The sequence below is a fragment of the Hemicordylus capensis genome, chromosome 3 (assembly GCF_027244095.1).
Source record: "Hemicordylus capensis ecotype Gifberg chromosome 3, rHemCap1.1.pri, whole genome shotgun sequence".
NCBI lineage: Eukaryota > Metazoa > Chordata > Lepidosauria > Squamata > Cordylidae > Hemicordylus > Hemicordylus capensis.
Window position 1 is genome coordinate 160,022,453 of NC_069659.1, and position 144,179 is coordinate 160,166,631.

A 144,179-nucleotide genomic window follows, 5' to 3' on the forward strand; every position below is an offset into this window, starting at 1 on the left:
GCCAAAAAGGAACAGAACAGAAGCACTATAGTGATTGGGCAGTGGGGATTCCATATGCAGGTAGGGAAGATGAGCAGGTAGGGGGCGAGTAAGTGAGGGGGCGAGCGAGTAAGCAAGCATAGCGGAGGGGATGAACGAGTGAGCAAGCATTAGGGAGGGCGAATGAGCAAGCGAGTGGCGGGGAGTGGGCAAGCGAGTGGTAGAGAGGGGGTGAGTGAGCAAGCGAGTGGTGTGGATGGGTGAGTGAGAAAACAAGCATGGAGTGAGAGAGTTAGCGGAGGGGAGGGTGTGAGTGAGCAGGGAGTGAGCAAGTGAGCAGCAGGCAGGGGGCGAGTGAGCGAGCGAGCAGGAGGGGCGGTTGAAAGTGAGTGGCTGACACTGAGCAATAAAGCAGGGGCTGTGGTGGTGAGGGGGGGCAACGAAGTCCTAGAGCATGGATGCTCTTTGCGGGTTCAGCTAGTATGATTTAATTCATACTCTCCCATTGAAACTGGCAAACATATCATCTGAGCCAGTGTAGAGATGTTGGAGAGTCTGAACACACTACGTTGAAGTAAAAGTGAAATTAACTTTTATTTATTTCATCCCTGCAACCTGTGCCACTTGGCAGACCACTGCTACATTTGAACCACACCATTGTTCAATGGCATCACACAGGATGGATCCCAAGACAGTCACTCCACCGCTGCCATGCAAATGCGATGGGCACAGAGATGATCTTAGGGCCTTTAGCCCTTGGCTGCTGCTGACCCTTGAGACCAGCCAAGGTGTCATCAGTGCAAGCCAAAGCATATGGATCCTGAAAAGAGAATGCAGCCTGTACAACAGGGATGAGAGCCCACCCCCTGCCTCTTACCCCACCACAATGATGCAAGGGCAGTGGGAAGATCCTGATAATTATCCACAATGCCTAGTGGCTCAAAATGCACATGCACTTCTTGCCAGAAAATGAAGCAATTTTAATACTGATTGTTTCTATATCTCTGAAAGGCAGAAAAAAAACACCATTGAATTACTCTGAATTCTCTCAGATTAGTAATAGCTGAATGGCAATGTAATATTTTATTCAGCCATCAGTACATATGGCCATTAAGCTAGCCTCCTCCGACAAAGCAATCCCGCACTGTTTAGAAGGCTGTGCATTATGAGGCACAATGAAATTAAATTATCCCTTGGATAAGACAAATTATGAAACTGTGTGAATTCCTAGAAGGCATCTTTTAGCACTGATGCAAAAAAATGCTGTGCGAATCAGCCTGCCACATCTCTCTCTTTTTCATTTCCTTTCATATAAGGAAGGGCCAACCAGTGGATTAGGGGCCCACATTCCCCACAGCATTTTGCATCCCAAATAACCAGTTTTTATGGGGGGATGAGGTAGGATGAGATTCACTTCTCTCTCTCTCTCTCTCTCTCTCTCTCTCTCTCTCTCTCTCTCTCTCTCTCTCTCTCTCTCTATATATATATATATATCTAGAGAGAGAGAGAGAGAGACCCCTAATTGTTTTCACCAGCACCTTCTGCAGCTAACACATCTAAGCCCTTTCTTACAAGCCAAAATCAGGCAAACTGCAAATGCCACATACTGGAGTATTCCAATGCCTTGCAACTGGCTCTCCTGGGCTCTTTCCAGATTGTACGCTATCACAGTGTCGCAGTGGGTCCTTTAAGTGTGCTTCCATATTGTCTGTGTTATGACATCGCAATCCCTGCGTTGTAAGGAAGGTGCCGTTCATATTTCCAATGCCTTCTTTCAGATTTTATTGCTTCGTCACGGCCCTATAAAGTCTCATCTGCATTGCAAAAGGGAAAAAAAGCTGTATTTGCCCATTGTAGGAGGCTTGCCCCCTTACAACAGATCTCTAATGCAGTTTGATTTTGGTGCCACAAAAGGTTGTCGTTTACACCAGGGGCGTAGCTAGGGGAGAGGGGGCCCATGTACATCCCTCTCCCTGGTGTCCCCCCTCCAAGTGAGGGAGACAATGAAGAAAATAGGGAGGGGTGGAGCTGGAGGGCCCTCAGAAGCTGGGGGCCAGTGTTCTTTGAACCCTTTTGCTCAATTATAGCTACGCCCCTGGTTTACACTGCTTTTTTACGGTGTAAGGCTCGCAATCTGGCAATTGCCCTGTGTTACAGTATTGTAATAGTTCAATCCCCTCATTTCACACGGCTTAAAACTCTTTCTGGCTGGCAGTACCCATGTTTGTCATAGAGTCCCGCAACTAGAGGGGCCAGTCAGAGGAGAAATGTTGCTGTATGGAGGGCTGATGTTGGGGTTTGTGATTATTTAGAAAAGCACCAAGGAAGCTACCACTCCAGTTACAGAGTGCAGAGTTTAGTTGTTGCAGCTATTTAAGTAACACACATGGAGATCACTGTGCAGTCTAAACTAAAGTGATTTATTGTAGGGATGTGCAGACCAGTCCAGAGGTTTGGGGGTTCAGTTCAGAGGTTCTGGACCCACCCAGGTCCATCCGGACCAGAACTGAACCTCCGGACAAGTCCGTGATTTAAAAAATAATAATTGAAAAAAATTAAAATACCTCTAGCCCCTTTGGAGGGCTCACTTTAGACATTGGGGGGGGGGAGTTTGTCTGTGAACATTCCCCCTCGCCCACTGACCTTTTAAATTACTGCCATGGCTTGGGAAAATGCTTGATTTTGGCCCATTTGGGCCTCTGTAAATGCACATGGCAGCCATTTTGGCCACCACCACACATGCGTAAATGGCCTCTGTAAGGCCTGGCATGGGCCAGGGCCTCATAGAGGTCATTTGCGCATGCACGGCAGCCATTTCTCCCCTGCAATTTTTTTTTGAAAGAAATGGCTGCCGCACATGTGCAAATGACCTCTGAGAGGCCCTGGGCCATGCCAGGCCTCACAGCGGCCATTTATGCATGTGCGGCAGCGGCCAAAATGGCCACCGCACGCACTTACAGAGGCCTGAACAGGCCCAAACCAAGCATGTTCCTGGTGGTGAACATGGTGATTTAAACATGGTGAACGTGGTGATTTAAGAGGCCGGCAGAGGGAGGGAGAATCTTTGCAGCACACTCACACCTGTGGTATACAGGAAGCCCCCGAAGGGGCTAGAAGTATTTTAAATTTATTTTAATATTTTTTTTAAAAAAAAAATCATGAACCTCCCCCTGGACTGGACGGGGGGAGGGAAGTTGATGGGGTCCAGATCGAACTTGGCCTGTCAGGTTTGAGTCTGGTCAGGACGTGAACCAAACCGGGCCAGCCGGTTCCATGCACAACCCTAATTTATTGGTGAAGTAAATTTGAGATAGGAAAGACCCATTCTATCAGCTATATAATGAATAGGGAGAGAGATAGAGAGAGATATGTTTCCATCTTCTCTCTAGGAGGAAAGGAAGAGGGCTGACTCACTACAGAAAGTACTCAAGGAGTCAAGGCAGGGGTCATAGAGTAGAGGCAAGCAGGGACAGGTAAGGAGACCCACCCTAACTACCTCTACTCCCAATGCCCCTAGTGGTCATCAGGATTGTTGGTGCAAAAGGTTGATGCACTGGAACTCCATCTCCAACAGCTGCCTCTCTGCTGTGATCACAATGCATGCTGAGATACTTGGAGGACCAGCTCTGTATTGTGTGTGGTTTTTTTTTAAAGAATGGATCCTGAGGCTCCACAGAATGTCTGGGTGCTTTGTTCACTGAGCCAAATGGAGGCTCTGATTGTCTGTGCAATATAGGATAGGGGTCTTTCCTTCCCACAAACCACCCCCAGATGATCATGTGTATGACCTTAAGGTGTCCCAAATAAATCATTATGCAAACTGCAGCAGCTTACAAATACTCAAAAGTAGTAGTAGTAGCAGTAATACATTTATTACTGATGTACATGGTATTGTATACAGTGGTGGCTGATAGGTAAGGGCAGGAGGGACAGGTGCCCCCCCCCCCCAACAAAAACATACAAGCTAATAAAGGATCAGACTTACCAGAAGCCAGGGAAACCCTCAGAGCAGGGAGCATCTTCCAGCCCCTCCTCCCTGGCTGTAACTTCTTGTTTTGGTCTTATTGGCTGGAACAGCTGCTACTCAAGCTGCTCCAGCCAATCTGATTCCTAATGGGCTCCTCCTGGCACTGCCCCTAGGAAGAACTGAAATGATGAGTTAAAATGAACTTCCTGGTTGCTTCAGGGAATATATTTTAAATACATTTAAAAGCCTGCTGGCAGGCTTGGGTAAATACCCAAGCCCACTGGTGTGGAGGAAAGGGGGAAGTAGGCTTCTGCCTCAGTGGCCAGGTTCTCCCCTTCCCCTCTTGCTCCAATGCCCACCAGCTGCTACTGACTGTGTAGTGTAATATGCAGGGCTGTCCTTAGGGCATGGCAAGGAGGGCGATGGTCTTGGACCCCGCTCTTTTAACCCCCATTAGAATTAACTGGAAGGGGGCCCTGCACTGGCTGATTTGCCCCAGGCCCCACACCGTGCCAGGGGTCTCTAAGGACAGCCCAGGTAATATATATAAGCAAAAAACAGAAGCCTGCCTCCAACCTCACTAGGAGATCATTCAAACAATGAAAAACTGTGTCCCAAAATGTGGGAGCTGTGTGTACTCCCAATTTTTGATTGTGCAGAAGCAAGGTAAGAGGAAAACCTGGGTAGAAGTGATTGTTTGGAAGCAAGGTAGGAGGAAAAGCTACCCAGGTTTACCTCCTACCTTGGTTCTACACAATCACTTCTACCCAGGTTTTCCTCCTACCTTGCTGCCACAGAACCAAAAATTGGGAGTGCACACATAGCTTTCCAGTCCCAGGTAGAACACAGTTTTTGATTGTGTGAATGACCTCAATCTGTAGTTAAACAGAAGAGAAAATAAGAAAGGTAGGGGGCAAGGCCAGGAGAGGAAGATGGAGCTCAAATCCTCCTCTGTAGGATGTCCTAACCCTCAGGACAACATGTGAGCAGTAGCACGCTGAACTCTGTTTTCCTTGCTTGGTTCCTTTTGGGTTAGAAGACTAGCATATATTAATTGTTATGGTCTGTATGTGTCAAAACAAGGTTGATAGAACTGCTTCATTGTGAGGCAACACTCAAATCAGAAAGAGAAAGGAAAAGGGGAGTCCTGCAGGTGGGACTAAGAGTGAATTGAATTGACCTTTTCAAATGTTTGAAATGTTTCCATTTTGAACAAATTAGGTCTTTTTGAAATGAATGAATTAAATTTTGAGAGTGTACATGCTGAGCAGTTCTGCAAGTTGGATGTTCTGATAAGCTTGAATACTTACTTTGCTAATTTTGCTTTCAGTTCTACATGCACAAGATAGTGTTGTACTGCTTAAGATAAGCTATGCAAAAGGTTGGTTGTCAGAATTAAGAGCTTAGAATTTAAACACATATATCTTATTAGAAGTCTGACATACCACTGAATCCAGCTTCAGTGTTACAGCTCCCAGTTGGCAGAAGTAGCAGATTGAGTCTGACAGGAATGTGGGTGCATGGAGGTGAAATTGTAAGCAAACACAATCTTTGTGAGACAGTAGAATGTGTTGATCTTAAGTGGCACAGCAGGGAAATGTTTGACTAACAAGCAGAAGGTTGCCGGTTAGAATCCCCGCTGGTATGTTTCCTATATCGGCGGGGCGTAGCAAGGTTGGAGTGGGCCCAGAGAGAAGATTTTAAAATGGGGCCCCCCTCACACACACACATCCTATGTGCCACAATAGAACATCATACTAAATTATTTTAAAAGGTTTTGTAAATTGTGGATGAGGCAAGTCATTTAATGGTACTAGAGAAAGACATGCTGTTCTGGTAGCTCCAGGTCTTAACACCCACATCAATTTTGGAGGATGAATACAACTGAAAGAAGCCAAAGCCCAGCTGGGTGTGCGGCTGGGGGAGTCAGTCATGTGACTTGCCTCTGGGGGCCCCCCAAGGCAGTGGGCCCCCAGACAACTGTCTCCCCTTGCCCTATTTTAGTTACGCCCCTGTTTATCGGGCAGCAGCAATATAGGAAGATGCTGAAAGGCATAATCTCATACTGCAGGGGAGGAGGCAATGGTAACCCCCTCCTGTATTCTACCAAAGAAAACCACAGGGCTCTGTGGGCTCTGGGAGTCGAAATTGACTTGACGGCACACTTTACCTTTACTTTATATGGTGTCAACGTGGCAGCAGGAGCAGGCACTTACAATTTCCATGCTTTACATGAGATAATTAATAAGCATCTTCTCTTCTCTTAGACCAATGGGTTTAAGCAAAAACCCTAGAATACTATGGATATTTAACTGAAATAAGTATGAAATACCTGAAGGAAGAGAGTAAAGCTGGAACACTACACATTCTGGTTGGTGCAATCAGCAGCCTTTCATTACTTACTTACTTTTTCAGTAATTACCTGATGGAATTACTTAATTCCATCCTCATCCCAACATTACCCATGTTTAGTAAGGCAAAATGTGATCTAACATCAGGCAAATTTCCCAAGTGCAGTAAGCAACAGCCAACAAAGGAAATCAGGGCAGAAAAACACACAACTTGGTGTTATTAAGGAGGCAACTGGCCAAAGACACACCTTTCAAAATTGTGAGTATCATATTTAGAGCAGGGAAGCAATACTTTCTATTCAGCTCAGGACAAGATCCCCCCAGTCGCTGATGCTCGTGTCTCCCTTGTGTTTCTTTTTCTTGGGAATTCTCTCTGGTAAGAGAAAACCTTTTTCATTATAGCAGAGTGCACAGAGGCACAACACAGCGGAATTTGGTTAGGCATGCGTGTATGCTGAGAGTAAAGTAACTTGGAGCCAGTTCATAGTTTCAATCAATATATGGAGTATTTATTAGAGAACTCCATTCTAGATAGGAAAGTGAGGAGATAGGATCTCTAATCTATCTATCTAGCTGGATGCAGATGGATTCTGCATCTCTGCACACATGGTGCAGGGAGAGAGAAGCTTGCATGTTGCAAGGGAGGAGGAAGGGAAGGGAAGGAAAGAAGAAGGGAGAGGAAGTGGCAAGGCAGAAAGGAAGGAAGTGTCCTTGAGAGTAGCAATCTACATTCCAAAGAGATAGTGTCAGAGCAGTAGAGAAGGGATGACCAATGTCTTGACCTCTCTAGCCCTCTGAATCACTAGTCTGTCCCCCTCTGTCATTGAGACATGAGACAGCGCAAAGTCCTTCACTTCCAACACTTTTTAGATTGTAACTTTATTGGTGAAAAGCAATAGAAGCAAAGAACTTTATTGGTGATAAGCAGTGTATCATCATCTCGTCATGCCTTTTGCCTTATAGAAGAAAGGACAAGAGGAAAGGGAAAGAAGAATTGATCCTTTCAGCAGTGAACATATACACTGGTAATAGTGCATGATTCTAGCCTAACAATCTGAGCTGAGTGCTTCATTTTTCACCTACTGAGAAAGGAAAAGAAGTATGAATTCATATATTCCCCAGACAGGCAGATTGATCACAGAGCCTTATGAGAGCCTGTTAACTGGGCAAAGAGGCACTTTTTAAAAGTGGTGATTATCTTTATTTAGCAGAGGGAGAGCAACTGTCCATATCCACCCCCAGCACAGCATCTCTGCTGTCTATCTTATGTTTCTTTTTAGATGGTGAGCCCTTTGGGGACAGGGATATCTATCTATCTATCTATCTATCTATCTATCTATCTATCTATCTATCTATCTATCATTTATTTATTACTCTATGTAAACTGCTTTGGAAATGTTTGTTGAAAAGCAGTATATAAATATTTGTAGTAGTCATAGTCATAGTCACAGTCATAGTAGTAGATAAAGAGCCACTGAGAAGTATTCACTGAGAAAGATTCATGAGAAGGATTTGGTGGCTGGATTCACACATACAAATACACTGTAGTTAGAACTAAATAAAATGTAGTTAGCTCTAACAGGAGTTACAATTCTAAACTCCAATTCACACTGCTGACATACAACTAACTGCAGTCAGCCCTCAGATTAGGGATGAGTTTGCCTTCGGGCATAACACTTTGGTGGCAAAACTGCAGTTATCGGCAGTGAACCTTAGAGAAAACCTCAGGTACCAATTGGAGTTTGTTGCGGCAAACTGGGCATTTTCCAGATTAGACCCGGCAACAGGGTCACATCTTATCTCTGAAGTATGCTTCCACACTTCCTGTGTTGTGACACCGCAGACCCTACATGGACAGCAGGGTGCCATTCATATTTCCAATGCCTTGTTTCGAATTTAATCAGTGCGATATAGAGCTAGGACACCGTATATCTGGTGTAAGAAAGTTGCTGTTTTTTCAAGTTAGTTTCCGCGAGACTGCTCCCCCTGCTATTTACATTTTGAATGTGAATTGCCTGAACAGAGGCATTTTGCTGCTGTTGAGCAGCTAGTCTGGAAAGCACCTTAGAGTTAACCTTTGAGGCTTAACAGGGGTTTTACGCTTTCAAGTGTACTACAGATACAACCTCTGTTAGCTTTAACTGCAGTTAAACTGTACGTGTGAACCGGGCCATTGTATAATGATATGTTTTTACACTAATGTATAACTTGTGAAATGGAGCTGAGGTGGCTGTGAACTAAAATTCACAGCATTGTTTGCTTTGGTGGTTGCTGGCTGGCTTATCTTCTTATTTCGATGAAGGAGAAGAGAGTATGCTCAATAGCTGTTCAGTACAGACTGTCTCTTTCTGATGACAACTCACTAAAGCCACCCAATACAATCCCCATGGAAAGGTTAACCTGTCTGATCAGACTAGCAACGTCTCTCACCACTTCTCCAGCAAATAATTCCATTTGATGAAGAAAGCCATGACTCAGTCTTAATCGTCTGTTTGTATGTGTAGCTTTTGGATCAGTGCATTGCCTTCTCTTGAATCTCTCACGCCTTACCGATTTACTGATTTCTCCTTTGTTGAAAATCCAGTCTTCACTTTCCTGACAACTTTTGCATGTTAAAACTTTGGAGGAGGAGGAGGAGGAGCAGAAGCAACAGCAGCAAACACTGAACCATTGTGATTCTATTCCCTAATTCTAGGAGCTTTGAAGAGATTAGAACATGATTTCACTAGTTTAACGCACTTAACTTTGAGCTGAAAAATAACTATTTGCAGTCATGTTTTATCTGATGTTGGATTTGCACAGTGTGAGTTTCAGTACCTGCCAAGGGAAATAAAGACAGAACTGTTTCATGTTTCTAAATGGTCTGATGTGTGATCAGACTTTGGATAAATGAATGCACACAAGACTCCTAGGCACGCAGCTACACTGAACCACACCTCTGGCACTAGGAAATGAGGCAGCCCTATTGTTGCACTCCAGCATTCATCCATCAAGATGTGACTGGATACTTGATTCTTCTGCTCCTTGCTGAGTGTGAGTGAGAAAGAGTGCTCTGAGCTCATCATCACATCCAAAAAAGAGTGTTAATAAATAGCAGCAGGCTCAGGGGAAGAGAAAACAAAACTCTTCTCACACGAAGCCTACTCAGTCTGAAAACAGAAAGTTGTCCTCCGGAATATCCCTGGTTCAAGCCTTACCTCAGAAACAATATGTGATGGGACCTCAAACCAGGGCTAACATCATATCTGAGGGGGTCCTTGGCAAAGTGCTCTTCAGTGGACCCCCTCCTTCGAGGGTGCCTCCGCCTTAGATCAAGGAGGCTTACCTTGTCAAAGTGGCAATGGTAGCAGAGCTCTTGGCATCTGTGCTGGTGACCCTCTCATCCTTTTTTATCTCAAATAATTCCAATGAAGCCTACCAATCCCAAATATTGTGAACAATAACAACAACAAAAAGATGGCAGCCACCGGGAACAAATCCACTACCACTGCCAGCCTATTGCTCCACTGCCAAGGTAAGCCTCCCTGAATCTTAGCAGATTCTTACTTGGTGGAAGATCAGTGGTGTCAATAGCACAAGAAGTAGCTCTGTGGATGTCACCATCTTTTGTTATCCACAATCCCCAACATAGCCTATCAGTCATGCAGCATTAAGACATTGTAGGTAAACAAGTATGGAATCTTAAGTACCGCCTACTTCTATTCCTGCCTATTTGTGCCCACCCATTAGGATCTGTAGAGGAGAGCTGGTCTTGTGGTAGCAAGCAGGACTTGTCCCCTTAGCTAAGCAGGGTCTGCCCTGGATGCATATGAAAGGGAGACTTGATGTATGAGCACTGTGAGATATTCCCCTTAAGGGATGGGGCCAATCTGGGAAGAGCAGAAGGTTCCACATTCCCTCCCTGGCTTCTCCAAGATAGGGCTGAGAGAGATTCCTGCCTGCAACCTTGGAGAAGCTGCTGCCAGTCTGTTCTGACAATACTGAGCTAGATAGACCAATGGTCTGACTCAGTATATGGCAGCTTCCTATGTTCCTATCTCCTCATGAGGCTCTGCTCTGTATGCCATCACCTGCGAAAGCTTGTTTAATATGCTTGTGCAACAGCAGTTTTTTCTGAGGTATGAATTCTCATTCTATCATAGCAAATGAGATTTTTTTCAATTAGACAACTCTCATGACCCCACTTTCACTTTTTCACACTCTCAATTACTATGAATATGAGGAAGTAATCAATTTAGCACACTTCACCTTATGAAGACAAACCTCAGAATTCACCAAAATTCACCCCTCTGCCCAATCACTCTGAAATTGGGGACGGGTGGTAGCCTCCACCCATTAGGCACTATCTACCAGCCCACCCCACTCCTTGGGGCAGATCCACTTTCTGCCCCCAATCTGCCCCAAAGACACCAAAACTTCAAATATTCCCAAAAAATCAGGCCTCTGCCCAATCCCCCTGAAATTGGGGTGGTAGCCTCCACCCATTAGGCACTACCACCCCACCCCACTCTTTTTGCCCAGATCCCATGCTACGCCCCCGAACTGCCCCAAAGTCACTAAAACTTCAAAAAATCCCCCCAAATCAACCATGAACTGAATCACCCAAATTTTTCGTGCCCAAAATTCGGGTGATTCGGCTCGGGCCCAAAAAATATCGGGGGACATCGGGGGTGATTCATTTCAGCCCTGAATCACCCGAAATTGCTCGTTTTGGGCACAGATCGTTCTGTGCCCGAAATTTTTTGCACATCCCTAGCATGTGACCAGCTATGTGCATTGATCTCGAGACCACTTGGGATAGGCCTATAGTCATAATGGCCACTATGAATTCCTGAGCCGTCCTGGACAAATTGGTCCCAAAGTGAACATTGAAGTCCCCCCGCCCCACCACCACAAGCCTGGGAAACCAACACTAAGCCTGAGGCCAAGTCCGTCAGCTCAATTAGGGACTTCATTGGGCAGCTGGGTGATTGGTACACCAACAGAAATCTCAGTCTATTCCTGATCCTCAAGCTTAAGTACACCCATTCAATATGGTTAGAAACTTTGACAAGGATCCTGGTAAGGGAGATATTGATGTTGTACTTATAGACCACAGCCACTCTGCCTCCCCTCCCATGTCCCCTCACCTGCTTCTCAACAGAGTACCCTGAAGCTGGGACCATACTGGACCACCAGCCTCCCACAAACAAGTCTCTGTTATACATACCAGGTTGGCTCTTTCATCTATAATCAGATCATGGATGATTTCTTATTTATTATTGACCAACGTGGCATTACAAAAGAGCAAGTTAAGGCTCTGTGTGTGGCTGGTTCTGCTTTTATTGTATGATATATATTTGTAATATACATTATACTTTTAAATGTTTATCTATATTAGGATCATTGTGGTACATTTTATAAATGTATAAATGCATTCATAAAATGAAATAAATATGTGTGTCTAGCATTGTAGGCTCAGTCCAGGAATCTGTATGCAATTTCCCACTCCTTGGCTTTTACTGAAGCCAAAATGATGTTTATTTATTTATTTTATTTATTTTATTTGATTTCTATACTGCCCTTCCAAAAATGGCTCAGGTTTGTTAAAAGGATGAAAGCGATAACCTCCCATGTTGCAGGTTTGTTAAAAGGATGAAAGTGATAACCTCCCATTTAAGCTACCATGGGTTTTTCAAAAGAAGACTGAGATATAAGTGTAAGAAAAATAATAATAAATATACTTTCTCCAAATAATGGTTTCTCTCTCTGGTTTCCTTAATATTTATTTGCACACATTTTCATTCTGAATTTGTGAGAAGCTGGAATAGGCATCTGGCGTTTCATACAGCTTCTGTCACCATATAAATATCTATCTTCCATTATATTTTCCTTATAATCAGGTGCATCCATATCTTTTCACTTCATGAACTAAATCTTCTTGATAACAAGTATAATATGTCTTGCCTTCCCTTCCAATTACCTCAGCAAAAGTCAACTCAAAGGAGTAAGAAATTCTAGACAATACTTACAGTTTTATCTGCTCCTTTTACTGTTAAAAATAAAAATGAGTGTCAAGTTTTTACGTTAAAATGTGCAAGATGAAACAGAATACAGTACTACTTGTTAAAAGGGAAGGGGGGAACATGGAAACAAGACAAAATGAAAATAATGAAATTGAAATAATTGGCAGGGTGGTATTATAAAATCATGAAGCAGTAAAACAAAACAAAACAAAACTTTATGGAAGCTTCTTAGGAACCTAATTATTACTGCCTTGACTTTAGGACTAAGAAAAATAGTAGCCAGGTGATTAATTGAGATTTATGTGTTTTATTTACAGAAGTTATAGCAACATTCCTTGTTCAGCTTAAAACTCTGTGGTGGTATTCCCTGTAACAGGGATTTCAAGATGTTGTTGACTACAACTCCCTTATACAAAACTATGGTGTGGCTACACCTGGAGTACTGTGTACAATTCTGGTCACCACATCTAAAAAAAGACATTGTAGAACTGGAAAAAGTGCAAAGAAGGCAATCAAGATGATCAGGGGCCTAGAGCACCTTTCTTATGAGGCAAGGCTGCAACACATGGGGCTATTTAGTTTAGAAAAAAGACAACTGCAGGAAGACATGATAGAGGTCTATAAAATCATGCATGGCGTGCAGAAAGTGGATAGAGAGAAATTCTTCTCCCTCTCACATAACACTAGAACCAGGGGTCATCCCATGAAATTGATAGCCGGGAAATTTAGGACCAGAAAACGGAAGTACTTTTTCACATAATGCATAATCAACTTGTGGAATTCTCTGCCACAAGATGTGGTGAGAGCCAACAACCTGGATGGCTTTAAGAGGGGTTTGGATAACTTCATGGAGGAGAGGTCTATCAACGGCTACTAGTCAGAGGGCTATAGGCCACCTCCAGCCTCCAAGGCAAGATGCCTCTGAGTACCAGCTGCAGGGGAGTAACAACAGGAGAGAGGGCATGCCCTCAACTCCTGCTGTAGGCTTCCAGTGGCATCTGGTAGGCACCTGTGTGAAGCAGGATGCTGGTCTAGATGGGCCTTGGGCCTGATCCAGCAAGGCTGTTCTTATGTTCTTAATCCCTAGCCAAAGGCCATTGCAGCTAGGGAATATGGGAGTTGTAGTCAACATCTGGGAATCGCTGTTACAGGGAACACTGACCAGAGTAAAATAGAGAAAGGTAGCCACAGTCTAATGTCCAGCTGTCCTGCTTTCTGTGGGAACTAAATGCTGCAAATTACACTACATTTATCTCTTGCCTTCCTATTTACCATGGACTTAGTACTACCTTGACGTCAGTTGCCCTGTGACTGCACTGGGATGTAGGGAAATCACTGGATAAAACTCTCAAAAAATTCTCCTTGGGAGAACCCTGAAAATCAGAGAGAATTTAGACTTTGGAAAGGTTTCTCTACATCTCCAGTGGTGGCAAAGGGAGAGACAGTCTAATCCCAGGCACATAGAGAGAAAACCAAAACTCCCTTCAGACAAGAACACCAGCAAGGAAAGATCCACATGACCCATTGTGGCATTTATGATCACAGCCATCCCAGACCCTGTGCCCTCACCCCTCCCTAAAACATTATGTGAGAGAAAGCTCGGCATCTGGCAAGCTGGGCCAGGAGGGACTGATGAAGGGTTGCACGAAGGATAGCACTGGCATCGGGGAAGGGGCCAACCCACCTCCTTCTCCCTGATGCCAGTGCTCTCCTTTGTCTGCACTTTTTGCCAGACTCTCCCAGCTTGCTGCCAATTCACTAGATGGAGGATTTGCTTTTCTCATGGACGCTTTCCTGATTACCCGCTGTTCAGCGGTAGTTTACTTCAGCTTGGCAGGATCATCTTGAAACCATAAATAAAGGTTGTTGTGCAAAGGGACCAACAGGGGAAGCAGTCTTTTCTAGCTTGAGTGAATCATCGTACAATGGAAAATACAGCTTTAAAAAATGTTTTAGTACTGTAACGCAAAGATAAAACCCAAAAGAAGGCACCGGAAATGTGAACGGCACCTTGCTGACAGCGCAGGGACAGCAATGTCAAAACATAGGCAGTACGGAAGCACACTTAATGGACACATAATGTTGTAGGGTGTAATCTGGAAAGCGCCATGTGCAAAGTTCAGAGAAGGGGTGATGGCATGGGGCAGGCCTGCCTGAATGTCTAGGCAATGCAGAGATAACTCTTCCTCTCTCTTTTGGACTGTTTGAGTCTTTGCAGTGCTGGAGCACAGTGCAGAAAGAGAGGGAATATCACCTGGTTGCCTAGAGAATTAGCAACCTCTTCTTCTTCCAGTGCTGAGTTGCAAATCACTTCTGTGGCTGTAAAGTTGGTGACCGGTCACAGCAAATGAAGATCAAAGATAACTGTTTTATACCTGCTTCCCTCATACACACAATTAAATCTTAAGTAGATTTCACTAAAAGTGTATTCAGCAACAACTCCATTTTCTCCTTCTCCTTTCACTCCCTTTTATTCTTCACTCCACCACCACACTCTGTCTACAAGCAGGGGCGTAACCAGGGAGAGGCAGGCAGGGCACGTGCCCTGGGTGCCACTCGAGGGGGGAACAAAATGCCACTGACCACCTCCCTTCCTGGCGCTGGCCACCACCACCCCCCACTGCAAAATTTTAGCTTGCCTGAGTGGCCTCTTGATGCTGCTTGGCCTTGGTGTGGTGCCGAGCCCACGCATCACTCTGGGTCAGGCACCATGCTGCCTGCCTCTCAGCCAGCCTGTGTGCTCCTCATTGGCCCGCCAACCTGTTCCTCCTCCTGGCTGGTTCTGCCCCATACCTCCCCCTTGCGCTGGCAGCAGCAGACAACGAGATTGATCTCTCACTCACACGTGTTCTGCTTCTGCTCCTGCCTGCATGCTAGCCTCTGCTGGGTGCTCGCCAACCGGCTCTCTTCTTCAGTTGGGGCAGTTCGAGCAGCCAGGTCGGAGGAATCATATCATCATCACATCACTCCACACACACACACACACCAACAACAACAAGAAAGTGTGCATGTAGCATCATCCAGGTGTGAATTATTATTATTTCTTGTTTACATAGTCAGACAGGTGTTATTGACTGGTTTGTTTTATCCAGACATTGAGTCCTTCCCAAGGACCTGGGATGCCAGAATTTTATTGTCAATGTTGTTGCTGTTATAGATATTGTCGCAGAATATAGGCTGTTCCCAGTAAAGCAGCTTTTTGTAATTGGCTGACGGTGATTTCTGTGGCCCCTATGGTGCTGAGGTGCTCTTCAAGGTCTTTTGGAACTGCACCCAGGGCGCCAATTACCACTGGGATTATTTGGCCAGTGGTAAATAATCCCAGCAACAGCCACAGCCTTTCAACTTCAATTTGTAGATCTTTGTATTTTGTGATTTTTTCTATTTCTTTTTCTTCTATTCTGCTATCCCCTGGCATTGCTATGTCGATTATTTTGACTTGTTTTTCTTTCTTCTCGACTACAGTTATATCTGGTGTATCATGTGGCAGATGTTTGTCTGTTTGTAGTCGGAAGTCCCATAATATTTTTATATCTTCATTTTCTTCAACTTTTTCAATTTTATAGTCCCACCAATTTTTGGCTACAGATAGCTTGTATTTTTTGCAGATGTTCCAGTGTATCATCCCTGCTACCTTGTCATGCCTTTGTTTGTAGTCAGTCTGTGTGATCTTTTTACAACAGCTGATTAGGTGGTCCACTGTTTCATCTGCTTCTTTACAAAGGCGGCACTTGCTGTTTGTTGTTGATTTTTCAACTTTTGCTCTCATTGCATTTGTTCTTAGTGCCTGTTCTTAGTGCCTGTTCTCATTAAACCCTCTGTTTCTTTCTTCAGGTTGCCATTCCTAAGCCATTGCCAGGTCTTGGTGATGTCTGATTTTCCACTTATATTGTGCAAATATTGACCATTGCAGTGGCTTCTTTTTCCATTTTTCTGCTTGGTTCTTGACGTGTTCGTTCTTGTAAGCCTGCTTTGTTTCATTGGTGTTGAATAGTTTCTCGTTATTGACCATTTGAAGTGCATCATCATCATCATCATCATCATGTTCCGGGGTGGGGGAGGGGTGGTGCGGGGGGAGGGGGCTGACATCCCTCCCTCCCTCCCATGAGTTGAGACGGCGCTGCTTGGGGTAACATACCCACCCCAACAGTACTGGTGGGACGGGACTGGAAGTATGAGTTTAGGCGGCAGCGGGCGGGTGGCAGAGAGAGCGAGCCCTTAATTACTTTTTCCCCTCCCTCCTCAAGAAGAAGAAGAGCAACCGTGGAGGGAGACCGGCAGATTCCAGGTGGTGCGGTGGGCTGGGTGGTGCAGGCAGGCAGCAGTGCCGAGGCGGCGAGAAGCTCTCGGAGCTCCCCTCGAGTCTGCCCTCCCCACACTGACTGCTGCACTCAGCACTGCCTGCACGAGAGTGCCGCACCCGCTCTGGCTTGCCGGTGTAGCTTTCGCCCCGACTCCGTCCTCACATGTGTCCTGGCTCATCTCCTCCCCAATATGGCTGTGGCCAGCCAGGGCCTGCTGTGCTGCTCGAGGGGGTGGTGGCACGGCACGCAAATGCTTGCCTGCCTGCTGCTGCTGGGCAGGCTGGGAAGGGAGGGAGCTTCTCCACCCCACCCCACGACCCACCATCAAGGCTCCTGACCCGGGTCCCGCCGCAGCTGACTCTGTCCCTCCCTCGCTTGGGCACAGGAACTAGATTCTCGCTGCTGCCTGCCCGGCCCGCCGCCTGGTCTGCCCTCAGAGGTCCCGCACGTCCCCAGCCAGACCGCAGCCTTAGCCGGGCTTTTTGGAAACACTGGGTGGGCTCTTTCCCCTCAGCATGGAGGGGGTGGGGGACTGGTTGCGGTCACCATAGAAACTGTGCACATGGGTAGAGGAAAAGTGAAGGGTAAGCTCCTGTCCTGCTCACCTTTATCAATGGATTTTATTGTGCATGTAGCTTGCCCGTCCCAGTCCCTCTTCTTCCTCCCCCATGTTTGTGTCCTCTCTGTAGGAAAGCTTGCAGCCTGAGAAAGAAAGTCCAGGGGCTCCTGCACAAGCTTAGGGAGGGAGGGGGAGGAGGAAGCATTCGTGCTTTTATTTTTTAATCTACTCGTCCCTGTGGAGGAGGGAAACCTCTCACCTCCTTCCCTTTGATCACCCCTGAGGGCTCCTCCTGCCTTTTGTAAATTGTGGACGATGCAAGTCATTTAATGGTACTAGAGAAAGACATGCTGTTCTGAGGATCAATTTCAATTTCATCAGTTTCAGAGGATGAATACAACTGAAGGAAGCCTGGGTAGGTGCATGGCTGGGGGAGTCAGTCATGTGACTTGCCTCTGGGGGGGGGGGCCAAGGCACTGGGCCCCCAGACAACTGTCTCCCCTTGCCCTATTATAGTCACGCCCCTGGCCTCTTCACTCCTGCTGCTGCTTTCCTAGCTCTCTCTCTCTGTCAGTCCCTGAGGCAGACACGAGTATGGCTGCAAGAAAATGAAGAGCAACTAGCTTCTCCATTCCCTGTGCAGCCCGATCGAGCACATCTACTCAAAAGCAAACCCCATTGAGCCCCGCGAGTTGCTCCTAGAAAATTTGTACAGGGTTGCAACTGTGCAGCCCCTGCCAGAGCTTGTTTACTCTGAAGAAAAAAATATCTCTGGATTGAGTGCTTGCTCCCGAGTAAGTGTGTTCAGGCTTTCAGCATGAGACACCTCAAAGTTTTACTGCTACCTTCCAAAAGTGTCCCTCTTCCGACTGAGCCAGGGAGACAAGCACATTTCAGATTTTAGCCCGTTCCCTGGGGAGCTTTTACATTCCAAAACCTGTGGGTGCGGATGCAGAGAGATAATTTTCTTTTTCCTTTTGCTAACTGACTTCAACTAACAGCGTCTGGCTGCTCTCAAACTGGAGACTTGCCGTTTCCAGAGAAGCCTGACAGGCTTTCCCGTTTTTAAATGTTTTTCTTAAAAATAAAAAAGAAATCATTCAACATGTGAATCCGCAGTGACTCCGCTTGGCGGGCTGCTTTGGTGAATGAAAAGTGGAATGTTTTTTGTTAACTAATGAACAAGTTAGACATTGCTAGACTTGCTTCTTTGCTTGAGGTGGGCTGGGCAGATATGCAAATCTGTTTATGCAGATTCTGCAGGTAGAGTCTGAAAGGGCTTAGAGTGGGAAGAGTATCAAAACAAAAGAGTGGCTTTTAAATATATACCCAGCCCCCCCACCCCGCCATCTCTGTGAGTACCCGAATGACTAAACTTGCACTGAAGTCTTTGCTCTCCCCTTAGGTATGTTTGTCAGCCACAAGTGAGGAGCGTATTTCTAGATAACTCTGCAATTTTGTTTGTGGAAGGTTTCATTTGTCAAGTGAGCAATACACCCCAGTTCTAGGCTGTGCTTACCGCACATATGTATAGCTATAAACTATATACAGAAATTGACTTTTATTAGAGAATGTCTAACATATGGTTTACAAAAGCAACAGTGAATAGAATTTCCCGATAAAACACTGCCGCATACTAAAAAATGTGTGGTTGCAGTGGTAGAGAGAATATAGCACTGTAGGCAAGTTCCTACGGGTTTGGGTAGAGTCCGGTTAAAAGAGTTCAGTGAGAGAAATGTCCAAGAGAGGGACAGATCCCAGCCTCACCTTGCGTGTGGTCGGCAGGTCCGTGCCAGTCTTCTTCTGCCAATTGCAGCCTCTGGGCGTGGGTCCTTGACGGCACAGGGTCTTCTCCAGGTCCAAGGGGTCCTCCAGGGGTGTTGTCAGCAGGAGTTCCTGGCGTGGTCAGCCGCTGTGCTGGCATGGTTCGATTAGCATGCAGATATATTATAGATCACGTTCCCGAGGTGGGAGGTTACATACTTACATACATACATACATACATACATACATACATACATACATGCAGGTCAAGACAGCCAAAAGAAAATAAGTGTCCATCTGAGTTAGTCGCAAGCTGCAAGGCATCGCCAACGTATGTAAGTCATCCTTCGGTTCCACGTGTATGTGAATCTGGACAGAGTCCAGGGTAGAGTCAAACAACAAAAATTCCAAGGTCTTATTTTCTGCTAATGTATGTTTGCATGAATATACTTGTTTTATATTATTACATTCAATGCTGGTGGTAATGTTGCCCGGTCTGCCAAATGATTGCTTTCCTTCTTCAAATATTCACCAGAATATTGGTGTGTGAACAGCCACACTGTAGCATCTCCCACACCATTGCTGATTATGTGTGGTCATAGGAACATAGGAAGCTGCTTTAGACCATTGGTCTGTCTAGCTCAGTATTGTCTACACTGACTGGCTGCAGCTTTTCCAAGGTTTCAAGCAGGATTCTTTTCCACTCCTACCTGGAGATGCCAGGGACTGAACCTGGGACATTCTCCATGCAAAACAGATGCTCTTCCCAGAGTGGTCCCATCCCTTAAGGAAATATCTTACTGTACTCTGTATGTATGTATGTATGTATGTATGTATGTATGTATGTATTTGATTTCTATACCGCCCTTCCAAAAATGGCTCAGGGCAGTTTACATTAGAGAGAGGGGCAACATTACATGTAGTCTAAATGCAAACCAGGGTGGACCCTGCTTAGCAAAGGGAACCATTCATGCTGGCTACCACAAGACCAGCTTTCCTCCTCCTTGAAAAGGGGTTTGGACAAGGTCGGCGGCTGACCTTAGGTGTATCAAAGGTTACAATTGGAGTTTGGTGAGGCAAACCAGAGGTAGCTTTTTACACTTAACTGCACTTTCATGTGTTCATGTGTAATGGAGTTCCAACCTCTGCCCCAATTAACTGCAATTATCCTTTATGTGTGAACCAGCTCAGTATTGAAATTTGCAATACCTCTGCTTGGCCCAGCTTAAAAAGAAAGGAAAGATCCTTGCTCTATGAAGACAGTTTAGGAGCAATTTTGGAATTTGAGATGAAACAAAAATGAAGGAGCTGTCAGCACAGGAAATGCTAGATCAAAGGCAGAATGAGTGCCAGTCTCAGAGGTCCACAAGCTCAGATCCTCAGGGTAGCAATGATAGACTTTTGTAAGGAATTACTGGCAAGGTAAAGTGACAACCAATTCAGTCACCTCCCAGTCAATCAATAGACTTCCCCTTTTCCATCAGTGCATACTTTTCTACTATTCAGTAAAGAGGTACAGTATCAAAATAGATCTTATAATGATATCATTAGTCTGCTCAGTTTCTTATTTCAGTGAATTAGATTCAGCACAACCTGTGACTCACCAAGCCAGCCACAACTCACAAATCTCATATTATGCTTGTGGATATTTTACAAGCCCTGTTTACTCCAGGCCCAGGAAGACTCCTGGTGTGATAGAATTCTAGGTTGTGGCCCCTTCTAGGTTGCACGGCCCCTTCAGGAGCTACTTAGGCTGGTGCTGCATTCTCAGCGCACAACCAGGAGCAGCTCTTCCCTGCCTTTGCAGGGAAGAGCCGCTCCTGGCTGGTGCTGTGAATGCAGCGCCAGCCTTTATTTAGCTCCCGAAGGGGCCGTGCGGCCCCTGCTTGGGAGTTAAACTAGCCTCCCCGCATCTGACGTCAGATGCGGGGGCGTGTTGGGGCTGCTCTCACGGCCCCTGATTGGTTGGCAGGCCCGTTGGCCCAATGGTGGCTCCGCCCCTGCGTTAGAGTTACAGCTTTTTACCATGTAGCACGTATGTCATAAAGAGGTACATTTTTGTTTCATCTCAAATATGTCATATTATCGATGTTTCTGCCTACTTTGGCAGACAAATGAGCTGCTGTAGAGATGTGTATGGAACACTTTTGGCATTACATTCTGATGTGGAATGGAATGCCAAATGGCCAGAATGTTCCAGCTGAAACACCGGGGCGGCCCCAGTATTTTGCTGGAACAGAACTGTTCCACTCGGAATGTTCCAAGTGTTCTGTGTTTGTTTGTTTAAAAAAATCTTGATATAGTGAGGGTAGCCCCGGGGGAACAGGCAGTGCGAGGTTACAGTGCTGTGGCTGCAGTGGCATCACATCTCCAGATCTCACCTTGCCTCCGTGCATGTGTGGAGGCCAGGTGGGATTCAGAGGTGCACCACCACTGCGCAGGATACAGGCAGGAGCTCCATGGCAGTGGCTTTCAGTGCCGGCAGTAATGCTGGTGAAAAGCTATGTTTCATTTAACGTTAAAGTAACCTCCCACCACCACCGCCCCTGCACCGCCCTCACTAGTGGAACAGTTCTGTTCCATTCCAAGCTCAGAACAGGCCCCCTATTTTAGGGGTGTCCTGTTCTGAGCTCAGGGCACTCAAAACACCTCATTTTGAGTTGGAACATTCCGTATTCAGAACGTTCTGCACATCCCTCTACTTCTGTTAGGATGTTTGCCACTGTTCTCCTAATGTAGCATGGGAACACTAGAAATATATGTCTGTGCTTCAAAGAGCTTCCCTATTACCACAGTGCCCATGCGTTCAATTGCGGGGAAGATTACACCAGTCGCCTCTGCCTCCAAGTGCCCTGTGTCACCTGCAGCACAACCATGAGAGATGATTGGCACAGGGCACTTCCAGAGGCAGAGATCGATGGAATTCCCCAACCCCACTGCATGCTCAATGCTGCACAGGTAGAAATTCTCTCCACCATGCAGATGTGTCTTTCTTACATACTCTCGTATACCCATGTTGACTTAGTCAGGATGACAGTCAGGACTGATTTCAAGTGGAGCAAAGTCTGCAGATAACAGGGGCGTAGCTAGGGGAGAGGGGGCCCGTGTTCATCCCTCTCTCGGGTGGCCCCCAGAGTGAGGGAGACAATGAAGAAAATAGGGAGGGATGGAGCTGCAGGGCCCTCAGGAGTTGGGGGCCCATGTTCTTTGAACCCTTTCGTTCAATTATAGCTACGCCCCCTGCTGCAGAATCTATCTCCTGACACACGGCATGATAGCACATCAAAGACACCTAAACCTTTGTCTAATTATTTGAATGAATGACATTTCTGTAAAGGATGCAGGAGACCATCAGCATCACTATTAGCAACTGTTTCACATTCAAAAGCTCTGTTGAAACATCAGACTCTTGAAGTATGCATATATAACCAAATGGGAAAGTGGAATCTACAGGCTGAAACTGGAAATCTGCTCACATTTGTAATTTTAAAAAATGGGTATTGGCAGGTTTTTTTGTGGCAATACTCACTGGTACTGAGTACCAGCACCTTTGCCCCACTAGGATTGCAGCACCTGGCAAGTTTTTAACTTCAGCAACAGCACAGTAAAAGGCAAAGCAGGTGTGAAGGAATGAGGCTTGAACCTCCTCTTTTTATTTAAGACTTCTGTATTGCAATTGCTTTGTTTACTCCCTATGTTAAAAACCTGAGCAGGGGTCAAAAGTTCACAGCTCTTGTTCTACAGTTTGGTTTTGGAGGAAGAAGAATAGTATTGGTTTAGTTTTGGAGAAAAGAGAAGGTTTGATTTGATTGGGTAAGTTTAAAAAATGCAGGGAGCTTGAGTTGTTTTGATTGGTTTGTTTGAAATTTTTTGGAGGGACATAAGTTTTGGGTGGTGTAAAAATATGATAAATAAATATGATAAATAAATGAAAGTAGAATATAAGAAGGCTGCCTTCAGTATTGTTTAGTGCAGTGCCATTTGGAGAGTCCAAGTGAACGAGTTGGTTAGTGTGTGCTGAAAAGAGAGCTGAAAAATCAGTAGGAGATGTTTGACTTTCTGGATGACCAAATCACTCCTAAAGCAGTTGAATAAACAGTCTGGTATTGAAACTGGGACTGAAACTCATATTTGATTTCTTCTTTGTACAATTATGACTGCTGTTTTGCACTAAATTTTCCAAAATAGCGATTGTTTTGAACCATTTAAAAAGTATTCTTGTTTTGAAGTTAAACATTTGTAGCTTCTGTCTGTTTCCTACCTTGTTACCCAGGCTAACCTTTAATGAGACAGAGGTTTGGAAGGTTTTTAGTAGACCCAGCCGGGAAAAAAATGCAAAAGTCTACTTGGTGGCAGTGGTAAAGCTGAAGATCACAGGGCTGGTTGAGACTGGGCTGTGACATGTGGTGGCAGCATGGTAGGATCCCTGACAGCAGGTCATCCTGCTGCCTGCCTTCCTTTCCTTCCTTCTTCCAGACTGGCTTGAGCTCCTTCCTCCTCCTGCCAGGCAGGTGTAAGCAGTGGTGACTCCTCATGAGCAAACAGTGGCGGCGGCAGAGCAGTAGTTCACTGCTCACCTTGATGACTTACTGCACCTGCCTTCTGCCAGTTCAGAGCTTGTGTGTGTGGCATGCACAGCAGCAGACGACATCTGAGTCAGCTGCAGCATTCATGGCATGAGCACAGTGAGGGATGGCAACTCAGGCAAGGTGAGGCGGCCAGAGCAAGGCTGACTGTCTGTCTGGAGAGCTGAGCTCACCTTGCCTTGGCGTGTTTGACCCCCGCATGCCACCGGCCCCCAACCCCCGTGGCTCTACTGAGCTGGCATGGTTAGCTGGTTCCTTCTTCATAAAAAACAGTCTTGCTGGATCAGGCCCAAGGCCTATCTAGTCCAGCATCCTGTTTCTCACAATGGCCCACGAGATGCCTCTGTGAAGCCCACAGGCAAGAGGTGAGGGCATGCCCCCTCTCCTGCTGTTGCCCTCCTGCAACTGGCATTCAGAGGTATCTTGCCCTTGAGACTGGAGGTGGCCAATAGCGACAAGGCTAGTAGCCAGTGACAGAACCTGTCCTCCATGAATTTGTCTAAGCCCCTTTTAAAGCCATCCAAACTGGTGGCCATCACCACATCCCATTGAAGATAATTCCATAGATTGATTGTGTGCTGTGTGAAAAAATACTTCCTTTTGTCGGACCTAAATTTCCAAACCTTCAGTTTCATGGGATGGTTCTAGTGTTGTCAGAGAGGGAGAACAAATTCTCTCTGTCCACTCTCTCTACTTATTGTCCCTCTGCTGCTGCACCAGATTGGTTCTCCTCCCCAGCCCCCAAAATACAGCCCATGCTGCACCAGCCTTCCCCAGTCCCCAACAGTCCAGCACACTGTGCCAGTATTCTCCCCAGTACCACAGCCTGCCCCATCCATTTTCCTCTGAAGGAGCCTGCTGCCTAGCAGTGCAACCACTGCAGCATTTCTCCTTCTCTTGGATGAGGAACTCTGAGGCAGCAGGACAAGGAGTGAGTCATCATGGAGGACAAAAGAGGGACTCACTTAAAAGTGGAGTGGAGGGGAGGGGAGGGGAGGGATATAGGGAGGAGAGGACAATGAATAAAGGCTCTGGGGGACTTGGGAGATGCCGCTTTCTTAGGAGTTTCTTAGGAGGAGGGGTTCTGCTTTTAGGCAAATTGTTTTGGAATTCTTGATTTCATTACTGAATGTTAAAAAACTGTTGAGAACCATGACAGTTCTTTGGCATGTTTCTTGTTTGTGCATGTTTCTCTTGGGCATATATGTTGTTTCTTGGGCATATTGGTTCTGCTGTACTTGGGCATGTTGTTTTGGAATTATGCTAACTGCTAACTGGGCAAAGAGGCACCTTTACCGTGGTGACTCTCTTTATTTAGCAGGGGGAGAGTAACTGGCCCTATCCACCCCCAGCACAGTACCTCCAGTGACTGTCGCTGGTGTGTGTCTTATGTTTCTTTTTAGAATGTGAGCCCTTTGGGGACAGGGAGCCATCTTATTTGTTTGTTATTTCTCTTTGTAAACCGCCCTGAGCCATTTTTGGAAGGGCAGTATAGAAATTGAATGATGATGATGATGATGATGATGATGATGATGATTTAGTGTTAAAAATCTGAGAACAGTAACAGTTAAAATATTATGATTATATCCAGAATTTATTCTATAAAATATTAAAATTCAAACTTTCCCTCGGTATATTGTGGTATAAAAATTAGTGCATCAGGCTAATTTAAGTGGCAAGATTGTTAATGCAAACTTTGGTATCCACAGGCCATCAGGAAGTGTGATGCTTTTAACATTTTTGCGGATAAAGTTTTTCGCATTCGAGCTGACTTGGACTCCACAGTTATGGTGGGATCAACTGTAGAGGGTCCAATTAGACACCTCTGGATCAATTAGAATGGAACAGTTTCAATTTGTGACTCCTGAGGTTGTGGACAAACTCCTTGGAGGTGTTTGGACTACCATGTGTCCTTTGGATCTTTGCCCAGCGTGGCTTATAATATCTAGCATGGAGGTTGTTAGAGATGTCCTAGTTGACATCATAAATGCCTCACTGAAGGAGGGCAAGATGCTTCCATGTTTGAAGGAGGCAATTGTGAGATCTTTGCTTAAGAAGCCTGCCCTAGATCCCTCAGTGATGGATAATCATAGGCCAGTCTCCAACCTCCCCTGGTAATTGAGAGGGTGGTGGCTGATCAATTCCAGGCTGTTTTGGATGATACTAATTATCTAGATCGATTTCAAACTGGTTTTAGGGCAGGCTATGGGGTGCAGACAGCCTTGGTTGGCCTGATGGATGATCTCTACCAAGGAATGGACTGAGGGAGTGTGACTCTGTTGGCTCTTTTGGACCTTTCTGCGGCTTTTGATACTATTGGTCATGTTATCCTTCAGAATTGCTTGGGGGGCACTGCTTTGCAGTGGTTCTGTTCCTATCTTTTTGGTAGATTCCAGATGGTGTTGCTCGGAGACAGTTTCTCTCTGAAATGAGAGCTATTGTATGGTGTCCCTCAGGGATCCATCCTGTCTCTCATGCTTTTTAACTTCTAACTTCTACATGAAACTGCTGGACAAGTTAATCAGGAGATTTGGAGCACGGTGTTATCAATATGCCGATGACATCCAAATCTATTTCTCCATGACATCATCATCAGGAAATGGCATAGCCCCACTAAATGCCTGCCTATAGGCAGTAATGGACTGGATGAGGGATAATAAATTGAAATTGAATCCAAGCAAGACGGAGGTACTCATCGTCAGGGGTCATACTTGGAGGGACATGATAGATCTTCCTCTTCTGGATGGGGTTGCATTCCCCCCAAAGGAACAGGTTCATAGCTTGGGAGTGCTTCTGGACCCAGGCCTGGACCCATATCAACTTTGGTTGATATGACAGCTGCATACATTCCTTGAGGATAATGATCGAAGAACTGTGGTGTACTCTCTGGTAACCTCTAGGCTTGACTACTGCAATGTGCCCTACATGTAGGTGTTGGTAGGTTCAAAATGCAGCAGTTAGACTGGTCCCTGGGGTGTCTCGAAGAGACCATATTACACTTGTTTTAAAGCAGTTGCATTGGCTGCTTGTAGGTTTCCGGGCAAAATACAAAGTGCTGGTAATTAGTTTTAAAGCCCTAAATGGCTTAGGATTGGGTTACCTGGGAGAGCGCCTCATGCTATATGATTCCCACCTCACATTAAGAGCATCAAAAGTGGTTCGTCTCTATATACCGCCAGCTTGTCTGGCAGTGACTTAGGAGCAGACCTTGCCTTTTGTCACTCCTAGGCTGTGGAATGTGCTCCCTATAGACATCTGTGGTTTAAAATCTTTACCAATCTTCAAAAAAGCCCTGAGGACACATTTTTTTTAAGCCAAGCTTTTAGTAATATCTGAGTTTAACATTTTTAATTGCTGTTTAGATAATTGCTGTCATTTTCGAATGTCTTAAAAAAATTAATTGCTGTTTGGATTTTTTTAATTGTAATTTTTGAATATGTTAGATTTTTAATTCTTGTTTTAATAGCTGTTCTTGTTTGTCTTTGTTTTTGTGAACCACCTGGAGCCTCTGGAGTTTATAAATTAATAAAATAAAATAAAATATAAACTCTATTCAGAATCTCTTCTTAAAATAAAAACAAATATTTCAGCCTTCTATTATGAAATGTTTTAAGCATTAATATGGGATAAAGGTGAATTTAATTCTGTGCTTATATAGTACTCCATAATCTGGTTTGTGCATTTGAGTAGGCAGGGTATGTGTAGCTCCCTGGAGATGAATCAATATATGTGGGTCTTATTTAAGAGTACCGGCACATCATCATCATCATCTATTACAAAAAAGCCCTGAGTATGGTCACCTTGTGACTCTTTTCAGGTGGAGCTCCCAATCTTAGCTGCTCCATAGCAACATTTCTCAGAACATAAGGTTTGTTTCTTCACTCGTATCTCCCTCTGAAACCAGCACAAGACTTATCCCCTGCAGCTAGGATTAGAAAAGTCCTCTACTACCCATAACAGTTTTCAGAACATTAGCTCCCCCTTTCTACATATCTTACCCAGCCCTTCACTCTGATTACAGCCAAAGGTTTGTTCACATGAGGCTCCTTCAGATCAGTTGATTGGGCTCCTTCCCATGATGCTTCTATTGATCAGCTGCACCACAAGGTTCTTTACCCCATTCCACTATAATGACTATTGCTCATCTTCCCAGTTCCATTCACAGCAGGCAAAAAGACCTTTTACCTACACTAAGCACCAACTGCAGTACTTGACAGGTACTTGTTCTTGGATGTATAAAGCAGGATGTTGTTAGGAATGTGAAACATACTTAATTCAAGGCCTGTGTGATTCCTTCTCAGATGGGTCACATACATCTGACAAAATTAATGAGCATCCTGCTGTGAAGGTTCTAATAGAACTGGGGGAGGCAGGGACGGGACAAATGGTGGTGATGAAGGCTTAACTCCTAGACAGAAGGAAAAGTGATTAACTCAGCATTTTAAATGTCACATAAAACCGCTCATAATCTAATGCACACAGACACTTCTAATGCATACAGACATCATCTAATGCATACAGAGACAATCTCAGTTAATTGCATAGCTTCCCAGTTAGAAACTGATAGGTATCCATTTAATCAGCATAAGTCCCTTAATTGCGGTAACACCCCAAAATTGTAATTCTGTGGTCCTAACAGAGGTTGTGGTTTTGTTTAAGGACTGGCAGACTATCAAGAAAAGTTAGAATTTTAAGGAGTCAAGTTATTGAAATTAAATATAATATTCTATTATTCTGTATCTGAATGGGCCAACCTGTCTTCAGTTCTAGAAGATAAGATTGAACATTGCAAGTTTGCATTGGTTCATTTTTGTGTCATCCCAGCCCCTGATATTTATCTAATGGATAAGTCAAGCTTAGACTTGGATTTATCCTACAGCAGAAAACTATTCCTAAATAAATGTGCTACTCCAGAACATAACCTGTTTGGATCAGCACTAGATCAGCACTAGTCATGTTGGAGGGTCATTCAGATTATTTAAGCCACAGTTAAATCATGAGACTAGGGGCCAATTTGGACATTTAAAACTAATGTGGTTATGTAGGGCTGGGGACAGCATGCTGGTGGCGGCGCATGTTCTCACTTCACCACACACAATGGGCACTTGACAGTTCATCTGAAAAGGCCTGTGGTATGATGTCAAGGCAGCTTTTGGGGGGAAACATGGTTGCTAGAGGGCTAAGAAAGTAATCAGAATTGCTCAGTCCCCACCCTTGGAAAGAAAGAAGACAAAAAAAGAAGGGGGGTTTCAGATCAATTGTATTTCAGTGAGCATCACTGACAAGTGATCAAGTATCTAAAGTATCAATTTTGAAACTGTATTTCAGTATACATTATACTTTTGATTTGAGGGCCCAGTTGTATCAAGAGCCAAGCTTTTCTTTATAGATGTTCAAATATATATATTTTTAAAAATGGATATATGTATTGAGATTTTCCAACTGAAAATTCATACTAAAATTTCAATTGAAAAGCAAAATTCCTCTTGTTGTCTTGACCATGATATTGAAAACACTATTGAAGAATTATTAAGGCTCTGACTTGCTTGAGCAAATGCTATCACATAATAAGACAACATGTACTGATGCTGATTGATAGGTAATGCATTGGTAACAGTAGCATGACTGCCTCCTTCCTGTTTTATCCTATTCTTGCGAAGAAGGCAAGGGCTCTGAATGCTGAAGCTCATAAAACAGACATAGAGCCTTTCTAAATGGGAGGGTTTGCTGCAGTTTGATCAGTGGGTTCACACAATTTTATCCAAGTGACTGTGGGCTGTGTGAACACTCAAAGTTTTCCTACTGTTTTGTACTGTTGGGCAGGTCTTCTGCATTAAAAAAAAATGCTGGTGTTTTTATTGTTGTTAATTGCAAGAATAAACTTTTTACTTATAAGATTAAATTTTTATTGTTTGCCTACAATCTTCCTTGTGCCTTCCTTCCTCTTCTTCTGGTCTGCAGAAATGTGCTTCTCTCTGTCCTCTTTTTCTTTTCTTTTCCTGCTTTGTAGAGTGTTTCACAGCCGCAAAAATGAAGTGCTTCAAAAATGATATGAATAGTTGTTGAGGCAGTGAAGTGCTCCACAAAGTAGGGAAAGAAAGAAAAAGTATGGAGCAGAGCACATTTCTGCTGACCAGAAGGGGACAGGAGTCGTCATTCTTTGTGGGAGTTCACATCCCCTTCTCATGATAGCAGCACAGCAGGTTCTCTGTGCACTTTGCAAGCATCCCTTGCATGTGGTAAGTCTGGAGAGTTGTGTGCACACACAGAGACACAGCTGAAGCCTCAGCTATTCCTGATCAGATGAATAACACAAGGTGTTTGAAGAAGAGATGGGTTGTGGAGGGGTAGGCAGGGAGTTGAGAGAGACAGAGTTATCCCACCCACCCCCGGTCTTAGCACTTGCCTCTTTTTCCTTGTCTTCTCTCTCATTTATACAGGGGGCAGTAACAACACACACACACACACACACACACACACACTTACTTAAAGATACATGACCAGAAGAAGAGGAAAGGAAAGGTGCATGCAAGGTGAAAAAAATTCCTCCCCTCCCTCCCCACTCCTCAGAAGGGCAATCACCCCACTCATGCTTCCTGTGGGAACCCACAGGTCCACCTAACACACACAAAGCAGTATACAGCACTCAATATGGTGGAAAAGTAGCTCCCCCCCACCGAACCTTTACTGTGGATTTGAGTGGCATTTGTGACAGAAAGCTACAGATTTCTATGTGTGTTATTTATATAGGCAGCAACATCCTCCACTGAAATGAACACTGAAGCTGGTTCAAATTGCTGCTTAGAAGGGCTCAAATATAATTGGAAATAACTCCTATTCTTCTTCTTCTAATATAAATGACCTATTTGCACATACCATTAGAGTTAGCACTTACAAGCAGGTCTCTGTAATGATATACCATTGTGGTAATAATATATGTAATAGTGTCATTGGATTGAAAACAGCACATTTAAAAGTCCTGTACCTTTAGCCTAGTGCACTGTAAATATTCATATGTTTTAAGAGCATAGCAATTAAGATAAAAATAGCACCATATCGACCAGACATTCAGTGCTTCTGCATTAAAACTGTAACAATTCTGGTCATTTATTATCACAATAAAAGAATGTAACATTATTAAGAGTTTGAAGATCAGTAAGTGCAAGTTGTAGAGTCATCTTTTCAAAGAACAATATTAAGAGCCGTAATAAAAGTAGCATTCCATTCATTTCCTGGATTTCAAAAAAGCCTTAGGACAAAGCATCTAGCCCCAGTTGGACAACATATCCAGACAGAACGAAGGCATGGAGTGATGCAGGTTGGGATCGTGCCCATTGACCCCAACCCTGATCTCCATGTGTTCATCATAATTTCTGCAGAAAGGCTGCATGCATACACCTCTGGTAGAGACAGAGGTGCAACAAGGTAAATCTAGCATTGACAGAAACATTTCAACATGCATCTTAACATATTCCCAGTCCACATATTTCTTTCCCCACTCTGTTTCTAAAGCAGAAGTCAAGCTCAGTGCTCGGCGCAGGTCCGAGTTACACTCAGCCGCCTGGCACAGGGCAGGCTGGCGGCGCTGCATCCACACTTGGGACAGACTAAAGAGGATTTGGGGCAGGCCCTGGATTTTGGCCTGGAAGTCCAGGGGCAAGAGTGCCTCTGGGTAGAGATCACATGTACAGTTGGTAGATGCATAGAACACATTTAGTCTATATGTATCTATTCGTACATGTACTTGCATGCATGCATGGAAGACGGGGAAGTGTCCAGCACTTTGGCCTTTTAAGGTTGAAACATTGCACTAGCCTACCTGCATATCCCTAATGAAGGAGGCTTAGAAGCTTGTAGAACAAGCCTAGGTCCCAACATCAAATGATGAGAATCTTTTTAAAGTCCCAGAACCTATGATGGTTTCTGTTGCTGTTTTTAGCTTAGCAGCATTAGTTTATGAATCACCATTTTAAAATAATAGATCAATGTATACTCATTTTAAGATAGTCAAACCATATAAAAACAAGAGCAGCAGTAGATGTTTAATATCCCACCCAACACCATCTCAAGAATCACAAGCTTCCATTAGGCAAGTTTTAACAAGCCATCTAAAGCGGAACAATGGAGTGACGTGGTGGGCCTCTCTGGTAAGAATATCTCACTGCTGCAGTACCACCATGGATAAAATTGCAAGTAGAACATAGTAGAACACAGTCTCAGCAACTGCAAATTGATTTGGATGATTTGATCTCTGAAAGTGAATGCACAGATGGCACTCATGCTTCTGGATTCATGCAGTTGCTCTGGTTTGTACAGCATGACTAAACCAGAGAATATTTTCTGCCATCAGTAAAAGGAAAATACAAAAGGATAAATTGTGGTGATGACATCTGCTTGTTATTAACCATTATACCCTAGAAAAAAAATAGACCAAACATGAATGATTTCTAAAGATGCTGGCCCAGTGGCAATTCACTAAATGCATAAGTGGAAAAGCTTAGTTGTCTGTTTTTTGATATACCTATTCACAAGCCTTTCTTCCTATGACTTCACATCCTCTGAGATTGGCCTGTAGGAACAAATCCAAGATTTCATGAAGTGATCACATTTTATCTGCTTCCCCTACCCTATCTATTCAACAGACCTCTCAAATATGTCAAAAACCTGCCAGACTGATTTCCTTCACAGTGACTGATTATGCTTAACATAGGGCCTCCTTGCATACCTCCACATGCAGTCACATTGCTTCCAAAACTATTAACACATCTCTGCCAATTCTCCTAGCCTAAGGAAACAACCTATATAACCATAGCTGCACTTTGTTCTATTAATTAATCATAATTACTAATCAATGTTTTACAAGAAGCGAGAACTATCCTAACATTTAGCTATCAATCAATCACACTCTTAGGTCCTAGGATTTGTTTTTTGTTTTCCCGTTCTACAACATAGTGTTTTGAAATGCTTTGGAAATAAGAAGGCCCATTTAAAGTGAAATTCATTTTCTTGTGCTGGAGGATAATATGATTCATACATTAAAAAGAGTGGTGAAGAGGGCCCTGAAACTCATGGGCTTCTGTTAATTAATATATTTTCCTTTACACTGTTCTGTGTTGTCTGTTTAGCCTTGACTATGAAATTCAGCTTCCACACACATGTTGGTAAGTTAATTGGTTTTACTAGAAGGGTTGTACACAATACTCTGCTTGTAATGCTTGTAATACAGGCCTGCAACAGCCACCTTACAGGACTCTTAACGCAGGCTTGCAGAACACCCCCAGAGAAGAAGGGTGAGTGAGTCTGGAGGCCAACAGGTACACAACTAATTCACTATAATGTCATGAGAAGGACGAGGAGGATGGATTGGGGGAGCCCCCCCCCCCCCCCCGATGACCAATGATCTCCTCTTCAGCATGCCATCACACACCTACATGATCCATGCTGCTCCAAGCAGTACAGATCACTGGAGGCCGGGAAAATGAGTCCTGGTCTCCAGGAATCCCAAAATACATAGTGTGAACAGCATGATGCATTGGGGATCCCCCGTGAGTCAGGAGCTCTAGGCGCCCATGTGTGCTTGGGCTGTGTGCCCAGGTTAAAAACCTGGGTTTGTGGGGCAGGCAGCACTGGGATCGGCCCCGATCCTGGTGCTTCACCCAGGCAGTCAAACCCAGGCAGGGCTGCCCAAGTTTGGGTTTGGCTGCTCGTGTGAACAGCCTCTGTGCTTGAATACAACACATGCATATTGTGCATATATTATACTCATCTGGGGAGCTTTTGAGACGGTGATGGGTTAAATAACAACTAAAACTTCAAACAATAAAGTTTCTAACCGATAAACTGAAGTGCCTCACAGCACATAGAATTCTCAACTTTTGACAGCAAATCAAGAACATTAAAGAATAACATGTCTGTCCCCCAAGACTGAAGAAAGCACTTACTGCAGAACAAACCTGTGATTTTAGAGTATGTGACTGGAAGGTCATCATATAAAGGGTGAATGCTGGAGTCTCCTGAAAGTAAGGTGATGTGCTATCAATTTACATGATCCATGGATCCAGAAGCAGGGAGCAGTAAGCTCAAAAGTCAACATGGTAAAGAAGAACAGGTGGTGCTCAAGTCTGCTAGTCTGTGATCCTATCCAGGATCTGTTGTCTAAAGATGTGTGACAGGAATTGAGGTACCCTAAGAGCTACAACTAAATGGAAAGCAGACTTTAAGTCATTTGACCTTGAATAAGAAACAAAACAAAACAAAATGAGGCAGCTTTGATTGAGGATTGGGCAGTCTTGCAAAACTGAAATCTCATCCATGGAACCCACATGTTTGTATGTACATACTTTGTCTTCATACCTATTTCATAATCTACTGAAGTAGGCTATTGTCCATGTAAGTATGTGCCAACATAAAGACAAACTTTCTTTGTCTTTAAGATGCTACATGATTCTTTGATAAGGGTTTGGGTTTTTTTGCTTACATTGGATTAATTTCTTCTCATTGCCCAAGCAACTTCTTACAATCATCTGTGCGAAGCCATGCCCCCTGCAGTCCATGGAATCACTGACTGAGAACTCCTTTCCCTGATTTCTCGAGGAGGCAGAGAAAGGAGCTCCCAGTCAGTGATTCCATGAATCACTGACTGGGAAAGGGAATCTCTGCTGATGGGCCCCATTCTCAGAATTGGCCCTGATGTCAGATGCAGGGGTAGGGCCAATGCCTGGGAGGACCCTCTCCGATAGTGAGGGAGGAGTCATGGTCCCTATGCCCCTGCTCATCCTACCAGAGCACAGGAAATGCCAGCAGGAACTAAGGAAAAAGGACTTGTAGCTCTTGAACGACTGTCGCATAAGATGGCACATTTATCTCTATCTCTGAAATGGCTAGTTTTAGAGTTTTCTGTACAGAAGAGCATTTTCTTTCTGGGCCCCAGAAGTGCACTGCTTCACTATTGCAAATGTTGCTTGCTCTCTGTTCTAACACTGCTTCTGACTGGCTCAAGTAAATGTCATAAGACCCTACCAATTACATAGGACCAGGATCATTTGCAATGGCTTCCCTATCTACTGTTTTTAGAAAGCTACGGGGAGACACAGAAACAAAATGTGGCTAAAACTGGGGGAAGAGGTACAGCTTGCAAATTTCATTAAGAGCCTCTTTAGTTTTTCTCCATAATTTGAGCCCAGATAGGGATATATAGATAAGTTTGGCATCATTGCTGATGCATGCTGGATAATTGAGAAAGCCAAAGAATACAAAAAATGAGTCAATATGTGCTTTATTGACTACAGAAAAGCCTTCAGTTGTGTTGACCATGTCAAGTTGTGGAATATCCTTAGGAAAATGGGTGACCCAGAACATCTCATTGTTCTCATAAGAAACCTATATCATAGACAGGAAGCCACAGTCCAGACAGAACATGGTGAAACTGACTGGTTTCAGATCAGCAAAGGAGTAAGACAAGGCTGTATTCTTTCTCCATATTTATTCAACTTATATGGTGGATTAGAATAAGATGTGCATGGCTTTAAAGTTGGAGGAAGAAACATTGATAACCTGCACTGTGCTGATGACACCACTCTGATGGCTGAGAATATGGATGATCTACAAACTCTAGTAATGAAAGTCAAGGACCATAGTGAAAAAATGGGGCTACAACTAAATGTAAAGAAGACTAAACTAATGAGAATGGATACAGCAACCAGCCTCAGAACTGACAATGAAGACATTGAAGTGGTGGATAGCTTTTGCCTTTTAGGATCGACCCTCAACAATAAAGGATCCAGCAGTCAAGAAATACACCGCAGACTAGCACTTGGTAGGGTTGTAATGAAGGCGTTGGAAAGGATATTTATATGCCATGACATGTTTATACCTACAAAGATTAGAATCACTCGAACAATGGTTTTTCCTGTGACACTCTATGGATGGGAAAGCGGCACTTTGAAGAAGCAAAATAGAAAAAGTATTGATGCTTTTGAACTTTGTTCCTGGAGAAGACTTTTGAGGATGCCATGGACAGAAAACAAATAAATGGATCACAGAACAAACCTATCCAGAATTTCCCTCGAGGCACAAATGACCAGGCTCAAACTATCATACTTTGGACACATTATGCAAAGACCCAGCTCCCTTGAGAAGTCCATAATGCTGGGAAAAGTTGAAGGAAAGAGAAGAAGAGGAGTTCAGCAAGGTGGATGGACCCAATTACAACAGCAATGAATGCACCACTGAGGGACCTTAAAGGCCAAGCTGAGGGCATATCACCCTGGAGAGAATCTATCTATATGGTCGCTAAGAGTTGACACCAAGACAGGACTTATTAACAAAATTGTTCAACAATGTAATCTCACCTTTCCCTCCTCATGATACTGAAATTTCAGCCTTCTGGACCCCAGTAAAACTTAAATATTTTATCTCAAGTTTGGGCCTTATTTCCTCCTGATAAACTCTACACAATTCAGGATCAAGAATACAAGCTATAATCAAACTGGACTGTTCTAAACCAAGTAATCTGCAGTCAGTAGAGGGCTGTGATTTATGATGCACTACTGCTGTCTTCACAGAGGAATAGGTCACCATAATTCCAAGCACCCCAGCTTTAGTAGCTGTGAGGATTGCACCTAACTTTTATGTGAGCAAAGAAAATGAAATGTTCTGCATCTGGCTTTATAAGTGGTCAAAGAAAGAATGTAATCTCCTTAGGCCACTAAGACTATTCCAATGGGTCTGTATCTCATCCTCCTCTTCTGCAGAGTTGTGAAACTGGAGTATTGTTTAAGAAAGATTTCTGTTCGCTTGGCCTCCTTGACCTTGTTCCTTTGCCTCAGCTGATCCCTCTTTCAGACGTTCCCTAAGGCCACTTTAAGCTTTTTCCAAAAGCAAGCCTCCTTTCCCCCTCCTCTCTTTCTCTTCCAAATGTTGATGGTTGAAAATGTAAAGTGTGCTTTAAAAAATGAATGTGGCTGCGGAAAGCTCTTCACTGATAGCTAGCTAAAGAGAGGGCTCTTCGTACAGCTCTTGAAAATGAATCAGACAGTGTTCAGAAGATTTTGGTCCCCTGGGTCCAAGATTGTGATAATCTCTGGCTGCTGTGGCTATTGCATTAATCCCATTTTGCCAGGGCTTTTCACAGTGTTCTGATACTGTTCAATCTTTTATCACCCTGTGCCTGTTAGTATGATAATCTTCATTATCCATAAATAATCCATGAAAAAATGTATGGTGATCTTTTTGGTTGTGAGAGATCATGCAATAGGAATCTCCATACCTCAGTTCCCTTCATCTGATGCCTAGAAAGTTTTGGTAGTGGAGTCATCCTACTTTGTACTTGCTTATGTGGAGTTCCTTTCTCATGTGGGGTGCTGCACCCAACAAACTGTCTCTTGTTGGGTGCAGGGGAAATGAATTGTACTTGCTTTCCTCTCACATACATCCACAGGATCCCTCACAGGCTCAGGGCTGATCCAGGGGTGGGTGCTGGATTGAGCATGAATCAGCATGTGCACGGCCTCCTTAATATTTCAATACAATATACATTATATGTTAAACACACCCACACAAACATACACATTTTACACATTTGCATAACTTATCACTCCGTATGCTTTATAACATGCTCTACCAACTGTAAAAAAAACCACACCTCACTTCCTTACAAACTGAAAACTATCACATCATGGGGAAAGTTTATATCCCCCCCCCCCGCCCTTTCACTGCTTTTTTGGTTTTCTGAATGAGTTTCTAAAATAGAAAATCAGTTTTTAAAAAAATGAATAAAGCTGCAGTTAAAGCAACGTAAGATTTATTTGCATTTACAAGGGAAGCAGCTATAAAACATTGTTTTAATTTATTGTTTGTTTCTTAATTGTCTTTAGTTTTTAATTCATTGTGAACCACCCAGAGCTAACAGATGGAGTGGTATAAAACTAAAATAAATAAATAACACTGTGATTAGGGGTAAAATTCTGAGTAGACATATATAAGATGTTGTATAGCCTTATCTCCAGTAAGTGGATTGTGTGAAAGGGTGATGGATTTGAACCCAAGTCTCACCTAACTCTGTCCTTATGGTCCATTCAAAAATAATTCATTACCCATTATGGATACTAAAGACTTCAGGGTTTTGTTTTGCCGCCCTTTTTAAAAACTTTGATATCATATGGAAAGAGACAAGTATGTGATCTTAGTTCTTTATCCTGATACCACCAACACCCCCCAGCAATTAAAGCAAGAAGAGAAGACCTAGCCTTCATGTGTTTCACCTTTGGAGAAGGACAGGAGGGAGGAAGTCATGAGGATGGGGCCAAGAAGGCAGGAGATGATCGATGGTTGCTATAGAAACACTGGGTCCTCCCCACTCCCCCCACCCCGTGTCATCTGGCCAATCCAGGAGCTCACCAGGTCAGGAAGGTGCTTGTGGTGTTAATAATATGTAGCAGGAGAGAGAGAGGGAGAAGCTTTTAGAGAAGTCACACTGGGGGGGGGAGAAGAGGAGAGGGAAAGGAGGAGGGGAAAGATAGCTGTGGTTGGAGGAGAAGGGGGGATGCTGTGATCTGTTTATACTAGTTTGGCTGGAATAAGCTGTCTTAATAGTTACTGAGGCGATTCTCATGATCACCAAAAAGTGGGCTAAGGGAGCCTAGCCCACTTTTTGGCGATCATGTGCTGTCATGGGAGCCGCGTGGCAACAAACCACCTAAAGTACCCCTCCCCTTAGCCGTTAACCTCAGTGTTCTGCTTGTGTGTCACCACGGAGTGGGGCAACACATGAGTAGACCCCTGACCAGGAGGTCTCTCCAGGATGCCTTGTGTGCTCGCAGGGGGCATCCTGGAACTTCCGAGGGCCATGCACCCCCCCCACCGATCTCCACAGCCCCCGCCAGCTCTGTGACAGAACCGGCAGTCTTGTGGGTTGCTGAGCCGGCCGCCCAGGGCTGCAGGCTTGCTCGTGTGCGGGGAGAACGGGCTAAGCCCATTCTTTCCACCTAACCCCGTCTAGTGACTCTCACTGATCGTGAGACTTGCCTCACTGTGTTGCAGAGAGGAAGCCTGGTCGGCAAAAGGCCAGCTGGGTGGTGATGCTCAAGGAGGAGTAGAGTAAGTGTGTGCACTTTCCAGACTGGGGGGTGGGGGGAAGGGGGGAAATGCATCCAACTCCAAACCAAACCAAACAAATGTCTTCTTCCTCTTCCGCGGTGACCAAGCAAGAATGCATGCTAGAAATGCTCTCTGGGATATCAGAGAAGGTAACCCGCATCTGCGCCGCCTCTTGCATTTGCGGCTCTTTTTGCTTCGGAAGAGGAGGAGGAGGGAGAAGAAAGCATTGCTGCCGCTGCAGCCAACGCAGACCACATCCTGAGCCACGTGGAACTCCGAGGAGAGGACAGAAAGCAGGGCAGGCTTGTCGGCCAGTGTGCCAAGCGTGGGGCTCTGTGGGGCTGGCACCTGCATGATGCTTTCTTCTGTTAAGGATGTTCCCTACCGGTATGATGAAGTATACATGCACATGTATCCTGCTGAGGTCTGTAATGAGCCAGAGGATCATTCAATCATTTGGCATGAGCAAAGAGACACTTTTAAAAAGTGGTGATTCTCTTTATTTAGCAGGGAGAGAGCAACTTGTCTTATCCATCCCCAGCACAGCATCCCTCCAGTGGCTGTTGCTGGTGTCTATCTTATGTTTTTAAAAAATTATTATTATTGTGAGCCATTTGGGGACAGGGAGCCATTTTAAAATATATATTCATACCCATGTAAACCGCTTTGGGAACTTTTGTTATGACCTTAAGTGACCATTTGAAAATATTAGGAGTAATAAGGAGAGCTATTTCTATAACTAATTTGGATATAGAGTCAAAGACTGGAATATAAAACTGATGCAGTGTGACATACGTACATATAACTGACATGCTCACTGAGCATAGAAGCAATCCAAGGCTCCAAGGAAATTCATTCATCATGAGATTTTAAAAAGCTGCCAAGGAGCAGTTGGGCACAACCTCAGCTGAGCTTCATCTTGAAAGTAGTTTGCACCTGAAAAGTAGGGCAAGAATCTTCATAAGGAAAGAGCAATAGAATATATGCTGTTACACAATAATTAATATTGTCCTGAAACGCATTAGAGCTCTTTGTCTATTAAGGATGCTACTGAATTCTCAGTTGACAACCTTCTGTCCAGATTTGGTATCTCTGCCTGGTACACTGGAAATGCTTATTAGAGCAACATTTAATTACATGAAAATCCTACTTCTTCTGCAGCATTCCTAAATACCTTTTTAAAAAATCCATAAAAATTGAAATTTAAATCAAAATTTTACTGGAATCATGGCAAGTTTCATGGGGAAGTGTGTGTGTGTGTGTGTGTGTGTGTGTGTGTGTGTGTGTGTGTGAGAGAGAGAGAGAGAGAGAGAGAGAGAGAGGTGGGGGGGGCTTAGAAGAGAGCAAGAAGAGGCCCTCTCAGAAATACTTAGCCAGAGTCCTTTGTTTTGTTACTTAAGCCTATGCAAACAGACCTGCCAGTGTTCCGAGAAAGGAATTCAATTGTATGTTTTTGTTTTCTACAGCTCAGGTAACTTCCATCTCTTCTAGCAGACTCCTATACACCAGTAAGATGGGGATCTTTGGGCTGGAGCCACAAACACTACCCCCCACTCCTACCCACCCAAAACAATTTGACTATTTTCCTTTAGAACCCTTGCTACTCAGGTCTGTGGTGGGACGTCTTAATTAACAAAACAAAGGATGCTGGCTAGGTATTTCTGAGATACCTCATCAGCTACCCTTTTAGTCACTCAACTCTGTCTGTGACAACTCTGTATGTGACAAACACAGACTCCACCTGTGAGGTTTAGTGGGGAGCAGCCCAATTGGAGCTTGATGGACAGTGGGAACTGATGGAATTAACTTCTGATGATAGTGGACACAACAATGCTATATATACAACTTAATTGTGAATTAGTACCATTGAACACAGTGGGACTTACTTCTGAGCAGACGTGCATAGGATTGGATGACAGGAGGTACGGGTGTGTGTGTGTGTTCTGAGCCTACAGAAAGGCTCAAGGAGTCTGTAGAAAGGATACTCACAAAAAAAATATAAAATGCAGGCGTGCATCTTTATTCCTCATGAATGAACACATGCACATGTACACATGCACAAACACACAAATCTCCTCCCTCAATAAAAACCCTTGCCATGTAACTGTTAATATGTAATTTTATTATTAGGTCACAAACTATTCAAAAATGCTTTGGATGAAGCAGTGTGCATGCTTCATTTTCCACTGTGAATTGGACAACATCAGCAGAAAGAAAGAGGGGTGTGACAAGGGCATGACTGGAGTGTCAGAAGGGAAATGGAGCAGAATTGTGGTTATCTGCTCATCCTTCTTGTCTGTATCCCCTTTTCCCCACCCATATGCAGGCGTCTTATGATCAAGGATCTGCAGCAAGGTGAATGCCCCAAGCAAGTGTATACGAATGCAACGGAGGCTATCTAAATAAGTACTCTATGATGTTTCACTTTTTTAAAAAATCAATATTTTGCATACAGAATCAACATAGACATCCATCCATCCTCATGGTGTGTCAAATATGTAATAGCACAGCCATCTTTGATGCTCTATACTTCATCCTCCACAATGAAATTAGAGGTCATTTTTCAGCTTTCTAGGGGATGGCATCATATTTCTAACTATATTAGATTAGACTTTCAGTATGGCATTATGCTGAAAAAAGAGACAGCAATCTACCGTTTCTAGCAAATAAACATACAAACATAATCTCTAATAGCAACTGCCATATGTAAGCAACTTCATCGTGGATGGTGATAAAAAGCCAGATATATGCTGGAGTTCCTCCAGCACTGGCTGTCCTACATCTGATGGGAACTGAATGGCACAGAGAAACCTCTGTTGTGTCACCTTTGCTTGCTGGTTTGGCACCATCCCTTAGAGGAATAAACATTTCTCACAGACATCTTATGTCCAAGGTTATGTTTCCTTTCTTGAAATGAAGACAGTGAGGATCCCCAGATTAATGCATTTTCCAATATACCTAGTCAAGGGAAGAAAGCTACATCAAATGTCTCCTGGATATCAGCACAAAGTATTACAATTAAAACCAGTATCTGAGTGCCCCAAGCACTTGTGAGGTGGTGTGCATATATTATGTTCTACAATTCAGAGGTTGTATTTTATAAATCCTCTTTTATAAATCATGCAATCTGTTTGCAATTGGATGTATGTTAGATATGTACTAGGTTACTGATTCTGTTTTGATAGGTTCGCCATTACAGTTATGCCAATGTTTGTGGCTTTCTTTTCAATAAGCATTGCCTACTTATAAACCGTAGGGCTGACATCATGTTAGATTCTGAATCAAGGTACCTTGAACTAAGGACTTGCACATATGTAAATGTGCCAAGTCCTGTCTGGCATCCAGCAAAACAGCAAAGATGTTATCATTTTGCTTCTTTTGATTATGTATGCTATGGCCCCTGTGCTTTTCTTCTTCTATTCTTTTTTAAAATGCTTTTTAAAAGAAGTAGTTGCCAAGGGATGCTACACGAAAGAGATTGCCTAGATTCCCTAGTTTATAGGTTCACACTTTTGCAGAGATGCCTTTTGCTCAGTTAAGCCAAGCCTGGGGTTGGGGGTGGAGACTCTGTACCCAGACTGGGACAGACCTCTCTTTAGACAGTTCATTTCTACAGCATATGCTTGATTTTACCCTCAAAGGAAATGCACTGATATGTTGTGAATCCTTGGGAAGAACTTTGACAATTTCTTTGAATTTCAGTTTCTCCTTGGAGGAGCCCCAAAATTCTCTTTCAGTTTTCCCTTAGGAGAAATTTTAGTTCTAACCTTAACCTAGCAAAGCCAAAGGAAATGGCCAAAAATGGCAGCTGTTAATAAAATCTAGCAATACATGACATCATAATAATCAATCATACTACATTTCCCACATTTGTATCCTAACATTCTTTCAAGGAGCTCAGGGAAACGGTTTATCAGCATAACGATGCTGGCAGCATTGTCCTCGAAGAAAGGCGGCAGAGGGGCTAGATCCCCCTAAGATTTTTTAAAAGGTGGTCTGAAGCCCCCACTCCAAGATAACCAGCCCCCCCCCGACTGCTGCTGTAGGCAAGGCTTCTTAAGAGTGGGGGTACCATTCATTCTCTAGGGCTCAGCAGTGTAACTTTTCTGGCTGTGCCTTGGCATCAGAACTTAGCTGTGAAGGATGGAGCCAAGCTGGGATGGAGCCAAGCTAATGTGGAGAAACAGAGAGAGAGTGAGAGAGTGCCTGCATTCACATTTAGACTTCATAGTCATTCAATACCTATGTGAGGTAGGGACATTTCTAGGCTTGATTCACAGTGCTGGTTTTATTTATTTTTATCGTATTATTTTATTGACTAGAGTTCTATACTTTTCTTCCAAAAACTGGAACTCAAAGCGGTGTACAATCAAAATAGGCAAATTAAAAACTGCCCTTACAATAATATGTAGTAACTGAAGCAACCATTTAAAACCAACAATACATAAGGGATTACAAAAAAGAAAATACACACAGCAGACCAAAAGAACAAGACCAGAAGTACCTAGGCTTTAAAGTCCTACATGGCCCAGAGCCAGGTACTACCTCCTATATGAACTCTGAATGAGCCTTGATATCAGCATCAGGAAGGATTCTTGCTCATTGGTTCATCCCTCATTAAGATCCATTTACTAGGCACCAGAGACATAGGGGCTCTCTACACAAGCAGTGTGGAGAGCCTACAGGGCTTGTGCAGGGATAGTGGGCTTGACCTGTCCCCCGACACACCAACATTCCACCCACCCCCCAGGTGGCCAGATTGGCCACCCACATGATTACTGGCTCCGTCACAGAGCTAGTAGGGACAAAAGGGATCAGGGGCCACCTGGCCCCCGGAAGTTCCAGCATGCTCCGCTCGAATGCAAGGGGCATTCTTGGGGGACACCCAATGCCGAGAGGCTTGCTGCAGCCTCCCGGTTGGGGGTCTACTCGTGAGTCATCGTGACGCGGAACCACGGCGCAGCATCTCACAATTTAAAAAACAGGGTTAGAGAAGTGCTCGCTTTAAACCTTGTTTTAGAGGAGGGCTACTTTGGCGGGCTTGCTGCTGTTGAACCACCAGTGGAAAGATGGGGGAAAACCGGTCTGGGATCCCTTAGCCCAGTTTTTTCCCCCATCATGAGAATAGCCTCATGGGTTTATTAGTGGTAGTTTCACATTTATGGAATATGCACTCTCCAGGGAGTTATGGCAGGACTCCTCTTTCACTATTTTAATTCCAAATAGCCCTTTAAAATCTTTTTTTTACACAGTGAATCTCTCTTCTATTTTTCCTACTACTTCATTTGGTGTTGTTTTAAGTTAATTTGTTTACTATTTATCATTGATGGTTTTATTTTATTTTTATTACATCTTTCTTAGTCACCAACCATTGGCCAGCTGAAGCAAAATATGCATTACAAGAATACATACAATGCAGTTGTGCCTCCCTCCAGCCTCCCACTGGGTGTAACTAAATATCAATTATCAATCATTATCATTACTGTAACACTAAACATAGTTTGAAACCTGATTAGCAAATTCTGGGAAGAAAGAACCTGATTATGTACTTATTGATATCAGCACTGATATAATATTCTGTTAAGGAAACACAGGAAAGGAAAAGGTGAGGGGATTTGCAGTGAAGGAGTAGGGAGTGTACAATTCTATGGCCCACTTCCAGCCTCTTCATGGTTAAGAGTTATAGTTTGAGGGATTTCAAGTCCTCCATGAAGATCTGGTGCTGGGAATTGTTAAAGGATTCCCCAGTACTTGTACCAGGGCTCCATGGAAGAAACTAAACTTCCTAGAACTGTAATTTTGTTATTCAATTTTTTGCCATTCATCCTCAAGCGGGATGGAAATTATTACAGTACTAGTTAATTTTGGCCCGTTGAACAACGGGCCCTAGTAACGGCTCTCCTGTCCCCCCACTGCCATTCCCCCTCCCTCCCTCATTAAGGGCCAAATCGGCCCAGCCACTTGCCCCGCAGCTTCTGCCGCCGACCAACCGCCCACCCACCCAGCTGCCGATACCTCCTTGCCCCCGGAACACGTCCTCCGCTTGATCCGCTGCTCAATTAACAGAAGGAGAGAGGTGCTCGAATGCAGAGCTCCACTCTCTTTAAAGTCTCTTCCCGAACTGGCGGTTTGGGCGGCAAGGACGCAAAGCGCCAGTTCGGGAAGAGACTTTAAAGAGAGTGGAGCTCTGCATGCGAGCACCTCTCTCCTTCTGTTAATTGAGCAGCGGATCAAGCGGAGGACGTGTGCCGGCAGTAAGGAGGTATCGGCAGCTGGGTGGGCGGGCGGTTGGTCGGCGGCGGAAGCTGCGGGGGCAAGTGGCTGGGCCGATTTGGCCCTTAATGGGGGGGGTCAGCTGGGAGGGAGGGTCGGCGGCGTTGGCTGCGGGTGCCTTTTAAAAAATATTTAAGTGGCCTCCGCTCCGCCCCCGGCCTCGGTCTCTTTTGGCCGAGGCAGCGGCTCTGCCGCTGCCTCGCCCAGTTTACCCCAGCGCCGGTTTTCCGGCTTCTTCGGGGCGGCCGCTTCTGGCCGCCCAAGATGGCTGCCGGGTACCGGCGAGCGTGTCTCCCTTGCCCTGTTCTGCGCCTGCGCTTCGCGCAGGCGCAGAACAGGGCAGGGAGGCACGGACACACGCTTGGTGTCCGTCCAGACGGACACCAAGCGTTTTATTAGAGAGGATAAATATGAACATACATACATACATGCATGCATCTGAATGTTTCAGATGTCCTCTAACTAGACATTCTTCTTTTCTCCAACCAGATCTAATCTAAGTACATATGTAGATGTGCATGCCTTTGATAGTATGGAAAGTTTTTCATTTGATCTTCTTTCTACAAGACCCATGGCTGGCTGCTAACCAGAGCATTTAATTGCCCTACTTGCTTCAATGATTTTCTTCATGAAAATATGCACACATTAGTTTTGTAAGCAAATCTGCAAAGTCTGCTTGTGTTTCTAAATTAACAATCAGGACAAAACCTAATTTACAAACTGTGCTACAGTAAAATTGAAATTCTGAAGAAAATTGAAACTTAGATTGAAAGTCTCCATCACTGCTGAATAAAACAAAAACAAAGCACTTGACTTGTAACACCGGACTGATCCTAGAGAACAACGTGGAGGTTATTAGCATGGTTTTCACATTGAAAGTTTTTGTCCGTCTAAGCAACTTTAAAGGCAAGCCAATTAACCCAGAGCACACAGTTTAGAAAAGAAACAGCATTCACTTATGCAAGATATTATAATACTAACAATCTTATTGGACCACACATTGCATATTTTAGGGGTGACATGTTGAGGATAAACAAATATTCAGCTGGGTAATTAATCAGTAGAGGGAGAAAATTGTTTTTAGATGGGGTCAGAGAACACGTTTTGTGCTGAAGGCCCCTTGGAAACATGTAGAGCTGTTTCTAATTTGCATAAGAATGTATGTCTTGTGGACAAAAATGGCACAGCATTTGGGTTATTGCAGTAAATGTTACGGAATGGACAATAGAGTTTTTAGACTTCTGTAAATCCCCTGGAGCAAAGAGAGTTTTATTCTGTAATTCCATTGGGTGGGTGGGTGGGAACGATGGAAATATGACATGTCTCTTGGATAAGTAGCTTCTTCTAGCCAACTGTGTAACCAAATATACATGGTGTGAACTGCACCCTTGATTACCCTCTTATAATAGAGTTTTAGGTCACCACCAAGTGAAATCAGCTTCTTATTCTTGATTGTTTCTCAACAGTTTACCACTGGAAACAAAATAATGTATGTAGCATAGCCATGATATGCTACAAACATAGTAGGCTGACAGAGTTGCATAAAGCTGGTCTGCCTTGACACTTGCTTGTGTATGGCTATACCGTCTTCTAGGTGTGCTGCTAATATCAGTTTTCTAAAAGCATGATATGAGTCTAGGCTCTGATTTCAATTTATAATCAGTTTATAGGTGCCATCTGCGTCCTCCCTTTCTGACAGGTTTACAACATGGTACACATATTTTCAAGTGACTCGAGATTTAAATAAAAATATAACTGCCAAAGTACTCAGGATTTTAATAGAAGCCCATAGTCATATGATGGATTTATTCATTTTATTCCCTCAGATGTCTCATCATACCTTCCCAGATGGGCATATTGGTCCCATTACCCCTTCTCAGAAGCTCAGAGAGAGTTATGACAAGTGAAGATCATACATAGAAAGTGTCTAAATAAAGCTAAATTGCCACCCCCATAGCATTTTGACCCTGGCCAAGTCATCACTAAATTTATTTATTAATTATTTATTTATCAAATTTGTACACTGCCCCAAACTTTCATCTCTGGGTGGTTTAAAATAACATAAAACCAGTTAAAAACATATACAAAAACTTAAAAACAATTTAACAATTTAAAAATAAACCAGAGATTAAAACCCCAAAATATTAGAAAGCTAAGAAAGCTTGGGCGAAAAGATAGGTTTTCAGGTGGTTTTTTTGAAAATTGCCAGAGATGGGGAGGATCGTATCTCAGCAGGGAGCACATTCCACAATCTCGGGGCAGCGACCGAGAAGGCCCGGCTCTGTGTCTGCCAAACCTTCTTACAAACAAGCAGCACGGAACAACCCCAAACCCTTCTTTAGAACTGCAGAGAAGGACTTCGGGAGAACGAGAAGGATTCTATGCTTGGGGTCACTTTTTTACTTGGAATGTCTGGGAAAGAGAAGAGTTTACACAGGATGTAAAAGGAGGCCTGGCTCATCTGTTAATCAGTTTGACCTAAGTTTCCTTAGGCTTGAATTGTTCAAGTGTCCCTTGCTCAAGGATCATTAGCATTCACAGCTAGGAATTTCCTGAATTAGCCATGTAGTTTTAATGCAGGTTCACACAACCTTTTGAAAGAAGAAAAAGGTCTGAGAGAGGGAACCAGAGATTCCTATGGTATGCACACTCCTGTGCAGCATGTTGTCTCAACCCGCTCAAGTCCAGCTGGCAAACAGCCAACCCAATATCTTACCAGCTTCAACCCAAGATTTGTAAGCAAGCGCTGAAGTTGGCTTGACAAGTTGGTAACAAGTGGGGAGGATGTTTACTGCAGGGACCTTTGGTTCCTTTCCCCAGATTTCTTACCAATGTTCAACAGATCACATGATGAACCCATTCTGTGTTGATTAATCAACATCCTGTGTTGATTAATGAATACTACCTAGAGAACAAAAGGGACACTTGAACCCTAGTAGAACTTTCTGTGGCAGCTTGATCACTGTTGATCATGAAGTATTGTTGACACAATTGTTGGGCTTTGCAGGGCATTGTGGGACTGAGCCTGGAGTGAGAACTCGGGGAGCAGTCCCACAATATACTTTTATACTGTTTTTATTGTGAGTTGCCCCAAACAATATTGCACTGGAGGGGCAGAATATAAATATTTTAAATTAATAAAATAAAATAACCTGTGGGGAAATTTTTGGCTCCTTCTCCTGGACTTCTTACCAACTTTTGGCAGATCACGTGAACCCACCCTTCAGTTTGGAACTCCTCAGGATTATCAGTCTCCCAAGAAAAGCAGGTTTTTTACCTGCAACGAATGCCTAGATATTTAAATAAAAAGATAGCATGCTCCATCACCATAGAATTAGAAAGTGGGTAAACAACTAAAAAAGAAATGAGGAATTCCAGTTAAAGGTGCTGGTTTTGACCTTTCAAGCCCTTAATGGTTTGAGACCTGAATACCTGAGGGACCGCCTGCTCCCAAAGGTTGCTGCCTTCTTGATATGGTTGTCTGGGGGTTCTCTGCTCTGGGTGCTTACTATGAGGGAGGCTCGGCTGTCATGCATGCAGGACAGGGCCAATCTCAGTTGTTGCCCCCAGACTCTGGAATGCTCACCTGGTGGCCATCTGTTCCTTAGGCTCCATCACAGTTTTTAGAAAGCGTATGAAATCTTGGCTTTAATACCCAGGCTTTTATTTGATGGTTTCTATTGCTGCAGCTATGTATCTTTTGTGATTATATTGTGCTTGTTTTTAATCTTTTAATCAAATCTGTATTTTTATATTTTTAGCTAATATTTTAATTTAGTAATTTTTGTAGTTTTAACTTGTTTTAACTTTTGTGTGAACTGCCTTGTTCTCATTGTTTTAATGAAAGGTGGTATAGAAATTTAACAATAAATAAATAAATTGTCCTCTTGGGACTTCATACATTTCCTTCCAGTCACTTGGATGTAGGCAGAACTGATGAAGGGTTAGCCCAGGCCTATTTAGCTAATTGAATTAACATATTCAGCAGTGGGAAAGCTACAGAGTTGGAGAAAGCTGAAGACAGTATAAAAGAAAACACTTAGTCCTCTACTGGTGGTGTTAGCTTCTCCATAGTAATACCCAATGCTATGGCCATTTCAAGAAATTTCAAGGCCATTTCATTTGAAGATTATAATTTTTGCTCTGATGGTTGAGAAAGTTTTTTTGATAACATAGATTTGTCTGGTGACAGTTCTCATAAGTTAGCTGTTGCCTCTGAGTTAGCTGTTGCATCTTTGGACTCATACTCCGCAGGTGAATCTAAATCTTGTCTTGTGTTTTCTCCATAGGTGCAGAAGGCGGCCGAATCTCTGCTGATGCTGGTAAATATGTCACCGGGGGAATCAACACTACAATAAGATTCATGTGGGGTTGGAGATCTGCTGGCTTTAGGAAAGGTTGTCTTTGCCTCCACTTATGTTATACATGTATATTGTGAATAAAGCATACATCACACAAACCTCATAAGTCCCCAGTGCTTTTTCAACCAAAGGAAATCTATGCAGCAGTATTCTTTGAACTCCCCACTGTTTGGGGAAGTGGGGAACGTGCAATGATACAGACATAGATAGACTAACAGACCAGTAGATGATACCAGCATCTTCATCTAGATTTTATAAAAGAGATTTAAGCAAACAGCATCAAAACAATAGAGAGTAAGGCCATTTTACAAACCACAGAGCATGTGGAGTCAGTTCGCAGGCTTTAAAAGGCAAATTTAACATACTTCCCCCCTCCTCTGCCAAATGTCCTAGTATTTGGAATCTGTGAAATATACTTGCATCAGCACACAGTTCTTGCTTGTGTGCCCTCCAGCTTAAACTGACGTTCAGGCTGCCATTTCTGCTTCAAAATGTTATTGTGTGTGACATTAAAATGTGCCAAAAACAAAATGTAAAGAACTGCAATTAGGGCTGGGGAAATTTTCAAGTCTGCCAGTGCTTGCTTTAGGCTCAGAAGGACAGGGAAAAGTCCACTGAGATCACACACACACAAAACCTCACAGCTCTCCAGCTGCTAAAATGAATGGATCTAGAAGGTAGTTTTAATTGCTTTCAAAGCCCTTGGGAAAGTTACAGATTATTTCCCCCCTTTTATTGATGTAAAGTATAAAATATAATGGAGCCAAATGCTACTGATTATAATAGAAACAGAGATACACTTGGGGACAATGGGATTGATAGATAGCTCTTCCTCACAAAAGTAATTTTAATGCATTTATTTCAACAGTGCCATCCAGGTGTGTAATGGTTATAGTCGGAAGCCCTGTTCAGACATGATGTTATATGTGCATTTAGTACGTCTGTACACATGTGCATGTTTCTTTGCCAATGACTGTAAACGTGTTCATTTTAAAAGTGAACCTCTCAAATGCAGGAAGGAATGTACAGCTGTACATGTATTGAACATAACATGTCAATAATTGTGCATGCATTCAGGACCATAGATTGTTGAATGGGCTAGATTGTGCTTTGTGATTGTGTTGAATGGGGCTAGAGTTGCCAGTTAGTTTCATCTAAATCTCACTGTGAATTTCCTCCTTGGGTGAAACATCCAAAGACTTGGAAGGGAAGTAAAGAGAATTTCAATAAAGCAAGCAAGATTTTGCAGAAACAGTCTGCACATCTTTAAACAGTCCCTCTTTTCTTATAAAAGTATCCATTCATTCTATCTATTCTGATGCTGTTTTTCCATATACAGTAGGATGGAACTGTAGAGATAAAAGCAACTCCAGATGGTAACTTCTAAAATGAAGGTATCTTTTGGAAGCCTTACCTCTAATGTGACATGAATCCACTGACTGTGGATTGCTTAGTTCTCACTCTAAAAAGCACTCTACACATGCTTAAAGTACTGTTTTGTTTACATGATCAGCCCTGGCACTGAAAATGAGTTTGAAAATGTTTTCTCATGCAGAAGGTCCCAGGTTCAATCCCTGTCATCTTCCATTAGAAGGAAAAGATATCATGTAGCAAGCCTTAAATCATGGGGACTTGCTTCCAGACAGGCTAGACAATGGCCACCTTCGAACATCACAGGGAACCTGAGGCAAACTCACTTCAGGTTCCGTCCCCATGATGTCCGAATGCTCAGAACCATGGTTCCCAGACCCAACCATGGTTCCAATTCTTCCCCCCAAACCTGGGAATGAACCCTCAGTTGGAATTAAACTCACCAATCATGTTTGCCTCCAATGTGTTGTTTGGTTTGTGTAGCTTGCACAAACCAGAGTGGAGTGTGGAAAGCTCTTCTCTCTCTTAAACACAATTTGCTGTCATGGCTGTCCACCTTGCATTGGAGGAAGCCAGTACAGCCAGTTCCTCCCCCTTTCTAGTCTCCCAAACTGTCAATGATGATCGTCTGGGAGTGTACCAGGGGAATGGAGGCAAACTGCAGGGCTGTTGGACCCTCCGTTTAGTGTTATGTCTGAAGGTGGCCAACATGACTCATTACAAGGCAGCTTCATATGCTCATTAAGAGCAACACTACTGCAGATGCTCTTTCCATACAATTTTCTTAGGATTGATCCACTGCTATTATAGGGTGACTAAGTGTCTTCAGAATGAGAATGGACTATCAAGATATAACATTTGTTAAAAATTATAGACTAATTTCACTTTTAAATAATGATTATAAACTTTTTGCTGCTGTTTTGGCAAGAAGAATGAAAGTTGTATTAAGAGATGTCATTCATGAAGATCAAGCTGGCTTTTTGCCAAAGAGACAATTGAGAGATAATGTTAGAACAGTTTTGAATGTATTGGAGTACTATGAAAAACATAATGATAAACAGATTGCGATGATTTTTTTGGATGCAGAGAAAGCTTTTGATAACATTTCGTGGCAATTTATGTGGGGACTATTAGAGGAAATAACTGCTGGCAATAACTTTATTAGAGCAATTAAAACTATTTACTCGGAACAATACACTAAGATCATTGTAAATGGGGAATTATCAGATAACTGTGTAATACAAAAAGGGACTAGACAAGGTTGTCCACTTTCCCATTGCTTTTTATATTGGTTTTAGAAGTGCTTTGTAGAAGTATTAGAGAAGATGATGAATTACATGGTCCCAAAATTGGGAAACAAGACTATAAAGTGAAAGCCTTTGCAGATGATGTTGTGTTATTTTTAGAAAATCCAATGGACAAGATTGAAAGACTTTTGGATAAGATACAACAATTTGGTCAGTTGGCTGGATTTTATATAAATAAGACTAAAACCAAGGTCTTGACTAACAATATAGATCAGAAAACTAAAGACAGATTCTTTGAAATAAGTGAGTTAAGAGTGGAGAAGAAAGTGAAATACTTGGGAGTTTGGTTATCAAATAATAACTCTTTGTTGTTTGCCAATAATTATGTTAAAACATGGAACTCAGTGAAAAATGATTTGCAAAGATGGTCTAAAATGAATCTATCTTTAATGGGAAAAATCTCAGTGGTGAAGATGAATGTTTTACCTAAAATGTTATTTCTCTTTCAGACTATCCCTATAATTAATAATTTGACTTGTTTTAGGCAATGGCAGAAGGATATAACTAAATTTGTTTGGCAGGGGAAAAGACCAAGAATAAACTTTAAGAACTTAACAGATGCAAAGGAAAGAGGTGGTCTTACCTTGCCAGACTTAAGGTAGTATTTTGAAGCTGTTTGTTTGACATGGTTAAAGGAATGGATAACATTGAGAAACCCCAGAGTTCTTGATCTGGAGGGATTCGATAGAAGGTTTGGAAGGCATGCTTACTCTTGGTACGAAAAAAGTAAAATACATAAAGACTTTTTGAATCATTATGTAAGAAGGAGTTTAATGAGGGTATGGTTAAAATATAAAAATTGGTTAGAACCAAAAACTCCATTATGGATATCCCCGATCGAAGCTTTTTCGCGTAAAGAAGTAAACATGCAGATGTGTTGGGGTACTTACAGAGATTTGTTGTATTTTCATGGAAAGGATTGTAAGTTAAAAAGCTTAACTGAAATACAAAATTTGGTTAGAGATTGGTTTCAGTACTATCAGTTAAATGAGATTTATAAGAAAGACCTTAAAGTTGGATTTGAAGATCAGATTTCGAATTTTGAGAAGGAATTATGCCAAGATGATGAAAAATTGATTTCTAAAATGTATAAAATGTTACTTTTAGAGGAGACAAGAGAGGAAGTAGTTAAAACAACTATGATAAAGTGGGCTCAAGACGTTGGACATAACATAGAAATGGCAGCTTGGGAAAAGTTATGGAAGAGTGATTTAAAATTTACTGCTTGTTATGCTTTGAAGGAAAATTATTATAAAATGATGTACAGATGGTATCTGACACCAAAAAAACTGGCATTAATGTATAAAAATGTTTCAAACAAATGTTGGAAGGGTGGGCACACTGAAGGTACTTTTTTCCATATGTGGTGGACCTGTGGGAAGGCTAAGGCCTATTGGGACATGATATATAATGAATTAAAGAAAATATTTAAAGTGACATTTCCTAAGAAGCCAGAATCCTTCCTGCTAGGAATAACACAAGGAGTAATTTCTACAAATAACTTAACTCTTTTCATGTATGCATCTACGGTGGCCAGAATAATATATGCACAGAAATGGAAGAGTAATGAGCTGCCTTCAAAAGAAGATTGGCTGATAAAAACTTTGGAATATGCAGAGATGGCAAAACTCACAACATTGATAAGAGATCAAAGCTTAGAACGTTTCAAGGAAGATTGGAGACCTTTTTTGTTGTATTTAAAGAATTATTTTCCTACTATTGATCTTACAGCAGGATTTGAAATTTGAAATGCAGGTTGGGTAGATTAATGGTTCCTTTTTTTATTTTAAAGGTTTAAATTTGTGTTTTTTATTAATATTATAATAAGGTTAAACTTTATAGTTGTTATTTCACAAAGGGAGGTGCGCAGGAAGTCCATTTGTGTTTATTATGATTGTTAATGCTTATTATTGTTAAAAATTAATAAAAATTGAATTTGGAAAAAAAAAAGAATGAGAATGGACTTTCTGTAACAGAGGGTTGAGCATATGAGTCAGGGCAACAGCTAAGAGCTGGTGGATTTTTGAGAGTGTAGTGAGGTGCTTGTGAGCAGAGTCAATCAATAAGGAGCTCAATAGACAATTGAAAAATCAACTCTTTAGGGATGAAAACTTCGAGAGTTGTCCACCATATTGCAAAAGCCTTTTCAACATTGTTCTGAAGCTTTTGACTGAATTGGGCTACTTCTTCATTAAAGGAAGAATGCTTAACCCTTCTTTTCTCAAAGGGACTCAAAGCAACTAAATGTAAACTCCATTAACAGCAGTCAACCAAAACATCAGCAAAACAGTTTCTTCTAAAATATAATTTGATCTACCTACCTCACTTGGTTGAAGTTGGGATAAAATGAGTTAATTCCCCTGAGATTCTTGAAAGAAGAGAAGGATACACATGTAGCAGATAACTAATGCAATATATTATTTCATCAAGTCCAATTATTAAATGCCTCTCTAAACAGATTTTACAATGTTTTATAAAATCAGCTAGCAATGGCCTTCTGGCTGGTCTCCCAGGGGGAAAGGAGTTGTATATTTTCCTGCTCAGCAGTAAATGTGCCCCTTCTGAAAGCTATAGAGTGATGTTTCCATAGGGATTCAGACATTTAATACAGTCACAGATTAATTTCAAGTTTGGAAATGGGCCAAAACTAACCCAAACACATGCAGTGAAGGTATATAAGCATTTAAGATTGTCTGTAACAGCTGTAACTGGGTTATTTTACCAAGGCAGTATAGGAATCATAGCATCATTCCTGCACTGCCAGATAATATGAGAAGGTTGGGACCATGTCAGAGGAACCATCATACATGTTCTGTCTACTCCCTATACCAGCATTCATCCAGTTTCCCAAATATCTGTGCTGGAAAGCCTATAGTTTGGGCTCTCTCCAGTAGCCCATGGCTCCTCAAATTACACAAGAAAGTAGTGGCAGCAGTACTGTTCCTATTCCACTGAGGTAAGTGGGTGTGTCAGACAAATCACCCTAGTATTATAAAGGGAAATGTAATGGCAGTCTCCCAGCTGCAATCTGAAATACAGTTTGACAACATGATCTTCTGTATGTCTGTGTATTAGGCCTGAATAATGTCAGTGGTTTGTTATGCTGGAAACAGCTAAGCAAAGACAAACAGGATTTGGTGAAGATCAGAAACAGATTTTTAAGACTCCCTCAGAGATTGTTTTACTCTGGGAGACAACACAGTGTCAAGATAAGTAACATTATGATGTCTCACATCACCAAAGATTAAAGAGAAAACAGCTAAGTAAGCCAGCATAATTAATTTAGAGAAAGACAATGAACCGTGTGCTTTATACTGTAATACAAATAAGAGCCTTTATAATTTATGTTATGGGCCTGAAACAGCGCTTCATCACACATAACGCTCTCTGTCTCAGGGGGAAAGTTGCATTCCTGGAAGTGATACTTACATCTACAAGTTACACACCACAAACACTTTATCATGGAGTTATTCTGAAATAGCACTGTAGACTTGAATAGGACTATCTTGAAGGGTATTCTGATTGATAAGCAGGGTTCTGACTGATTCTGACTAATCAGGGTATTCTGCTCATCAGCAGGGTTACTGCTGACGAGTAGCTTGAAAGAAAGAGAATATGCATGTGATGAAACCGTTATCTATGTGGTGAAGCAGTGACCACAGGTATGGATTGCTAGCAAGCCTGGGTAGACCTGAGTAGGTCATTCATCTCCATATATGTCCACTATTTGTTGGAAGATTTGAGTCCATTTGCCCATGAGTATATAATCTGAATGGACATCACTTGAATCAGAGAAAATAAGGCATTTTATGGGGGAACAATGTTCTTTTTTGCGGGGGGCAAAACCTATCCAAGAATGGAGAGGAGTAAAGCGGTGGACTCAATAAAATACATTGAAGCTCTTCACACAATCCATGTGAAGAGCTTCAGGCAGGTCTGTGGAGAAGGAGGTTTAGCTTACCTTCCCCACAGACAATCGGTGGCAGTTCCCTGGGCAGGCAGATCGCCCACTTGGACGTGTGGCAGCTCTCTTGTGGGCCACCAACACCTCGACACGCCTCACCCAGCCGCTCTGGAGGTTGGGTGCAGGGAAGCACTGCCATGTGGCACCCCACCCCCAGAGCCCCAATAATGCACCACGCAAGTGCACAGTGCATTACCGGGAGTCCCTCCCCCCACAAGTGTGCCCACTGCAGCTACAAGCAGCTGCAAAACATGATCAGAAAAATTGGGTTAGGAGAGTGCTTGTAGCCACCTTGTAGCCACCAGGCTCGGGCGCTAGCCCAGAGGTGCACACACAGAGCAGAAGCCAGGCTGGGTTCCCTTAGCCCAGTTTCTGCTGTGCCTGTGAACAGCCTCATTATCTGTGATCATTAGAGGTTGCTTTTGTTTTGGCAAAAGCCACTGCCAAATCTGACATTAATAGCTTGGTTATGTGTATGTTTGAGGGGGCACAGTTCATAATGCTCTCCCATACTACATCTCTCCAGGGTTTCTGCAATATACACATCTTAGCTCTATAATCACCATGCTTATAATAATAACTGACAGCTTGCAAGATAATAATATAAAAAACCATGAATTGCTGAAAACAAATCCACAATTTCTAAATAATAACACTTGTATCAGCTTGCATGTAGAATAGTCCAAAGTGCCCTCTAGTTTCAGTTTGTCTTCATATGTTTGGTATAGTTGGACAAATAGTCCCATCACTTCCAAATGGAATAATTTCAGCTGTTACTTACAATTAAGAAAGCTTTTAACAATTACACTTACAATGTAACCATAAATTTTATTTACGATGAAACAGTTAACATTGAATTTAACTGTGCAATACAGATGCTTTAATTGTAGATTTATAGGCAGTGTAGAATCTATAGTGAAGAAACTTGAAAGTCTTTCATTAACTTCCTTCCCTCTAATTTCCCCCCAAGTGTTTTTAAGTACCAAACTATCCACAAGTACCATGGAGTCTATGTATTTCACCCCACCCTTCCTCCAAGGAGCTCAGAAGGACCTACATGATCTTCCTCTCTCTCTGGCCCCTTTTATCTTCTCAACAGAGATAATGAGGTCATTTACACAATCAAAAACATGTGTTTTACCCAGGTTTGTGAGCTGGGTGTGCTCCTAATTTTTGGTTGTGTGGAAGCAAGGTAAGAAGAAAACTTGGGTAGAAGTGATTGTGTCTAAGCAAGGTTGGAGGAAAAGGGTACCTGGGTAGTTTTTCCTCCTACCTTGCTTCCACACAATGAGGCTACTCTCACAAGCAGCAGAAACTGGGCTAGGACAACCCAGCCTGGTTCCTGCTGCTTGTGTTCTGCATCTGCAATGGGAGCTGCGCAACTCCCGGCAGCAAGCCTTCCCCACTCCCCGTTAAACAAAGTTAGCAGATTGCGCAGTCCGCTAACCCCATTTTTAAAATCGTGTGTCGCCACGGCAAGTCATTCAGAAAAAGATTGAAGTCATTGGGCCGGGTCTCACGATCCGTGAGACTCGGTTTGTTGCAGTGAGCGGGAAGGGAGCCATGGTCAGATCGGCCGCCCACACAATTGCCGGCTCCAAGACGGAGCCGGTGGGGGCTGGGGGGAGCGGGGGGGAGTGCGCAGCATGCAGGCGCACAGGGCATGCTGGCGAGACCCCTGGAGCCAGGAGGCGGCTTTTCGCCTCCCCTCCGGGGTCTCCTCGTGAGTAGACGCGGCGTGAAGCTGCACCGCAGCTACTCACGATTATTAAAACCATGAATTTATAACCAGGTTTAATAACCGTGATTATTAAAACCAGGTTTGCGGAGCGCCTGCCCCCTGGTTTAAGGCAGGGGTTCTTGAGCAGGTTACCCGCTCTAGAACCACCGGGCTCGGCTGCAAGCCCGGTGGTTCTTACAATCGGCAAAAATTGGGCTAGGCTCTCCTAGCCCAATTTTTGCTGATCATCATAATAGCCCCATTCACTCAATCAAAAACTGTGTTCTACCTGGGTTTGGGAGCTGTATGTGCTGCCAGTTTTCAGTAGTGTGGAAGCAAGGTAGGAGGAAAACCTGGGTACCTTGCTTCCACACAACTACCCAGGTTTTCCTCCTACTTTGCTTCCACTAAACTGAAAATTGGCAGCACACACAGCTCCCAAACCTGGGTAGAACACAGTTTTTGATTGTGTGAATGACCTCTGTGACTGGCTCAATATCATTCCTTGAGCTTCATGGTCTAGGCACTATAATCACATTGGCTGTCAGTGTCATCAATGTAGTAAAATCATCACTTTGTATTACTCTAGTCTTTTTCCTGAAATGCTCAAAAATTCTTCACATGCATTATTTTAGAAATGTTGGAAATGATCCTGTAAAGTAGACTGGTGCCATTATCCCTGAATTACAGTTGTGTGTGGGATGGTGATAGCTAGAACTGAGTTGTCCCAGAAGGTTCATGGCTGTGCTAAGATTGAAACCAGAGAGTTCATGCTGTTCTCAGCTGATATGCTTAACTACTACTTTGTGTAGTCTCATGGAGTCAGTTCTGAACATGAAATTGGTAGATGTGGTGGTATTTTAAGCTTAGATATGGACTTTTAAAATATGTGTTAGGTAATCTAACACCTTCTAGTGTCATTTTAGTAAAAATTAAACATACAAATAAAACACTCTTCTGCACAAGCTGCTTTTGAGGTTATAGAACAGATAATGTCAAACTCCTTTGTGCACTGAACAATTGCTTTGTAGACAAAGATATCCTATTAAGATCAATGCAGGTTGGAATTAATAAATGAAAGGTTCTCACCAGGCATGTGGTCAAAGTGTTCCATTTCTGATGTGGAGAAATGTCCTTTGTAAGCTGGCAAGAATTTTGACTTTGATCATTCACTATCAAGCTGCTGCAAAGGCTATTGCAAATATCAACTAATTAGAATCCATGAATTGCATAAGAGTGAGATTATTTTCTTTTTTGTGAAAATAGTGAAAAAGAAAAAAACAACCTAGTTCTCAATGAGATAAAACTGTATCTCTGCTAGAATGCACCATTCCTCTGCCTCCTGCTGGGTGTGTGTGTGTGTGTGTGTGGCTCTTTGCCAGCCACCAAGGCAGCCCAGATTGGGCAGTTGTGGAGAGGGGGAGAGGGGGAGGGCTTAGTTGGACCATTGGTCAGAGCTCACCGCTTCCCTCTCAGTTTTGCTTCAGCGTGGCTTTGGAAGGGAGCAAGTTGTGAGCTGTCCTTTCTTGCCACATGGGATCAGCCGGCAGGTCCAAGCAGGGTGCAGTTTGGCGAGGCGCGTACAGCCTTTTGGCGGAGATCTCCGTGGCTGGCATGTGACTGTCCAGGGCTGCAGCAAGACAAGCTTCAGGCCCCATCTTTGGTTTTTGGTTGGCGGAGGAGAGGTGCAGATCTCAGCGGAGGCTGTGCGTGGTTTGCCCAAAAAGGAGAAGGCTGGGGGTGGGGTTGCTGCTGCGGATTGGGCTCGGAGAGCAGGGCCTGGGCTTGAGTGGATAGCAGTACTCCTTCCACTCATTGGTGGGGAGGGGGTTGCTCATGGGGGCTCAGGTGGTCATTTTTCTGTGGCGTTACGCACACCCCTTGGATTACAGGCCATCTGAGCTCCACGTCCTGGCTTGGAAGGGCTTACCAGTGGACTGTGGCCCCCCCCACAGCATCATTTCTTTGACTAGGGCCCAGTAAACGTAGGGCCTTTTCGGGGCTGTTTGGAAGATTGGTTTGGGCTAGGGACAATGCCACCCTCACCTTCATAGGGCTAGGTCCAAGCCTGTTCTCTTGGGTGATGTGGCTTCCAGCTTGTGGCTTCCAGCTGTGGCTTTGAATTCCTGCTTCCTGATCTGGGCAGTGTGGGCAGTTTGCTGCATTTACTTGGGGCTATTGGGTCTGATTGCAGGGGTGTGGCTTCCAGCTTGGGTTTCCTGCATAGTTGAATTTGCCTTATTGTCCTGAGGTTTGCCCTGGTCTGGTAATGCCTCCCAAGAAAGCTGTGGGCAAAAAAGGAGGGTGCCCTGTTAGAAACCCCAAGAAGCCTCATCCTCAACTTTCCTCTATGGAAGAAGAAGATTATATGGTCATTCTGCACACTTTGATTGCCAGGATGGAGGTGCTAGAGTGCACCAAAAAGGTCCCTCAAGATCCAGGGGCTGGTCTTTTGGGGGTGCCCAAGGGGGGGGAGACCTACCAGAGGGACTGCATGTGCTGAAATGCTAAAAATGCATACTGCAATGGGCTTGAGAAGGAGGGACTAGACCATGGATCTGTGCCAACTGACCTGGGAGGTCATGACCCGATGCCCCTGGTGGCACCTGGCCCTGATACCCCTGCTGCTTCACCAGCACCACTGCCACTTGTTCTGGAGACTCCCCTGCTAGAAACACCTACACTGGGACTTTCAGGTGAGGCCAATGTACCCATGGTCTTTTACTGGCTGGGGCTGCTGCCCATTCTGGGTCCCAGCACCTGCACAAAGGTGTCCAGGAGGTTCTTATCAGGGAAGAACCTCCTGGCGGGGGGTACCTTCTCCCTATGAATCGTGTGAGCAAGTTTGGCAGAGAGCTACTGCTGCTAACATTTATTTAATGATCTTTCTGATAACTTTTGCATTACATTTTACATTACCTTTTACAGGGGCCAGCAGTGGTGGGGATGGAAGGGGCCTAGCCCATGTGCATTGTCCCTTCTCCATGGCATTCACCTTTGGGGGCTCTGGGGCTCCAACTAGGGGATCATTTTCTTCCGGCTATGAAGAAAATATCCTCAAGGTTGAATATGTAGACATATTCAGCCTGCTATTTAGAGAACCAGCAGTTAAGCCTAAGGAAGGGGATCAGAATAAGGAACAGGAGGTGACCAAGTGCAAACTGGTGGAGAGGACATGGAGCAATTGGCTGTTGGGTTTCACCATCTACATGGGGTGGTCTTGCAAGCACAGCTGTCCAGGGGCCTTACGCAATGTACGGCCATGTACTTGACGGCCATGTACTTGACAAGGGTCAAGTACATGGACATCATTCACCATGGCTTTATAGACTTTGAGGGCACCTCTTGGGTCCATTATGATGAAAATTTCAGGATGAGGCCCTCTTTAGGCCCCGCCCTTCCCTGGGATGCCCCTCTTAATGAGCTTTGGCTCCTCGTTATGTCACCTTCGTGGCCAGTGGATGCTGACCGAGCAGATAGCAGTCACCTGCTGTCCAAGCTGTCTGGTTCCACTAGCATATCAGGATGAGGCCAGCAGTGAGTTCAACCCTGCTTGGTCTGCTGGGAATACAACAGTGTGTGTGGGGGGGGGGTGCCGTTCCAGGATGCCAATGTTTTATTTGGCGCTTTTTGGCCAGCTGAGTTGTAGCCACGCAGAGGGCACTCTGCTAGTGTTAGGTGTCTGCAACATCTGGACCTTTCTTTTTCAGGTGCAGGGGTGATGGTGCTATTGCATAAGTCCAAGACTGACCAGAAGGGTAGGGGCCAGAGAGTTTGCCTGGCTTGAACAGAAAACAACCTCATCTGCTCAGTGTATGCCCTGTGCAAGTACATGGCATTGAATCCCAACCCCCAGGGGAAGATGCATTCTGGTGCATGCTGATGGCTTGCCACTGATCCAGTATCAACTTTGGGCTGTATTACGCAAGGTTTTCTTGAGCCTGGGTGAGCCTGGGTTTGGAGTAGTGACCCAGCATGTGCTGGTTGGGTATGCATGGGTTGCTGTGGAGCCAGTTGCTTCCAGCATTGTGGGACTTTATGTTAGCGTTCCTCCCAGCAATCACTCTGGTCCTCATAGTGCATTTGGGTGAAAATGACATGGCCAGACAAAATGGTCTTTCTTTGATTAAGCAGACCATGGCAGATTTCATGACTATCAGTAATTGGATACCAGAGGTGGCTATACTGTGGGCAGATTTCTTACAACGTTGGGTTTGGAGGGGTGTTCAGATTGTGAAGGACGTAGAGCGGGCAAGAAAAAAAGTCATTGCAGCCATCCTACAACCCGGGATTGAGCACTCACATTCTCACCTTTTCTGGCCCAATGGGGCCCATTTGTTCATGAAGATTGTGACATTTATTTGTCCAATCTGTAGCTGTGGCTGGCTGAGTTTTTGGAAAGTTGGGGAGGTTAGGCTAAGCTAGGCTGACCTTCCCTTGTGGTGGGTGCAGTACAGCTGGGTGGATGTTTAGTTGGGTTCTGGTATCAGTGAGCACCCTAGTGCTTTAAAAAGGTGAATGGTTGATTGACCCTTAGCCGCTTCATGACATCTGCTTCAGGGCTTCACAAACCTCAAAGGCTGTGCGGCTTGGGGTAGGTGAAGCCCTAGAAGTTGCCCTGACCCAATAAGTTGGCAAAGATGAATAGGTGGCAAGTTTGCACTGCTTCTACCTTTGAGCCAGGGTGTGTCACCCAGAGGAGGCTTGGGGGAAGACCTGAAAACCTGACCCCAGCCTTGGCAGGGGTGGAGTTTTTGTCCACATCCAGTTCACCAATTGATTGATTAATAAAGCTGTGGCCCTTTTATACCAAAATATCTGTTTTGTGTCATCCTTGCAGCTGGGGGTGTAGGGACAGTGGAAAGTTTTCTGGGCAACACTGCAACAGAATCTTTGGATGGAGAATTAGAAATAGAGCAGAACACAATGTGCCAGTTAGAGCAATGGCTGCAAATCAGGATGTCTCCTGGTAACATAAATTTCCTTTTGAGATTTGATATCTCCAGCATGGCTGTGGCAGAAGATTTATTTGGTCATGGCATCCAGTGATTAATGTACTTCAGTGGCCTGAAGAGGAGCTGATTTGATGCAGGCCCTATGTTAGCCCTTTTCAGACAGTCTTCTTTTAAAAAGCAATTTCTAGTCCTTATGGTTGCAAAAATGCATGGGAAAATATTGCATTTACCTGAATCCAATACTAGTTTTCCCCCAAGTTTTTTTGATATTATCATCTTAAATTCAGAGTCCTGTTCCTTTTGAGTAAATACAGGTATAACCTGTATTTAACTTCTATTTTTAAGGGGGTTGTCTTGAATTCAGAGTTGTCTTTGATTCAGGTAAATACAGTATGTGGGTTGGTATGGTGAGAGCCAAGAAACAGATATGTTGCTAACTACTCCCCCCACCTCGAGGATGACATTTCATTGCCCTGTGTGGTTCATTGATCTTTCCACATGGATAGCAAAAGCAAAATAAAGCATGCAGTTCACAGAATCCAGACATTCTTCTTGCAGAGTTTGGGTTGCCTTAGCAAAGAATTTGATTTTGCTCTGTCCTTTCCCCAGAGTATACATAACTCTGTTTGTCAGCTGTTATCTGACAGTCAAGATCTTTGTGGACCACTACCTTCCCTACTACTCTAACACAGTATGCCAAACAAGGCTCAACAATCCAGCTTTCCAGGAACCTTGTGATAGTGTGTAGCAGAGTCCATGTTGAACCCACTCACTTCCAGCACTGGCAGCTTCCCATAAGTTATCTCATTGTGGGATAATGGCCACATAGTCAATCTTTACATTATAAAGTTGAGAGAGAGCCTGTATTCCACCTTCAGTCCTAAACAGATTGATTCCAGAATGAATCCCATTAATTTCTGCTGTTTAAAACTAGCCTTAGAGCCCAGATTCCTACATCTCCTTTCTAGTATATTGAAACTGGTGTCTTTGGGAGTCCCTTTCCTACTAATCAGATGTAATCAAGATAATCTCCCCCCAGAAATCACACATCCCTTAAGTGCACATGCAAAAACTAAAATGCCCTCAAACCATGTGTGTGTTGTTATATTTACACTAGTAGGTGAGGCCTGTTGTTGACCAAGCAAAGTCATTTTGCATCTATTACATGTCTATGAAAGTTCAAGAAATTAAATATATTTCATATAGTGTTTTGTTAAAGTGCTTACAAAAGGGAAGTGAAAGAACAGCTTGAAATTTGTAGGATTTCAACTTCAAGCATTATTTGTTTTGTTGTATAATGACCCTATATGTTAAACTTGAATCACAGTAAATTTGAATGTGAGAAATCTTCTGCTTTTCCTGGGCATTATGTCATTTTAGGTGTATTGGCTTGATTATTAAGTGTTAAGAACAATAACAGCTAAAATTTGATGATGAATTCAGAATTTCTGCTAAAAAAAATCCCCAAAAGTATTTAAGCATGTCCCCAAGTGTAAAAAGTGGTGCATTCAGCTAATTTCAGTGGCAGGATTGTGTATGTAAAAGCTAGTATCTGTAAGTCATCAGGATGTATGACTTTATTTTGCACAAACAAATTCTTCAAAATATACTAGGTAAACTGCAGTACAGCAGAGAGACAACCCCCTCCCCCCAAAAGTCTTGCACCTAACACAGAGATGCCAGTTTATCACTTGAGGTGCATTGCAAAGAAAGCTGTCAAGCAGTATGGAAGAAATGCACCGGAGACCTTTATCAAGATCCTTTCCTAACTCCTCTTCTTTAAACAGGAAAAGGTTATTTGTAAACCAGGCAGCAGCCAGACTAGGTTTAGTTATAGCTCAGCCTTCTCTAATCAATCAGTGTAGGAGACTGGGAGGCTATTCTCATGCACAGTGGAAACCAGGCTAAGGAAATCCAGCCTGGTTTCCACCGCGCGTGTGAACCGCTGGGAGTAATGTGGCTCCCGGCAGCAAGCCCGCTTAATTCCCCTCTTTAAATGAGGTTAGCAGAGTGCATGCTCTGCTAAGCCCTTTTGTTTGATCTGTGTCGCCATGGCGTGGCTCCACACCATGGCGACTCATGAGTTGCCCCCCAATTGGGAGGCTACAGCAAGCTTCCCGGAGTCAGGGGGCTTCCCAGAATGGCTGTGCAGAATCAGTTCATGACTAAGATCTCGAAGCCCGGCAAAGTTGCAGTAATTCAGAATGGGGTCACATGGGACAGCAGTGTGCAGGTTCTCAGATTGCAGTCATAAACACAAGCAGATACTGATACAGAGCAAGCAACCTTTGTTCTTATGCAGCAAGGACCCTCATGTTCTTATGAGTTTCATGGCCAAGTGGGGCTTCTAAACTCAGGTCATCCCTAAGTCTAACCACTACACAATACTGGGTCAACTTTATATGAGTTGTGTTTATTTCTCTCTGCTAGTGTTGAAAAGATTTGGATTCAGTTATTGTTATGATTTTATTATGAACTGTGTTTGAAATCTTTTTAAGTTTTTCTTGTTCTTTGTTTTGAGAATTCCTGGGAATTGAAAGGTGGATTATAAATTTTCAAATAAACAATTAAACTAATATGTACATTCTCCATATGAGTGAGGCGGGGGCACCAATAATGTGTATAGAAGCTAAAAAAAGATTTTAAAAAATATTTGATTTAAATTATCTTTGTTTCTCAGACTCATTTTTCCTTCTAGCTACTTTAGAGTGTGACAAGAAAGGGCCTTTGATGTTGTCAACTTGTCTCTCATAAAAACCAGGCACAACCATCCAGACCAAAGATATTCATCTTTTTGTTGTTGTTTATCATTAAGATGTTTACATATTGTTATGGAATACCAGTTTTTTCTGCTTTACCCAATTTAATCGTTAATTATTTAGATATTTATCTCAAATGCAAAACAGTTCCAATTTCAAAATACTGATATTTGTAAATATAAAACAACTTTAACTGATTTCATATTCCCATTTCTTGTCCTTTCCCCCATCCCTCCAAATTTTGGCCTTAATCCAATTCTCTCTTCAGTGTGTGCAGTCCTCCAACAAGTGCACTGCTTTGAATGTGGGATGGATGGAAATTCTTCATGCAGAAGGGGACTTCTGCATGAGGGAGAGGGAAATGAGAGAGGACTGGCCCACCCCTTTGGTCTATCTGTGCTAGTAGTTTACTGTGTCTCATTGCTGAAGATGATTTAATGCACAGTTTACTTGGAGAATTGGTGTTGTGGAAACATTTGGGAATTTGAAGCAATTTCCATAGCACCTAGATGCCTAAACTATAACTTTTGAAATTGACATCAATGGGCTTATCAAAAATACATCTGGAGAGCCATGATAAAGTATATGTTACGACAATAAGGGTTTACATTGGACAAATGGCATAATATAAGGATATCTTCTAGGGATACCCTAAGAATGTGCAAATTTGACACTTTATTTCCACCAGTATCCCACTGTTCTGGCCTTGTATATTTAGTACACTTATCTACAAGAGTGGATAATATGTAGTTATGAAAATGAAGATCTTAATCAACCCATGCATATTATTAAACACAATTGGTTTCATTGTGCAACATTTTACCCACTCAAAAGCAAAGACATCACCCTAAGCAGTATGTTTTCCAAAAGGTTAATGTATAACACCACTTTTACATATCAACATTATTTTTAATATCCTTAGTGTATGCACTTGTATTTTGCAATGTTAGTTTATAAAGAGTACATATCACACATGTGCAGAATGCCTTGTGCTGTGAGAACAGCCGAATAATCAGAGGTTCCCCACTGTTTAACAAGGAACTATTATTGTTACAAACTATTTGGAAAATCCAGGGCAATTTTAAAAAATGCAGTCAAATAACCTACCTTATTCTAGTTTGTTTTGGGGCCTAGCTTACTCACTTTGTCCTTGAGAGCAAAGATTAATGCCCGAAAGCAGTGTGTATGGAAAACATCACAGGCACTGCTGTTAAGCTCTTTGGAGTCAGTCACGTTGGTATGAAGCATTTAACCAGAATGCACTATTGCTGTTCTAAAAGGCACTAAAGCCCTCTTCAGACTTTACAAAACAGGTAGAGAACACTGTATAGGGGACATTGTATGTATACATACATATACAATGTCCTGAGAGCATGCCCTAAATCCATCTCCCCATGTTGATGCATTCAGAAGCCCCACCTGCTGTCCATAACAAACACTGGCCCAGTTCAGACATAACATGGAACTGTGGATTCAAGGGAACTGTGGTTAGGCACCCTTCTCCCGCTGCTCTCCCATCTGCATTTGGACTTGGGGAGAGCTTCCTCTCTGTAGTCACTGAGACTACAGAGAAGCCAGGGAGCTGGTTGTGCAAGCTTCCTTTTTGACAGAAGGACAGCCCACAGAGCCAATTGGGCTGGAGTAGGGGAATTGCTTCCTCCGTTAACTCCAGTTCCATTGGAGTTCCATTGGGCCCAAACTGCGGCACCAGCGTTCAGATGTAATGCTGGCACTGCAGAACTGGAGGTAAGGGTGCTGAAACTCCACTCTGACCGAAGGTTCAGAGTGGAATTTCAGAAGGGAAACTGCAGGTCCCTTCTCACCCTTAACTCTGGTTTCCCAAATTTGGATGAGTGGTTTGGGAAACTAGAGGTGAAGGGTATGTCTGAATTTGGAGACTGTAGCTGTGGACAGATACGTTCTGTGATAGGAAGGATGGGGCACCCCAGCCTTCTGTTCATGGAAAGAAACTGCCCATGGCTACTGCACTTGTCTATTCAGACAAATGCTACAGCCGTGGTCAGTGCATGGGGTGAGGCTTCTGAGTGTCTCAGTGCTGAGGTGAACTTGCAGGTATGCTTATGTCTGAAGTCTGAAAAGGACTTGAGATACAACAGTGTGCAACATTTAAAAATAACATAGGAAGCAACTCCAGGTAGGTACAGTGTGTTCTAACATACGTCACACTGAATTACTCTGAAAAGGAACAAATACTTTAAAACGATATGAAAATATGTGTGAGGAGAAATTTCATTTTAACTCCCAGTTGAGGGCTTGTGGATGCAGGCTGCTTGTATTTTCATGAGTTTAGCTGCTTGTTTGTGGTGAAGAAGCCATCTGACTCCTTCATTAGAATATGCCCTATAAACATTCTACTCGGGCCTTTCATAGTTACACTAAGCTGTGAACCATGAAGTCTCAGGTCAGATGTCACCTCCATCATGTAACCAGTGGTGGCCTTAGGCAAGCCATTCTTTCTCAGATTTTGCTCCCTATCTGCAATATAGGAATAGTATCATTGCTGTACTTAAAGCATTTAATATTGTACAAATTAACAAAATAAAGTAGCTGAAATACTCAGAACAGTCAGGAATACTATAGCAAGTAATGCATTTCTGTCACCACATATATCAGTGGTCAAATAAAATGTAGTAGTTAAATTTCTATTACCAACTAGACTATGAAAAATGAGATATCACCATGTAATCAAAATAGATTAATAGGAATCTGAAGAAAGAAACTATTTCATCTATTTATTGCTAAATCATCATATTTACTTATTTAATATAATTTAAACAAAAAATATTATAAAAGATTATTGCATTTATAACCACTTTTAACTATCCTTTAGAATTAAAAAACCCCAGTTGTGAATATAAAATACAAAATGAAATAATTTTAATATATAAACTTTGCATCTTGTCTCAGAAAAACATGTTCTTGAGGGTTGCAGGACCTTCAGGGATGTACTTTCCTGAAGCACAGTGTCCTTCAGAGGGAAGGGAAGATGGCAAAAAAATCACCCATTCTCGATAGCACATAAGTGTATTAGTCTAGATGTCAACCAGTATATGATGATTATGATAAATTAATGATAAAAATTAATAACAAATAAATAAAAATAATACTTGTTGCTTTTCATAAATTTAATAAATTTTAAAAAATGATTGAATTACTTGTTCAAACAAGTCATTACCACACCCTTTTTCCCAGGAGAAAATAAAATTTGATTGCTCCATTTTACACTATTTACAGTAAAATAATCAGGCTCCCCAAATACATAGCCATTAAAGGGGTTCCTCAATTTTTTTTAAATTTTGTACATCAGTTAGCTCAGTCAGGGGATGCAACAGAACATTTGGAAACCCCATATTAATTGTACTCCATGGAGGTTGATTCTTCAAAGCAATGAATGAATTATTCCAGTTTAGATTTGATTATGGCTCCCTTCAAGCTGTGCAAAACCCATGGAACATCCAGACAGAGGTGGAGGTGGTGAAACCACAACAATTAATAAACCACAATGGGCTATCGATTTGGACAATCCAATGCAATACCAGCATCTCAGTAAGTCTTGCATGATTGCTTGCAAGATGATTGATGCCACTTCACATCTGCAAGGCCTGCCAATCCCTACTTTACAATTGGTGAGGAGGGTCCCCAAGAAAAAGACAGCTGGGGCCTATTCAATGCTGGTCAGGGAGAATCCTGAAGCCAATGATACACAAGCCAAGAAGGGGACTAGGCAGGGATTCAACTGCTTAACATAACATTTGGCAATACCATATTGATTATACTCCACAGAGGTCTTCAAATTAATGAATGAATTGTACTCCTCTGGATTTAATATATATTTGTATTATTTTCTATGTAAATGCTATATAGGGGTATGTGCATGTGTGTGTGTGTGTGCGCCCATAAGACTGAGAGATAGAGAGAGAGACTGAGATTTTTAAACCTGCAAACAGAACTCCATACAAGTATTATTCAGATCTTGAAATGATGCAGTTAAAAAGAATGGTATAAGGTTATTCTTAATTAGTGTAACACAAATATAACAGACAAGACATTTGGGCTTCTGCCTTCTCCAGCTTCTCTGATTTTATAGATATAACATTGAAGTAGGTGAAGTGAGTGTAACCTTAAGCATTTTGCCCATTCTATTACTCTTACCTGTATATTAATCAGCTACACACACACACACACGAGGTGCTCCTACCCCTGGACTTCTGGGCTGAAGTCCAGGGCCTCCACACTCCATGGGGCCCCCCAAATCCTCTTTAGTTTGTCCCAGGTGGTGTGGTTGGCCCACACTGTGCCAATTGGTGGAGCATGACTGTGACCTGTGCTGGGGGGCTGAATGTGATCTCTGATTTTCAGATAGAGGGGGGAGTGGGTAAAGAAATATGTGGGATGGGAGTATGTTAAGCTGCATATTGAAACGTTTATGCTAATGCACATTTGCATAAATATGCCTCTTTTATATTCTTAATTCTTGTGAGTTCAGTTGCAGTTTGTGCCCTCAAGAACCCACGTGTTAAAATCACTGCATGTGTCACGGTATGTGTGTGTAGTGGGATGATACTTAACTTGCAGTGGTGGGTTGGGGGCCTCCAAAAGCCTTTAGGTCCAGGCTCCAAAATTACCTAGGTGCACCTCTGTGCGCACACACACACACACTACAGAAAGATGACTGACAAAAGATACAATTACTGGAAACCACATTTTAAAATGTTATGTGAGCACATACAGCTCTTAAGGTGGCAGTAATATGGCCACCTTCCAGCCTCGTGCTGGGTGGTGGTATTTTGCCTCATCCCACCTTTGAACAGGGGCAGGGCACGGAGGATTAGGCCTCCTGAGCGGGGAGGACTTGGCGGCCATTGCTGCCTGTCCACCCTCTGAGGCCTTATTGCAAGCTTTCCCTCCCTCCCACCCTGGATTCAGAACAGGTTTCAGATGGTCTTCCTTTTGGGGGCCAAGTAGGAATTTTTGCTTCTTACCAGATTGGTCTCATGTGAGTTGTTTTTCACCGGATCCATTCTGTATTCCATGTTAGTTAGGTCACAACAGGCAGAGGCAGTATGGGCTTTGCACAGCATTAGGGTGGGTTTACAATGGTGAACATCCTTGGGATATTTAAATCAGGTGGGGAGTTAACCGGTCCTTAGAGGCTTCACAGCTCAAGGATGTGGTTTGCTTTCTGGGCTTCATCACGTCAAAGACTGGCTTGTTTGGATGAAGTCCATGAAAGGACCCCAAACCCATGGCTTGGTGAAGATGAGCAGGAATCCACATGCCCGGTTTGCAGCTCTGAGCCAGGATGAATTGCCCAAAAGGCTCTAGTTAGATGAGAGTCTAACTGCAGCCTAAGTTAGACCAACACTGCTGGGGGTGGAGTTTTTCTTCTTGATTAATTAATTAAGTGCCGTCAAGTCAGTGTCAACCCTTAGTGACCACATAGATAGATTCTCTCCAGGATGATCTGTCTTCAGCTTGGGCTTTAAGGAATCTCAGTGGTGCATTCATTGCTGTTGTAATCGAGTTCATCCACCTTGCTGCTGGTCATCCTCTTCTTCTCTTTCCTTCAACTTTCCCAGCATTATAGACTTCTCAAGGGAGCTGGGTCTTTGCATAATGTGTCCGAAGTATGATAGTTTGAGCCTGGTCATTTATGCCTCGAGTGAAAATTCTGGATTGATTTGTTCTATGATCCATTGGTTTGTTTTCCTGGCTGTCCATGGCATCCTCAAAAGTCTTCTCCAACAACAAAGTTCAAAAGTGTCAATGCTTTTTCTATCTTGATTCTTCAAAGTCCAGTTTTCGCATCCATAGAGTGTCACGGGGAAAACCATTGTTCGAATTATTCTAATCTTTATAGGTGTAGACATGTCACGGCATCTAAATATCCTTTCCAAGGCCTTCATTGCAACCATACCAAGTGCTAGTCTGTGGAGTATTTCTTGACTGCTGGATCCTTGACTGTTGATGGTTGATACTAAAAGGCACTGTGCATGGAGGTGTGGGGTAGGGATGTGTATGGAACCAGCAGGGGCTGGTTTGATGGTGGGGGGGGGATAACTTTAAGGGCAGGGGAGGGTGCACTTACCTCCCCTGCCACTTTTCCACTGGCGCTCACTGAAAAACCAGTCCAGCGGGGCGGCAGCATACCTCCCTGCTATCCAGTCTGCTCCTCAGACCGGAAGTGACAGGTAGTGTGTGTGCATGCACATGTTGGGCACATGTGATGTACATGCACATGCCAACATGTGCATGCGCACACACTACTTCCTATTACTTCCAGTCTGAGGAGCGGAGGGGGTGGCAGAGAGGCACACTGCTGCCCCACCAGACTGGTTTTTCAGTGAATGCTGGCAGGGAAAATGCTCTGTGTGGGGGTGTGTGTGTAAGTGCACCTTCCCCTGCCCTTAAACTTACCCCACCCCGCCACCACCATTGAATATTTTGAACCAGACGGTGTTCGAACCTGTTCGTGCACATCCCTAGTGTGGGGGCAATGCTATGTTTGGTGTTTAGAGAGTTTCAAGACAGGTAATTTCAAGAGAATGACTGAGATATGTTGCAGATGGATGTAAGATATGACCATAAGTCATAAGGGTCTTGACTCTAGTTTTTTTTAAAAACCCTCATTTGTCCAGCGTCTCACAAAGTGTATGTTGCTCAGTAGGATATATTTACATATCAGTAAGACTGTGAGGTCATTCACACAAGCGAAAACTGTGTTCTACCCAGGTTCGGGAGCTGTGTGTGCTCCCAATTTTTCAATTGTGTGGTAGCACGGTAGGAGGAAAAGCTACCTAGCTACCCAATAAAATACAGTTCTTAGTAGGATTGCAAAGTGTATACGGCTTTACTGCTATGAATTTGTGCTCTTCTAAATTCTGAGCTTTCCCTGCCTGAGGAAATGTATCCAGGAGCATCAGCCAAGTTTCTCAGTAACTATGCTGAAAAACAGGAAGAATAGAAGATATCCAAGGACCATCTGTAGGAGCAGGTTGTTCCAAGGACTGTGTGAAAGATACCCTCATTCCACCCTACCAGCTACTTCTGTTGGACTCTGAAGTCATCAGTTGAGAAGAATGGGTCTGGAGCACCCAGACCCAGCACTGAACTGCAATGCCCTACTAGGGATCTAACATATTCCATTCCACATACCAACATCCACTACACAATAGATTAACCCTGGTGATGCAACCACCAACACAGCGTCTGCGTGAACTGGGACTGATGTGTGACAGAACTGCAAATTTTCAGGAATTGACTGGAGAAGCCCACACCCTCCTCACTTACAAACTACTTCAGATTTTGCTCTGGGATTCCTGGCTGTCACAATGGACCAGCATGCTGAACTTCCCCAGGAGTTTCCATTCAATGATATGACTGCAACTCAACAAATCCCCCTTGCAACTCTAGAGAGGGAGAGGGAGAGGGAAGGGAGCTGGCCTCAGAATACTTCCAGGCCAGAATGTTTGTCACATTTTATTTTATTCTCCTATTGTTTCTCTTTGACTAATAGTTGGTTGTTTTTGTGGGTTGTGGGGTTTTTTTTTGTTGTTGTTGGTTTTTTTTGCATGTTTGCTGCTCATATCTGCTTCCTGCTGTTCCAGTCATACATTAGCACTTGCACTCACACATAGTACAAATCAATCAATTTGATATAGCTGGTGATACAGAAATAGACGGAGACTTGGAGGCAGGATCACAAAGTATTGTAGGTGAGTCCTGGAGTAGCCATTAACAAGATCAGCTATGTGATCTGGAAGGCTTTAGCCAGGAGACCATCATTGGTCTGTCTTAACCCACAGAAGGAAAGAGCTGAGCAAAAGAGAACTAGTCAAGAGAGAACTAGCTGCTAGTAAAACAGCTATGCCTTCCAGGAGGAATGATTAGAGAACATTTCAGGAGTTGCCTTTCAAGATGATTTGTTATCCGGCAATATCTATATCATGCTTGGTTATTCCACAAATGTCTGTATTTTTCTTACAGAGACATCAGATATAAAACATGCAGCTCCACCATCACTTATAATACAGTATTTGTTGGTGATGTATATACAAATTTGACTTAGCAATAGCATGCCTTGTTCAGAGCCAGGGAAAAGCAAAGATTTGGGTAATACCACCTTCCACCTTTCCTCTACAGTTTCCATAGCCCCTGCTCCACCTTACAGCCTCTGCAGCTAGCAATGGTAGAAGAAGTTCAAAAGATGTATGCATGAGTATAATGGTGCAATTTCCCCTGAAAGAGAGAGTTTCTAACAAAAAATGGGTGAGCAGGCTAGTGGCCAAGAAAAGCAGCAGTATGACCAGAAGAATCACAGAAAAGTTATTACCTTTTGAATGAATTTCAGTCAGTTTCTGTCAAAGATTCTGAGAGTGGAGGCAGACTGTTTGGTTTTTGTGATCCCTTGACACCTCCCATGGCTTCCAGTCATGTTCCCTGTGTCTCTCTCTCTCCCCCTCTCTTTTTGCTGGGTTGTTAAATAGATTTCTATTCCACCTTTCCCACAAATGTGGTAGCTATAACTTTCCCTCAATCCTCATTTACTCGTTCATTCTTCTCCCGTCAATGCAATGTTCCTTGACAAATTATCCATTCTGTAAATATTCAAATATCAGCTCAATATGAATTGTACAAATTACAAGTTTGAACAGAATGTATTGATTTGCATGAATAACTTTGAATGCATCAGCTGAAGTTTGCTCAGGTTCCAAATTTTGTTCTGTTCTTTAATTTCGTACAAAAGATGAAGGAGCCAATATAAACATTGTTTTTCTTTTAACACTGGAAGCCTCCATAAGCTTATGGGAATGGGGAAAGGTAATATATGGGTTCACATCAATTTACATGGCACAAGACCATCTGACAGACTATAGGATCCTAAGGAACCATCTAAAAATTGGGCTTGAGGAAAGCATTGTAAATACAGGGAAGTATTGTTGCTGAGTGAGATCATCTGGAAATGTTTTCTCAATGGGCAATAATGGCATAAAATATTTTTTTCAGTGCCAGTGATGTTGCTACTAGTCCATACACCAGAAAACATCACAAATCCATGACAAAAACAAGAGGAAAATATCCAAAGATGCAGTGGAGGCTCTTATTATAAAACAAAACAACCCCTAACACCCAATGGGCCGGGTCTCACGACCCGGTTTTAACGGGTGAGCAGGGAGGGAGCCCTGGGTGGCTGGATCGGCCACCCACATGACGGCCTGCTCTGAGACGGAGCTGGCAGGGGGTGGGGGGAGCGGGGGCCGCGCGGCCCCCGCAAGCCCCAGTATGCCCTGCATGAGCGCGCAGGGCATACTGGGGAGACCCCCGAGCCAGGAAGCTGCTTTTAAGCCTCCCGGCCGGGGGTCTACTCATGAGTAAGCATGTCGTGAAGGCGCGCCGTGGCTACTCACGATCACAAAAAGCAGGTTTGCAGGTGCGCTCGCTCTGCAAACCTGCTTTTTACAAGGGGTTCTTGAGCGGGGTTCTTGAGCTACCACTGAAGCATCTGCAATCAACCTCTGGGCAGTGGCTTAGTCAATCCATCTGCAACCATCTCTTCTGTTGGGCAGTACTCCAACTGGACTACTAGTGGATTTAAGCCCAGCTGTCTCAAAGCAAGCACATGTGGGGGAAAGAAAAATGCTGCATCATTCCCTCCATGTTTGCTCAACAAAGGCTGTTCCTTTAAAATGTAAATTGCTCCTTTGGTAGTCCAATAGCTGCCACTATGCCCTCTTTTTAACAGAGTTTATCCCCCCACCCCTGGTGTGGGTGAAATTCCAGGGAAACTCTCCTTCTCTGCCAATGGAAAAATATAGAAAACCTTCCACATGCAGCCTACACATGAAGAGAAAATTTGGTAGTGTGAGTTACTGAGCAATTAACATTGAGTTATGTTTACACCAGAGTAACCCCCCCCCCCTTTCCTGAGTCAAAAATCCACTCATAGGCAGGTAAAATGCAAGGAACAAAAAGAGAAAACTTTATTCAAAATACAACAGACTGCTTCAGTGTGAGGCACTCTCAGCTTTGAGTTATAGGTAAAAAGAAATGCTCAGTACTTTACAAGATTCTTTCCAAATATCATTTCAGCTGGTGTTTGGAGTGGCACACTTTAAATCATGGTTACCCAGTTGCAAGGATAATTCAAAAAGCACCCCCAGGTGCAAGAAAATACAAAAAGGCCCCTTGAGAGTTTACAGAGACTTTTACAATGCCCTAGTTGGAAAAGGGCATTGGCTCAGTTTGCCTTGATTTATTATGTTCCAAATAAAAACACCATAAAGGATTTGCAATAGAAGGAAACAAAATAGTCTAATGCAGGCTAGCTGGCACACTATTCCCTGTCTTAGTATTTCCGAAGCCAAAAAGTCCTTGGCTTCCTTTCCCCTTGAATTCACCCCAGACTCCAGGAGATAATTCAAGTTTCCTGCAATCCTGTCTCTCAAGGATCTGCAGAAGTCCTTCCATGAGAGAAGTCTCCAGGCTGGCTGTTGGCCATGAGGCAGCCAGACTTCATGGCTGGTGCTCACAAAACCTGCTCTCCATCTTCCCTCATCTCCCTCCTAGCTCCTTCTGTGAACGAAGAACCCCTTCACTTCCTGCTACAAGGCCCCCCAAGTCCCAGCCACCGTATGCTGAGTGGCTGATCCCCAGAGGACACTGCCTGTCAGTCAAGATAGGGTTCACATTTTAGGGTAAGGGCTCCCTGATTGCTACACTCTTTTTCTTGCATGTCTCAAACATAGTGATACTTGATGGGAATGTACTTAGTTGGAGACTTCACATGATTATTGTGAAGCACCTCAATGAGTTCTGTGGTGAGAGTGGGCTTAGGATACAACTTTGGTTATCCTCAAACATTGCTGTGGGTTTTGTTTCCTCATAATCCCAAAGTCCGATAGTAGCTGGTGTATCCTCACTGTTTCCTTGCATGCTTCAGCTGCGGGCATCTTTTCCATATCTTGCCATGTGGTGGGTTCATGTATCTCTTCTCTTTTGGTCATGAGCAAGAGACTTTTGTGTGGAACTCCATTGTTGGGCCTCTGTGAGCATCTCAGTTCTGGCTCAGGTTGTGCAGCCCCTTCTGAATCTGTAGCCCTTTCTGAACCTGCTTCTGGTTCTGGCACAGATTCTTTGAGTTCATTGTCTGGCTCTTGCCTCATGAGAGTCCACTCACGTGGTTCCTCTTTCAGCTGGGACCCTGGCACAAGTACTGGTACATCACCTCTAGTTGGCCCTTGTCTTTCATCAAAATAGAGCCCATTGTAAATTCTGACCTCTCCACTTGCAGGATCAAAGATTATGTATCCTTTTTGGCCAGGCACGTATCCAACCAACAATCCTAGTTTACATACAAAATTGAGTTTGGTTCTCTTGGCCTTGGGACATATGTGTAAGCCTTTGATCCAAATACTCTGATATGGTTTAGAAAGCGTTTGCGCCCATGCCATAGTTCAAATTGTGTCTTGTCTATTGCTTTGGCTGGCAATCTGTTTTGCAAGTAATTTATAGTAGTAATTTGCAAGTAATTTGTTGTAGTGATTTGTAGTCATTACTGCTTCTCCCCAAAATTTATTTGTCAAGCCAGCATCATGTAACATATATCTGGTCATTTCTAGTAGAGAGTGATTTTTCCTCTCTGCCACACCATTCAATTCTGGTGTGTATGTGGGAGTAGGTTCATGTGAAATCCCATGCTCCTTTAGGAATCTTCATGTCATTTGACATGTATTCGCTTCCATTGCCTGATCATAGTCTCTGAGGCTTTCTCCCGAATTTGTTATTGACCAGTGCAACATATTCTTTAAATTTTTCAAACCCTAGACTTTACTCTCACAGAACATATACATAAGTAAATATTGAAAAATCATCAATAAATATGAGTATGTAGCGATTGCCACCCATACTATTTTCAAATGGATCAGAGACATCAGAATGAATAAATTCCAGAAGATGTTGTGACATCCTCTGTGTCTGTACCAAAAATCTGGGTGTCACCTCTTTATTAAGTATGCAACATTGACATTTAGTTTTTGCTTCTTTGCATGATTCCACTTTAAAATCCTTAATTAGTCCATATTTATCAGGTTTATTTATCACACTTATTTTCCCATGCACTAGTCTTTTATGTCATACAAGTGAATTTTAGCCCGTTGAAAAACGGGCGCTAGTAATGCTTTCGGCCCCCGCCGCCGAACCACCCTCCCAGCTGCCCGATCCCACCATTTGTACAGGAAAGAGGAGCTCGCCAGCAGAGCTCCTCTTTCTGCAAAGGCTCTTCTCAAACTGGCGCTTTGAGCGGAAAGGACGCCCTTTCCGCTCAAAGCGCCAGTTTGAGAAGAGCCTTTGCAGAAAGAGGAGCTCTGCTAGCGAGCTCCTCTTTCCTGTACAAATGGTGGGATCGGGCAGCTGGGAGGGCGGTTCGGCGGCGGCATTTTTCAGGGCCAATTTGGCCCTTAGTAATTTGGCGGGGGGACGGGAATGGTGGGATCGGGCCCCAAGGTTTCCCCCCCCCGCCCGGCTTTACTGGCGGCGCCAGGCCTCGGCGGCGGCTCCGCCACCACCTCGGCCAGCTTCCCCGCCGCCTCTTCCCCCGGCGCCTCTCTCCTTTATTTGCGGCGGCCGCTTCTGGCCCCGCCGCCGCCTCACCCGCACTCCCGCCGCCAGTTGCCCCGTCGCGGCCACCGCCACCTCTGGCCGTGGCCACGGCTGCGCCGCCGCCTCTCCCGCGCTCTCCTCCTGGCGTAGGCGGCGGCCACTTCTCCTTCTCCCGGCCCCAACATGGCCGCCGGGTCCTGCCGTTCGTGCCTCCCTTGCCCTGTTCTGGGCATGCCCAGAACAGGCCAGGCACGAACGCACGCTTGGTGTCCGTCCACGGACGGACACCAAGCGTTTTATTAGAGAGGATGGTAGAACAATTCTTGTATTTGCCTGAGGCTACGAGACTTGCCTGTTCAGTTACACAGTCCAAATGAGAAACCTCATCTTCATATATATAGACTGTCATAATTAAATCATCATCTTTGATAATGTAGCAAGCTTTGTCTTCAAAAGTCACGTTGCAACCTTTATTAACTCCATATCCCACAGAGATCAAGTTACTGTCCATATCAGGGAGTAAGAGAGCATCCTGGATCAAAATCCTCTCAATCTGTCCACCAGACTGCCTTCAATGGAGCTCAGTGGTGCCTTTCCCCGCCAAAAAAAATTGTATTCCCATTCCCAACAAAAACAGGAACTTTGTAATTTTTGTCTACAAAGTTAGACAAAATAGGGTTTCATTGCATGCACAATTCATGTGCATGCATGACAGGCATTTGTGTGGCCAACATGGTATTACTGACCACACAAATGGCCATCACGCCTCATGATTTAATTCGATTAAATAGTATTATTATTATTATTATTATTATTATTATTATTATTATTATTATTAATGTGCGGCAGCCATGTGCATGCAGATGCCACACAGAGGCTGCTTTGAACAAGGGAGCAACTGCGCACTGTCTTTTGCATGCCAGCACCAATCCTAGATAAGCGGTGGGACGGCGGGGGAACAGGTAGGCACCTGCATTCCTCTTTTTAAAATTAGCTGATCCTCACCCCACTGGACCAGCTCAGGTATGCCCGCCCGAACTGGTTCAGCGCTTCCCTCCCTATATGCCGAACCAGTTTGGGCACATCCCTACTTAGACTGTTGAACATGCTGTTCCCAGACTCAATACAATGTTTGAAGAGATCTGTTCTCTCTGGCTGATTACAGAAGTTGATGGCATGCTCCATCACCACTGCCATCAATCTTCTTTGGTCCTCATATGTGATGTCAGGAGCCCACTGGAACTGTTCTACTCCACCTTCTCCCTTAAAAGGTCTGGACTTTTGAAGTCATCTCGGTATGGAAGCGCTCGGTCCATCAGCGCAGCTGCCATAGCTTCTAGAGTGAATAATGTTTTCAACATATTGACATGTACAATCTTGGTCTTCTGTTGGAATTCTTAAGCATCACAGCATAAGTATACTCCTCCAGTCTATCTTGAACTATATATGTGCCTTCGCAAGTAGCTTTCATTTTGTCAGTTATGAGGGGAAGAAAAACCCTGCTAACTGAGCAAAGAGGCACTTTTTAAATATGGTGATTCCCTTTAATTATCAGGGGGAGAGTAAGTGGCTCTATCCATCCCCAGCACAGCATACCTCCAGTGGCTGTTAGGGACATGGAGTCATCTTTTTTTATTTATATCTATGTAAAATACTCTGGGACCTATTGTTGAAAAGTGGTATATAAATATTTGTTGTATTTGTATCTCCTATTTGGAACTCTGAGCTTGGCATTCTTATAATACCAAAGTTTTTGTTCCTCTTGAGAGCTGGCTAAATTGTGCTCTACCAACCTCATCATTTATTTTATTTTATTTTTATAAATTCTCCCTCAGCTTGAGGACATACTGAACTACTGAGGACTTTTGTTCCACCAATTTGTTCTCCCTTTCTTTTAAAAAGGACAGGGGATCCACCACTCTCCTTCAATACCTGAAGGAGTTCCCTATATGCAAATAAGAAATGTTGTAATTTGTCATCCCAATCATTTGGGTTGTCTGCAATATAAATTTTAATCATGGCTTTCAAAGTGCCATTAAATCTCCCTGTGAGACCCATTAGTTTGTGAGTGATAAGCTGTGGTCTTAAGGTGCTCCACATCACATTTCCACATGCATTGCATTACTTTGGCTAGAAAGTTTCTTCCACGGTCCAAGAGGATTTCATGTGGAAGGCCTAGTCTAAAGAATATATTTAATAATGCTTCTGCTACCACAGTAGCCTCAGTGGAGGTAGTGCCACATCAGGGGTGGAGCCACCATTGGGCTAACTGGTTCATAGAACCCGGGCTGCTACCAATCAGGGGCCATGAGCATGACCCCAGGCACGCCCCCCCCCACACATCTGATGCCAGACACTGGGGGCATTATTGCAGTCCAAAACGGGCCCATGCGGCCCCGTTTGTAGCCAAAATCGGCCTGCGCTGCATTGGCAGTGCAGCTGAAATGACTCTCCCTGCTTTAATGGCCCCCGTTTAGGAGAGAGATCGGCCCACGCTGCATTGGCAGCATGGCCAGAATGGCTCCCCTGCCTTTAAGGCAGGGAGAGTTGCTCCGGCCCACGATGCCCAACGCAGCGCATGCCGATCTCCCTTCCAAATGGGGCCACGCAGCCGTTTGGGAAGGAGACCACGTCCCTCGCATCTGACATCAGACACAGGGGTGTGGCTAGCTGAGCCCCTGCATCTGATGTCAGACATGAGGGCCGGGGCCAGAGGGCCATGGTGGCAGCCACACATGGACCACCGCCAGCCCCCTACGCTGTTGTGCCACAGCCTCCGGGTATCTTGTGGCATTGTCTACCAAGGTTAATATAAATTTCTTTCTCTTCCTGGTCTGCTTGAAAAGGGACCAATAATATTATCTACCTCCACCCTATACAATGGTTGGCCTATAATGGGCAAAGGATTAAGTGGAGCTTTAGTTTTATGCCCACTCTTTCCTACTCTCTGGCATGTAGGACAAGCTTGGCATTAAGCGTTCACACTTTGTGACACTCTTGGCCAATAAAAGTGTTCATGGAGTCTCTGTTTAGTTTTCCTTATACCCAGGTGACCAACACAAGGTGTATAATGAGCTACCTTCAACAGGTGAGACCGATATTTGTCAGGCACAACCATCTGTTTAATTGGTTCATGTTCAAATTCTCTAGCTTGAGGCCACCAGTTCCTATAAAGCAGTTCATTCTCCCTATAAAATAATTCTCTAGAGATTTCCAGTTCCTCTAGATCAGTGCCGCTCAACTTTAGCCCTCCTGCAGTTGTTGGCCTACAACTCCCACAGTCTTTGGTTATTAGCCACTGTGGCTGGGGATTATGGGAGTTGTAGTCCAAAAACAGCTAGGAGGTCAAAGTTGAACAGGCCAGCTCTAGATCCTTATCTTGACTGGCCATCTATCTGATTTTCTCCAGAGAGCAGTCTGTTTCTAGCTCTTGTTTAAAATCACTGACCTGGCTTCACTCTGAAAACATCACTGACACTGTTCTGTGTCAGTTTCTGTATCAGGACATGGATCTGTGGCAGGGTTGTCATAGCAACTGAAAGAGGCTTCTGTTTCAGTCCCCTCCCCCTTGGTTGTATCTACTGCAGAGACAGCTGTACTCTGGCAAACTGATTTCATTTCAGTTTGAGGTGAAGTGGCAAGGAGTTTCTCAGATTGCCTTTGTTCTCTAACTCAGTGTTTCTCAACCGCCAGTCTGCAGACCGGTGCCAGTCCATGAGGCGTTGGGTACCGGTCCATGAGGCATCACTAATAAAAGTCACACACACACACACACACACATACACCCCAATTTTGGTCTCTCGGGGTCACCGCTGGAAGCTCTCCCAAGCTCATTTCCAAGCAGCCCTCGCTGCTGGATAATGTTCATTTCGAATGCTATCCAGCAGCAAGGGCTGACTGCCTAGAAATGAGCTCTGGAGAGCTCACCTGGGCTCCGTGGATCTTGGGCCCTCCCCCTTTGTGCAAGATATCACTGGGGGAAGGGGTGGCCCCTTTACTAACTACTGGTCTGGGAAACTGCACAATGAATGTTGCTGACCATGACTCCAAAATTGTTGAGAAACACTGCTCTAACTGACACCTTTTTGCTCTGGTCAGGGAACATAACTGGAACTCAGGGCCATTATGTCCCTGCCCACAATGAAGGGAACAAATTTATCCTACATTACACCTGTTTCATACAACCCCCTTTCCCCATGCCACAGATAACCTGGCCATAGGAATTATAAAGGGTCTTTTACTTCCCAACCCCTTGACATGGATGTTTCTGTCAGGAATGATATCTTTTTCTTCTACAAGGAAAATCAGATCTCCCCCTGTATTGATCATACTTATATACACCCCCCCCATCACAGGTTCTGTGATGAAATTATCCATTTCCATCGAATTTGTCATTAGAAAACCACATGTATGTGTTTCAGGTTCAGTTTTTATATGGGAAAGTCTCTCTACACTAAATCTCCTTTCTTGTCAGCACCAGACTTTCTGTATAATCATTCTGATTTCACAAGTCCTTATTTACCACACAGAAAGCAAGTGATTTCCCCCTCAGGTTTTCTGAAAGGGGTTTTGGGCAAATTACTTTTCTCCCTTCCCTGAACTCCTTTGTCCTTGTTAAATGGTTTCTCTTAATAACCTATGTGGTTTCCTGATTTATTTACCTCATGTTTTCTGATTCTTTTTAGTACTAGTTGGTCTGCAGTCTCATCAGCTTGTAAGACAGTCTCTGGTGAATTGTCTTTAACTTTTACTCTCAGTTTGTGAGGTAACTGCATACAGAATTGGCCCAGTCCCACCAATTCAATAATCCTATCCAATGAGTTCACCTTGGGTCCCTCAACCCATTTTCTTAACTGACAGAGTTGTGAACCAAGCTCAATGTAAGACTTTCCTACCTTGGGCTATAAAGTTTTAAGTTTCCTCCTGAAATAATCAGGTCCCATTTTAAATCATAAACTGCCTGTTTAAAAACATCATATGAGTCCGCTTCATCTTCAGGGATCTCATTACATATTTCAGCCGGGTCTCCTTTTGCTAGGCTGGGTATATATCTATACCTCAGTGACCTTCCGCCTTTTAGCAGCCCTCTCAAACGTATTAAGGAATGTATATGGATCTTCACCCTGAGCATATGAAGGAAAATCTTTAGGAATTAATTTCTCCTCTTTTGCTAACTTAAACTGTAATATTTCTTTCTCATGTCTTCTTTGTTCTTCCTGAGCTCTGACTTGTTCTACCTGAGCTTTGAGTTTCTCAGCCTCCAACTGTTATTGTTCTTCCTTATCCCTTACTTTTTCTTCTTTTAGCTTTCAAAAACTCCAAGTATTCTTCTCTTGGCCATTTTTCAGATTCAGGATTACTCAAAACTTTGTCATGAGCCATAGCTTGTTTTGTGAGTAGTGCTCTCACCTCTTCTACACTAGCTCCCTCACATTCCTAGCCCCATTTCTCACACTCCTTAATCGAGGCAGCCTTATTCACAGATTGGAATTTAGAACCCATTTCTGATTCCCCTCCCCATTCCCCCCCCCCCGTATAAATCTTTTAGTTAACTGTTTGTTACTTTTCAGTTGTCTAGGAGCCTTTCCTAACAACTTTTACCTCAGACATTAATTGTAGTGATTTAGGCCTTTTAACCGAGTTATGCTTCTCCTGTTAACTGTCACTTCAGATTAACAGATCTTATCCCACTACAATGGACCACCACTTGTCAAGACCCAAGGTTGGGACTGGAAAGATTAGTGTTCAAATATTTGGATGTTAAAACAAATAATGAGGCTATTCACACGCACAGAGGAAATCAGGCTAAGGGAGCCCAGCCTGGTTTCTCCCACGTGTGTGAACCACTGTGAGCCATGTGGCTCCCAGCAGCTAGCCCGCCCAATTGCCCCCGCCCATTAAATGAGGTTAGCAGAGCGAGTGCTCCGCTAACCCTATTTTCCAGATCGTGAGTTGCCATGGCATCAGGAGGCTTACTATAGCCTCCCAGTTAGGGGTCTACTTGCGAGTCACTGCAGTGCGGAGTTGCCACGGCGCAGCTCCGCACTGCAGCGACTTGCAAGTAGACCCTTAATTGGGAGGCTACAGTAAGCCTCCCGAGGCCGATGGGCTCTCCAGAATACCCCACGCACTCGCACAAGGCATTCTGGGGCTTCTGGGGGCCGGGTGGCCCCTGATCACCGCCACCCCTACCGGCTCCATGATGAAGCCAGTCATCATAGGAACATAGGAAACTGCCACATACTGAGTCAGACCATTGGTCTATCTAGCTCAGTATTGTCTTCACAGACTGGCAGCAGCTTCTCCAAGGTTGCAGGCAGGAATCTCTCTCAGCCCTATCTTGGAGAAGCCAGGGAGGGAACTTGAAACCTTCTGCTCTTCCCAGAGCGGCTTCATCCCCTGAGGGGAATATCTTGCAGTGCTCACACATCAAGTCTCCCATTCAGATGCAACCAGGGAAGACCCTGCTTAGCTATGGGGACAAGTCATGCTTGCTACCACAAGACCAGCTCTTCACCCTTCATGTGGGTGGCTGATCCAGCTGCCCAGGGAGGGCTGATTGCTTGTGTGCGAGGAGAGCAGGTCAAGCCTGTTCTCCTTTGACCCTTTTGATTTATTTTAAACCCTTTATTTATTATGCTGCCATCACCAAAGTAAATCCTAACTTTGGTATTGTGCCCGAGTGGTAACATGGGGAGAAATAAATAGACATAGTTGAAACAGTTTAAAGTTCCAAACCAAAGAAAATAACTTTATTCTTATACAATAGCCTCAGTGGTTTCTTATTCACTACAATACAGTGTCAAAAGCGTAATGGTTTATGAGACAAATAGCAGCCTTAGAACAGGAAAAACTCTACACCAACTCTTGTTTCAAACTTGTATTCAAACTCAGGTGCTTATATAAGATTGTGTCAGTGCATCAACAAAGGCTTTACTTTCAAATTACTGAGGTAACTGTTCAGAATTAACAAGCTTCTTTAGCCTTTCAACACCTTTACTAGGATACAACCCTCTTGGCTATATATCCTGTGTAATCAACCCAGCATTTACACACCCAGCATTTACATTTGATAGTCAAACTTATTCTCCAGAGGTCAGGCTTGGTGTGTAAAACCTACCCACCAACCTCCCAATTCGACTCTCAGTCCTGCTCTAGAGACCCTAAACAGAGATCTGCTCTCTAGCCCTAACCATCCCTTTTTCTGGCTCATCCAAGCCCTTCCTGAATATGTTAGTAAACTCCAACTGAATTTTTTATCCACCTATTCACTCCATTCCAAAGCCCCTCTCTTAGGAATTTTCTCCAGATGAGATTCCTAAGTTTACATTCTTATTGATTGACAGTGTTTACTAGCCAATCACCCCAGGGAGACAGGCTCCTACCTAACTCCCCACAATTGATCAACCCACCCCAGTAAGCTTTGCTGCCCATGAAGCACAAGATTGGTGCTACAACAAATGGCAGAGCCAGAAGCCGGAAGAGGAAGTCCCTGATGCCAGGTGCTCTTGCTGCCCAGCTTTGTGCATGCTTGGGCTGCAGGCAGTCCAAGCATGGACATGACCAGGGAGTGGGGTAGAATGGCATGTTCATTTCCTCCTACCTCACTATAAGCCCAAGTAAAAAAAGTCAGGATATCCTGGTGAAGAGTGCCAGGATCAGGACCAATCCCAGCACTTCACACATGAGTACGGCTGTGCAAGCCCAGGTAGGGATGCTCATGTGAAGAACTTTAATATGTAGCATCAAACAGAGGATATTCTGGAGTTAAATATAATAGCCACCAGCCACGAGCCTCTGAGCAGTGCTGCAAGCAGTTATCATCCTCCAGCCCAATTTGCTACCAGCCACTACCTGAAAAACAGGACAAATAAAATGGAGGGGGGCATTTTGGTTCAGCCATCAGCTGAAGTAGTGATCCTAGATGTAGGAATGGGCATTACACACGGGGAGGCTATTCCCACGATCACTGGAAAGCAGGCTGAGGGAGCCTAGCCCATTTTCCAGGGATCACTGGAACTCACAGGTTCCCCCTTGAGCCTGATGGTTCCATGGCAGCTAGCCCACCTAGGAACCCCTCCCCTTAAACAAGGTTAACTGCGTTTTTGTGGTCATGAGATGCCACGGTGCAACTCCGTGCTGCACTGTGCCAACGCTCAAAGAGATCCCTGCCAGAAGACTCCAACAAGCCTCTCGGCCTCGAGGGTCTCTCCAGGATGCCCCACGCACTTGCAAGGGGAATCCTGGGACTTCCCAGGATGGAGCTGGCAATTGTGTAGGTGGCCGATCCAGTTAAGACCGCTCTCCCCGCACAAACCCTAATGGTGCTTCACACTAATTGTGTGTTGCACCTCAAGATGTTTCTCATCTATAGCATTTTGTTCAATATGTGAACTACAGAGATCCTGTCCTCCATGAAGATATTCAGCATATTAGTCTAATTTGATGGGAATATTTTTTTTTCCCCGGCTGGAAGATAAAGTTATAGAAAAAGCTAATTTCTTTGTGCCAGCAATAGGCACCTGTTAAAGGTAGAGGAGTACCTGTCAGCTAACAGATATCACTGTTACTCCTAGGAAGGGCCAACTCAGCAAACTGCCCTTCATGGGTATCTTCTTATCTGATGCCTTGAAAGAGTCAGTTGACTACCACCCCATGAAGGCTGTGGGTACAGAGGTGGTCTCAGCTGGGTTCTCAGTAGCTCCCCAACAATGTTGACCCCTGACTCCAGATCTGTTTCTAGTTCTCCTCTGGCCATGGATATGAATACAACTAATATTTATATACCACATTTCAACAAAAGCTCCCAAAGTGGTTTACATAGTTATAAATAAAATGGTGCCACCACATCATTCCTTGCAAAACACTTGGTGCAAAATGCAAACAGAGGTGGCATAATCAAGACTTGCCCCACAAAGCTTGTATGCAGCTGACCTGTTTCATTTTCGGGGACCACTTCAGATCTTCCAAAAGGTCCCCTATTCATCTCAGCCCCTTTGACCACACTTTGTAGGAGGCCACTTTGCTTCAAACCAAACCCTTTGGCCACTCAGAGCTTCACTTTGTCATTGCTGCAGTTTCAGAAAGATGCCAAGTCTCAGGAGTGCCCATGCCATTCCCTGAATTCCATGGGAAATTGGGGGGAAATATCCTTTATTGTTTTACATTTGAAACAGTCAAGCTGCTTGCTCCCTTGAAAAGTCTCTTGACTCTGAAAAGTCTCTTGACTCTGAAAAGTCAAGCTGCTTGCTCCCTTGTGGTGGGGAGAAATAATAGAGCTTCTCTCCTGGTCTTTGCTGGTCCTGGAAAGTAGTTTAAGGAGATGGGTGTGTGTGATGAACTGTCATTGGAGGGCTAATGCTCTGTACCTTTATGCAAATGTGGTTGGGACCTTGCTGAGCTGTCAATCAAAAGAATCCATTGGTGAGAGATGAAGTGGAGAGAGAGAAAAGTCAGTTGAGAGTTAGTTGGGGTTTGGGTGTGGTTAAGGATAGTCTCAAAGAGGAAATGTTCTGTGAAAGCTTGAAATAAGAACTAGGTTTCAGTGAAAATGCTTGGTTTGGACTTTGATTTAAAGGTCCTTGCAACAAAGTAAAGTGTTGCCCTCTTACACCAGGAAGTACAATACCCTACAGTTTTGTAGAGATAAACAAAAACTCAGAAACATCCATTTGAAATAAATGTTATTCTTGTTTATTTGTTTTGAACCTCTGGTCTGTGTGAGTTCTGTCACTTCCCTACTCACGCCAAGCAAAGCTACGTTTACCAACACAGTGAGAGACTGAAATAATTCTAAAGTATTATAGAGGCTTTATAGTTTATTTTTTTCTGATGGCAACATGTGTAGAAGTTCAATAAAGCCTAAAAAACTCCTGCAAGTTCAATTATCCACAAAATGCACCATACTAAACTACCCTAAACCCCACAGGGGAGTGTTTTATAGCTGCTTCCCTTGTAAACACAAGACAACCTTATGTAGATTTAACTAAGAAATTATTCCTTCTTCTTTCCCTCCCTTTTCTTTCTGACTCCAACCCCCACCCCCACCCCCTCTACAGCATAGTTTCTCAACCACCGGTCCATGGACTGCTGTCGGTCCACAAAGGGTTGAGTGCCAGTCCCTGACTGGGAGTCAACCCCCCCCCCCCCCACACACACACAACTGCAGTCAAGGCACTCACTTCCTCAATTTTTCACATGGCACAGAAGAGGAAGAGGAGGAGTATCACGGAGGCACGGGACCCTGCTTCCACCTTGCCTCCACGTGCTGCTGAGATCTTCCTACAGCTATCTTATTCCCTATCTTTACAGCTTCAAACTGTATGCGGTGCATCGAGAAATAGGTATGGCAGTGAGTGCCACTTGAAGGGCTGCTGGTTCTTGCATGCTCATTGTTTGCAGCGAAAGGTTGCTTGATTGAAACCCAGCTGCCTAGTGTGGCCGAGGCGCCTTGAGAGAGAACACTGTTTTCCTCTTGCATCAGTGGGGCGTTTTGGTCCCTCGGCCCCTTGTAATCCCCGGTCTGCACCACCAGTGGAAGACAGTGGTCCCCTTTGTGACCTCGCTGGTGGGTGGAACCTCTGGCCTGGATCATGCCATGGTGAGGGCTACACGGTGGAGGGAGGGAGGAGGGCTAAATTGGCTCGAGCTTTGCAGAAAGGGAGTGCAGGTAGACCTTCCCTGGGAGAGGGGGAGCAAGCACACGTACCAAGGAGGGCTAAATGGCGGAGGTAGGCAGCGTGGTGCGGGGGAGAGGCACGATACCATTTTGTGCATTCATGCAAAAGGGTCATTGGATGAAAGGCGCTGGAATGAAGTGATCCTGGGGATTTGATGCCCAGCGTGATTCATGTCCGATCCCAACCAATTTAAAACCAGCTGCCTGTTGCAGCCAAGGCACCTTGAGAGGGAACGTCATTTCCCTCTTGCATTGGTGGTGTGTTGTGGTCCCTCGGCCCCCTATAACAGTGTTTCTCAACCTTTTTGGAGTCAAGGACCGCTAAATTCTTCGTGTAGAGTTTCAAGGACTGCTACATTCTTCATGTGCAGTTTCCTGGACCAGCAGTTAGTAAAGGGGTTTCAAGTTTAAGTCTATCTATCTATCTATCTATCTATCTATCTATCTATCTATCGATCGATCGATCGATCGATCGATCTATCTATCAGACTTCTATACTGCCCAAAACTTGCATCTCTGGGCAGTTTATAATTAAAATAATATAAGCATTAAAATCATTAAATTTGGAATCTTTTGCAAACATGGAATATTAGGGGTTCTCAACCTTGGGTCCCCAGATGTTGGTGGACTTAAATTCCCATAACCCCCAACCACAATGGCATTTGGCCATTATGGCTGGGGATTATGGTAGTTGAAGTCCATCAACATCTGGGGACCCAAGGTTGAGAACCCCTGAATCTAAAAGCCTGGGTGAACAAATATGTCTCCAGTATGTCTTCAGTATGTGCGGGGTGGGAGAGGGGATGTTGGGCCATTAGAAAAACTGAAAAGCTGTATGGGGCCAACAAAAACAACACACAAGCAAGCTTTTGAATTTCCCCAAACTCTTCATCAGGCTGGATTCAAGCAAAGCAAAAAAAAGGTGAGGAGAGGAGAGCTGGGCAAGTTGTCAGTAGAATCTGAAGTCTACATTTTAACCCTCTCATGATGGAGGTGGAGTTTTAGCAGGAGTTGTGTAGTCACAGGGCTGGATCCAGACCACATTAGTCAGGACCACCCACTGAAATTAATTTAGTCATCTCTCATTTGTATCAATGCTGCTTAGTCATGATAAGCTGGCTTGATCTGGATCCTGCTCTTAGGTGTGCACTTTGTGAGGCGAACCTAATGAAACTCGTGCAGCTCCTCCAAAATTCCTTAAAAACAGTTACGTGGCAGGCTCTGGGAATGGGTTTTTTTAATGGTGAAAGAAAGTGTGAAGAAGAGCGGTGGGGACCTGGCATTAAAGGGAAGGGGGCGATTCTGAGATAGCGGGGGCACGGGGTGTTGTAGTGGTGGATGCCTCGCCTTCCTCGCTGGGGAGATGAGGCACTGTTCAGGGTGGGCCAGGCAATGGTGCACCGGACCGCGCTTGGAAGGTCTCCTGGGTCCATGAGCTGCCGCCGCTGTTCTTGGACACCAGAGTGTAGCAGGTGTTCCCCCATCCTCTCTCACAGTACGCGCCTCTGCACCCCCCTCCCAACTCCCCTGCATGCGCCAATCACACCAGCCTGCCTTTGGGGCCACGTAGCTCATGTGTCCCACATGCTGACCGCACGTAGCTGCAAGGCGAGCCAAGGTAGCCCTCCTCCCTTCCTCCACCACTTAGCCCTCACCGCGGCATTATCTTGGCCAGAGGTTGTCCCTACCCGGCAAGGTCAAAAAGGGGACCGCTGTCTTCCACCGACAGTGCAGACCAGGGGGTTATCTACAGAATCCTCACTGGGACAAACTTCCAAACAACAAAACACAAGAGTTTGCTAAATAGAATGCAACACATCCCTCCCTTTCTAACCACCAGAATTGAATTGATTTAAAATTTGGTGACAAAGACTTCAAGACTTTTAGGTGGTCTCCTTCTGCCATGCAGAAATTCTTGGTTTCTCTGGCATAGGAGCTGTTTGTGATGTTTCCTGTGGTACCCAGGGAAGGGTCCACATCACTTTCATCAGCCTCCTCTGTGAAGTCAAAACTGGAGGCAAGATGAAAGTCTTTTCCATTTCCTCTCTCAAGACCAGACTCCCTTTCCTCTTTTTTCATAGTATGCATGCTTGAAAGTCTCAAACTGTTCTATTTGTTTCCATCATCCAAAGTGACAGAATCTCCTCAGATTTCGATTATTTGTTTTGGTCCAGAATATTGAGAATATCCCTTTCTCACTTTATAAAGCAACTGTACTCAAAGTGAATTCACATCAAAGGATAAGGAATGCCTAACTTGGGTCAGAGATCACAGCTGGACACACAGACAAAAACATTTGATCCAGGATTCTCATTGCCTAAAACAAAGACTGTGGACAAATAAAACTAACATCTTCTGAAGCCTTTCTCATGTGCAGCCTAACCTGGGCTAGGAATGCCCAGCCTGGGTTAGGCTGTGCATATGAACCGGGATAAACGTGGATCCTGGAGGTGCCTTGGCAATAAACCCATCAATGAAACCCGTCAGTTAGCTGAGGTTAAGAGCGTGCTTGTGCCCATAACCACATCTAACTGCTCATGTGTCAGGACCGGCTGCTTGCAGCCAGCGCTGAGACACTGAGGGGCTCCTGGCTGGTGCTGGGGGGATCCCACAATACAACACACATTCACACAGTGCATTGTGGGATTTCCGGGGGGACAGGACAACGCATCCCAACTCCCACACCTCTGCACTGCCAGATGGGCAGACGATCTGCATGCCCAGAGGCAGCAGCAGGATCATCAGCAGGGAAGGGAAGCTCCTGCAATCTTCCCCACCACCCACCGTCAAGCGCTCTCATGGGATTGTGAGATAGGGCTCTCTATCTCTCCCAACCGCTTTCATAAAGTTTTAGTGATTCAATTTTAAAAAAAACCCTCTGTGAACAGAGACCACTACAGAGATAAGAACAAGCCTAGATCACTCAGGCATGCAAGTCAAGCTGCATGGTATAAGGGAAGGCAAGGGAACCTAGGGTCTCTAGCCATCTGAATGGAGTGGAGAAGATTTCTTTCTACCATATAGGAGTGTGCATGGAACCACGGAGGCGCGGTCCGGCACTGGGGGGAGTGTGGCTTTGAGGGGGGGGTAGTACTTACCCCTCCCTCCGCTTTTCCCCCTCCGGTGCTGCAGTGTGGTGCAAAGTTTTTGGGGCAGCAGAGTTCCTCCCTGCCGCCCCTGCCCCCATAGTTGTCTGCAATAGGGTGAAGTGGCCGCCACGCATGTGCCCGTTGCGGCGCACACACACCCATTGCCGCCGTGCACCCATCGCATACGTCACATGTTGTGTGATGTATGTGGCGCGGACGCCGCAACAGACACATGTGTGGCGGCCACTTCACCTTATTGCAGACAACGATGGGGGCAGGGGTGGCAGGGAGGAACTCTGCCGCCCCAAAAACTTTGCAACACACTACAGCGCCGGAGAGGGAAAAGCGGTGGGAGGGGTAAGTACTACCCCCTGCCCTTAAAGCCACACTCCCCCACCACGGGACCACCGGACCGGCCAAATTCTGAACCGGTCCGGAGGCCTCTTACATGGCCCCAGACCGGTTCATGCACACTCCTATGTACCATATATGGTAAGGCTCAGACACTGAACATGACCAAAGCTCACTCATCCAGTTGTTCATTCCCACAAGGAAGTTATTTAGGTGCAACTTCATCCAAGGCCTTTCTTGTAATGTTGCTAATAGGCACTATGGATGTAACAGAAAGTACTTAAATGCTGTGCAGTTTTCTAGTAGTATAGAGTAACTCTTTCTGCTGTCTGACATAATATAGGATTGCCACTTTTTTCAATGTTCTGTCCCAGGAAAAAACCTACCCTCCAAGCATCTGATTTTCAGAAGCAGTTTGCCTTTATCTTCAACTTTCCCCCCTCTTTTGTAGTATGCATAGTAATGTGATTGCTGAAGCTAAAGCCCAAGGTGTAGACATCTTTAAAAAGCTGCCTATCAAAGTTCTATACATAACTGTGCATTTCTGAAACTCCATTAGTTATGGGTGATACCAAAATTATAAGTGTTCATGACAAGGAAAAATGGTCATAAAATGTATTATTTCACAAGCTTTTGCTGATTCCCCTCCCCATGACCTTTCCTCCCCCAAGCCTTCAATATTAAATGCAAATTGTATGCTTTTACTAATGGCTAACTTGCACTGTTCTTCTATAGCTGCAATTGAAGGTTGAAGTGGGAAGTCAGATAGGAGGATGAATTGGGGCTGGAAAAGTGCTCTCTTCAACCCTCCACACACAAACTGCCCTAAATTTGATTTTTTAAAATATCAAGATGAACTTTAGAAAATCAAAAGTGCCTTCGTGGCTTCTTCCACAGCGCTAATAGGTTTTTTAAGACATAACAGGAAATGGAAAGACACATATTTATTTGTCAAACTAGCTAGAAAGACAGAGAGAGGAAACCGTGGTGTGTGTGTGTGTGTGTGTGTGTGAGAAGGGGAAGTCCTTGATTCTGCGCTTAGCCCTTGTACTGAAAATCCTGCAAGGCATCATGTTGGAACCAGCACAGTTCAGTTTACAGAACTGGTCTTGGATCTCTACCGTGGATGTTTGTTTCCTTCAGTACATCATGATTCCAGTGTTGGGGACTGACTCCCTCTAATCATACCTTTGCATGACAAGACCATTTACTCTTTCACTGTACTCTTCTGAGTAAGAAAATTTGAGAACCACAGGACTGAACCAGTTGTTGAGGAGGGAGATGTCAGTCAGCCAGTCAGTCTTTAATACAGTCTTTGACCAATATCAAAACATCTAAAACAAATGGAAAATTTGACTCGTGTTGTCATACAGTTTGATCATCAGTAGCAAGAACCTCTTATCAATTGAATTGTACTCTAGAAATTGAATCAAACGCAGCTTTAAAGTCTACAAATGCAGCAAATAAGGTAGATTTGGAAGATCTTGTGTATTTCTCAACTAAATGTTGTATGACCAGACAATAGTCAATCGTAGAACACCCTAGTCTGAAACCTGCCTGCTCATCTTCCAGTAATTGCTCCTGCTCCAACCACTCAATGAGTTTCTGATTTAAAAGCCTAGCATGCATTTGCTAATAATATTAATTAGGCATATGGGTTTGTAATTAGATGGATCATTTCTATTACCTTTTTTGAAGATAGGTATCACAATTGCCAGACCCCAGTCTGCTGTTATGCAGGTTGATTTGTTTAAATAGGTAAATGAGGCTGCCAACACTTGTGCCCACCACTCGGGATTTGCCTTTATCATCTCAGCTAGGATGAAATCAATTACAGGGGAAGGGAGATGTCAAAATGACAATAACAACAATAACAATAGCAGTGAGGAAGCTTTTTAAATCAAACTACTCTACTGTCCTTACTTTCTTCTCGAGAATGTGGCCAGTAGGGAGGTGCAAATCAATTCAGGCACAAATCTATTATTATTATTATTATTATTAATAATAATAATTCAATTTCTATACCGACCTTCCCAAAATGGCTCAGAGCGGTTTACACAGAGAAATAATAAATAAAGAAGATGGAACCCTGTCCCCAAAGGGCTCACAATCTAGCTGATTCGGGTGATTTGGAAACAGAACAAATCACCCCTGTGGTCCATTGGCTAGATTCGGGTCCAAATTGAATCATGCCAGATTTGATTTGAATTGATTTGCGATTTGAGTTCCCCCTATTAATTACCCCAGATTCACAGCTAGCGCTCTCTCTCTCTCTCTCTCTCTCTCTCTCTCTCTCTCTCTCTCTCTCTCTTTTAAGGCTAAGTTCTAGCTCTTGTAGAAGTGGAGTTATGGAGCAAAATATGTGGTCACTATCAGGGATGTGAGAACAGGTTTGACGTTCGAGAAGTTTGACGTTGAACCTGTTCAGTTCAAAGGTTTGGGGTCAAACTGAACCATCCCCTGTTCGGTCCAACCTCGGCCCGAACACCGTCGGACTGTTGTGTGTGTGGGGTGGGTGGGGGTGGGTTTGTGAACGTTCACAAGGGTGTTTTTTTTTAAAAAAAAAACAAAATACATTTTTTTAAACCTTATTCCCCTCAGGAGAGTTCCTGGAGGCAGCAAGGGGGGGGGGTCCACAGAGGTTCCCCCTCCCCCCGGTGGCTCTCTTTATGGCCCCCTCCGGCCGGTTTAGCCAGCTCTTCAGCCAGTTTTCTGCCTTAACCCCTCAGCGTGGTGGCCATTTTGGAGGCTGTGCGCCTGCGCAATTGGCCTCTGCAAGGCCTGGGCTACGCAGAGTCCAATTGCGCAAGCACACGACCTCCAAAATGGCCACTGTACCAAGGGGAGGCTGAAAACCAGCCAAAGAGCCATCCAAACCGGCCAGAGGGGGCCATAAGGAGAGCCAGAGGGGGAGGGGGAACCTCCATGGACACCACCACCCCTGCTTCCAGGAACTCTTCAGAGGGGGAGTAAGGTAAACCTTTTTTTATTATTATTTTAACAAAATGTTCATGAACCCTTCCCCAGACAGAACTGAGCTGGTGGGGTTCGAGGGGGTGCTGGACCGAACTGGCACAGTTGGGTTCGAGTCCTGTCTGGACTCGAACTGAACCAGGCCAGCTGGTTCCATGCACATCCCTAGTTACTATTTTTCAAGTGTTTGTATTCTTTGGTGTATAATAACTTTTCCTCATTGAATCCATATGAGGATTCATTACACACCTTCATTTCTTCAGTTGATTTTGATTATCTTTGGACAGTGCCAACTGTCAACTGACATGTGCCAACTACACCCCCCTCCCACCCGCAAGACAGTGGAGTATTACTCAGTACTCAGTATTACTGAGTACCCCACTGCCTTTCGGGGGGTGGGGGGTGTAGTTGGTACATGGCAGTTGACAGTTGGCACTGTCCAATGACAGTCAAAATGAACAGAAGAAATGGAGTTGTGTAATGAATCCTCATAGGGATTCATTATGAAGAAAAGCATGTAATATACACCAAAGAATCGAAACACTTGAAAAATTGTGACTGCACATTTTGCTTCATAACTCCACTTCTATAAGAGCTAGAGCTTAGCTGGTGTTTTTTATTTCTTTTTAAAAAATAAATAAATAAATAAATAAATACAGCTGGGGATCTATGTTAGGGTTAGGATAGGGCAACTTCAAATCCTCATTATTTCCTATGGGAGAAATATTTTTTAAAAACCCAGTAAAAACTAAATAAAATTATTAAAAATCCATCAAGTGCCCCACTCCATTGAAACTGGGTGGTAGATGGCTCCCATGGGGACCTACCCACCACCCAAATGTGGTGCACCTTGGACCTTTATAAGTGGTCTGAAATGATACAAATACAAATCAATTCGAATCAAATCCAACTCAAATCTGGGGTGATGGGGGGCAGATTTGGACACAAAACAAATCAGGAATGAGTCAATTTGGGCACAAATTGAATTTAAAAAATTGATTCGTGCACATCCCTAGTGGCCAGTTCAGTAATTGTCTCCTTGCCCAGCAAAGTTTATTACAGGAGTGAAGAGCAATGAGAACACCAGTGACTGCCAAGTTCTGGAATCATAGATAAGTGTTCTGGTAACCACGGTGACACATACATGGAGAGACATCAAGAAATGTGACAGTCAGAAACCAGTAATAACTGAAGGAAGCTTCAGAAGTGATGGAGGAATGATTCTAAAAGTTTCAAACGAACTGCAGCACCTGCTCTTTCTCTAAGCTTCATACAGCTTTGGTTAAGCATATTTAAAGACAAGGCAGCTGGTGATGAGGAGCTGCTTAGGAACATAGGAAACTGCCATATACTGAGTCAGACCATTGGTCTATCTAGCTCAGTATTGTCTTCACAGACTGGCAGCGGCTTCTCCAAGGTTGCAGGCAGGAATCTCTCTCAGCCCTATGTTAGAGAAGCCAGGGAGGGAACTTGAAACCTTCTGCTCTTCCCAGAGTGGCTCCATCCCCTGAGGGGAAGATCTTGCAGTGCTCACACATCAAGTCTCCCATTCAGATGCAACCAGGGAAGACCCTGCTTAGCTATGGGGACAAGTCATGCTTGCTACCACAAGAGCAGCTCTCCTCTCCTTCACTTCTGAATATGGGAGCCAGGAGTTCTCCAGGAGAGGGAACTAGCTTAATTCAGCAAGTCAGGAGGAGGACTCAGGTGACAAGCTAACCTCCTCACCTGGCTGCTGACCTTTGGGGGGGGGGTGCTCCAATCATTCTGGAGTTCAAGAAGGGCTAGGAGCCCACTTTGTGCCTTGGGAGTCTGACAATAACATCTCAAGAGGGCTGTAATTCCAATGAAAGGAGGGATGGGACAAACTTTCTTCCCTGCAGCAAGACTTTAGCCCTCTTCAGACAGTTATAAGAATGCCCCACTGCAGGTGTGTAAAGTGTGGTGAAGGGGGAAGGAAGTCCCGCCTCCTCACCACCACTTCAGTCTCCCATATGACCCACAGCTCACACAGCTTGTCTGAAGAGGGCAGAGCCCTACCCATGATGATAGGTGCTCCTGTGATTGCAAATCTGGATTGATCCACCCTTGCAATGACAGGAGTGCCTGCCATCAAGGAGAAGGCTCTTCCCTCTTCAGACAAGCCCTGTTGTAAATGTGAGCAGCAGGGCATGTGGGTGAGAAAAGCGTCAGGGGCAGAACTTCCTCTCTTTTTGCCCCATTGTACACAGCTACAGTGAGGCATTTTTATAATGCCTGAAGCTACCTAAAGTGATACACTTAACTCTTTGGCTTCTTTTGAAATTCTTTGACAGGCAAAGTCCACTTCACACAAAATCTGATGACGAAGGCCTTGCATAACTACCTTGGTAAATTTCACTAATCATATTGGGGGGGAAATTCTCTTTGAATTTCTTGGATGTTTTGCTTAAGGTGAAACCTTAAAATTCACTCCTAGTTTCCCTTTAGATGACATTTCAACTCTAAATAGGATTACTAGATTTTGAGGGCAGAGATATGGAGGGATAATCCTTCCCATGGGTTGCCACTGAATTGCACATAAAAAACATGTGGAATGAAGCAAATGTGAAAGTCCCAGCTTCAAGGCAAATAAAAATAACTTGACAAGCCCAGGCTAGGCTGTTCATGTCGAGTGTCAAGATCTGCATGGATCCCAGTGCTCCCACCCAGCCTAACCCCACTCCTAAGCCCAGCTCTTAGCTAAAGTTAAGGGAGCAAGCGCTCCTTTAACCCAGCTGCTGGGATCGTATGTCTCCTTGGTCGGCATGCAACTCAAGAAGGCACAGAGTTGGGTGCCTAGAGTGCCTGTCTGATGGGGGATCCCTGTTAGAGGTTGTTGATTTTTACCCACAATAGGTAAAACAGCAGAGCACTAAGGAATGAGCACACACTCCAGTTACAGAGTAGGTAGCAGAGGATGGTTGGGCTATTGCAGCTATTTAGAGAAAAACACATGGAGATCCTTGTGTGACTAAACACTAAACATTTATTGGTTAAATACACTTAGACAGGAAAGACCTATCTCTAATCTAAAGGACTACATAGTGGATAGGTAAGGAGAGAGAGAGAGAGATGTTTCCATCTGCTCTCTAGGAGGAAAGGAAGGATTGTGACTCAGCACAGGAAGTGCTGCAGAGTCAGTTCAGGGCTCATAGAGTAGGGACAGATAGGGAGACCCTTATTCACTGTCTCTACTCCCAATGCCCCTAGTGGTCATTAGGACAGTTGGTGCAAAAGGTCGATGCACTGGAAGTTCATCTCCAACAATCCCATCAATGCACCGTGCTCATGGCGTGGTGCATTATGGGATATCCAGAGGCCCAGCCTCTGGAGCTCTGTGCTGCATGGAGCAGCACAGATAATCTGGGAGCGTGGTCTGTGCTCCCAGCAGCATTTCTGGGATCATCTGCGGGAAAGGTGAATTAAGGAAGCTCCCCCCCCCCGCCACTAGTGGCCTGTCCCCCGCCTGGTCATTTGAATGGCCCCATTATGTTAATACATCATTCTCCCTGACATGCTTACCTTCCCCCCCCACTAAACAGCAACCATAGTGTGACTGATCCAGATCAGGAGCAGAATGGGAAACAAGGGACTTCAGCCCTTATCCCCCACCATGATTCAAATCTAGAGCCCCCTCACCTTCCCATATTTGTTATTCAACTCAGGATGATAGTTACCATTGGAATCAACATGCAGCCTTGCCTTGAACAGGTCACCTGGTATTATTGTCCTTTTAAAATCTCTAAATTTTAATATTTGCTGACACTACACATTTGCAATTATCTAATTAGAATTAACATTATGCATCATTATAGCCTATGTGTGGCATTATAATTATATGCCATTTGACAATTTTAAGATTATTTGGATTTCTAAGGGAATAGCCCTCATCTGATCCCCAGTAAATTATGTTTTACCAAAAAAAGTGGGAAGCCTGATATTAGGCTGATATGTGGGAAAACAACAAATATATATAACCTGATTAGTTCTGTTTTAATGTAGGCTAAACAGAATTTTTCCTGGATAACTAACAAGTGTCATGGACTCCACTGTAAGCTCTGCTAACATTGTTTGAGTTGGCATTTGTACTGTTATAAATTTTCTTTATATGTGAAGCAAACCTGAATGTTCTAAGATGAAAGGAAGAGTTGGAGGATAGCTGAATGCTGGAAGGGGAGACTGACAATTAGGATAACAGAACTGTAGGAAATGTCTCAGAACCCAGATTTTGCCCTAAAGCAGGAAGGGTGAGAAAACCCCTTGAAGAAGATTCCAGAGGAAAGTTACTAGTCTGAATTCAGCAGCAGAAGGAACAAAGAAGCCCTGAAAGAGGTTTATGAGTAAGTTTGGTAAAGTGGTTAAGAGTGTTGGGCTCAGACAGTGCAGAACTTAATTAAAATTTATTTATTTACTTCATGTATATACTGTCTAATCAACCTCTTGTCATGCTGAAAAAGCTGAACATTGGTGAAAAGGTTTAGGGGCTCATCCTTTCATCTTCCCACTATTCCCATTGTCACCTAGGGCCAGCCCACCCGCTACATGAATAAGTGCCTGATTAGAGTGCAAAGCAGACAGGGACAGAGACAGCCTGGGTCACGTGGGTTCACCCAGGTTCAGCCTCCCTCTGTCCCCTCCCCACTGCTCCCACCCCACCCAAACAATTGCTGAGGTGGCAGCGGTGAAGAGGGTGTGCAGGGGAGAGGGAGCACCCACTTGCTTGTCCACATTGCCACCTCCACCTGCCACTTTGGGACAGTGGTGGTAAAGAGGGCATGCAGGCAGGAAGGTGTTCTCCATCACTCACCCACCCACCCTCATTGCTGCTGCCACAAAGTGGTGGCAAGGAAGGAAGGAAAGTGTGCACTCCCTGTTGCCTGCCCACCCTCCTGCCCACCACCTCCACAGTGTTTAACTGTGGCAGAGGCTGAGGCAGAAAGGCACCTAGTAGGTGATGGGGCATGGGGGTGCCTGGGCAGTGCCTGGCCAGGCTTCGCTTGGGGTGCCCCTGAGCCTTGGGCCAGGCATCACCACTTGTTCCATCACCATTTCCTCCTTATCTTGAAGGCAGTCCCTTTGTTCCTTTTCCTTCTCCTCACAAACAAACAAACAAACAAACAAACAAAAAACTAAAAAAAGAGAATGGCCAAAACAAAACCCAGTCTGCATGAGCTGTAGAAAACACCAGTGGGCCAATTTAGACAATACTTCAACAACTGGCCTAACCACACAGGATAAGGATTGTGCAAATGTGGCGTTTGGATCTGATTCTGCTCTCTGTGTTAAGTTTATTGCCAGATGTGTTTTACCTTTAAGGCTTCACTTCACCTATATCTCTGCTGCCACCATTTGTTTGTTTTGAAGCCTCTGTCATGCTGAGGGTTTCTTATCCTGTTAACATGACTCTGCAGACGTGTACATGGTTGTTGACAGAGATGTTTCAAACAAAAACAAAAATAAAATTTTATTAAAGATCCTTTCTGAGGTTTGTGTACACTACTATTAAGTAGGGCTGTTAACTTGCTTTGTTATAGTATTGATGTTTCTTTTTACAGAGCTTGGTTGTGTTTCACTCAGTACTTAAAACTTAAATCCAGTTCCTGCCTGGAACTGTCCTTTTTACCCAATCCTTATCACAGACTGTCATTCACTCAGTCTTTGTCACAGACTGTCTTATTCCCAATCTTTATCACAGGGTGTTTTTAATCCTTTGAGTCTAAAGCATCTCCTTTTGTGATGGCTTCTCACCAGACCCAAAAATCCACTCCTTCTCTCTCCACTACTAACTCCCAGCTCCCAGCTTTCACACTCTAACACTCTGTCAATTCATGATTGACAGCTTCACTGTGTCCCAAGCTAATTTACATAAAAATAGTTCAGGAGAGCTGGTCTTGTGGTAGCATGCATGACTTGCCCCATTAGCTAAGCAGGGTCCAGCCTGGTTGCATATGGATGGGAGACTAGAAGTGTGAGCACTGGAAGATCTTCCCCTCGGGATGGAGCCACTCTAGGAAGAGCAGGAGGTTCCAAGTTCCCTCCCTGGCTTCTCCAAGATAGGGCTGAGAGGGATTCCTGCCTGCAACCTTGGAGAAGCCGCTGCCAGTCTGTGAAGACAATACTGAGCTTGATAGACCAATGGTCTGACTCAGTATATGGCAGCTTCCTATGTTCCTAGTTCTGCTCCAGGCATCATTGTATCATTTCATCACAGCATACAATGAGCATGCACATTCTTCTTCCTGGTGCAACTTCCCCTAATGACATGAGGAAAGTCAGTCTGAACTGCTCCTCTGCATGTACTTTAGCCACACCACTCCCCCACACAATTGACAAACGGCACCCAAAAGGGAAGGACATCCGTACTCATGGTGTACAGATATCTTTATCATTTGTGGCTGGGCTAGCAGACCAAGTATTGTCTGAACTGGCCACAGATTTAGATACAAGTTCAGAAGTCAAATAGGAGAGAATTTAGAATGTGCTGAAACACATTCTAAATGTGCTGAAACAAAAATGTGCTGAAACAAAAGTATGATGTTTGGTATATAAAAAGATAAAGTTTTTAACATTGTTCTGAATTTTCTGATTTTAGCCTCTTTTTTTGTGTTGTAATTTGTATTTTATTGTAAGCCTCCCAGAGATGTAAGTTTGGAGCAGGATATAAATATGTCAAATATGTGAATATTTGACAAAGAACAGGCCTTCTCCATTGCTGCCCCGAGGCTTTGGAACATGCTCCCTGCTGAAATAAGAGCCTTCCCATCTCTTACAACTTTTAGAAAGGCAGTCAAGACACATTTGTTCACTCAGGCTTTTAATTAGATACTGTTTTAATAGTTTGATGATTTTTAATATTTTTAATGTTTTAAATTTTAAATTGTTGTAATTTTAAACCTTTTTATTTGTTGTTTTTATTGTTTTATTGTAAACCATCCAGAGACTTTCATTTTGGGTGGTATACAAACATAGTAAATAAATAAATAAATAAATAAATGTACCTCACTGACAAAGGTGTCAGCACTTGCGAGGTATTTCTCCATTAGATCGAAAGATGCAGTATGGTAAAATTATAGCTTAAAACGTCTTGATTTCTAGAAAAGTCTGAGAACAGGACAGGTGGCCTCTCTTCCTTAAACTTTTAAGACTCTGTTCTCCCGAAAGTAGTGGTCAACCCTCCATAAAGGAAACAAACAATGCCACCAGGCATATGGAATGATCTGTGTACATTTCTTGATGCAACCTCAGATTTGCAGTGGCAGCCAGGAACATAAATGTAAGAAATAAAGAATGGCATGCATGTATGGAAATTCAAAAGCTGTAACAATCCTCAGCTGCGTGGATGACAGATTTTCATTCCCAAGGCAGTCAGGAACATATTGACACTAACACAAAGCAAGGTGTATTTACTACAATTCTTGTGAGCTTTCAAGAGGTTCCATTCTATTGTTTGCTATCTTGATATAATCTACAATTCAGGAACAAAACTCTGTTTATTTTAGGAGCCTAGAGATATATAAGGCAGACAACTGGGGAAAAGGAAGACATAAGGCTCCACAGAAAAGAAGTATGCTCCTTTTCTTCAACTACTTTAATTCTTGCAACCAGTTGCCTTAAGAAAATGTTTGTATTTTGCCTCAGGCTGTGGCATTTTTAGAAAGAAAGAAAAAACTCAGTGTAGAAGGGGGAAATGGGAGAAGACTTACGGTAGCACATAAAATGAATGCTATTAAAATCAGAAGGCCTTGAGGAATGGACAGAACAAAAGGAAATTTGAAGATAGTCAAGGAATTCTGGAAAAGCAAAATAAAGTAGCTGCTAAAAAGGCGGCATCTGCAGTCTCACATAAGATGAATGCTAGGTCACCACATGCAGTACGATGAGGTGGTAGAACGGATTCTACCACTTCAGATTGCAGTGGGGGATCTGACCTTCAAATGCTTCCCCATGCAAACTCTCTGCAAATAGGATAACATATCAGACAGAGCCCAGTTCTTTGCCTAATTTTCTGGTGTTCTATTTTTTGGAAATTCTGAATGTCAGAGAGTTCAAATTGTATGCATACAAGACTATGGGCCAGAAGAAGTGATCGGTACATTTTGAGTGAATAAAAGGGATAGTGTTTTTTTGATTGCTTATGATCTTAGTAGAATTATTAGCCACAATGACCTTTGATAACGAGTAGCTTTCACCTTCCAAAAACCAGCTTATTTTGTTAAAAAATAGTTTTAAAATGCATAATTTTAAATGGGCAATATAGAAATATCATAAACAATAAGCAACAGTGACCATATGGTGGCCAAATAACTTTACTAATCCAACATTTTTTATCTGTAGGAACAGAATGGGAACTAAAAATGAAAAATAAAGTTTCCCCGTGGCAATCTATATATTTAATCCCCGTAGACATGCCTCTGTGGCGATGCGTCCCAGCAACCCAGCGGATTGGCTGGGCGGAGCAGGCTCTCCGGATTGGCTGGCCAACAGTCAGCAGCCACCACTCACGAGGTTGCCACTGGGGGAAGCGCGCGGCTGTCAGTGGCATGCTTGGGTTAGGCGCCAAGGCGGCTAGGCGCTTTGGGAAGTGGGCGGCTGGTGGCGGGTCACTTGGGGATGGTGTGGGGGCAAGGCGGCTGCAAATGGACAGTGGTGGCAAGGAGCCAGAAAACAGCTGCGGGTGGGCTGCTTGGGCAAGTTTGGCGGAGAATAAAGCAAGCGGAGTGGACAAGCAGTAAGGAGTTATGCAGTGGGGAGTGAGAGTCATGGCTTGCAAACGAGAGTGGCAATTGCCCGCTTCAGGAATGGCTGCAAGACACAGGTGGCGGTTGGGCAGACGAGGGCGGCAAGACGCGAGACAGGAGGTGACATATTGCAGTTGGTTACCCACTGTACCTGACGCAGGAGAGATGGAGACTGATGGACAGATGGATGTGCTTTCAGAGTGCACAAAGCAGTGAGGGGTGGGGTGGGGGTGGGGACAAAACTTGGGAATGCAAGACCTCACACCAAAAACTGGGGGGAAACCCTTAGAGACTCTGAGGGCCAATAACTGCAAGACTCTCCCCTCCAAAAAAAACAAAAAACAAACGGTGAGGTCCAACAGCTGCCAGAGTCCCCTCCCCTACAAAAAAGGTGGGACTGTGAGGGCCAACAGCAGCCACTCTGCCCACACACACATAAAGGAGAGATGGAGACTCTCTGACAGATACACCTTCCCTTAAAAAAAAAGAGGGGGGGGAGTGCAAGGGCTAACAGCAGCCAGTTTGCCCACCAAAATAAAAATGATAAAAACCTTGAGACTACGAGGGCCAACTGCAGCCAGATTCTCCCCTCCCCTCAAAAAAGGCCACTGAAAAGGCCATCTGCCAGAATCCCCTCCCCTACAAAATAGAAAAGGGGGGGACTGTGAGATCCAACAGCAGCCACTCTGCCCACACACACAAAAAGGAGGGATGGAGAGAGCGTGAGGGAGCTCACAACAATTCTCACAACAAAACTCCAAAAAGTAAGTAAACTACTGCACAGATACTCTGGGGCAGAAGGCGGGGGGGTGGCAGGCGAGACACTGGGGCAGAAGGGGGGATGGCAGGCGAGACACTGGGGCAGAAGGCGGGGGGGTGGAAGGCGAGACAATGGGGCAGACGGCGGGAGGATGGAAGGGAAGACAATGGGGCAGAAGTTGGGGGGATGGAAGGTGAGACACTGGGGCAGAAGGTGGGTGGATGGAAGGCGAGACCAAAAAAAGACAAACGGGGGGTGGGCTTTTAAGGACAACACTGGGGCAAGAGGTGAGGTGGATGGAAACCAAAACACTGGACTCTGAGGGACAAGGGTAGCCAGTCTTACCACCACCACCAAAATTAAAAATAATTTTAAAAAAATGAAAATTAGAGGGTCTACAGTTGCCACACTCCCCATAAAAACAAATAATATCTAGCTACTACCTGACCCTGCTAAGAGGGGGAGAAAAAACTCCCACAAAACAGTAGGGACAAGAAAAAAAACCTAACCTAATACTGTACTTGAAACACCAACCTCCCCCAAAGAGTGCACTGATGCTCAGAAAGAACTGCAAAAAGACAACGAAGACACATGGGAACATAAAGAAACAACTGAACAACCAGCCAAATTCTCACAACATAACTCCAAAAAGTAAGTAACTACCACACAGAAGCTCTGTGTGGGTTCAGCTAGTATTTATTATTTTATTAGTATTTTGAGAGGATCAATCTACATAAAACACTCCAAAATAACAATTATTTCTATAGAAATTTGTAAGGGGCTGCCAAGTTTTCAAGTAAAGTTCTTTTAGCTAACCAAAGAAGTCACTATCATCATCTGCCTGTTTCATTCATCTTCATCTTCATCAGCTTGGCTGTCACATTCCTCTACATGGCATATTGTCATGTGCATCAAGCCATTCTTCATACAAAAACATGTGAGCACAACACAAGACTATTTGCACCTGTAAGTCAAAAGTTCAAGGATTGAGTCAGGAGCTGGCTTCCCAGCCATCCACTGAATAGTAAGTACCTCTTGCTGATCTTCCATCCATAGCTGTTTGGTCTTGAATTTCTGGAAACTGGATCAGACAGTTAAAAAAAATAAACAAATCCTTGCTAATTAGTAAGGCGAATGTAGAGTCACATGACTACATGTGCGACTTGTAGAGTCACATGACTCTACAAGTAGCACATGTAGAGGCACAACAAGGTGGCAGTTGATGTGATTCTACTACACCAGGGTAGGCAACCTTAGGTCTCCAGCAGTTGTTGTGGTGGCTGAAAATGTTGGGAGTTGTAGTTCAACAACAGATGGAGAGCAAAGTTGTACCACACCCTTTTTTACACAGAAGTCTATGTAGCGTAACTCAGTAATGTCTGCTGTGTTTTTAAAGCCATACAAAGGACATATGAAATGTTCAAGACATTGACAGTGTTCTGAGGGTGCATCTACTGTCTTTCCAAGTTGTCACATTGCTCCAATGTCATCTGACATTCTGGGCTAGCCTGTACAAATCTAAGTGCAGAATGTTTGCCATGACCAGTAAGGACACTTGACTTTGATTCTGTTATGCAGCAAGCTTTTTGTAGTAACATAATATGGATCTTGTTACATCAACTTGACGCTTTACACCAGACAAGTATTGGGATCTGGCTTTAATATTCAGATGAGAAGTGATGCCAATGTGATACCAGACATTATAGTATGTATGTGTCCTGTCTCTTTAAAATTAGGTTGTGCTTGCTGTGGCTGAGATTTTTGTTTTCTAAGTGAAAGCTGCCCAGAGAATGTTGCAGTCTTGTCTGAATAAAGAAGGCTTCTAACCTACTTTGTCTCCTGTTCCTTCAGAGCCAAAGTCAGGCTAACAAAGTGACTGGTTGTGAGTATGCCTAACAACCTTTCCTATGGGAAGATACTACATGGTGCCAGAAGTGGGCCTGCACCTTTAGCAAGCTTGAAGTATTCTGAACAGGAGGTCTAGACTTGGAGAAAAATGATAATAATGGAAGTTTTTACGCCCCCTTCTGAGTTATGTATGTCTGGCAGTGTGGGGGGAAATTGGAGAAGATGGGAGGAAAGGTTTTGTTGTATCTGACTTTGACTAATGCAGAAGATAAACCAGAACAGTATAAAATTACAGTTCTTCTGCATTGTATTGGTAATAAGGCATTGCAAATATATAACAGCATTCAGAATGTTTATGTAGATTCTGCCAGGAAAACGTTGGAAGAAGCCTTGAGAGCTTTCAGAACTTATTGTGAGCCAAAGAAAAAGCCAGTGTTTGAATGTTATCAATTCTGGCAGATCAAATATGTTGAAGCAGAGGGAATTGATAGTTTTGTTACCCAGTTAAGAAGTAAAGCACAAGATTGTGAGTTTGGAGCCCCAGAAGACCTGATGGTAAGAGATAAAATTGTTTTCAGTATTCCTGATTGAAAACTGAAGGAAAACTGAAGGATTGTTAGTACATTCAGATCTTACACTCTCAAAGTTGTTTGGCCACCATATGGTCACTGTTGCTTATTATGCATTTTAAGCTCTTTCTTTACACAGCTTTTTCTTTTTGGGTGTGTGGGGATGGAAGCTACACACTATCAAAGGCCATCATGGCTAATAATTCTACTAGGGTCATAAACAATTAAAAACACTAATATCAGGAATAATATTATAATTATAATTCATAATTAGTCTAAAATTCTGAGTGGTTTAACTCTGGGAAGTAGAGTAGAGTTGGGTTACTTCAAGAAGTTGATTCAATACTAAATTACTGCTGTGATCTTGGTCCTCACACGTGCAATTCGTAGGAAACAGTACAGACAGTTTGGCCCAAAGGAATTCAACAAAACCTTCTCCCAACATGCCACCCCTGCTGCTGCTGAGTACCCAGAGGCGTAACGGGGGGAAACGGCGCCCAGGGCAAGCTCTGCCCCTGAAATTGCGCCCCCCCGCCCCCCCACATACCTGCGCCCCCCTGGCCGGAGTGAGCGCGGCGGTGGCGGGCGGAGGAAGATCGCGCGGTGGTGGCGGGCGGCGGCGGGAGTGAGTGTGGCGGTGGCGGGCGGCGGCAGATCGCCGAGTGCGGCGGTGGCGGGCAGCGGCGGATCGCCGAGTGCGGCGGTGGCGGGCAGCAGCGGATCGCCGAGTGCAGCAGAGCGACGCCGAGGCCTGCCATCTGGCCCGGCGTTGCTTCCCAACTGCGAGGCGCGCCTACGCAGTTCATTCTATGAACTGTGCAGGCACGCCTGTGCAGTTGGGAAGCGACGCCGGGCCAGACGGCAGGCCTCGGTGTCGCTCTGCTACACTCGGCGATCCGCCACCACCCGCCACCGGCGCACTCGGCGATCCGCCACTGCCTGCCACCGCCGCGCTCACTCCCGCCGCCGCCTACCACTGATGCATGATCCAGAGGGGGTCGGGGGCATGCAAATTTTTGGTGCCCCCCCACGTGGCCCACCAGAGTGGCACCCAGGGCACATGCCCTGCCTGCCCCCCTATCGTTACGCCCCTGTGAGTACCCTGCAATACAGCGAGACGTTCATTTAAGCCAGTATGCAGGAGCTGCGCTTCCCTGCCCTCTGAACAGTGCTACTCCTTTTCCTGCTGAAACGAAGGAAATGGAAGGAGGAGGCCCCTTTATTTCTCAGGAGAGCAGGAAAACCTCAGGTAGCCATGTATGTCTTGCACTCTGCAGTGTGTCTGGCAGGAGGGTGGTATGGTGGGGAGTAAGGGGTTTTGCTGTAGTCCTGTGCATTCTGCTATCTGAAAGCATATTTCTCCTCTTCAAGTGCATTGTGATTGGCTTCTCCATTCATTTGCTTCTTGCAGAGGATATAAATATATTGTAAGTAAACAAGGAGAAAGATAAGGCAGACAGCAGACAGGCAAGCAAGCAGACAGGAATGATGTCCATGAGTATTCGGGTATGCAGTATGGATTGATGGATATTCATGATTCTTGTTACTAATGACTACTTTTATTAATACTTATTTACCAATCTTTAAGAAAGTCTTTCTGGACACATTCTTTGGGGACACACTCTTTGGGGATACAATCTAAAAGGAAATATGATAAACACCAGCAACAATCACTGGAGGGAATCTGTGTTTGGGTTGCTATTAACTATTACTATTAACTATTGCTATTAACACTACAGTCATGGAAGGCTGTTCAGGATATAGAATGCCATCAATAAAACATATAATGCCATTCATGTAGTAGCTTCCATCAGAGCTGGTAAAATGTACAGAACTACCTGGTTGTAAAAGGTCCGGATGAATAAGGGATTTACTGTGTGGCGAGGTGGGATGATATTCTTTTTAAAATGAGCACCGACCTTTGGCAAATGTTTTATGGAACATGAAGTCTAAATCACTGCATTTTAGAGAGAATAGCTATAGAAATATGTGTATTAGAAGATAATTTTAAAAATGAATTGTGGTAAAAACAAATAGTGATGCTATAGAAAGTTGGCTTCAATAGAGGCATTGCATTGATTGATCCATTTTATATATATATTTAAAGACCCAAAGACATAATGGTTTGTGAGAAATACTGAATTTCAAGCTGTCTTCTGCATGTTAGGTTTGAAAATACAGTTAGGATTTAATGTACTCCACTAGACCACTATTTTGTACTAATCTCATATACTAACCACTTGGCAAATAACAGATCCAGTCAATGAAAAAAGATGTAAAGCATTGAACAAGCTATTTATACTCTTACGAGAGTCTTCATAACAATAACATCCACCATATTTGTTTGCTCGTTGTGCAGCTTGATCTGAAAGTAAATCCAAAAAGTAAATCTCAGTGGTTTAGGTTACAGACCTGTCCATGCTGCTGCAGGGTTCTAACACATGAGGTGATGGTGATGCACAAGAGGGCAGTACCAGGACTACTGATTGCACAGAATGTATCATTTTGTTATCATTTTGTTTTCTTTTTAAACATGTACACTATACCTCTGCAGGCAGCAGTGGCAGCAGCCATGGTGGTCACACTTGACCTCTTCCCAGTGACCAGCTCCATCCCACTTTTTCCATCCTGTCTCCCCCCGCCCCAGAAGGTCCAAGAATGATACTTGATCATGATGTATGATTATTTCAAGGGCTGCTGGGGGGAAAATAGCTAGAGCGCCAGCACGTTCTGTATGACTGCTGCCACTGCCCACAAAGGCATTACACATTTTAGCGGGGTGGGGGACCCATATTCTCCAGAACATTTTCTTTTCTTTTCTTTTTCTTCTTTTAATACACAAATTAAAGAAGCAGTCTGTATTATACAAATGTTTCATTGTGCATTTAAACAGTCACTGGCCCAAAACAGAACAGTATTGCTGTGTTCCTTCTAGTCTCATTTATTCCATATTGGTTTTTCTTTGGGGTGTATATTGCCACTAAAACTTTGGCCGAGGATGGCCTTACCTTCTGAAAGGTGACTCAGTTGCTTCTTACGCACATAATTAGCATCAATGAGATATGGAAATGTTTGTTTATTGTTGCTTATTACATTATTAAAGCCAATGGTCACAGCAAGGGAAAGGAACAGAAATACAAAACAAATTATAAACATAAAAAACAAATTCAAGATTGAGCTGTACTACACACTGAGGCAGTTCCCTAAGGAGCCTAGCCTGGTTTCTGCTGCTCATGTGCAGCAACGGGAGCCATGTGGCTCCCGGCAGTGGCTTGGTGGCGAGCCTGCTTACGGAGCCCACCACTTCACCTGGATTTTGAGCACAAGCACACCCCCAAAACAGGTTAATGATCATGTATCTGATGCACCTGCTAGCAGCCATGGCGGACACACTCTGGGAAGGGGGATCCCAGAAATGCACCGCACACTTGTGCTGTGCATTACTGGGGCTCTGGGGGGGGTGCTGCATGGTGGTGCCTCCCTTCGCCTGACCCCCGGAGTGCGACTGAGTGTGGGGGCGTCAAAACAAAGCCATGGGTCATCTGGGCGGGCAATCTGCCTGCCCTAGGAGGGGTAACTGATCATCTGCGGGGAAAGTGGGTCAAACCCACACTCCTCACAGAATCCCTTTCGGCTCTGCACACTGATTGTGTGTAGAGCCTTACTGTGTAAAATAAACTAACCCACACCTCTAAATCTGTGACCCCAAAAGCTGAATGTAGCCCATTATCCATGTACTGTTTAATGCCAAACAAAGAACTGTCCATTATAATGCTGACCAAAGAGTTCCAGCAGAAACACTTTTGAAAAAAGAATCATTCAGTGCAGATGATGAAACAAGCCTTTTCACCATAGTTTTCCATAACTTTGACAGGGAGGCTTACCAGTGATGGTGGCAGCATGGATATTTCTTTTTAGCCTACTTTCCAGTAGGCTTATGAGATCACTCAGCATTCTCTGTGTGTGTCCGTCCGTGTGTGTGTCTGTCCATGTGTCCCCCACCCATCAACTTTGCAATGCCTGGACCAATATGAACCAAATTGGGTACAGTTGTAGGCACACCTCAACAGCATAGTTTGTGATGATGTCATTCACCCCCATCCAAGATGGCAGGTGCATAAACATTTGAGGCACAAGTGGGCTAACTTGTTAACTGCCTAACTGAATTGAACCAAATTTCCTACAGCTGTAGCAACTCATAGTGATGCCCAAATGGCATGGTGTGTGATGATGTCATCCACACCAATTCAAGATAGTGGCCACGTGAACTTCTGAGGAGCAAGCGGGCTAATTTGTGGACTGCCTAACCTACTGGAACCAAATTGGGTACAGCTGCAGTGAGTGGCACACAGGGACACCTCAACGGCATAGTTTGTGATGATGTCATCCACACAAATTCAAGACTGCAGACGAAAACTTTTGAGGCGCAAGTGGGCTAACTGGTGAACCACCAAAGCGATTTGAACCCAATTTGTTTCAGCTGTAGGGACACTTAGGGGCAACTCAACGCCAAAGATTGTGACAGTGTCATCCACCCTGATCCAAGATGGTGGGCTTGTAAACTTTTGAGGTGCAAGTGCACTAACTTGTGAACAGTCTAACTGATTTGGACCAAATTTGCTACAGCTGAATGGACACGTAGGGATGCCCCAATTGTGTAGTTTGTAATGATGTCATCCATCCCGATCCAAGATGGCAGACACATGAACATTTAAGGTGCAAGTGATCTAACTTGTGGACTTAAATTTGCACCAAATTTAGACCAGATGTAGAGACGGTGAAAGGAAAGTAGGCTGATTAGTTCTTAGGAGAACAACTTGTTTAAACAATTTAATCCCAGGCCAGTACAGGCTATGGCAGGGCTGGGAAAAAATGTGGCTGATTTATGTGTTTGATCCCAGAATTCACTGGGAAATGACAGTACATCATAATGTATCACTATCACCATTCCCCAATGTATTCTGAGTAGAAAATGATGGCCTGCATGAGCAGGCCAGTAGAAAAACCTCCAGTAATTCCAGCACTACTGCTGCCACCGCAGCCTGTACAGGTATGGCATTAAATTATTTGAAGAAGAAAAGGACACCTACACTGCTGTCGCCACTGATAGTTCTGAGAAAGATTATCCCCCAGTCTCAAAAATGCTTAATGACCTTCTGCCATTTTCATTTCCTGGAACACAGAAGGGAAGGACCTGTTTGGATTAACACTCATCCATTTCACAACCAACAATTAGATTTTACTCATAGTACAGCGGCTTTCCCCCCTTACAGCAAACATTTTTTCTTGATTCTGCCAGCACTAAACTTCTTCCAGGCCAATAACATCTTCTGCCCTGCTTGTCCAAAATTTGCTGCCTTACTTGTTTGAAACTGGTCCAGCATTTTTACATTATTGTTCATTTACTAAAACCCAGTGGTGGCTGGCAAAGGTGGTGCGGGTGGAGGGCAGGGGGGGAGGAGAGTGAGAGGTACTTTTAAAATTCCTTTCTGATGATATGTTAAATACATTAAAATACCACCGGCACCTGGACACTGGGGAGCAGCAGTGCGCCACCCGGCATCCTGCATGGTGACCAGCCCGCCTATGGCACTCACCTGACTTCTGCACATATATAGTAGCCATTGCCTTGGGATGCCAGGTGGCATACCGCTGCTCCCTGCAGCATCCAGGTGCCAGTGGTATTGTCAGTAAGGACTTCTAAAAGTACCTTTCGCCACCCCACCTGCGCTGCCCTCTTTGGCTAAAACCAAAGCGAATTAGACATATAATCCAGCAGTCTCCGATGGCAGAACCAGGGCTACATGTCAGCAATCTCCAATGACAGAACCAGGGCTACATGTCAGTAGTGCAGCTGCTGATTTGGGATATGGACTCAATTGTATGACGTTCCTCATCTAGCTAGGATGCTCATGGAAATATATTTCCATGATCCTAGCATCAACCATTTGGCATCACTGTCTACCAAAGCAGATGTCTGCATTGTTATATCTGTCTACCAGATGTTAGAAAATGATTCACTCATCACCTACAGCTTTTTTAAAAACCATTAGTATTGACTGTTTCTGTCATTCTGATCCAAAATAGTAATTCATATAATTTGCTCTTCCAGCAATACAGGTAATTTTATCAGAGGCAATATCACTGATTTTTGTAAAGCTTTTTACTCTCCATTTGGTAAATTTCAGTTTTGATGTTCATCATCTTGCCTTCACTTTCATTTCTAAACTATCAGAGGACAAAAATCAATGAGCAACTGAAAGCCAAGCACGACTTACTATTACATGTCATTCCTGACACTTTAGTCAATATAGGGCGAGTGTTAAAAGACATGGAGTGACAGAAATGTGTTAGGTGGCCACTTATTAATTGTTTCTGTCTCAAAGTGCTTGGCAATTTCTTCATAATTGTTTGGAATAAGGCAACCATTCTTAGAAACATGCTTCCTGGTAACAGTATTTGAAACATCCAAAGAAAATGGGGGATATTTTTTTCTTGACCTCACATTAGTGCATGCTTTTTTGTACAGATACATTCTTCTTAAAGTATCCTTGTTTGCATGGATGGGATTATATCCTTGGAAAGCAAACAAACAAAAATCATGGGTGTGATTCCTTCCAATGCAAGCACAATTGCCTACACATGAGGGACCCTATCCACACCTTCCCCCAAGCATGCTACACATTGGAACACAGAAAACTGCCTTATGCCAGGTCCATCTAGCTCTGTATAATCTACACTGACTCCCTATATTGACAGTGGTTCTCCAGGATTTCAAGTAGGTGTTTTTCTCAGCCCCACCTGGAGATGGCTGGGATTGAACCTGGAACCTTCTGCATGCATGCAAATGCTCTACCACTGAGCTACGGCCTCTTTCCCTGAGAGGAATATCTTACAGCAGAGCACTCTCATGGAGTCACCCATCCAAACTTCAACCAAGGCAAACCCTGCTTCTCAAATGGAACAATTCATGGTCACTACTGCAAGACTAGCTCCCACTTCAATACTAGATCTCCACCCCTTGCATACCTCAGCATGCTACCCTATTAGCAGGAATATGTCCTTCATATCCCCTGTCCAGCACTGACCTGCCTTGGTCCAAGTGACTTGATATCAGAAGAGCTGGTGGAAGGACCAGGGTTTATTGAGTTCAATACCAGTCTCTCTGAGTATAAGTGGCTTCCCCTGCACTGATGGATCATGCCCTATATTTTGAGTTGCCTGAGGTAAATAACTCCTTATTAGAATTTTTTGGGGGGGGATGGGATACACATCTTCTTAAATAATGGAATTTTTTCTTTATTTCCCATCTCAAAGCAGAATCAGTTTGGATTGTACTGATATTAATATCTTGTGATATGTACACTATTATCATGTTGGGACACAAGGGTATGTTGTACTGCATATTGCAGTAAGGAAGCGAAGTACTCAGCAGTGAGATGCCATTTTTGCAACAGCCCACCATTCCATAAAACATAGTTCCATACTAGATCTCCACAAAATGTAGATGTACTAACAAACTGGTGATGCTTAGGAAGTTCTTTCCATCACATTTTCTCCCCACTTAGGGGTTCTGAAATGTCTTTTGAAGGATGGCACTGTTGCATTAATCACTGATGCCGTTTGTCCATTTTTTATTCCTAGAATTTGTTCAGACTGTGGTTCATGCGCAGTTTGATGGAGTTTTCAATTTGCATTTTACCTGCAGATTAACAATGTATTTGGGCACATTGATTTGATCTGTGCAGAAAGAAATCTTGATGTGATCATGTTACAGATGTGCGCGAATTGCGATCCAAAGAGCGTGGTTGCTGACCATGCAAATTGCCACTTTGCATGCACAGAGGCCATGTGCATGCTGCCATTGTGCGAGGGCAGCTGGGGAAAGTGCCACCAGCACACTATGGCAGCTGGGGGGCATGCCACTCGAACTGGAAACTGCAGATGAGCGGCAGAGGAGCAGGTATGCACCTGCCCTCTTCCCATTTAAAGGTGCCGAGGATGTGTTACAAATCGCTCTTTGAATCACAATTTGTGGACATCCCTAGACCATGTGATCACAACAATATTGCCAATTCTAGATTTAAATTTAGGAACTCTCCAAGTTATATTAGGAGGAAAACCAGAAGGTAGAGCCGAATAAGGGGCAAAGTCACTATATAAAACAGATCTGCTACTCCCTGGAGATGCTGTTTCACCTTTTATACTAATGCATCAGAACAGAGCATAATTGCTATTACATATGATATTCTGTTTTGAAGAGTGACTAAAATAGTCATGAAACAAGCCAAAGGTTAATACTGAGTATACAGAAATAAAAAACAGTTTAAATCATTTTTGTGGTCTTGTCTCTCTATATTTGTGTAGTAGTCATTTAAAAAGTGATAATAAGAGTGGTGCCGTCCTAGCATCCACTTCATCAAAAATCAAATTATCTTCTGGATAACCTTTAAACTAGCAAGTATATAATTAAGTCCATTAACAGTTCTCTTTAAGGCCATTCTAAAGAAATATATTGTGTGATTTCTATATGCGGTTATCGGGGGTGGGGTGGGGGGGTGAAAGCCTCTATAGTCATACAATTCAGTCATTGGATCTGAAAATGCAAAGTATTCAGATTCACTCTTTTGTGTTTGAAAGGATGCACTACCCACAGTCATTTGTGAGGACAGATTATCCTTGCATGCATATTTTAATCATAATTATTTTCTAGAAGCTTAGTTTGACATTTAACAAAATATGGACAACACAGTATTTCAGAACACACTTTATAGCCTGAAGGAAGATAACTCTAAAACAATGAATTTTTTGCTCCAGGACAATGCAAAGAAGAGACTTACAATTATACACTGATATGTCTCTGATATATGTCTCTGATAAATGTTTTGCTCATGCAAAAAAGCATGCATGTGCAAGGAGTTTACATTCTGTTGCCTTTTTAGCCATTCCCAATGCATCACATAGATGCATTTTCTTATATATTTCTTAATAGTCCATCTCAACCCACCTCAGTACTCAAAGCTTGTCAGGTACCTTTCTCTGTTTGGAAGAGGAAAAGCTGCTACTGCAACTACCACCACCACCACGTCCTCTTCTTATTTCATTCCCACTTCCTCACCAAGGCCCTCTCCAACGCTCTGATTCTATAGACCATTATTAATGATGTTCAGTACTACTACTATGAATATTTATATGCCGCTCTTCAACCAAAGTTCTCAAAAGTGGTTTACATAGAAAAATAAATAATACATAAATAAGATGATCCCCTGTCCTCATAGGGCTCACAATCTACATAAGACAGATACCAGCAACAGCCACTGAAGGGATGTTGTGTTGGGGTTGAATAGGGCCAGGAAAATCACCACTTTAAAAAGGTTCTCCTTTGCTCAGTTAGCAGGGTTTGGCCCAAAATGTCAGATTCTGATCCAATCTGACCCAACACTGAGACTTTCTGGAAGGGCTGATGCTGCCCCTCCCATTTATCATGTCAGCAGCGCTGGGTCCGATTGGATTGGAAATCTAACATTTTTGTTGAATGCCCCCCAATAACATCTGTCCTCTTCTGCTCTCTCCTTCTCTAACCTGGGACTGAGTGGGATCCAGCAGACAGCATGTGCAGTGTCCTCTTCACTTAATGTTAAACCAGCAGCATGTTGGAAGGTGATTGGTGAGGTTGCTAGTTTAGTGGTCTGTATGGAGTGCTCTGTATGATCATCACATATGCTGACTCCTCGCCTCCATCCAGTCACAGATAAGGGAGAATGAGGAGGAGAGAGCACGACATGGTGAGTGGGCAGGAATCTGATAGGCATGCTGGAACTGATGGAGATCCCTGTGCAGGGATCTAAGTTGGAGTTCCAACCGTTCGGGGCTCCCTGATGTCAAGTCAGAACCCTATCCAATAATGCCCAACAGGGAGTATATCAAGTCTTGCATCCCTATTAGACCCAACAGGACACATTAGCTCTAATATTCTGGCCCCACCAGCACAACTACCATCTGAATGGTTTTAACTGATACTGGTAAGAGATGGTGTTCGTGTCTAAAATACTATAATGCCCATTACAATTACCTGGCAAAGGATCCACTTTTGTGGTGGACTGGGAGCATGCCCCTTCCCCCATGTATATGGGTAACATGATCTGTGCTATAAAAAAGAGGGAACAGGAGAAAATAATGTGAAATCCAATCAGTGTCTCTACCAGCCCACATGTTGAGCACCCTTGGCTCACATGACATAAGTTGTGGCATGCACTTGCTGATCCACTTTGCAAAGAGGATCCATGGCCAGGTACATGTGAGAACCATCCCTGAAAGTTTTAATCATTCGTGTTTTATCTTAACGCTACAAAAGTAAACAAAAACAAAAAGCCTCATCACTTCCAGATGCATTTCATATATCAAAGATACTTGACAAGTTCTAAAGTTTGATCCCAACCATATGGCTGTGATGCATCAGAGTATTCAAATGTATAGATCAGCACATAAAAAATAATCAGTCCATGGTGATTTCATCAGCTCAGCTATTTGTCTTAATCTGCTCCAGTTTCAAATCATATGGATGAACATAGGAAGCTGCCATATACTGAGTCAGACCATTGGTCTATCTTGCTCAGTATTGTCTTCACAGACTGGCAGAGGCTTCTCCAAGGTTGCAGGCAGGAATCCCTCTCAGCCCTATCTTGAAGAAGCCAGAGAGGGAACTTGAAACCTTCTGCTCTTCCCAGAGCGGCTCAATCCTCTGAGGGGAAGATCTTCCAGTGCTCACACTTCTAGTCTCCCTTTCATATGCAACTGGGGGGACCCTGCTTAGCTAAGGGGACAAGTTGTGCTTGCTACCACAAGACCAGCTCTCCTCTTGTTATACGGTGTGTAAGTACCACCGCTCCTAAGTCATGAGGCACCTTTCAAAGTGGCAATTCTCTTATAGTTAGCAAGGGGAAGGCAACTGGCCCTATCCATCTCCAGCACAGCATCCCTCTAGCAGCTGATGTTGGTGTCTACCTTCTGTTTCTTTTTTAGATTGTGAAACCTTTGGATACAGGGAGCCATATTCTTTGTTTATTTTTCTAAGTAATCTGCTTTGAGAACTTGGCTGAAAAGCTGTACACAAATTTAAGAGGGGTTTTAAGAGGGGCTTGGATAACTTCATGGAGGAGAGGTCTATCAGTGGCTACTAGTCAGAGGGCCACCTCCAGCCTCAAAGACAGGGTGCCTCTGAGTACCAGTTGCAGGGGAGTAACAGCAGGAGAGAGGGCATGCCCTCAACTCCTGCCTGTAGGCTTCCAGTGGCATCTGGTGGGCAACTGTTTGAAACAGGATGCTGGACTAGATAGGCCTTGAACCTGATCCTGCAGGGCTGTTCTTATGGTCTTAAATATTGATAGTAGTTGTGCTGTCAAAAATTGGATAGGAGCACAAAAGAGGCAAATGTCATGTCAGATAAATTAACACTTATTAAAATAACATTACACTATGTAATATTCTTTGTAAATTAGAAATAATTTGATTGGGGTGGTAGCTGAAAAGCCAAATAGCTTTCTCATAGGTAATATGGGCAGTACCAGAGCGTGTGGGATGGTTGCAGGTCACTGGCCTTGTAACTGTAGTCTAACATAGGCACAGCAAAGCACACATAGCCGCTTAATATTACAACTCCAGCAGGAGAAAATCATACAGGTGCGTTTCCCCCAGCTTCTATAATCAGTCCCCAAAGAGGCTAGGAACTCTTCAAAGGGAGCCTCTCCTGGGTGTCATGTCCAGACCACATAGCAGTTGCACACACCATATAACTCTTAGAGGAGAAGGCATTACCACAGATATCTATCCTAAATACTTATTGGATGATTGTTCTTGACTGCTCTGGATTAGTGGCTGAAATCCAGTGTCGCGTAACATGGGTGATGAAGATCCACCCACCCTGCTGTGGGCTTGCAGTGAAGTGCAAGAATTATTTCTCTGTGTAAACTGCCCTCAGCCATTTTTGGAAGGGTGGTGTAGAAATCGAATGAATGAATAAAGTGCCGTCCATCTTGTGCTTTTGCACAAGAGAACAAATACATGTCCACAGCCTAGAAGTGCTAGTTCAATCAGAAACACGTTACTTGACTGTAATGTCTGATGCATTTCTGATCTAACTAAAGTGCTAATTAGAGTGGAAGAACTTTGCTTGACCGTCCGGGACGTGTATCTGATCTAACTAGCACTCTCAGAGTGAGCGTGTGCTGTTTCACATGTGGCACTCTTGCAGAAAAGCACAAGATCGCCAGCGCTTCACTCCAAGGCTGCAGCAGTGTGAATGGATCGGTACTACCTGTATTTTTCTGTGCTGGATGTTGGCCAGTGTTTAAAATGAAACAAGGGTTGGCCCTTCTGAAAGTAGCAACTTTAAAACCTCTGGTGTAACACACACCCCAAACAGACAAGGTGTGAAGACCATGAACTTTCCTATCTGCCTTTTGTGTGTTTACACATTTATACACCACAGGTATGAAATGAGAAAAATTGAGAACTATTGATTCTGCCATTCCTCAGAGTAAATCAGCACAAAGTCATTTAGCACAATTGTTTCTGTAATAACAGTACATTCACAAAGTTCAGTGTCTTTCAATGTGATTTTGTGGCCTACAGTGAGCAAGCTAAGGTGTAACAAAAATGTGCATTGACTGAGGAACTGGATACCTAGAGAATGAGAATGTACATTTCATCTGTAAGTTGATCGGGAGAACATTTACAAAGCTTATATCCAGTGGAAAAGACATAAAATGTGATAGTCAGGAATTGCACAAACAAGGATGAGTCCAGGCTCAGAGAAAGTCGTCCTGATTTTTTTTTTAACAAGATCAGAAAATGTACAAGATCAGGGGTGTAGCTATAATTGTGCAAAAGGGTTCAAAGAACACCCCCCCCCGCTCCACCCCTCTCTATTCTCTTCATTATCTCACTCTGAGGGGCAGCCAGAGAGAGGTGTGAACATGGCCCCTTCTTCCCTAGCTACGCCCATGTACAGGATCATATCCATACAAGAGACAATGTAAAAGTGGCAGTATAGAAGTGATAAAGTATCAGATACAGAGCTCAGGAATGCCAGGGAAAACATACAAGAAGCAAACCAAAAGTAGTAATGGGACACTGAAGCAAGTAATAGAAGGAAAGGACCACATTCATGAAACAACAAGGAAAGTGAAAAGTCAAAGCCAAGCATGCAGGTGCAGGGAGAAAGTACTTCCTGTGAGCGAATTATTAAATTGCTCCAAAAGAGGAATATGTGAGTGTTTATCCTTTTGTTATTGCTGATTGACTGGGTTGTTTTGCAGGGACTGCTTGGAGGACCAATGGACCAATGAAACCAAGATAACCCAAATTAGTCCCTTCCAGCCTATGCCTAATACAAAGTTTGAGTGTGAGACAAAATAGATGTCAGGAAATGAGCCTGCCATAGGCCACACTAAACCAGAGGAGGAAACTACAGGGAAACAAAGGAAGAAGCCTCTTAACAGCAGTAGGTCAGAGATGATCATGTACACTGCCCACAGTTCTCTGGCAATGCTTTCAAGTCAGGTTTGTTCTTTTGGTCCAAATACCAAGGAAACTCTGGCCTGCTGTTTTCTTTCACAAAATGCCTCTTTACTTCACTTTTGTCTGATTTGGACTGTCTCATTTTCATTTTGCTGTCTCCATCATGTGACATCATATCTATTAACTTTTTTTCCTCCACGAACAAAAAGTTATTCCAATTCTAGAACAATTAGATCTTGACTGATTCAATTGGGGGTGGGGGTGGAGGTTTAGAAAGAGAACTAAATGGCTGTCCACACAGCTTGCTGATTATTTTAGGAAACTGCAATAACAGATGTAAACATTCACACAAAGGCGAAAAATATGATTCCTTTTTCCATGCAGATGCTTGAGGAGCAACAGAGAAATACCAATTTTATCAGAAACAGTGACCTAAATCATCTTGACAGCCCTACATGTGCTGAAAATATTTTCAAGGGGGTAAAAAAAAAAAATCACCACAAGCTGTCTGAACAATCAGCAACTGTTTTGTCGGCAAAAGCAGAGATACAAAGCTTAGGACACTGAGATGATAGGAAACCACACATTTAAGCCTAAATTAAAGGCTAGTGAAAAATAACTCTCTTCTCTTAGGTATGGTGCTTGGTAGCTACAGGATTCAGTAACTCATTAAAAGGTAAGCTCCTTTCCATATTATATCAGCAATGTGGCTGGAATATTTTTAGAGATAATTTAGACTGAAGAGAGTTTCTCCCTTCTGTAAGGTTAATTTAATAGAATGGCAGCAAAATAAATACAGTGTTGCAGCTTGCAAACAGACAATGTACTATTTTTTTCAGACAAGTAGGGCAATCAACTAAAACACAGATATGCCATTTTGCTTTTTCCACAGACAATACAAAAAAACGGCACAAATCTAATGCAGTTTTTGTAAATTGTAGGAATCCAAAAGCCAGTCATTCACTTTAAAATGACTCCTATTTGCTACAGTATAATGTTGTGTATTTAAATAAGAACTCTGTCCTGTGTGCAGAGAAATATATATATTTCTAGTTGGTTGTCATGGATCTGCTTCTGTCAGCAAATCCACAACTGGCATGTGTAGTTGCAGTTTCATTTGTTTCCAGCTTTTAAGGTGGTAAAATAACTTCAGTTTTAAAGACCTGATTGTTTGCTATTTGTGACTGAGGAAAATATTGAGTCCATTAAAGCAGCAAAAAATAAACATTTTCATGTCAAGGATAGCAAGGCAAACATGTAGAGGCCAAATGAATAATTCTGCTGTAAATAAATATGGGAAAATATAAGGAGAGCTGGTCTTGTGGTAGCAAGCATGAATTCTCTTTTTTGCTAAGCAGGGTTCACCCTGGGTTGCATCTGAATGGGAGACTACATGTGAGCACTGTCTGCTGTAAGATATTCCCTTTAGGAGATGGGGCCACTCTGAGAAGAGCACCTACATGCTTACATGCAGAAAGTTCCAACTTCTCTCCCTGGCATCTCCGCAATAGGGCTGAGACAGACCCCTGCTTGCAATCAGGAGCTGGATGGACGACTAGTCTGACTCCATATAAGGCAGCTTCCTATGTTCCTTAACTAGTTTTGTGAATTTGTCATTATCAAACCCACCTACATTAATGTAAACAAATCCAAAGCTCCTCTAGTACTGAACCACAGTACTAATGACAACCACCAATGAAAGGCTGTAAAGCAGCCCAGGGCAAAATGCCTAGATGTGCAAACTCTATACAGTGCAGAACTCCTAATGATGATACCACAACAAGGAGCTGTATCTTACAGACTCAATTCAGCCACGATGGGAGGTTTGCCTCCATTTTGAGTAGTCTTGATTACTCACTGTGGGCATTTTAAGAGAGAAGGAGAATATGAATGGCATGTCATATGAAATTATCCGATGAAGTAGAAACAATGACAAGATGCATGTAGCTAAGTTCTCTGGAATATTCAGAGATAATTAGATCTTAGAGCTGGCATAACACAATAGTAGAAATACCCTCACCACACTTTCCTTGTGGAGAGAGGGGTCTGAAGAGGATGGGAGGATAATGAGATGAGTCTAGAGGCAACAGCTGGGGGGGGGGGACCTAAATTTGTCATAGGGTTCGGAATCACAGTTAATACAGCTGTTCTCTAAGAGCAATTAATTTTATTTATTGTAACTATGGGGCTGATATTCTGACTAAATTGCTCATCAGAAGTCGCACTGAAATTAATAGGACAAGTTGGCTCACTTGTCCTATTAATTTCAAAGGAACCTCCATTGAGTAATTTAATCAGGATGTCAGCCAGTAGGTTTAAACGCTGTGGCCGAATTCAGATGTAACGTGAAACTCTAGTTAAATGGGGCAGAGTTTGGAACTCCATTACGCCCAAATTTGTGCAACTGCGGTTTCGAGCCAAAAGCAACCTCCGGTTTGCCTCACAAAACTCCAACTTGACTAAGTTGGAATTTCCCAGGTTGCAGTAAGTTGAAATCCCACCCCCTGCAACACACACATACACTTGTACTGGTGTAGCATTAGTCTGGAAATTCTCAGACGCACTGGTGCTTCTCCCATTGCACCAGTGCTTCATTAGCCAGGATGTCAGCTACTCTATTTAAAAAATAATGAGATTATTCACACAATCCCTGCTAACTGAGCAAAGAGGCACCTTTTTAAAGTGGTGGTTCTCTTTATTTAGCTGGGAGAGAGCAAATGGCCCTATCCATCCCGAGCACAGCATCCCTCGAGTGGCTGCTGCTGGTGTTTATCTTATATTTCTTTTCTAGATTGTGATCCCTTTGGGGACAGGCAGTCATATTTATTTATATCTATGTAAGAGTTCTACTTTGGGAACTTTTGTTGAAAAGCAGTATATAAATATTTTTCATATTCATTTTCAACTAGGAGTGCACTGGGGAAGGCTGGTTTAACTCACCTTCCCCTGAGTGACTGAACTTTCTGGGAGTGCAGACCACACTCCCAGATGATCTGTGCTTCATGGTGCAGTGCAAAGTTCCTGAGACCGGGATGACGCATCCAGACCTTCAGATATCCCACAATGCACCGTGTGACATGCACAGTGCATTGGGGGATTCCTCCAGGAGATGGTTGCTCTAGGCACCTGTCTCTGTGCCTGGTGTGGGTGAACATAGCCCCACTACACTCACTAAAATGAATAATTTTATTTATTTATTTATTATATTTTTATACCGCCCAAAACTTATGTCTCTGGGAGGTTTACAACAAGATAAAAACAACATTAAAACATTAGTTAAAAACAAAAACAAGAAATTTAAAACAAAACAATTTTAAAAATTTAAAACAATATTCTAAAACAACATTAAAAACAATCAAAACCATATCAGTTAAAAGCCTGGAGAACAGATGGGTCTTTTTAAAAGACTTTTTTAAAATTGTCAGAGATGGGGAGGCTCTTATTTCACTAGGAAGCACTTTCCAAAGCCTCGAGACAGCAACGGAGAAGGCCCGTCCCTGAGTATCCACCAGACGAGCCGGTGGCAAATGCAGATGGACCTCTTGTGATGATCTCAATGGGTGGTGCGGTTCATAATGAAGAAGGCGTTCTCTTAAATACCCAGGGCCCAAGCTGTTTAGGGCTTTATAGATTATCACTAACACCTTGTATTTTGCCCGGAAACATATCAGCAGCCAGTGTAACTCCTTCAATACGGGAGTAATATGGTCTCTCCTAGATGACCCAGAGACCAGCCTGGCTGCCGCATTCTGAACCGACTGTAGTTTCTGGACTACGTACAAGGGAGGCTCCACATAGAGCACATTACAGTAATCCAGTCTGGAGGTTACCAGCAGATAGACCACTTTTTTGAGATCATCTATCTCAAGAAATGGATGCAGCTGGCGTATCAGCTGAAGCTGATAGAAGGCACCTTTGGACACTGCCTCAACCTGGGACACCAGGGAGAGACTTGGATCCAGAAGCACCCCCAGACTGCGTACCTGTTCCTTCTGGGAAAATGTGACCCCATCCAGAACAGGCAGGTCAAAATCGTCTCCTGAGTTTCAACTCCGCACAATGAGTACCTCCGTCTTATCTGGATTCAGTCTCAGTTTGTTATCCCTCATCCAGCCCATTACCGCCTCCAGGCAGGCATTTAGGGAGGTTATGCCCTCTCCCGATGATGCTGACATAGAGAAATAGATTTGTGTGTCATCAGCATACTGATAACACCCTGCACCAAATCTCCTGATGATCTCTCCCAGTGGTTTCATGTAGATGTTAAACAACATGGGAGACAATACGGAGCCCTTAGGGACACCATACAAAAGTTCAGATTTTGAAGAACAACAGTCTCCAAGGGACACCATTTGGAACCTGCCCAAGAGGTAGGAGCAGAACCACTGCAGAGCAGTGCCTCTCACTCCCAACTCCCTCAGACGCTCCAGAAGGATACTATGGTCGATAGTATCGAAAGCCACCGAGAGGTCTAAAAGGAGTCACACTTCCTCTGTCCATTCCCAGTTGGAGATCATCCATCAGGCCGACCAAGGCAGTCTCCACCCCATAGCCAGCCCAAAAGCCAGTTTGAAATGGGTCTAGATAATCAGTTTCCTCCAAGACTGTCTGGAACTGGGAGGCAACCACCCTCTCAATTATTTTACCCATCCATGAATGGTTGGAGACAGGAGGGATCCAAGGTAGGCTTCTTCAGAAGCAGTCTAATAATTGCCTCCTTAAAACTAGGAGGCATCCTACCTTCCCTCAGAGACGCATTTATAATCTCTACCAGGCCTTCTACAACCACTGCCCTGCCAGATCATATAAGCCATGTCGGGCAAGGGTCAAGAGAACAGGTGGTAGGCCGCACCATTTCAATCAGCTTGTCCATATCCTCAGGAGTCACAAACTGGAACTGATCCAACCTAATCACACAAGAGGCGTTGCACCTCCACATCAAACACTGAAGTAATTGTGGAGACGGAGTCTAAGTCAGCCCGAATACGAGAGATTTTTTCCACAAAGAATTCATTAAACACATCACAGCGGGCAATTGATGGTTCCAGATTCTGATTCAAGGGAGGAGGGGCACATACTAGCCCTCTCACAACCGTGGACAACTCAGCCGGACGTGAACTTGCAAATGCAATGTGAGCAGAGAAGAATCGCTTCTTTGCCGTATGTATCGCCTGAGCATAGGTCTTCAAATGAGCTCTATGTTGCAATCTGTCGGATTCAAGCCGAGTCTTTCTCCACTTGTGCTCCAGTTGTCTACCTCACCGCTTCAGCCCCCGTAGTTCTTCCGTATACTAAGGGGCCAGTTTTGAAGCTGGACGGAGAGGACGCTTAAGAGCAATCATGTCTACTGCCCCGGTGAGTTTGTTGTTCCAGTTCTCCACCAGGGCCTCAACAGGATCACCAGCAGAGCCAACACTAAATCCCTCCAAGGTTTCTTGAAATCCTGTTGGATCCAATAACCTTCTCTGGCAGACCAGTGCCCGTGGTTAGAGCTTGCTTGGGCCCTTAACTCTGGCTAAGGGCTGGATTTCAAAGTGGGGCTAGGCGGTGCTGTCCCACTGGGATCAGGCTCAGTCCCAGTGATTCTCATAACCCACACATAGGGTTAGGGTGGGCGTAAGGACAGCCTCAATGTTTCTCAGTGTGAAATGTGCACAATAATTTGTATCTACATGGAGATAAAAATCATTGCACATTGCTAAGCAAAGAAGTGGCTATATCTGTGGGAATGAAGGAAGAAGTCCTTTATGCAGATATTAATCAGCACAAACACCACTAATCAATGCCTCTACTTCAGTTGCTTTTCACCACAAATTTTGTACTTCCTCTATAAATAATAATATTCTTTCCTTTTCCAGTGGTTTAAATCAACTTGTAACATTTTTGGCATCTGCCTATTTCTCTTCTCAACTGTTGGATGGAGGTGGGCAGAAAATAGACCACTGCTTAAGTCACCACATATATGCCATGCATCAGAGAGAGAAAGAGAGAGGGTCCTCCTTCCTGTGTTTAAGTGGAGCCTAATGCCACTTCAGTGAGTGTGTGGATTTCCAGTAGTAGCAGAAATTAGAGGGGCAGGCAATGGAACTTTGATTGAGATCGGGGTGCCAAACAGCTCCCCATACAACTGGGATAGTAAGACTGGACTGGAATGCAATTTTCAGGAAGGAAGGCCAGATTTTTTAAAAAAATTGATGAGATTCTGAGTATCCTTAAGTTATTTATTTAAAATATTTATACCCTGTCCCTCCAGTACTACTCCAGTACTACTGCTCAGGGCAGCTCACAACAGTAAAATAGATACAGTATACAATAAAAGTAATAAAACTGACCAAATTGAGTAAACAAGTTAAAAGTCAGGTTAAAAACCACAATTAGTATAAAGTTCAATTAAAAAAAACTAGTTATAAAAACTAAAGAACCTACCAGATATAACAAAAAATGGAGCATTAAAAGGCCTCCTTAAAAAGGTGTGTTTTAGTTCTTTTTAAAAACACTGAGGGAGGGAGCATGGTGAAGCTCTTCAGGAAGGGTGTTCCAAAGCTGAGGGGCCACAACTGAAAAGACCCTGTATCTAGTCCCCGCCAACCGGATCTCTCTTAGTGGCAGGGCCATGAGCAGGACCTGAGACAATGAATGGAGGGCCCTGGCAGATTCTTATGGGCGAATGTGGTCCGACATGTAACCCGGCCCCAAGCTATGTAGAGCTTTAAAGGTCAAGACCAGCACCTTGAATCTAGCTCAGAAGCGGACTAGTAAACCAATGAAGCGAACCAATGAAGTAGCTGCAAGATGGGTATGATACTCGTGAAATGACTTGCACCCACAAATATCCTTGCAGCAGCGTTCTGGACCAGCTGAAGCTTCCAAACAGTCTTCAAGGGTAGCCCCATGTAGAGTGCATTGCAGTAGTCCAGTCTGAATGTTACCAATGCATGAGTGACTGAGGTCAGGTCCAACTTCTCCAAGTAGGGTAGCAGCTGGCGTACCAGCTGTAGTTGGTAAAAGACCCTTCTGCACATCGCCGCCACCTGCATCTCCAAGGACGTTGGGTCCAGAAGCACCCACAAGCTGCAGATTTTGTGTTTCAGAGGGAGTATGTCTTTCAGAGCACTTCCATCTTATCTTGATTAAATTTCAGCTTGTTTGCCCCCATCCAGTCCAGAACAGCCTCCAAGCCCTGATTCAGAGCATCCATTGTCTCCCTGGTGTCTGCTGACTTAAAAGATAGGTAGAGCTGGGTGTCATCAGCATATTGATGGCACCACAGCCCACAACTATGGACGACCTCTCCCAGTGGTTTCATGTAAATGTTAAACAGCATGGGGGACAGAATAGATCCATGTGGCACCCCATAGGCCAAAGGCCAAGGGGTAGAGCAAGCATCCCCCAGCACCACCTTCTGAGTATGACCCTCCAGCTAGGAGTGGATCCACCATATAACTGTGCCCCCAAGTCCCAACCTGGAGAGACATCCCAAAAGGATTCCATGGTCGATGGTACTGAAAGCTGCTGAGAGGTCCAGGAGGATCAACAGAGTCACACTCCCTCTGTCTATCTCCCAGCGTAGGTCATCCACCAGGGTGACCAAGGTAGTTTCAGTCCCATATCCAGGTCGGAAGCCAGACCAGAAAGGATCCAAGTAATCAGATTCATCCAGGACTGCCTGGAGCTGAGATGCCACAACGCTCTCCAACACCTTGCCCAAGGTGTAATGTAATCACATTCTGAGCACGTGACAACAATGTGCACAGGTGCAAAAGTGGGACTTCAGCTTGAAATATGTCTCATTGGGTCGCTTTGGACGATATTTCTTCATGTCATGCAACTGAAAGGCAGAAGCACTGAGAGACTGCTCATCATGGTGTCTTTTGCTCATGTCCCAAAGTGTATTGTGTGTGTGTGAGGTGGGGAGGGCTGTGAATGACAGTGCTACATGTAACAGAAATACTAGTATTTGGAGTGCATATGCTGCTGCCATTTGGAGTGTATATGCAGATCTGGGAGTTTGAGCAAGGGACATGCTGGGAGGGAGAGTGTCTTTGAAAGGAATTGAAATGCAATTCAGTTTGGTTAAGGCTTTGTCAGTATTGATTGTTAATATGGTACTGTCACTTTAAAAAGGAAAGCCTAGTGAACTCTGGGCAAAGGGAGGGGGGAAACTCCAGAATAGTTCTAGTGTTGGCCTAGATTGAGAGCAATAAGCTTGTAAAAGTATTTGCTGAGCTGTGAAGCAGTAAACGTTTGATTTCTCCCCCACCCCCACAATCCCTTTGCATTGTGGTGTAACATCAGGATGTCTTCAAGACATCACTATGGGTACACTCTTGGCACATCTTTCTTTTAGTTGCATGGATCAGGGAAATATAGCCCGGACCAGCCCACTACAATTTAAAAATAGAGTAAGAGTTTCAGACAGGACCAGTCAGGGTAGTCATCCATGAGCTGCTGCTGAGGCCCCACTGATAATCCCAGAGACCACATCTGTGCCCCATGCAGTGGTCTTCAGGTAGGAGAGAACCCATGGAGCACAGTTTGTCAAGGGTCCCATGAAATGTGGAACTGATCCTGACCACTCAGTCAAAAGTGGGCTTAAGCAACCAAAGCGACTCTGGGCTGTTTTTCCTTTACAGTGTGAGATATAACGCTTTTTCCTGGCATCTGAAGACTATACAGTTTGAAGAAGCAGATTGTATTTGGACTCACACAAGCCAGACTTCAGAGACCTAGTTAGTTTTCTTAGGATTCTCTGCAAAACCTGGCTCAGATTATCCTCATACACTACCTAGTTACAACTACTATAACAACATGAACACTATATATAGCACCAAGCTTTCCCTGAAAAGCCTGTTCTGCTACTAAATACCAACAAAACAAATAGTTTAGTGCTTGGAGGGCGGGGGAATAATCTCTTTAAAGGCCTCACCCATAAGCAATTATTACTCCACTGATAACCAATGATATTTGTTGCTTATTCTCAAAGATAATCTGTATAACATGTGCTTTAATGTGGCAAACTGCCTCAAACTTGTGGCAAGGTGAATTGCTTAATAAATATATCAGCTGAATTCTACAACTTGCCCTTCTCTATCAAATCAAAAATATTGTGCAGAAATTTAAAACTGTCTGGGCAGTGGGGGGACACCTTAAGATGGCTAAAATGTCTATGGCATATTTAATTAGGAGATTTACGTGTACATTTCCTGTCTGCTAGCTATTTGCTAATCCCTTCTTCTTGGAGATTTGTAGCTCCTGGAGGGTTTTGCATTGAAGGTCTAACATGGTCTGCCACTGCTTAGAAATCTTAATATTTTCAGTCTGCTATTGGCTTTTCTCTAATGCGACAACTAGATGATATGGGTGATGTCAGCAAATGTTCTGGCAGGGGGGTTTCACAAATGCAATAGAAAAGCAGGTAGGGAAGATGTGAGAGAGACAGATAGACAGACTTCCTGGTATTTGAGTTAAAACTACTTAAACTGTTTCCATTTGGAAAGTAATCTGTTAAAGTAGGATTGCTAACCGAAGAATGTCATGGAATACATGCAGTATAATAGCATTAGTAGGTTAGGGTGATTGCTGATCGTACCCGTTTATCTCACTGCCTCCTCCCGCTACCCAGTAGGAGACAATCATTTACATTTCAATCCCGCCCCAAAGGTTCCGCTCTCTCCTCTCCTCCCCCGCCCGTTTATTTATTTATAGTTTTAAATAATGCGCGCGCTGATGTCACGCGGGTGTAGTTTCTGATGAAGGCAGGATGGAATCAACCCAGTCAGTGGGCATAATAGTAACCACCTTTAAACATTTTCATCCGGGGTTCTTCTCCCTTCTCTTCCCCCTCTCCTCACTTTCTACTATCGTCCCAAATGCTAACCATCCCCCCGCCAGCTTCTGCCTTCTTCTTTTTGCACATGCGCTTCAAGTGCACCCCCTCCCCTTTCTTTCAGAGGCCGAGTGAGAACCGTTGCACATGACAGAGAGAGCGCGGGTGCGCGCGAGCCGCCGAGCGAGACTCAACAGTTCTTCAGTTAAGGAGGTGTTGTTGGCTTCGTGCGGGCGCGCGCGAGTGAGGCGCTGCTGCTGTGTGCGGGGACCGAGGCGGCGCCTGTGGAGCCTTTTTGGCTGTACAAACAGCATCAGAATTGTGTCCCTGCCTGGAGGAAACTGAGGCATAGAAGCCGAGGAGGAGCAGGAGAAGGGAAGCGCGCGCAGGGTGGGTGGGCAAGCGAGCGCTTATCTCTTTTTGAGGACTAGCTTGCCTTAGTGTATCTGCAGAGGGCCATATTTACCCCCCCCCCTTAAGCCCTTGACTGCTGACAACTAGGCACTTTTAACGCATACACACGCATCCCTCCTTTTTGGTGGGGTGGGTTATCCTTCCCCCAGTCCCCATACACACACTCTTTTAACAACTGTAGTGAAATATTTTGAGGAAACGATAAGCGCAGTCCTCCTCTCTACAGTTCAGATATTAAAAAAAAACTCCATCCATCATCAAAAGCACCCAGGATGGGCTGCACCCTGAGCGCAGAGGACAAGGCGGCGGTGGAAAGGAGTAAGATGATCGACAGAAACCTGAGGGAGGATGGCGAGAAAGCGGCCATGTATGTTGGGGGGGGGGCGGCGGGGGGGGCAATTTCAGTGCTTGCCCCAGGCGCCGTTTTCCCTGGTTATGCCTCTGCTGATCTGCATTGGTTGGGAATACAATAGGACATGTTAAGCTACTATGAAATGCCAGTATGACCTAAGTTATTAATGTACTCCATAGACTAGCATTTCCAAAAAAATGTCTAAAAGCAACACTTGGTCAGGTATAGTTTTAGAAAACTTGTTAAAACTTTATTTCCTTTTAATATCTAAAACAATTAGGTGTACTTTATTTATTTACAAAGGGATGAATAATTTATTTCTATCTCACTTATTTATAAGGGAATTTATATCTCAGCTTCCCACAAGGGTGCCATGGCATCTCACAGCAAAAATAGCATAGTATATTTAACATACTATATACTATACTATAACATAGTATATTTAACATAACATAGTATAGCATAACACAGAAGAAGTTAAAACCATAGACAATATTAGCACAGTAATTAAAAACAGAGAACAGACAATGCAGATAAAAATAATTTTAAAAGAATAATCAGGAGCGGTTAATTGTCCGGAAGTCACAACAGGCCTCACCCTAAAACAAAGATTCACCAACAAGGAATCTTCAGTAGAGTCGACAAGGCAGAAAGCCTGGGGAGATGGGGAACAGGATACTTTCAAGAGATGACTCCTGATTTTGAAGAAAATGGGTGTGGCCACCAGGCAGTGTGAAGGAAGCAACTGAAAAGGAACAAGAAGAAAGAACATTACCCAGAGACGAAGGGGTAACAGAGATGAAGAGGAAATTGGGGGAGAAAGGGGTGGAGTCAAACTCTGTACAAATAAAAGATACCAAGCTGGGCTGGAGAAGGACAAGAGTGCTAGAGAAAGTCTCTCCCCAGCAACTCTGAGGCCTGCAGGACCCTGAGAAGTATCACATCAATACTATAGACTAAACTTGCTTTAAAAGGGTATTTCTCACCTGGGGTCAGAAGGCCAGAAAGGAGGTGGCAGGAATACCTTGCCAAGGGAGGCTCTTCCTTGACAAGGCATTCCATAAACATGGTGCATGTGTACAAAAAGGGCCCTCTCCACATCCCAACAAATATACCTTAGAGACTGGTGAATTGCAGAGAAAGCCCTCCAATAAAGCTCTCAGTAGGCAAGCAGTATTGTGACACTATACAGGTGCTCCACCCATCAATCAGTCAGAGTATATGTACCTCAGTGTGGGTGGCTAGGATGGAATAGGGATTCTATTGATGTATCATCCACCCTACTGTCTGAGAGTCTTCCTAAGCCTAAGATGCATATGCAGACTCTGTTCCACCTCCACATATGACCCATGGGCTGTGTTCAGCTTGGTAGGTTGTAGAGGCCCAGTTTACTCCTCTGCTGCTCTTCAACCATTGTCCTACATTGAGGAAGATGAGATTAAAGGTTAATTAATCAATGTGATATGATATTTAACTAATCTCACAATCTCTCATGCTCAGAAGGACACAGTTTATATGTAAATATAAATATTTGTTGTTGCTGTTAAAAACAACAGAGCATAGATCTATACAGTACAGGATTATTATGAGAATGAATAAGAGAAACATTGTGCAAAATGGGATTTCATCAGTGATTAACAAGTCTATAAACATATGTATGTTTGCATAACTGTAATGAAAATGTACCATACAAATCTTCAATTCCCAATATTATTGCACAACAACAGACACGGTTGGTGCAATCAATGGCAAGTGTATCATAAAATAGCAAGTATGACTCCCTCCTGAAAGCTCAGACACGTTTCAGGGGAGATGACTGCTTCCACAGGCACTGGGGAATGCTGTGCAGCTGCTCACCACTGGCATCTGACGTTTTGAAGTCAGCCAAATCCAAGGACAGAATTCAGAAAATCCTCTATCTTCTTAACACCTCATCTTTGGTGATATGTACAAGTGGCAGGTTTTTTTTACTATGTGATGATAGAACAGGAAATGGTGTGAATCAACAAGACAAAATATACTGTCACTTGAAATAGAGAGTACTGAAGTCTGTTTTCTAAAGTCAATCAGCACATTCATATGTGGGCACCGCACCAAGGACAGCAATGGGAGGCTCTAAGACTTGGCTACTCAGTTCTCTCTGTAGGCTCAGGGACAAAGGACAATTGTCCTTTCCCTTTATTTAAGGAGCTGAATTGACCAAGAACCCCTGTGGTGCTAACTTCAAGTATTCCAGTTAGATGCCTTGGTTCTTGATATAGAAATGGAATAACTCCACATGTGACACCTTGGTTGGATTCAGTTGCAAACACTCTCTCTCTCTCTCTCTCTCTCTCTCTCTCTCTCTCTCTCTCTCTCTCTCTCTCATTTTAAAGAAATGCCATACATAAGTGGAAAGGAAATGGGCACAATGTTGTAGTAAAGGAAAAATGGGATATCATTAAAAATTGAACAGTGTGACAAATGGGGAATGGGAGAGTTTAGAAAGTTGGTAAAAGTGAAGTATACATTATGAGTGGTCCCTGCTGAGAGAGGTGAAATTTAGGAACAAACTACACATTCTGTTAAATGCATAACCTGGCCCTAAGATGCTTGGTTCATTTTTGCTACATGTCAGTCATTGGGAAGCTCAATCCCAGTCTTGATCACAGTGGACTGGAGGGAGGTTCTCTCCAAGGGAAGTAGCAGCTGTCATTGGTGCACAGTATGTGTGTGTGTGTGTCTATGTGTGTGTGTGCGTGCATCTTGGTCAGGATTATGATAAAGGGTTAAAGCCCATGTCCAGCCCTTTCCTAGTCCTGAGCTGGATCAGGGCTGATATTTAAGAGAGTCATTAAAAACTATACATATACCTTAACATGCAAGTTGCTCCTTAGTAAGGGCTTTGATGTTTAGTCATTCCACATAAACATGGATCCCATGAAGTACAATGTTCTGGCCCGCTCAGTACCAGCTAAAGGCAGGACACAATTGACTGGCATCACTTTGTCCCATTCAGATAGTCTGTATTGACTGCATATCCTCAGGGTGCTTCATGACTGGCAAAAGGAGGGGCTCATGTGGAGTTATTTTCACTGTTCTGATACATAATGAGCAGATGCTGGGTTCAGTTAATGATTGTCTTATAAGCTTAGCCTCTGTTGACAGCTGTAATTACTCAAGGGAATCCACTTACTGCTCCCTTGTGTTTGCCTTATCAGTGTCATAAATGGTCTCATTTAGAAAATGTGGCATTTTGGAGAAATGTAAGTCTAAACAGTAGAGGATTTAGAGAGTGTATAAAGTAATTTCAAGAGACAATAGCCAAGGCCTTCTCTTGTCAAATAATCTAAACACTTCAATATTCCTAAAAAAAATAAACTGAGTGCCCCACTGCCTTGCGTGTGTGTGGGGAGGGAGTGTAATTGGTACATGCCATTACATGGTACATGTAATTCGTACATACATAAAGAATCTAATTACTTGAAAAATCGTGACTGCACATTTTGCTTCATAACTCCACTTCTATGAGGGTTAGAGCTTAGCTTAAAAAAAAATAAAGCTGGGGATCTATGTTAGGGTTAGGATAGGGTGACTTTGAATCCCCATTATTTAAAATATACCAAATCAGTAAAAACAAAAAAAAAATCATTAAAAATCAACTAAGTGCCCTACTGCCTTGAAATCTTGGTGGTATGTGGCAACCATGGGGACCTTTGGCATGGGACCCATGCCACCAGGACCTTTATAAGTGGTCCTAATCAGTCTGAATCCAAATCAAATCAAATCCAAATAGAATCTAGGGTGATTTGGGGGGACAGATTCAGACACAATACAAATCAGGGGTGATTCAATTTGGATACAAATCAAATCAAAAATTTGATTCGTGCACATCCCTGTCCAAAAGCCCATGTTGAGGCACAGGGCTGGAAAGCAGATGATTCCAGGAGAAGAAAGAAGCAAGAACTGAGTGAGGGCTAGGTGTGAAGACTAGAGCTGAAGTTTGTTCTAAAAGGAGCTCTATATGTAGCTGTTATATCAGCAAAGGTCAGACCCTGAAGGGTTTATATGGGAGCCAAGAACCCCAGCCTTCCTGCAGCAGACTGGCCTTAATCTGAGGCAGGTACCTGAAGTGGTCCTTCCTCTCAAGAAAGCTCATTCTGAGGGAAGCTTTGAACAGCCAGCCAAGCACTTCCTATCTGATATTGGACCTCAGCCCTGGTTCAGGGACACCTCTACTGCTGGGGTCCCAGCGGCAACTGAGGACCTCCCAAGAATGAGATAGGAGTGCCTTGGATGGAGGATACTGCATCCTCAGAGTTTTTGGGTTCCTCTGAAGGAACAACCATAGGGGAAGCAAGCACTTTAGACTTTCAAGGTCTTTTGCCAAGGCTAAAGGTCTTAGCAGGGGTGTGCAATCAAGCTTAGTCATGACTAACTTTCCATGGATATAACTCAATGGCCGCATTTGCACGAAATGCAAAATGAAATGTAAATGGGGCAGAGGTTGGAATTTCATTACGTTCAAATGTGTGCAACCACAGTTTTGTGGCAAAAGCAACCTGAGGTATGCCTCGCCAGATTCCAATGTGAACCTTGGGTGTGTAGTGAAATTTTGCTGCAGTAACCAGAGGTTTTCTGTGAAAGCATTACATCCAAATGCAGACGGCACCATAACCATGGTTTTGTTCGCTTTCTGGAGCCATAATCATAGAGATGGTGGTGCACACCCACCCATGATTTTGCTCCCTCCATGTCAGTGGCACTTCTCGCTGGCTGCCTATCCAAGCACTTACCCTGCCCCCCATCTCTGATCCAACAAAGCAGTTTCCCGGAAACACGGACACCACCATGTCACATTCCAAGCTTGTCAGCTGTCAAATGGCAAAGTCACACAGGGGCATGCCAATCAGGAGAGAAAGGAGACGAGATGGTAAGCCAGGCACTGCATGCTTTGCTCTCTGAAAGTGAACCAACAAAGATGTCTGTTCACAAGCACATTCCTTCAAGATGGCAACACAGGCAGGGGAAACCCACTAGAGCAATGGGACAGAAATATATGGCAGGTTGGCGATACTTAGGGTTGGGTTTCAAAGGCATCCTCAGCAAGGAATTCTTGAATGGCTAAGGTGTATTTTTGGTACAATGATGTTGGGGAAGGCCCCGTGGCGGTACCTGTGTGGTCACTAGGCTTACTCATGAGAAGGGCCGGGAGGCAGGATCAGTGTGCCCCAATGGAATGAGTGATTCGATATGTGTAATGATGATGTATGCTGTTCCTGAGTGGACTGCTCACTCATGAGAGTGTAAGGCTCTTCATAAGAAGAACCATCTGTGCGGACAGGGGTGTCAGACAGAATCTCTAATAATGTGTGATGACAATCCTCTTCTCCCATGGACTGCTCTCTCATGGGAGTGTCAGACCACGGGTGCCGGACAGCAGGTGCCGTCTGTTCAGCTTGCTCTTTACAAGCAAACCATGGGGACAGGTACTCCAGCAACAGCTCCTCCTGTCTTCGTGAATGCCACAAAGAATCTGTCAAAATGTGCCCTCTGCCAGCCCATTCACCCATTTGAACATGTCCATCTTCATTTTTGCCTGGAATGGTGACCCCACTCTCCTCGTGTCACTGGAAATTGGGGCTCTCCTCTCCTGTGATTCCCCACAGTGGCAGATCTGCAATAAAGCACAACGCCAGTCCGAACCCAGGAATTTTGAATGAGAATAAAAATCCATCTTTGGTCCTGGTGTTTCTGCATTCTGCACACCCAGTTACAGCCAGAGACATGGAGCGTCAAAATTTCTTTTGGGTGCATGAAAGACTTCCTTGGATAGGAGGGGGTCACTCTGCAAAAGTTCTGTTATTAACCAGAGAGAGTAGGGGTCCCACTCGAGGGGGGGGGCTTTGTTGATTTAGCTCAATTCATGAGACTGAAAGTTTTGTCAAGCCCAAAGTCCTACCCAGTGGACTGGCCCTCTAATGAGAGTGCTAGTTCCCTGGTGACAAGCCGCCACAAGGGCAGGAGTGTGGTTTGGTCTCTGTGGACTTTTTTGCTGGGGCGAGCCCTCGCAAGAGCATCTTTGGTCACAGTGGGCAAGACCCCAGGATCCTTTGCCCACCTTCAAATACATATCCCCTCCAAGGAATTCCCTTCCCTTTCCTGAGTAACAGGAAAATAGTTTCTCCCCCCCGCAAGATCCCCCCCAAGTTGTACCTGTGCAAAAATGTTTTATTTTGGGTCTCTTACAAGGACAGTGGTGCAATCACTGTCAGAAGTGGGGTTGCATAGCATGGCATGGCATTTAAAGGGATTTAATGCCCTTTCCCTGCCAAGGGTGGGTGATCCATTCTGACGGCACAATTGTGGTCAGCATGCCCCCTTCACGATCATAGCCTTCACTCTTGTGACATGCTGACGTATTGCCCATAGTCTGGTGACACAAGCGGTATGGAGCTTTCTGGGATATGGCCTCAATGAATCAGGAAGAGAGAGGGTTTCCCCTGCCCTGAAAACAGAGGTTGCCAGACCACAGTTGGATGAATGTCTGTGATACAATTCACGGTTAGAAAAATTAACCACAAGTCCAGCAACCTCCAGTTTCACATTACATGCAAATGCAGCCAATATGTCCAGGTAAGGTTTATAAACAATAGCCTATTATATAATCTAGGGATATGAGTCGGTTATCTAGAAGCCATCAGAGGAAACTCTCAGACCCATTGTAGTATGATATCTCAGGGTCCTAATTTCAGTAATCTTATTTGCTCTTTACTTTCTACCCCTTCATTGGTGCAGTTGAATATACACATTACTACATCAACAGTTTTTTGGGTGGTAAACAGGACAGAGACATTCCTGTTATTCGGAGAGAAATTAAGTTTCTGATGACAAGCAGACAGGAGGCTTAGGTGGTACTATTGGAAGATAAGAGGATTATTTCTGTTTCTAGGGGAAATTATTTTTGTGGTCATAGTGACTTTCAAAATAAGCTGCATTTGGCAATAAAGAAATTGAGTGTTTTGAAAAGGAAGGGAAAGTGTATTAGATAAGTCTTTGTAAACTAATATATTTAGTTATATCTGCTTTAACATTCTAGTTTAGCAAGAAGAATTGTCCTCCAAGTCCCTCCACCTTAATTGCACAGTGCTTTGAGAAGAGCCCTTGGATGTGTAATTTCCCTCCCTATCCCCCCCTCCACCCCCCCATCTCTCATAAGAAAAATCTTCAAAAGTAAAGACTCTTACAGATTTTTCGTAGCAGGTGTCATGATATCAAAGACAACTTGAGGTGACCCATGGGTTTGCCAGTTACAAAACCACTATAAATCATAACTTTATGTAATTAAGGGTGCCAATCAGAGCTTTTTGCCCAAGGAAATTAGCAGCCAGTGATCTTGATTGGGATCATGACAGGGGCAAAGGAAGCCCTTTCCACCCATCCTGTGATCCCAATCTTTGGGGGCCCAATCCAACTGCTATTTAGCTGAGGAAAAATCACATTTCTGTTAAGTACCCTTTAAGGTTGTTCTCACAACCATAACGGGCTGGGAGGGTAGGAAAGAGAGAAGGCCTGCCTTCCTCCCAGATAATCAAGGAGTCCCTCTTCGGCACATTGGTGTGCACCCACACAATTCATGCTGGCGCAGTGCCCTAGCCTGGGTTGGGCTGATCGTGTGAATAGCCTCTTTATTTAACAAAACTCATATATAGGAAAATGAAATAAATAAAATAGCCTCACTAGAGACCAAACTAGGTGTGATATCAGCATGACATGGAGAGAGAGAGAGAGTGTGTGTGTGTGTGTGTGTGTGTGTGTGTGTGTGTGTGTGTGTGTGTGTAAGGTAATTCAAACTGTATTGGATTGCTTCCAACACACATATCTTTCTCCCCCTGAAACTATTTCTCCCCAGGCATTTTGCTCTCCACGGGAGTTACTTTCAATCTCAGAACTCCACTGGGAGAAAAAATGGCTGGTGAAAGTTGGGGGAAACACAGGCAGGAAAAAAAATGTGTATAGGAATATAGAGAAAACAATCTCAGAAAATTATCCAATCGTTCTCCTTAGGAGAAACTGCAATACCCTCTTTTGAATTTCACTTTAGGGAAATGTTGGTTCCAACCCTAATTCAGCATCTCCTCCTGCATACTCCTATATCTTTGAGACTGGGGTTGGAGACTTAAGAGCCCTGGGAGCTACCAGCACAAAATAGTGGCTTGGAGTGATGGAACTCCAGGAGAGGAGAGCTTGTGGTAGCAAGCATGACTTGTCACCATAGCTAAGCAGGGTCTTCCCTGGTTGCATCTGAATGGGAGACTTGATGCGTGAGCACTGCAAGATATTCCCCTCAGGGGATGAAGCTGCTCTGGGAAGAGCAGAAGGTTTCAAGTTCCCTCCCTGGCTTCTCCAAGATAGGGCTGAGAGAGATTCCTGCCTGCAACTTTGGAGAAGCCGCTGCCAGTCTGTGAAGACAATACTGAGCTAGATAGACCAATGGTCTGACTCAGTATATGGCAGTTTCCTATGTTCCTAACTAGTCACAAAATGCTAGCTTGGGGAGGCAGAACCAGTTACAAAATGGCAGCTGGTACAAAAATTTACATCGGGGATTTAACATCAGAATCCCTGAGTTCCAGGGGAATTTTGCTGCAAGATAGTGGAAAGCAACAGAGGTTGCTTTGTGGAAGAACATACTGGAGATAAATTCATGGGAGAGAAAGTAGATGTAACCCTGAGTCCTCAAAGAAAAAGAGATTAACAATGGTGTTATCTTGCCCTCTCTGAGCAAGCCAATTGGATTTGCAGCGTTTCTAACCCATGGGGTACAGGGTTCTGTTGTTTCAGAGGTTTTCTGAGTGTGGATTCTATGATAGCAAATTAGAGTGGATTCATGGTGTCTCATTGAAAATCTCATTAGCTATCATAGAATCCACACTCAGAATACCTCTGAAACAACAGGACCCTGTACCCCATGGGTTAGAAACCCATGGGGGTTGTTGGCACCCTATGTGAACTACACTACCACTCGCTCGGGGCCACCCCAGCACCCCCCAAGTGCACTTGTGGGGCTGCTGAAAGTTCCATGCATACCCTATGAGGAAAAACCTTAAAAGATGCGTAAACTTTAACAATTCCCAAATATCAGCCCTCTGCCCAAATCCTTTGAAAAAATTCAGGTAGCTTCCTTGACCCTACCTGGCACTACCACCAACCCCACACTGCTCGAGGCCACCCCTTTGCCCCCCGCATGAAGCTATACATTTGCTGATACCTCAATGCTTCTCTATGGGGAAAAACCTTAAAGATGCGTAAACTTTAACAATTTCCCCAAAATCAGCCCTCTGCCCAAATCCTTTGAAAAAATTCAGGTAGCTTCCTTGAACCTACCTGGCACTACCACCAACCCCACACTGCTCTAGGCCACCCCTTTGCCCCCCATGTGAAACTATACATTTGCTGACACCTCAATGCTTCTCTATGGGGAAAAACCTTAAAGATGCGTAAACTTCAACAATTCCCCAAAAATCAGCCCTCTGCTCAATCACTCTGAAATTGGGGTGGTAGCCTCCACCCATTAGGCACTACCACCCCATCCCACTCTTTTTGCCCAGATCCCACGCTATGCCCCCGATCTGCCCCAAAGACACTAAAACTTCAAAAATTCCCCCCAAATCAAGCACTTTGCCCAATCCCCCTGAAATTTGGGTGGTAGCCTCCAACCATTGGGCACTACCACCCCACCCCACTATTTTGCCCCTGGGACCCATTTTCCATACCCGAATCGATTCGGATTCAGATTTAATCCGAATCCGAACCGAATCAGGGGTCATTCGGGTAGCCCAGATTCGGGCACAGAACAGAACGGGGGTGATTTGGTTCTGGTCCCGAACCGAATCACCGAAAACCCAAATTGCATACCCCTAATATTTTGCAAATTGTTTTGTTGGTTTTGAGAACAACCCCCCATCATTTGCTCCATATATCTTGGAGTGGATTCAGATGACAGTTTGTGTTGTTTGTTAATCTGCTGCACTATATCACATGTGTCCTTAATGTTCTTCTGCAGCAGAGACATGGGACCCTGAGGAAAGGAAGGCAGCGAGGGGCCCATTTTAAAATCTTGTATCTGGGCCCACTCCAACCTTGGCACGCCCTGTCTGAATAGCCATAATTTTTAGACAGAATTGTTAGACTAAGGAATTGTTGGGCTAAACTTTGTCCTTTGGGTACAGTATTTGGCCTGATCATAATCACTGTGGGAAACAGGATTAGCTAGGCCTTTGGACTGATCCAGCAGGCCTCTTCTCATTTCACAACTGAGCCCACACACATTAGGGTGTATGTGTGGATGGCCACACAGAGACACAACCTCAGAATACATGGAAGTGTTGCAGCAAGGAGCTAGGGTCAATGGATCTAATTGCAACCTGCTCACACTTACCTTGTACCCATCTGGATTGTGTGCACAGGATCAGCCACCCTTTTTGTGCCCTGGAAGCATGGATCAGGCGAACACACAAAAAGAGCTAGAAAATTTCTACTGAAACTCTGGAAAGCCTTACCTTCTGACCTGATTGAAGCAAGGTGGGCATTTGAGGATTTAAAATGGCTACAGTCTTACATTTATGTGTTTTCCCCCATCCTTTTAAAAGCAACATATAGCTCCCATGCTGTACAAACTAAAAGAACTCTGTACCATCTCAACTGCAAAACAAACTCTTGCATGTGAGGCCTGCTAGATGCTGAGTGTTCAGAGATGTATTTGAACATTTGCCACCTCCTTCCCAGTTCCATCTCTTCATTCCCCTAACTCCTTTCACACACACATACTGTGGCGCCTCTCTTTGTGCATTGACGACTGCTTCTTATTCTACTAGTTGGCTCAGAAAGGCAAAGGCAGATTTTTGCTAGGAGCACCATTCCTTCACGACACAGTTTAGGAAATTCATCATCATAAGCTATTGACTGCCCTGAGACAGGTGAGACAGATGTTGTGAAGAACATTATGAAAGCAAATGTAGAAAGCTGGAGGGTGAAACCAAAGGAAAGAGGAGCCAAAAGACACAAAGTCAGTGGCCAGGGACTGTTTAAAGCTGCTCAGACCCCTATGCTGGGAGCGCATCATCTGGCATATCCTCACATAAGTTGGTGCTGCTTTATTCTATTGAAGGTCTTTACAAACTGTCTGAGCTGAAGAAAATGCAGCGTCTATAGTATCTGACATGGGAACAGCTCAGACATAGGTTCCATACAGCCACAGAGACCCCTCTCAGAGATCCATTGCCATGGAAGTTCTGAACAGGCAAACTTCCATTCTTATTTCATAATATAAAATACAGCTGCTTTCTATTATCTTAAAATGCTCCATACTGGCTGCCTTCATACATAATGGCAAACTGTGGGTCCAATGAACCCACAGTTTGCCTCCATTACCCCTGCCACACTCCCAGATGATCCCAATCTGCAGTCTGGGAGACTGTAAGAGGGGAGGAATTGGCTGCATGGGCTTCCTCCATTGTATGGATAGCTGCGGCAGCCAAACATGAAGGAGAGAGGGAGGAGCTTCCTTCATTTAACCCAAGTTTGTGCAGTTTGCACAAACTGGAGCTGTCGGAGGCAGAGTCCAGATGACATGGTGCCTTCTTCAAACCTGAAGTTTCAGCAGCAAAACCTACAGAAAACAAAAGGTTTAAAGGTTCAAACTTACAGAAAACCAAAGGTTCAAAGGTTTGGGGTAAAAAACCAAACTGCGGTTCAGTGACAAAACCATGGGTTCACAGATTCGGACAACCACAACCTTTAACCTCTAGCAAGGTTCCCTCTGGTTTGGCATAATGCCAGAAGGTGGCCACTGTGTATCAACCAGCTTTTTACTTTATCTTTGCATAGTCTCTGTGTTTCTGTCTTGCTTCTTTCATAAAGTCAGGATTCCCACTTATATGTCTGTCTCCAGTATCTAAGGCAGAGAGTGGAAGTGTGTGTGTGCAGCAACTGAAGCAGTGCTACATTCCTGAGTCTGACCTTTTTTGTAGTTTTTGTGAGGATGCTGTTTCTTCTGGTAAAACAATCCAAGCAAACCAAAGAAGTACAGTTTGAAAATATGGTGGTGCTGTGATTCAGAAACATCCTACCTGCTGACTAGAGATGTTTACCTTAGGAAGCAAGCTGGTGGACCACAGCAAAGAAAAATAGGCCTGTGGGTTGTGCAACAACTTGTACAGCCATGGAGCAACACTTGGAGGACTGTGGTCAGGAATAATGTTTTTCCCAATGTAGAGGTGGCAGAGGCTCTCCTGAGCATCGAATTGAGCTATGTAGGCATAATGGGACACAACACGCTAGACATAACCAAAAGGAACCACTGTCAGCCACATTTGGCTTGGATGGACAGAAGACATTGGTAATGTATGTACCCATGAAGTGTGTGCTCAAGGACAGCTGACAGGAAACAACAACTGCAATATGATGTGAAAGTTGTAGGAAATTGCTTTTCAGAATGCATGTGACCAGCTAGCAGACCTGCAATGCTTGCCTTTAGGTCAATCACAGTATGTCCTTTCAGATGAAGTGCTGAGAACTTCAGCATTTCATTACTGAAATTTTCCAGACCACATAACTTTCCCAAACTACAATAATTGTATATTTCACTCTAGGGACATGTGGTTGTGACCCCACCCCCTGCCCAATCATTGTGCCCTTCAATACTCTCTGAAAACTTGAATTGCTAGCTAGAAAATATGAACATTTCAGACCCAACACTTCTGAGGATCTGTCATCTGGAAATGCTGGGGAGGGGGAATCTAATGTAACCAATGGGACTACTTAGGAGTCAAAAGCCCTATTTATGAGTGAGATTTCATGACTCTGGATGAGGTTTAAGGACAGGACCTTGGCGGGTCAGCTGTGTGAGCCCCAATGGGCATGAGCCCTTAGAGCCATGGCCAACCTATTCAATATATAAGTCTGATACTTTATATATGAGTATATAGCTTTCTTAAGACTGTCACAGCAATATATAAAAAAACAAAACAAAATGGTAAGATCATTAAGGAGTTTTTTTCATTCTGCATGTCTGTTTTCCTGTCATATAAGTTGAAAACAAGTAATAGATAATAGTTGGTGGA